At 38.0% G+C, this 144,179-nt stretch overlaps 3 protein-coding genes and 1 long non-coding RNA gene across 4 annotated transcripts; 1 reads left to right on the top strand and 3 right to left on the bottom strand.

The window, feature by feature from the left end:
* Window positions 1–62,299: 62,299 nt before the first annotated feature.
* Window positions 62,300–64,267, bottom strand: LOC110800668 (uncharacterized). The gene has a single exon (XM_022005977.2). It carries the CDS (start codon window positions 64,265–64,267, stop codon window positions 62,300–62,302), a length of 1,968 nt encoding a protein of 655 aa, XP_021861669.2.
* Window positions 64,268–93,145: 28,878 nt separating this feature from the next.
* On the top strand, window positions 93,146–119,723 carry LOC110800669 (protein unc-13 homolog). The gene is made up of 27 exons (XM_022005978.2): window positions 93,146–93,299; window positions 93,616–93,666; window positions 93,765–93,940; window positions 94,030–94,094; window positions 94,186–94,576; window positions 95,733–95,799; window positions 95,955–96,111; window positions 97,145–97,312; window positions 97,526–97,636; window positions 97,946–98,155; window positions 98,736–98,837; window positions 101,912–102,142; window positions 104,586–104,660; window positions 104,824–104,895; window positions 105,491–105,676; window positions 105,778–105,933; window positions 108,808–108,900; window positions 109,874–109,945; window positions 111,179–111,296; window positions 112,126–112,307; window positions 115,514–115,595; window positions 117,290–117,394; window positions 117,503–117,609; window positions 117,753–117,830; window positions 117,974–118,069; window positions 118,637–118,732; window positions 119,371–119,723. Exons 2-27 carry the CDS (start codon window positions 93,653–93,655, stop codon window positions 119,542–119,544), a joined length of 3,384 nt encoding a protein of 1,127 aa, XP_021861670.2. The 5' UTR covers window positions 93,146–93,299; window positions 93,616–93,652; the 3' UTR covers window positions 119,545–119,723.
* A 1,304-nt stretch (window positions 119,724–121,027) lies between these two features.
* LOC130465430 (ubiquitin-like) lies at window positions 121,028–121,354 on the bottom strand. Its single transcript, XM_056834181.1, has one exon. It carries the CDS (start codon window positions 121,352–121,354, stop codon window positions 121,028–121,030), a length of 327 nt encoding a protein of 108 aa, XP_056690159.1.
* A 9,336-nt stretch (window positions 121,355–130,690) lies between these two features.
* Window positions 130,691–131,955, bottom strand: LOC130465936 (uncharacterized). Its single transcript, XR_008925957.1, has 2 exons — window positions 131,255–131,955; window positions 130,691–131,164 (listed from the first exon to the last, which is right to left on the bottom strand). It is a non-coding gene; the product is annotated as an uncharacterized lncRNA (long non-coding RNA).
* Window positions 131,956–144,179: the final 12,224 nt, after the last annotated feature.

The raw sequence follows: 144,179 nt of genomic DNA, 5'->3' as shown, positions 1-144,179 counted from the left end.
GCTGAAAGTTCTTTCCTGGTAATATTTGATTTTCGGATTTCTAAACACGTTTCCGAATGGGATCAGGATGTTTATTGGGTGCGTTCAGCTATATATAGGGGCTAGGTACGTCCTTATTTTCCACCACTCTCAAATTCTTTCTCTCTTTTTTGCTATGCTCTAATTATTTACTGCTTTTGCCATGTCGATCCCTACTTTCTCACTCCAACGGACTGTTAGGCGTTGGCTACGAGCCCTTACTCCCACAGAAAAAGCTTTGTTAAAAGAATACCACTTAGAGGCACTTTTAGGCTTACAACAAATTAATATTGATTATAATTTTCTGCATGCTGCCCTAAACTTTTGGGACTCCGATCATCATGTTTTTTCCTTTCGGGGCAATGAAATATGTCCTTTGCCTGATGAATTTGCTGCGATCCTTGGTTATCCTACTAATGCTACTCCTGTTACCCCTAGCACTATTGAAGAGGGTAAAACAACCATAAGGGCTTTCCTAGGGCTAGATGATAACATGTTTGCTGAACTTGTTGTAGATGATAAGGTTAACTTGGCAAAACTCGTAAAACATCATTTTAGGCCTAGTAAGAATATGACCGAACAAAAATTGAACATTCGAGTCCTTGTATTTTGCTTGTTGAATCATTATTTTCTGTCGAATAATAATGGTGAGTTCGGTGACATAAGGCTGATCCCCTTGATTAGCCAAATGGAAAGTTGCTATTCTATTATGCCGTTGGTTGTTGCTGAGACTTTGCTGAGTGCGGATGAGCTGAAAAAGGATGCCAAATCCGAAATTTTTAAGGGAAGCCCCCTATTACTGCAGGTAATCTATTTTTTTCTTTGCGCACACATACGCCACTTTTATATATTTCTTTTTGCCTGGGGCTGAGTTTCAGCGCCCAGGGCTGGGCGCTGGAATATTCGGCGCCTGGTCCTGGGCGTTGAAACTGCGCCCCAGGAACCTTTTGTCTTTCTTTTCATTCTTTTGATTTGATCGTACCTGTTTTTGCAGATTTGGCTTGCGGAACGGCTCAGACTTTTGGAAGCTCCTGTCGATCCTAAATATTATCGCCCTATAGCTTTGGGTAACCGAAAATACTTGCACCAAGGCCAGGACGAGGCCGAATGGACCTCCTTTTTTACTTATGGCATTTGTTCTATTAAGTGGGTGGTACCATGGTGGGGTTTGACTACTATGACAGGGGGGGTCTGATGTATCGGTTTATGTTTCTTTGTTGGGGCTATCTTGTCCCATTTATATTTTCCCTTACCGAGTCATGCGTCAATATGGTTTAAGGCAGACTATCCCCTTTTCTGATACGGTACCACCTAAGGTAGCGACCTTTGCACAAACACGGGTCTTAGCGTGGGCTAGGTATTATGACGGTCTCCCGCGTTGGGCTGTAGCTACAAATGGGTTTGTGGGTCTTTCTAAAAACTATAAGTTGTGGATGAGTTCCGATGACAAGGATGAGAGGACCGAGGCTCGTAATAGGGAGCCGGCTGAGCTTTTGATACCTCGTATTCGTGTTAAGTATGAGGGTCCTGATTCTGCCAGACCTCGTACCTATAGTTTTAAGACTGTGAAAGCTCGTCCTTATCGAAAGCGAAAGGAAGTTCTTCCCCGTTCCAGTGTCAGGCCTAAAAAGATGCCTAACATGAAGGGGCCTGCTGTTGTTAAAAGAAATGCAAGCTCTCACGGAGATCGTCGCCGGAACAATGTATGGGTTAGGAAGGCTCAGCCGCCCGTAGAAACAGTGGCTAGTCCAGTTGATGATAGTAATCCTTCTCCCATCATTGTTTGTGCCCTTGAGGCTGAGCGGGCTATAACTGAGAATGTTTCTGAAGCTTTGGCATTTTTGGAAGTTAGTGTCCAGGAGCCAGTTCTTATGGAGATTGATATTGGGGCAGCGCAGAAGACTATGGGGGTGGATCCTGCGAACATTGCTATCTTCAAGACTTTATTTGATGATCCGGAAGAACTAGGGTAGTGTAGTTCTTTGCTAGGGTGTAGGTGCCCTTTATTTATTTCAGTTGTGTTTGTTTTTATTCCTAGCACTTTGTTTTCCTTCTTATTATATTTTAATAAAGGCGTATTTTAGTTTTCATTTAATTTTGTTTCTCCTCTTTTATATGTCTAACACTTTTTTACACAAAGAATATATTTTTTATTTGGACCGAATCCTTGGTAAGGATTGCCTACGTATCTTGTCAGAATCAGGTCGCGCGTAGTTCTAGCTTTAGAATAAGTTCTAGTATGCCGGATTTCGGTAGATATGTCCTGAAGTGGAAACATATTACTTAATCGCTCAAATGAGTGAAGTATTTGCCATTTATTTTCATCTGCCGTTTTTTTTTTTTTTTATAGGTTGCGTAAAATTCGACCAATTTGTTGGTAAACCTATTTGCGTAAAATTCGACCAATTTGTTGGTAAACCTATTTGGATACGTACTGTACCCCCCAAGTGTTCGTTGTTTTTCCGTTGTGTGCGGATAAAATGACGAGCACTTCCGAAAAAGAAAACCTTTGGCAGGCAGAGAGTTTCAACGCCCAGGCTGGGGCGTCAGAAATTTCGGCACCCAGCCCTGGGCGCTGAAAATGACTTGGGCGGTCAATTTTTGACGTTTTGCTTCAAATGTTCTTGCGTTTATTTCTATTTCGTTTTTTGTGCCTTGATATTTTGCTTTGTAGTTAAAGTTAATTTTGAGGCTGTTTTGGAGGCTTTTTTGACTGTTAGCGTGAAACGCATTTTTGTCCAGATAAATTTTTTCTATTGGTGACTCAAAACAGTTTTGAAAATGGAGTTAGGGTGTGGAACTTATGAAGATCTTTGTGTAGGCTTTGGAGGTAGGTTGGTATCTATGTGAAACAGTTGTTGGTGGATTCTATGTTTTATGAATTTATTTTTTTTGGTAACATTTGCATTTGTTTTAAATTTTTGATTTCTTTTTTATTTTGGGTTGCATGGATTGGCTCTTATGATGACATTGGTTGGCTTTTTAGGTTTTGAGGATGGGATAGTGTGGTTTATTTTGTGGGTTTCGGGAATGGCATTATTTCAAAACCGAGTGGGTTTTGTTTGTTGGGCCTATAGTGGGCCGCTTCTTTATTATTTTTTTTGTTTTGCAAGTACATTTGGTGTTTATTTAGTGTTAGAATAAAATTTTTAGGAGAAATATTACGCCTTTATTGATTTGGAAAGTAAGGAAAACACACTGAAATAAAACTGACCCATATTCTAAAGGGCCTTAGGACCATCTAAAGTCTCTATTATTTTTTCTATCAATCTAAAGAACTACTAATGGTGCTCTATATGGCTCAAGCCTGGGGTTTAGTCTCATAAAACTTCGGTCCTTCACCGGTACTCATCTTGAATCCTATTCCTTTTGTGTTGACCCACTGATATGTCTTCACCCATCTGTTCCCGACCTCTTCTAGTGTTGATGCAGGAGAGATTAACCGGGTTGGATCGAAACCTTCATCTTGTAAATCTAGGGTATTCATCACAGTCTCGTTCTCCATAGGCCTCGATTCGTTAAACAATGTCCATAGAGCCTGGTTGTCCAATATTTCAGTTGTTTTAGTCTTGGTGAGGTGGGGTGCCTCATCCAAGGTGTGGCAGTCATGGAAAATTTCAAATCCAGGTTTTAGCAAGCCATCCTGAACGAAGGGTTCAGGGAAATCACAGCATGGGTGTTCTTCTCCTTCCCGAACAAACATCCCGTTAAGGGTCCTTTGATATGGGGAAGGAGGGTGGTTTGTTTGGCTTTGTTAAGGCGTAGCTTAGATAGGCGGTCAGCAATATCTTCCTCCGTTGGTTCATAACCTAAGACAAAGGGAGTAGATTTGTCGGGAAAAGGATGGAATGTGCATTCCTTCTTCCTTTGCCCAATGGGGTTCCTGGGAAATAACCTTGAGCCAACAGCATTCTAGGGATGACTCGGGATGCATGCGGGTCTAGGAATGCTGGATCATAATCTTCGATGAACTGGATTGCTTCTTCCATTTGAAACCCATAAAGGTCATCAGCAGTTTCGGCCGTTCCAACCATAATACAAATGAAGTCCAGAGGAGGGGCGCGGATTTCTAGTATTACCCCGTTATGGTTAAGTTTAACCATTTGGTGGAAGGTTGAAGCCACACCTCCTAAGTCATGAAGCCAAGGTCGCCCCAAGAGGAGGTTGAAAGTGGGCTTGATGTCGATAATTTGAAACTCCGTGGTGCGTGCCACAGGTCCGGTTTGTATGGTAAGGTTGATTTTTCCCAATACAGGCCTTCGGGAGTTATCATAAGCTCGTACCCCTTGCGTGGAGGTTTGGAAATCATCGTTTCCTAGCCCCAAGCAATGGGCGGTTCGCAATGGGCAGACATTAACCGCCGAACCATTATCTACGAGCGCTAGGGGGATGTTTTGTCCTTTGCATCCAACCACTAAGTAAAGGGCTTTATTGTGAGCACCCCCCTCTTTGGGTAAGTCTTTATCAGTGAAAACTATGGCCTTTTCTCCGGCATCTCTCGTGACATGGCTAACCAATGAGTCAGGTGTGATATCTGTGGGTACTGAGATGAGGTCAAGTGAGCGAATAAGCTTTTCGCGATGTTCCTTTGAAGTACACATAAGATCCCAGATGGTAATCTCAGCCTTGGTTCTTTTCAGTTGTTTCAGGAGAGGATTTTCAATGACTTCCGCGACGGTGGCGTGCCGCCCGTTCTCAGGAGTTTTCCTAACCGGGATGTCGTCCATAGGAGGTGGGTGAATATCCGGTTGGTATATCCTTCCGGATCGGCTGAGGTTGTCGACCTCGGGCTCCTGAGGGGTGGTGTCAATGAGAGCATACCCGGGCCAAGTTTCCGTGAAGAGGTCCTGGCCCGAGACTTGAGATAGGTAAATATCTTCAGCATCATCGTTCCACACACCGCACACTTCCCCCTCGATTCGATCCATAGGTACCACATCGAGTGGTGCACCTTGAGGTGTAATATACACCGTGGGGTCGAAATTCTCTGGTTGGTCGAGAGAGATGTGACAAGAGCCGAGTGGGCTCTTGTTGTTGTTGGGTTTGCCAACTTTAGGGAGAGGTATGACTTCATCCTCTATCATGTCCTGGATCGTATGTTTTAGATTCCAGCAGTTTTCAGTGTCATGCCCATTTCCTTGATGGAATTTGCAGTAAGTACCTTCGACCCAATATTTGTTTTTGACAGGAGGGTCACGGGTGGGGCCTATAGGTCTCAACTTTCCTTGATTGGTTAGTCTTTCAAAGGCTTGTACCAAAGTTGACCCGAGTGGGGCAAACTTTCGGTCTCGGACCCATCTTACAGGGTATCTTCGGGCGGGAGCGTCTTCTACAGCATGGACTTCTTGGGCTTGGGGTGTGTTACCCCGATTATAGGTGTTGGTCTTATATGCAGGTTTGCTCTGTATGGTTTTGGCGAGGTCGTCCTCGATTTTTATTCCCACATCATAAACCCTTTTGAAAGTGTCGAGTCCCAGGTACCTAAGGTGTTGTCTGTAAGCCGGGTCCAAGTTGTCAATGAATTTCTGGACCAATTCTGTTTCGGGAGGCCTATTGATTAGCTGGGCCGCCTGGTCTCTCCATCTAGCAAAGTAGGTTGTGAAACCCTCATTTTTCTTTTGGAAGAGAACTTCCAGCTCGCACATGGTGACATGGAAATCCATGTTCGACGAGTATTGCTTGATGAAGACATTGACAAAGTCTTCCCAAGTGGGGAAGAGCTTAGGGTCCTGGTGATAGTACAATTTGAGCGGCACAGGTTCCAAGGACAAAGGAAAGGCAGGTAGGTACATGGACTTGTCCACGCCTTTCAAGTTCATGGTATTCACAAAGCTCAGTAGATGATCACGGGGGTTGTCCGTGGCCTTGAACTTTGGTAAGTCAGATGAACTGAACTTTTCTGGTAATTTGCCAGAAAAAGGTTCAGGCTCGAGGGAGAAGTATTTGCTCCCCATGGTTTACTGTAGGACCATTTTTTCGATCCTCTTCTCGTTTTCGAGGTCATTTTTGGCTTGCGCAGCCGCTAAAGCTTCGTTTTCCATTTTCAGTTGGCCCATGAGTTGGGTCCTTTGGACCATCTGGTCTCGCAAATCTTCGATGGACATGTTTGGAGGTGCGAATCGAGGTTGGGGAAGCGGAGATCCTTGAAATGAGGGACGACGGACGGAGCTTGGAGTTACTAGACCTAGTGTTGGTGATGTATCTTCGAGACGCACTAGCCGTTCATTCCCTGATCGGCACCAAGTGGCAGGACCAGTCCTAGGCATAAGATAAGCTAAAGTTTAGGTTCCCAATGTTTCAAGCATTACTTAGTCTAGACTTCGACTCTCTAAATTGGTGTTTTCTTTTCGCTCTTTCTTCTGTCGGTACACTTTTTGGGGGGTTTTTTTTATTTGGTCATTCTTTGGATTTTCGAAACACTTGCCCGTGTGACATTCATAGTTGTTAGCATGTTCGGTTTTGGTGCCAAGTGTTGCGATTAAAGCGAAAATTAGAACAAACTTATCTGATTCGATGAACTGAACGAAGAACAATTGTTGCGTCGTGGACACCCACTGTCCTAAAAGACGATTCCGCGCTACCTCCCGGTGCAGTAGAACAGAATGCGGTCGCCCTCCAGGATTAGCGCAACTCCGACGTTGTGTGCACTCACAAAGCCGGATGGAGTCAGAACGTATGCCCAAAACCGAGAGCAATTTTGTGTGAGAGTAAGAATGTGTTTTCGTATTTTGTGTGTATGATTTTCTGTGAGAAGGGAACTGAAACTCTGATTTAAATAATTAGAAGGAAAGCATTGCAACAGACAAAAACGGCTGAGGGAATGAATGTTGCAACAGCCAAAAACGGTCAGAGACATTGAATGTAGTAACGGACGTAATTAATGGTAATTAATCCAACGGTTACGTAATCAATACAGATTCCCGTAACAATGACTTAAGCAAAACGGTCCAGTTACCAAAAAGAATAGGGTTGACCCACAAAACCCACCCCACGCCCGCGAACCGCATTCCCAAGTACCAAGTACCAAGTACCAAGTACCAAGTACCAAGGCCCAAGGCCCAAGGCCCAAGGCCCAAGGCCCAAGGCCCACGGCCCACGGCCCGCGGCCCGCGGCCCGCGCCCGGCCCGGCGCGCGCGCGCGTGTGTGTGATGTGTCCACCCATACCATTCTCACACTTTCTTAAACAAGAGTTACACTCATTCCCCAATTAATAAACAAGAGGAATATGAAGAGTTTTTCCAATGTGGGACTCTTTGAATTTCACTCACCCTTTTTTTCCTTTGTGTTTCCCAATGAGAATTTCCAACAATCCCCCACAGGTTCGAATATGCGGAAAAGAAAGAAAAGAAAGGAGAAGGATATTGGTTTTGGGCAAACAAAACAATTGAATAGGTGTCAATGTCTTTCGACTTGAATTAACACTTAGTGACATTTAAGCTATGATCTCTTTCCTACCAAGTGACTTTCGTATTGAACTTGATAGGGAGATAGAAACCCGTCACTTAAAGCACGCAACTGAATATGTATGACATTCTGACTCCGCGAATAAAGTGACGCCTTATACTGGCCATACGTCCGACCTGGATATGCTCATAGGTGCTCTAGAGAATAGCCCATATCGCAATTCTCATAGGAAGCGGCCACACTTCCACACCTACGTAGGTGAATCCCATCAAGTGTGAGCTACATTCACACCACCAAACATATGGTATGGGTTCATTAAGAGCCGTATGCTCAACCTCTTTCCTATTGTAGCAAGCACATTATAACATCTAGGGGATGGACAAAAAATAAAATTTTGTGCTTCCGAATTATAACAATAATGTCGTCCTTTGAACTCTGTGAGTAGGAGTTCATTATTTTACAATTCATTCAACGGGCTTCAGGCCCATCCCTTCCGATGTTTCCAAAACTAGTTTTCTACATAGGCCTTTCGTTAACGGATCCGCAATGTTCATTTCAGACTTTACATAGTCTAGTGATATCACCCCACTTGACAACAATTCTTTGATGGCCTTGTGCCTCAAACGAATGTGCCTTTTCTTCCCATTGTAGGCATGGTTGTTTGCCACAGCAATAGCCGCTTGCGAATCACAATGAAGTGCAACTGAAGGAGCTGGCTTCCCCCACAGCGGAATATCTGCAAGCACATTTCTCAACCATTCTGCCTCATGACCTGCCAATTCAAGAGCAATAAACTCAGATTCCATAGTAGACATAGCAGTACAAGATTGTTTACAAGATTTCCAAGACACAGCTCCACCCCCTAGGGTGAAAACATAACCACTGGTAGAGTTAATTTCATCATTGCCAGAAACCCAGTTAGCATCACAATAGCCTTCCAAAACTCCTGGAAACTTGGAGTAGTGCAAACTCCAATCCATGGTACCCTTAAGGTACCTGAGCAATCTCTTCAAAGCATCCCAATGTTCATGACTTGGGTTATGAGTATACCTGCTTAATCTACTCACAGAATAAGCAATGTCAGGTCTAGTGTAGTTCATCAGAAACATAACACTACCAATAATCTTAGCATATTCAGATTGGCTAACAGGATCACCATTATTTTTCCTTAAGTGGATGCTTGGATCATAGGGAGTCCTAACTGGATCGACGTCAAAAGAGTTAAATTTTTTAAGTAACCTTTCAACATAGTGAGCTTGGCTAAGACAAATGCCATTTGGAGTTCTCTTGATTTTCACTCCTAAAATCACATCTGCCTCACCCATATCTTTCATTTCAAACTTAGAACTTAGAAAACTTTTTGTCTCATTTACTCGATCCAAATTAGTCCCAAAAATTAACATATCATCCACATAAAGACAAATAATCACACAACCATCAGAATCATGCTTAGAGTAAACACAAGAATCACCTTCATTTACATGGAACCCATTACCTGTCATAGTCTTGTCAAATTTGTCATGCCATTGCTTTGGAGCTTGCTTAAGCCCATACAAGGACTTGACTAATTTACAAACCTTATTCTCTTGACCAGGAACAACAAACCCTTCCGGTTGAACCATGTAAATTTCCTCATCCAAATCACCATTTAAGAATGCAGTTTTAACATCCATTTGATGCACAACAAGATCATGAATGCAAGCAAGAGCAATCAAAGTTCTAATAGTAGCAATTTTAGTGACAGGAGAATAAGTATCAAAATAATCAATACCATGCCTTTGGGTGAATCCCCTCACCACAATTCTAGCCTTATACTTGTCAATGGATCCAGTGGATTTCAATTTTTTCCTAAAGATCCATTTACAAGTAATGGGCTTGCAACCCCTAGGCAGATCAACCAACTCCCAAGTATTGTTACTTAGGATTGACTGAAGTTCACTATCTATTGCCTCTTTCCAAAACACTGCATCAACAGATTTCATAGCCTCTTCATAGGTCCTAGGATCATCTTCCAAAATAAAGACATAAACAAAGTCATCATCAATCAAGTAAGGTTCAGTTAAGAAAGCAGTAATAAAATCATCACCATAACTGGTTTCCTTTCTTGCCCTCTTGCTCCTCCTTGGCTCAAATTCAGAATTCACATCAGAGGTGGGAGGAGCAACAACAGGCATACTAGAAGAAGTGCTAGAAGAAGGCACATCATTGATACAAGATATTTTCAAAGGAAATACTGTTTCAAAAAACTCGGCATCTCTTGCCTCAATGATGTTACCACCTGCATAAGAATTGTTAGCACCTTTAACAAGAAAACGATATGCAGCACTTTGGTAAGCATAACCAATAAAAATACAATCAACCGTTTTAGGACCAATCTTGTCCCTTTTGAAGCTGGGTATAGCCACCTTTGCTAGACACCCCCACACTTTCAAATAACTTAGGTTAGGTGCACGACCCTTCCATATTTCGTATGGAGTCTTGTCTAGCTTCTTGTGAGGTACCCTGTTTAAAACATGACAAGCAGATAATATAGCTTCCCCCCACATGTTATCAGAAAACCCAGAACTAATAAGCATAGAATTCATCATGTTCTTCAATGTTCTGTTCTTCCTTTCAGCAATCCCGTTCTGCTCGGGTGTGTAGGGAGCCGTTGTCTCATGAATGATCCCATTCTGCTCACAAAATGCCTTAAGAGTGTTAGGGTCATATTCACCACCCCTATCACTCCTAAGTCTCTTGATCTTCCTATCAAGTTGGTTCTCCACTTCGGCCTTGTATTTGAGGAACATTTCCTCAGCCTCATCTTTTGACCTGAGAAGATAAACCATGGTGAATCTTGAGCAGTCATCAACAAAAGTAATATAATACCTTTTACCACCCCTGCTCTCATAATTTTTAAAATCCCCCAAGTCACTATGAACAAGCTCTAGTACTTTAGTTTGTCTATCTATTGATTTAAATGGCTTCTTTGCAAACTTGGCCTCAACACATACTTCACATTTTGCAAAATCAGTTTTAGAAAACCTGGGAATCAAGTTAAGTTGTTTAAGCCTTTTAATTGAAGCAATGTTAAGATGACCCAACCTTGCATGCCATAAATCAATAGACTCAGCAATATAAACAGAAGAAGTACTAGCATTCTTATTCATAATTTCAAGTTTGACATCAAGAGTAAATAAACCCCCATTACAGAAACCCTTTCCCACAAACTCCCCATTATGAGTAATAACAAGCCTATCAGAATCAAATGAAAGCTTCAATCCAGCCTTCATTAGCAAGCTACCAGAAATCAGGTTCCTACGCATTTCTGGAACATGCAACAAATTGGTAAGAGTAATAAGTTTTCCAGAGGTAAGAGTGAGAACGATCTTCCCTTTGCCTTGAACAGTTGCAGAAGCTGAATTACCCATGAAGACATTTTCACCATCAGTTTTTTGGTAGGTAGTGAACATGTCTTTGTTGGTGCAGATATGTCTCGTTGCTCCAGTATCAACGATCCATTCAGCAACATTACCTGTCAAGTTAGCTTCTGAAACAACAGCAACAAAATGGTTAGGATTAGAAACTTCATTAGCTTCAGCAAGGTTGGCTTGGTTCTGATCCGACTTCTTCTTGGATCTGCAATCTACAGACTTGTGACCAGTTTTCCCACATTCAAAACACTTGCCCTTGAACTTATACTTCATTGGTTTCCCTTGAGGCTTGAAAGGACTTCCCTTTCCCTTAAACTTTTCAGAATATGCATGAGGCTTAGGTTCTACAAGGTTAGCCTTAGCAGACCCGGAAAACACAGATTGACCCTTATCCTTAATACGATTTTCCTCCTCAATTTTCAGGTGACCTACAAGCTCCTCTAAGGTAAGGTCCTTTTTCTTATGCATTAACTGATTACGAAAATCTTTCCAAGAGGGTGGGAGTTTCTCAATTAAAACTATAGCAAGGGTAATATCACAAATACTCAAACCCTCGGCAGCCATAGCAATGCAAATATTTTCATAAGCATGAATCTGATCAATAATTGGTTTATCATCTTGGACTTGAAAAGCTAACCACTTACTGACACAATAACGCTTAGTACCAGCATCATCAGTTCCATATTTCTTTTCTAATGCATCCCAAATATCCCTAGCATGATTAAACCCCATATAGATATCAAGCAAAGTATTCGACATATGATGCAGCAACATGCCCTTACATGTCCTATCATCTTTAGCAAATTTCAACTCAAAAGCATGCAATTCAGTTTCATCATCAGGTTCGACAACATCATCAAGCACATAAGCAATCTCAATTTGTTCTAAATAGAATCGCATCCTAACAGCCCAACGTTTATAATTCTTGCCATCAAGAGGTTCTAACTTAGACATATCAGGAATCATGAATTTGGAAGTCAAAGCCATAATAATCGTCTTTTAGATTGTTGCGATTAAAGCGAAAATTAGAACAAACTTATCTGATTCGATGAACTGAACGAAGAACAATTGTTGCGTCGTGGACACCCACTGTCCTAAAAGACGATTCCGCGCTACCTCCCGGTGCAGTAGAACAGAATGCGGTCGCCCTCCAGGATTAGCGCAACTCCGACGTTGTGTGCACTCACAAAGCCGGATGGAGTCAGAACGTATGCCCAAAACCGAGAGCAATTTTGTGTGAGAGTAAGAATGTGTTTTCGTATTTTGTGTGTATGATTTTCTGTGAGAAGGGAACTGAAACTCTGATTTAAATAATTAGAAGGAAAGCATTGCAACAGACAAAAACGGCTGAGGGAATGAATGTTGCAACAGCCAAAAACGGTCAGAGACATTGAATGTAGTAACGGACGTAATTAATGGTAATTAATCCAACGGTTACGTAATCAATACAGATTCCCGTAACAATGACTTAAGCAAAACGGTCCAGTTACCAAAAAGAATAGGGTTGACCCACAAAACCCACCCCACGCCCGCGAACCGCATTCCCAAGTACCAAGTACCAAGTACCAAGTACCAAGTACCAAGTACCAAGGCCCAAGGCCCAAGGCCCAAGGCCCAAGGCCCAAGGCCCAAGGCCCAAGGCCCAAGGCCCACGGCCCACGGCCCGCGGCCCGCGGCCCGCGCCCGGCCCGGCGCGCGCGCGCGTGTGTGTGATGTGTCCACCCATACCATTCTCACACTTTCTTAAACAAGAGTTACACTCATTCCCCAATTAATAAACAAGAGGAATATGAAGAGTTTTTCCAATGTGGGACTCTTTGAATTTCACTCACCCTTTTTTTCCTTTGTGTTTCCCAATGAGAATTTCCAACACCAAGTATTTCCGTCGTAGGAGGCCTAACAACGACACAAAGAGTTATTAATTTCTCATGAGTCGCTTTTTGAAATCGAGTGATTTTCTTACGCCCTCGTAGCAGTTCTTTTGACGAACATTTGTTTGCGCTACGTATTTTCCTTTCGTGCGGGCACTGAAGCTGCTGCGCCTGACCAGAAGGCCAAGCAGCAATTTCAGCGCCCAGCGAGGGGCGTGAGAATTTCTGGCGCCCAGCCAGGGGCGTGAATATGCGTCCCTGGCTGATTCTCGTTTTCTGTTTTCTGTTTATGCGACTTCGATTTGCGTGCTTGCCTAATAACGTCCTTTACGCGTAACAGCGTTTGTGGGATTCGTTACAGGCCATCCCGAGCGTCGCTTATTTTGTGGCGATCATTCGGGTTTGCGGAACACGTGTTTCGGTATAACTCTTTGGCAAATTACTCTATGAATGTTTGGGCAATTTTTAAGGTCATTGGTTTTCTAGGATAGTTTGTCACACACAATCACATATTTCGCTACACATAACTACATTACAAACATGGATTTGAAAATTAAATATGCCACGTAGTTTATGATAGGCTTCTATGAGTAGTATTTGCGCCTGGCTTGGTACCGCTTCTATCGTAGATCCAACACATGCCCTGGTCGAGGTAGTGTCTTCAACAGACGAATTTCGCTCAAGAGGCCAACTCGCAAGTGCAAGCCAAGGGGGCAGGCAGGTGAGAGGGACCTAATGGGCGAGCGATTGGGTTCGGGATAGGTGTACTACCTGCACAAGTACCGAGTGGGAAACATGCGCGGCGTATGCACCCCCCTATTGGCGAAAAAAGGTATCCTTAGTCCCAACTCCCGAGGGAGCCGAGATTCGTTATGAGGTTCTGCCCGTTCACATTAATATGCTGATTTTAAGGTCGTCCCAACTTGATAGGGAAATAAACGCGGGGTAGGATCGTTTCACCCTTCGGCTATTTTGATTACCTACAAGCACGAGTATTTCCTTCACTTTCCCCAGCGGAGTCGCCACTGTGAGGGGGTCGAAAAAGCGCGAGGCTAATGCGTGACCTTGTCCCTCGTGGGTGTGACGATTCTTTTTATTCAATCAAGTGTAATTGGTTTTACTGTGAGTATACACCCAATTGACTAGTAATATCGGAGTCGCCATTCAGTTTTTAACGACAATGAGAAAAACTGACAAAACCCGGTTATCGTGACATAAAGGGAGTGCAATTATGTTTGACCACGACGGCCGTAGGTTCCCTTGTGATCCCTGGTGTGGGGATCTCTCAATATACACCCGCAAGGTAGAGATTGAGGGTTCGGGGGACTGTAACTACCGATAGGAGTAATTCGCTCGTCGATAACTCCAGAGGCAGGATATCCTTCCTAGCTCAGCATAAATAATTGAAGGGACATGCATTAACTATTAAACTAATCTGAGTTGATTTTAACAATATGCAACATATAATACTAATTCGATTATGATTATCTGATTTAAATAACATTAAGGGACCTAGCATGATAATCCGATTTCCCAAAAATATTATATTTGTTAGGCGTGATAGAACAATCAGATTAGGTTAGTTTAACAGTTCATAAAAAGGGCGAGGAAAGCAGTTAAATCATCGAAAAGGGACACGTTACGACGCACCCTTGAGAGGTGCGTCACGGTTCTCAGAAAACTAACCACTTTGACTTTGCTATTTCTCCTTTTTATTTAACGAATCTCAATTATGGGACAGGATACATTCTGTTCGACTTATGGATCGATTGCGACAGAACGCGTGAACAGTTTCGCAGCGAGAGGCTTAGGCTAAGGGGTATAGAGTCAATACTCAGAATATATTATGTGTTGTTGTGTGTCGTTTCACGTTGAAACTAGGGGCCTATTTATAGGGAAGAGTTCGTGGAAAGATAGAATTGCAGAGTTCTAATCCACAAAGAATTAGGAAAAGAGACGTACCCAGGTACTTTCAGCGCCCAGAGCCAAGCGTTGAAAATAGGATCTAGGCAGTTTTGTTTAGTCAGATTCGGATTCCTAAAATCCGTAGAGTTTGAGATTAATTCGAGTCTTTTAGCGCGTATCAATTTCATGACGGGATGCGTCTGGGCCCGTTACGAACTCTAGGCTCGTTAGGATTTTAATTAATACGTAACTCTTATTTCCGAATCCTATTAGGAATATGATTCTCGCGGTTTTCTATCTCATTTAGGATTTATGTTGGAATGCAACACCTAATTCTGACAGGTTTCTATCTTTTATGATTTGCCACTTTTAGAAGCTACCTTTTACGGCAGTTACTATTTTTAGCAGGTTTCCATAAATAGCAGGTTTCGGGTGAAATGAAATGGGGAATCGAGATTCGTTTATTTTATAGGAGATGCGTTGTCAAGTGGAGTTTTTATAGGAGATGCGGGAATGGGGACAAAAGTAGGTGTCTACAGTCAGTGACTTTGGTTTCATCAAGAACGTAGACGAATCTTGTGTATACAAGAAGGTCAGTGGGAGAAAAATTTCTTTTCTAGTATTATATGTCAACGACATATTACTTATCGGAAATGACATTCCTATGTTGAACTCTGTCAAGATTTGGCTTGGGAAATGTTTTTCGATGAAGGATCTAGGAGAAGAACAATACATACTGGGCATCAAGATTTACAGAGATAGATCTAAGAAGATGATTGGACTCAGTCAAAGCACTTATATCTAGGGGTGTGCATGGTCCGGTCCGGACCGGAAATTGGACCGAAACCGGACCGAAATTTGACCGGACCAATAGATTCCGGTCCTCGGTCCTTGAAAATATACAATTCCGGTTTTCCGGTCCGGTCAAAACCCGAAATTTTCCGGTCCGGACCGGTGACCCGGAATGTATAAAAATTTTAGATATAAAAGCCTAACTTGTGGCCCACGTACATTAATCTTATGATATTTTTTATATGTCATTGGCATTTATCCCCTTTATATTAAGCTTATGATGTGATGTATGAGATACTCAAACAGAAATATAGGTTGTAAAAAGATAAAATTGTAAAAAAAAATTGAGTTTAAGATTGTAAATCGCAAAAATTAAAAAAATCGATCCAAGTCGGTCCAAAACCGGACCGGACCTGAATTTTCCGGTCTGGGTTCGGTCCGGACCGGATTCTTTCCGGTCCGGTCCTTGGTCCGTAAATTCAAAAAATTCCGGTCCACCGGTCCAACCGGTTCCGGTCCGGTTTTGGACCTGTGCACACCCCTACTTATATCAATAAGGTGCTTGAAAGGTTCAATATGGCAGACTCCAAGCGAGGCTACCTACCCATGTCTCATGGAATGACTCTAAGCAAGACTCAGTGCCCAAAAACACTAGATGAGCATAGACGAATGAGTGGGATTTCATATGCATCATTGATTGGTTCAATAATGTATGCTATGATATATACACGTTCGGATGTTGCGTATGCACTAAGTGCTACGACCAGATACCAGTCAGACCCAGGAGAGGCACATTGGACTGCTGCCAAGAACATTCTGAAGTACCTGAAAAGGCACAAAGATGATTTCCTGGTCTATGGTGGAGATGATGAATTAATTGTTAAAAACTATACGGACGCAAGTTTCCAAACCGACAAAGATGATTTCAGATCACAGTCTGGGTTTGTCTTCTGCCTCAACGGAGGTGCAGTAAGCTGGAAAAGTGCTAAGCAAAGCACCATTGCAGATTCTACAACTGAAGAGGAGTACATTGCTGCACATGAAGCAGCAAATGAAGCTATATGGCTAAGGAAGTTCATAGGTGAACTTGGTGTAGTCCCCTCCATTAAAGGACCAATATCTCTGTATTGTGATAATAATGGAGCTATTGCACAGGAAAGGAGCCTAGACACCAACAGAGAGTTAAGCATGTACTTCGTAGATTACCTTCTACGAGAGTTCGTTGAAAGAAAAGAAGTCAAGATAAGCAATATTGGAACTGATGACAACATCTCAGATCCATTAACTAAACCTCTGCCGCAGGCGAAGCACAACTCGCACACTGCAGCTAAGGGAATCAAGCATGTTGGAGAATGGCTTTGATGTCCTTATTAAATGTTTTAAAGTTTTAGAGTTTAATACTTTGTAAAACATTATTGGTTAATCATTCACATTAATGAATAGAATCATTTTCCATTTAATTTGTGGTTTATTAAATGATGAGTCCCTTCAAATTGACGAAAGATTCAAGATAGACTGTCAGGACCAGTCCTGTGACTAAGAAATGTCTATCAAGTGAACTTGAATGTCAAAAGTTGAAAATGGTCCCTGGTCGGAGTTTTCTATAAAGATGGACGCATGGAAAACGTTAGACGACTAGAATGCAAGATGACTAGTAGATCTATTTCTGAACTATGTAGACATGGCAATGTCACAATCATTTGCATAGATACTTACTTTGCGAAGACTAGTATCGGACAGACCTATGAAACTTTACTATAAGAGATGAAAATCTGTCATAAGTAAATTTCATTAAAATTATTAGACACTAATCCTCAATACCTGAGTGATTTGAGATTACTTGTTTGAGAACTGCTTACTTTGACGTTGTCAACCGTCACACCGTAAAAGGAGGCTATAAAGGCAACGCTCGGGTAATCACCTATCAAACGAAGTCTAATCTCAAGATCGCAAGATTGGGATTGTCCTCCCATAAATCGGGATGAAAGTTGTACAAGGCCACTCGGAGAGCTAGAAACTGTAAAATGCATGGCCGTGCTCAGATGAATCATAGGCTATGATTATCTGTTTATTTGATCAGTTGAACTCTGAAACCGAGAAACACCTCTGGACATAATAAGGATGACAACTCTTACCTTATGTTCAAGAGCAAGCATCGAGTGACAAAGGAATTAAGAAATGCACACTAGTCCCTAAGGACAAGTAGGAGACTAAAGGAAATGATGCCCTTGGTCCAAGTATGCATTTAATGGTAAGTCTAATAAATGTGGTTCAGTGTTAATTATACAAGTTAATAATTCAGTGAGATCAAGTAAACTGTATGCCTAGCTAGAGGCCGCTTCAGTTCAAGTGGATTAATGATATTAATCCACAGCTTACTCTTGACTGAACACGTAGGGTCACACAAATAGTACGTAAACGGATCAAGTATTTAATGGCATTAAATACTCCATATATGGATATTCGGAATCGATGGATCTTGGTTTCAGTGGGAGCTGAGATCGTCAAAGGCAAATAAATGAATACTCCGGAAACGATGATATTGCCGAAAACGGAAATATGGATCGTATAGGAAATATAAATATTATCCAAGTCGTAGATGTTGCCAGAAACGGAAACATGGTACGTATCGGAAAATATTATCGAAAATGGAAATATTGCCGGAATCTGAAATATTGCCGGAAACGGAAATATTGTCGTAATCGGAAATATTATCGGAATCGGAAAATAATTCCGGAAACGGAAATATTAAATATTTGTTCGAAACGGAAAATTATTCCGGAATGGAAAATGTTAAAGATTGTTCGTATCAGAAATGAATTCCGGAATCGGAAAATTAATCGGAAGCGCGTCGTACGAATTAGCATCGGACGAGTTTGCTAGATGAAGGCTCAGCGCGAAGCCAGGCCCACGTCCAGTAAGCGTGGCGCGCCTCACTAACAGCCTAAGGCCACGCCAGTCCCAGCGCAAGGCAGGCCCAGCGCGCGCCTAGGCTGCGGCAGCTTCGTGGGCTTTTGCGCGGGCATGGCCTGCGCGCATGCGGGTCATGCTCGTGTGTGTGTGTGTTTGTGCTTGCGTACGAAACCTAAATCGTGTAGCATTCGTTTAAAGATTAAATTCCTATTTCTACTAGATAAATTAATTAATAGAGTTTAAATTAAATTCAAGTTAATTAATTCGTTTCCTAGTAGGATTTCAATACCTTTTCCATACCCTATAAATAAGTGATTAAAGCTCACAATTTAAAAATTCAGTCATTTATTTGCTCATAATAACCGAACATCATAGTAACTTTGGCGCGATTCTAGTTAGCCAAACCTAAGGCGGATCCGGACGTGCTGTGGACTTTCTACGGAGGTACGACACTTGGAGTCCTAAAGAATTGTTCTTGTTCGGTTCGGGCGCAGCAAGGGAGGGCACGCTACAAAGAGTATGCATCCTAAATTATGCTAATTGTTATGTGGCAATTAATTTGGCATCCTGGCTTTTATGGTTTTTCCGCATGATTTATATTCATTTATATGTATCATAACCTAACGGCAATGTACTCCGCTTCAGTTGTAGAATCCGTAATGGTGTTCTGTTTAGCACTTTTCCAGCTTACTGCACCTCCGTTGAGGCAGAAGACAAACCCAGACTGTGATCTGAAATCTTCTTTGTCGGTTTGGAAACTTGCGTCCGTATAGCCTTTAACAATTAATTCATCATCTCCACCATAGACCAGGAAATCATCTTTGTGCCTTTTCAGGTACTTCAGAATATTCTTGGCAGCAGTCCAATGTGCCTCTCCTGGGTCTGCCTGGTATCTGCTTGTAGCACTGAGTGCATACGCAACATCCGGGTGTGTACATATCATAGCATACATTATTGAACCAATCAATGATGCATATGGAATCCCATTTTTTCGTCTACGCTCATCCGGTTTTTTTGGGTACTGAGTCTTGCTTAGAGTCATTCCATGAGACATGGGTAGGTAGCCTCGCTTGGAGTCTGCCATCTTGAACCTTTCAAGCACCTTATTGATATAAGTGCTTTGACTGAGTCCAAACATCTTCTTAGATCTATCTCTGTAAATCTTGATGCCCAGTATGTACTGTTCTTCTCCTAGATCCTTCATCGAAAAACATTTCCCAAGCCAAATCTTGACACAGTTCAACATAGGAATGTCATTTCCGATAAGTAATATGGCGTCGACATATAATACTAGAAAAGCAATTTTGCTCCCACTAACTTTCTTGTATACACAAGATTCGTCTGCGTTCTTGATTAAACCAAAGTCACTGACTGCTTCATCAAAACGTATATTCCAGCTCCTTGATGCTTGCTTCAATCCGTAGATTGATTTCTTAAGCTTGCATACCTTTTTAGCATTCTTTGGATCCTCAAAACCCTCAGGCTGTGTCATAAACACAGTTTTTGTTAAAACGTCGTTTAAGAAAGCGGTTTTGACATCCATCTGCCATATTTCGTAATCGTAATATGCAGCGATTGCTAACATTATCCGAATAGACTTTAGCATGAAAAGGTTTCATCGTAATCCACACCGTGGACTTGCTTGTAACCTTTTGCAACCAATCTAGCTTTGAAAACTTCTAGTTTTCCATCCTTGTCCTTTTTCAGTTTGAAAACCCATTTGCTTCCTATGGCTTGGTAGCCATCTGGAAAATCGACCAAATCCCAAATTTGGTTTTAAGACATGGAGTCTAATTCAGATTGCATGGCTTCTTGCCATTGCTTGGAGTTAGGGCTCATCATAGCTTGTTTGTAAGTCGCAGGTTCATCGCTTTCCAGCAATAGAACTTCATGGCTCTCGTTCGTCAAAATACCTAAGTATATTTCCGGTGGAGACCTATATCTCTGCGATCTATGCGGGGTTACATTTCTAGTTGGTTATTGATTCTCACCAGATACTTCTAAAAATCTCTGAGTTTCAACCTGAATGTCATCTTGAGCATTCTCTAGAGTTTGTTGTTCGACTCGAATTTCTTCGAGGTCTACTTTTCTCCCACTTATCATTTTGGAAATGTGATTTCTTTCCAAAAAGATACCATCTCGAGCAAGAAACACCTTGTTTTCAGATGTATTGTAGAAGTAATACCCCTTTGTTTCCTTTGGGTAGCCCACAAGGATACATTTGTAAGATTTTGGTTGAAGTTTGTCTGAAATTAATCGTTTGACGTATACTTCACAACCCCAAATCTTAAGAACTGACACATTTTCAGGCTTTCCAAATCATAACTCATATGGATTCTTTTCGACAGCTTTAACCGGAGATCTATTTAGTGTGAGTGCAGCTGTGTTTAGTGCATGTCCCCAAAATTCTATTGGAAGTTTGGCCTAACCCATTATTGATCGAACCATGTCTAGCAAGGTCCTGTTCCTCATTCTGACACACCGTTCCATTGAGGTGTTCCGGGAGGAGTCAATTCTGACAGAATTCCACATTCTTTCAGATGGTCATCAAATTCATAGCTTAGATATTCACCGCCTCTATCAGACCGCAGTGCCTTAATCTTCTTGCCTAACTGATTCTCTACTTCACTCTGAAATTCCTTGAATTTGTCAAAGGATTCAGACTTATGCTTCATTAGGTAGACATAACCATATCTACTGAAGTCATCAGTGAAAGTGATAAAGTAGCTGAAACCACCTCTAGCATTTGAACTCATTGGTCCACATACATCTGTATGGATTAAACCCAATAGTTCAGTTGCTCTTTCTCCAACTTTAGAGAAAGGTTTCTTTGTCATTTTGCCAAGTAAGCATGATTCTCATTTACCATAATCCTCTAAGTCAAATGGTTCTAGAATTCCTTCCTTTTGAAGTCTTTCTATGCGTTTCATGTTAATATGGCTTAATCGACAATGCCACAGATAGGTGAGATTTGAATCATTCTTTTTGGCCTTTTTGGTATTTATGTTATAAACTTGTTTGTCGTGATCTAATAAATAAAGTCCATTGACTAATCTAGCAGATCCATAAAACATCTCTTTAAAATAAAACGAACAACTATTGTCTTTTATTAAAAAGGAAAATCCCTTAGCATCTAAGCAAGAAACAGAAATGATGTTTTTAGTAAGACTTGGAACATGGAAACAATCTTCCAGTTCCAAAACTAGCCTAGAGGGCAACGACAAATAATAAGTTCCTACAGCTAATGCAGCAATCCGTGCTCCATTTCCCACTCGTAGGTCGACTTCACCCTTGCTTAACCTTCTACTTCTTCTTAGTCCCTACGAATTGGAACATAAGTGTGAGCCACAACCTGTATCTAATACCCAAGAAGTTGAATTAGCAAGTATACAGTCTATAACGAAAATACCTGAAGATGGAACGAATGTTCCGTTCTTCTGATCTTCCTTAAGCTTCAAGAAATCTCTCCTCCAATACCCCTTCTTCTTACAGTAGAAGCATTCAAATTCAGAAGTGGGTTGGCTTACCTTCTTCTTTTCAGACTTGGTGCCGCCAGTTTGCTTAGTTGGGCTGGCCTTCTTGCCACCTTTCTTCGCATTCCTCTTCTTGCCAGATTTCTTGAACTTGCCCCCATGCACCATAATCACATCTTGCTTATCACTTTTGAGCGTCTTTTCAGCGGTCTTCAGCATACCGCGAAGCTCAGTGAGCGTTTTGTCCAGACTATTCATGTTGTAGTTCAGCTTGAACTAATCATACCCGCTATGAAGAGAATGGAGGATGGTGTCTACATCCATTTCTTGAGAGAACTGTTGATCCAACCGACTCATATTCTCAATTAATCCAATCATCTTGAGAACATGTGGACTTACGGGCTAGCCTTTCTTGAGCTTGGTGTCAAGAATTTGCCTATGAGTCTCAAATCTTTTGACTTGAGCCAGATCTTGGAACATGTTCTTTAACTCACTCATGATTGTGAAGGCATCTGAGTTGATGAACGTTTTCTATAGATCTGCACTCATGGTTTCAAGCATTAGACATTTTACATCCTTGTTGGCATCAATCCAACGATTGAGGGCTGCCTGAGTGACCCCGTCGCCCGCGGCTTCGGACATCGCCTCTTCTAGGACATACTCCTTTTCTTCCTGCATAAGAACTATTTGCAAGTTCCTTTGCTAGTCAAGGAAGTTTTTCCCGTTCAACTTCTCCTTTTCGAGAATTGATCGGATGTTGAATGAATTGTTGTTTGCCATAGTTAAAACTACAATTGAAAAGAATAAACAAATAAATAACCATTCATAGTTTCTCTTAATAAACTTAAATTCTAGCATTCATGCATAATTCAATATTTATTAAGCATTTTATTCGAGTTTTTGTGTTCCGGCAGGTGTGAATAAAATGAATCCAAGATCCTAAAATCATCGAAGAATTAAGCACATTATGTATTTAGACTCAATTCTAAAATATTTTAGGTAAGTAAATCCTTACCCCTTATTAGGTAAACCTATCTCATTTTCCACGACATAAAAGGACTCCTTACTTATATCGTTGAGTTTCACCAAAACTAACATGTACTCACAATTATTTGTGTACCTTACCCCTTTTTGATCAACAAGTAACACCTTGGTATGGCGGAAAACTATTACTAAGATTGATGTAAAGGTTATCCAAGTAAGTGTTATTTTGGCATGGCACCTTTTAACTCAATTTCAAAGTTTGGAACTTAAGGCTCTTACTATATTGGTTAGATTTTAAGTGAACTAAAATCCTTAATCATGCAACATAATCAAGCCATAATCTCATGCATAATTAAGACATATTTAAAGCAATAAATAACTTAAAGCATGCATAAGATTTAAATGTGAGTTTTGAAAATGGATTGGAAACTCCGTCTTGAATTTCACCATGGGAGGCGCCATTTTATTCAAATAGGATATGCTATAATTAAACTAATTACAACTATTTGATGGTACGCAGACCATATTTAAAATAAAAACTTTGGTGCATTAGACCAATTTTACATTCAATTCTATCATATTTGGGCCATACTAGTCACTTTTCATAACCTGCAAAACAGTACATTTAATTTACAATATACCATTCACCCATTCATTTATCAATGAATGACCCACATTACAAGTTAGTAGAAAAAATCATGCATCACATAAACATTTGCAACAACTAATTAAGGGTTCCAATAATCTACAAATTATTCAACCTTATTAGTTCTAATCGAGTTGTTTTAGCCTTAAAGGAATGTAGACCTAATCAAGAGTTTATGACTAAAAGCTCCCGCTAAAACCAAGAATTTACATGCTTTACAAATTTTAAACATAAAATTGCATTTCCTAGTCCAACCGAAAACTTACAAATTTAATTAAAATTTAAAGCTCATATAAAATCATATTTAAATCCCTTTATTTTATTTTCAGTTGATTAAAATTAATTAATTTAAATTTTATCAACGTTTTAATTTTAGTAAAATGATTATTACAAAATAATTTATAATAATTATGTTAATCAAAATTAAATTCCGAGAAAAAATTAAATTACGAAATTAAATTTAATTAAAATTGTTTTCAACCGAAACATAAACAAAACGGCCCAACGTGCCAAGGCAAGGCCATAGGCCGAAGCCCATGCCTCGCCCAAGCACCAACTCCGCAACGCCCATGGGCCGCATGCACAAGGCAGCGCCCAGGGATCGCGTAGCTGCTGGCCGAGTGATGCACCACAGCAGCGCAACAGCTTCGTGTTGTGTCTGCTGCTCGCTGGCTGCGAGCTGGGCAGTGGCATGCGCAGCGGCATGCGAGCGAGCTCCATTGCTCATATGCTGCTGCCTTGCCTCGTGCATTGCGCTACGTTGCATCGTTGCCAAATTTTCTCGACCACCCGCATAGCACACACGGCACAAGGTCTAGCCTGCCACGCATGCCTTGCTTGCTCATTGCCTTGTACCGCATGGGCGACGAGCTCCCTTGCTCGTCGTCGCATGCCCGCACTATGAAACACCCCTTAAGGGTAACACTTAGCTTCCATTGCTTCGTGGGTGCAAGATTGGTGATCGGTTTTATAAAATTAATAATTTTTTATATGTTAAATTTAACGACAAATTAATAAATCATATTAATTTCATTAAATTTGGGCGAAAAATCGAAAATTTATTATTCAAATTAATTTCCGATTACTTGAATTTTAGGGATTAAAATCTAGGTCATAAAATTTTAAAACTTTTCAATTTTAACAACTTTTATGGCGGTTTTTTATCATAGGATCCTAATTAAATTGCCAATTAATTATGAAATTCAAAACAAATTCTAAATTATTTGAAATTCAACAAATTAATTACAATTACAAATTAGGTTGTATAATTAACAAGATTAGGCTTTAAAATTGTTAAACATATACAGTAGGTCAATCATAGATTCAAGATTTCCATACAAGATTCGCAAATATTTAATTTAACATCATAAAAATTACAAATTTTGCATTCGAAAAACTAAAACCTCCGAAAAGTCATAGTTAGGCTTCGAATTTGGGAATTCTGGGTTCGGCATCAAATCTTTGATTTTTGTCAAAATTTTAAAACGTCGTTTACATGCGAAATTCACTATAAAAACACAAGATTTCAATCATTATTGACAAAACTGTCGAAAAATCCTGCGAACATATAATCAAATAATCGCACGAATTTGCAATTAATTACATACACGAAATTAATCACCCATTTAATTCATTGCAAATTTATAAAATTTAATCCATGTTAACTATAATTGATTATGAAATTAATTAGAGGCTCGTGATACCACTGTAGGGTTATGAATAATATAAACAATATAATTCATGCGGAAAACCCATAAAGCCAGGAATCCAAATTAATTGCCACATAGTCAATTAGCATAATTAGGATACATACAATGTGATGCGTGCCTTCCCTAGACGCTCCCGAATCGAACAAGAACAAGTGTAGGACTCCAAATGTCGCCCCTGTCCACAGCACGTTCAGATCCGCCTTAGATTCAACCAACTAAAATATTCTCTAAGGTTTTATGTGCACTCGGGAAACTCACAATAATGTTAGGAAAATATTAAATTCTCTCTTGAACTTAATGTATTGGAATACTATTGAATTGCATTATAAATTGTGATCATGAACCACATATTTATAGGGTGGAAATAAATGGGTTTGATTTCTACTAGGAATCGATTAACTAAATCCATTAGGATTCTAGTTAAATAATATCATTAGAATTTTAGGTTTAATCAAATACTTAAGGATTTCAGATTTAACTAAATCATCCTAATTGAGTAGAATTAGGAAAACACGATTACTTGACAAACAAGTAATCCTAACCGGCCAAGGCATTGCATGCGTGGCCTTGAGCCCACGCTGCTACGCAACCCGTGGCGCCGTAGCCCACGAGTGTCGCTGCTGCTTTGCTCGCACCATGATCGATGGGCATTGGCAGCAAGCACGCAGCCCACTTCGTTTGGGCGCTGCTTTGCTAGGCCCCTTACCCTCGCTGCTCCGCGTGCGGGCTTGCTGGGCGCTAGGCATGGCGCTTGCGATGGGCCTTGCGTCTCGCAAGCTCGTTCGTCGATCGTTCGTACGACGCGCTTACGATTCATTTTCCAATGTAACACCCTAATAATTCCTTGGTTTTTATAAAACATTTTCCGACTTAAAACACAGGAATTACCAAGACATTACCGCCACCGTGATAACGGCTAAGGCTATTTACCAGAATTACACAGCGGAATTAACTAACTTTCAAAACATATTAAATAAATAGTTAATGGTTATTAAAACAAGTTGGAACCACTGAGGCCCAAAACCAAAGTATTAAACCATTTAAAAATCCATTAACTATAAATAGTAGCAATAGTAGTAGTCATGACTAAATAAAAGTAGAGTTTATAAAATACGGGAGATTAAACTCTCAACACGAATCCCATGATAACTTCTCCCGCAAGTTATCTCTACAAATCTGCTTTATTAAAATTCTACTCCCCAACAACGCAAATGCAATTGATGGATCATCATAGGGTCATTAAGGCAAAGTCCATGACCAAAAGACATGAAGCACGAAGTCAGCAAAAGCTGAGTACCAACAAGCTAGAATAACATTCTATCCTAACATGCTTCACTCAACGAATTAATAATCCACATGCAAAAGCCATTTAATAAATAAATAAACATGGGGACAAGATTCGACACTTGACACGACTCTTGACTCATAGTTTAATAAAGAAGTAGCTTCGCACGGGTAAAATAAAGTATCCTCAAAAGGAAAGAAAATGGTGATGGGAGCCAACCATACACCAATAATAATAAGTCGGGCTACTACCGACAGTCGGGTCATACCGACGGAATTCCAATGCACAACGGCATAAAAAGAAGAATGAAACAACGTCTTGTATCATTCAAGGAGTACAAGTTTTCCGGCAAGACTCCCCCCATTGTTCATACTCAAGGTATATACATTCCAAGAGTTTTGAAGCTCATTCGGGTTACACTTTACGTTAATTAGTATGTTATGTTCAAAGCGACTCAAGACTCTACACAAGACATAACATGCAAACAATTAAACAACTAAACAACTCAACAATGACACTTCATTTTTAATCCTTTAGGACTTGTGATCAAACATAGACTCAAGTGAAATTACTCCCGTTGTTCCTTCTCAAAAACACTGTTTGAGATAACCCGACATTGCCTATTAACAAGCGGGGTATGCCCTTAGCACGAATTTTCCTTAATTCAATTCACATAGACTCTCTAACATATTCTACCCCTTGGTAGAATATATATTGCTCTCCGGCAATATTCAATAGGCTCAACATATGCTAGACATCCTGTACTATAGCATAATAATAATAACAACTTGCATGCGCAATACTCATACATGCAAACCAACTTGAAAAACATGCTTGACATAATTCAACGATTATAAAAGTCCATAGCATGATAGTTCAACAGAATCTATAAAGCATAATTCAATTCATAACATGCTCGTTCACATAGATTCAATAATAATAACCACATGCTTGTCTACATATCAAACATGAATTCTCAACATATAAATTCACATTATTCACATTCAATACACTTCACAAAGTCCTTAAGGGACGGGTGGTCACCCTAGTCTTGTACGTACCTGGAATACCTAAGTACGGGGGCCACTGTGCGAATCACGACTCACTAGAATCAACTCCTATAAACACAAAGGAGAAACTAAATTATTATCCATGTTTACTAAATTTCCAGCAACTATTTAAGATTCTAAAACCCTTAGTTTAATTAGAAATCAATCGTTAATCGTTAATTTAATAGTCTCAAATAGTCAACTCAAGTCCTAGCATAAAAACATTGACTTTTTAGCTTTAAAACCATTAAAAACCAACTTTTTAAAGCTTAAAAACAATCTGAAAATTTAAGTTGATTCCCATAATTTAAATTGTCATTAAATTATGTGAATCAATCGCTTAATCAATTGCAATTAAAACCCTAGCAATAGGTTATCATAAAAACCATGTTTTGACTTCAAAAATTGACAATTTATTAACTCATTAAATCTGAAAATAATAATTTCAATCATCAAAATCAATCTCTTTAATTTAAATACGACAATAAGCCAATAAGGTGTTCATAACCATTCTAATCAAGTTAATCGTTAATTATTAAATAACCCAAAATATTTAATAATCATAATAATTAAAACAATTTAAAAACTGAAATTAAAGTTCAAAAAGTATACAATTGATTATCACCAATCAACAACACACACACACACACACACACAACAATTTATGTGTTGTGTGTGGGGCGTTGAACAACAGCAAAAACAGCACGCACAACACCACAAGCGAGCAGCGCGGCAGCGCGCAACGGGGCAGCGACGAGAGCACGCGAGTCCTGGGCGAAAGGGGCGAGGCACGCGAAGTGCTGGGAGAGAGGGGCGAGGCACGAGAGTGCTTGGACGAGAGAGAGAGCACGCGAGTGCTCGGCGCACAAGGCAGCAGCAGCACTGGTGGGCGCTGCGGGGCTGCGGGGCGAGGCAAGGCAAGGCAAGGCACTCGAGCAATGCTCGTGCCTTGGGCTGCAAGAAAGGGGACGGTCGAAGGAGAGGGGTGAGGGTGCCGCAAGGAGAGAGGAAAAAGAGGAGAGAGGGAGAGTGCTGAAAATTTGTGAGGCTTTAATGAGAGGGTCTATTTATAGTTTTTCTCTCCCACTTGGGCTAGGTTTTGGTAGTTTGAGTTGGGCTTACTGTCGGGCTCAATTACATTTAATCCTTGCAAGCTTTGTTGGGTTTGATCATGGGAAATTAACTGGTCTTTAATTAAATTAAATTCGTTTTCAAAATACGACCCAATAAATCCTGATTAAATAAATTCGTTGAATCTATTTAATAAAAATACGGTTTTCGTAATTAATTAATAATTAAATTAATTAAAAATAAAATGCATTTAATTCTCATTAAATTGAATTAAATTTATAAAAATACTTTATAAATACAACAAAATACTTTATAAATATAATAAAATATATTTATAATTATAGAAAAATACGAGGTATTACAGTCTACCTGTAATACCTCGTATTTTTATAATATTTATAAGTATATTTTATTATATTTATAAAGCATTTTACGATTTATTAACATTTAAATAATATTTAAATGTATTTTATTTAATATATTTTAATTAATTAGAATATTTATTATTTTAATTAATTACGAAACGAATTTAATTCTTGAGTCAGGAAATTAAATGAGTTACAAATGATTTTTAAGGCTTCGAGTTTTTAAATGAAAAGTCCAATTCGTTTTATTAAACGAGCCCAATCAAAAGAATTTAATTCAAGTCCTAAGTTAGCCCAATCATTTAATCCCCTAAGCCCAATTCTGATTTCCTAAGCCTAGCCCATTAATACTAAGGAGCCTATAAATAGGACTCCTCATCATTAAATGAGCCCCCCAAAATTCATAAACCCTATTGTTGCTTGCTTGCCCATCACTCAAACTCCCTCTCTTTTCCTCTCGTCCGCACGCCCGCACGCACGCAGCTCGTGCTCGTGCTGCTCTGCCTCGTGCTGCTCGGCCTCACGCCCCAGCACTCGCTCTCGCTCCCTCGCTCCCTCTTCGCGCGCGCCCAGCGCCCAAACCCCCTTGTCTCTCGCTCTTTCTCTCGCAGCCCGCCCAACCAGCACGCATAGTTGTTGGTGTTGTGCTGCTGTGTTGTTGTTGCTCGTGTGCACCGCACACCCCTGCTCTCTCTCTCCCTCTCGCGCACAGCGCCCAGCGCTCGCGCCCTCGCCCATCCGTCCCGCGCGCCCCAGCGCGCTGCTGAGCCTGCCCCTCGCCCGCGCACACACACGATTGTGTGTGTGTGTGTTGTTGTTGTTCGTGTTCGTTCGATCAATTCTTTTCGCCCAATCACCCTAATTCGTGATTGTTCCGTGCTATAGGCCGGATTGGTATAATTCTCTTCTTCCTTACCTATTCTATTTAAATTCCGTATTTTAAATTATTATATTAATATTGTTTTGAGTAATTAAAATGATGGGAACCGGTTATGAATACCGTGGTTTGAGGATTTGTGTGTTGTGATTCATTAGGTTTGTTTTAATTATTAAAGGATGAATTTTCAGATTTGTTTATTTAATAAAGCATGGATTTTTATGATATTAAACTAGTGTTATTTGGATTTTCAAGTTAGGGTTTTAACCTAGACCTAATGAGTCAATTGATTAGCATAATTAGGTGATGATTTTAATTATGATAATCAATTATATTTTCAGATTTGAATAAAGGTTTAAAGTGTCGATTTTTATTGATTTTAAAGGCGGAAAAAGTATGTTTTGTACTAGGGATTGATTTTGCAAATTGAGACGACTTTATTATTGAAAAACGATTGAATTCTAAAGTCTAAAGGAAGTTTTAATTTTTATAAAGTTGCTGGAAATTTAATGAACATGGAAATAATTTAAGTTTTATTATTTTGATGATAGGAGGTGATTTCTAGTTGACTGCTCGTTATTGCAAAGTGGCCCCTACGCTTAGGTATTCAAGGTACGTACAAGTCTAGGGCGACCACACCTTTTTGTCAATGACATTACATGATTGTTGATGATGTGAATTACATTATGTGAAATCATGTTTATTTTGGTGAACGAGCATGTGTTTTGTGATGGTGGATTTATTGAATTAATTGTTGAACAAGCATGTTGAAATTATTATGAGTATGGATTTCATTGTCAATCATGTTGTTCAATATTTATGCATGTATGGTTCAATTTGAAGGAAATAATGCCCTTGGTCCAAGTATGCATTCTATGTTAAGTCTAATAAATGCGGTTCAGTATTAATTAACAAGTTAATAATTCAGTGAGATCAAGTGAGCTGAATGCCTAGCTAGAGGCCGCTTCAGTTCAAGTGGAATTAATGATATTAATCCACAGCTTACTCTTGACTGAACCCGTAGGGTCACACAAATAGTACGTAAACGGATCAAGTATTTAATGGCATTAAATACTCCATCTATGAATATTCGGAACCGACGGATCTTGGTTTCAGTGGGAGCTAAGATCGTCACAGGCAAGAAATGAATACTCCGGAAACGATGATATTGCCGGAAACGGAAATATGGATCGTATCGGAAATATGAATATTATCCAAGTCGTAGATGTTGCCGGAAACGGAAACATGGTACGTATCGGAAAATATTATTGGAAATGGAAATATTACCAGAATCGGAAATATTGCCGGAAACGGAAATATTGTCAGAATCGGAAATATTACCGGATTCGGAAAATAATTCCGGAAACGGAAATATTAAATATTTGTTCGAAACGGAAATTAATTCCGGAATCGGAAATATTAAATATTGTTCGTATCGGAAATAAATTCCGGAACCGGAAATTTAATCGGAAGCGTATCGTACGAATTAGCATCGGACGAGGCTTGCCGGACGAAGGCCCAGCACGAAGCCGGGGCCATCGCCCAGCAAGCATGCGCGCCACAAGCCCAGCCAAGGCAGCGCCCAGGCCTACCGCAAGGCAGGCCCAGCGCGCGCCAAGGGCCACGGATGCGTGGGCCGCGCTGCGTGGGCTGCTGCTCGCACGCGCATGGGCAGCCCTTGTGGCTGCCGTGTGTGTGTGAGTTTGTGCTCATGCGTGATTCCTGAATCTACAAGAGTCAGTGTATGATTAAATTTCTATTCCTAATTGGATAAATTAATTAAATAGAATTCATGTAGGATTCTAATTTCAATTAATTCGTATCCTACTAGGATTACGATTCCTTTTCCATAACTCTATAAATAAAGGCCTAGGGGTCATAATTTATATACAAGTTTCAAAGTATTCAAAAGTGAGTTTTTGAGAGAAAATTAAAACACACATCTTGCTCATAAAGTGCCGAAATTTTCTAGTACCTTAAGGGCGATTCTAGTTGGTCAATCTTAAGGCGGATCCGGACGTGCTGTGGACTATCTACGGAGGGACGACACTTGGAGTCCTAAAGACTTGTTCTTGTTCGGTTCGGGCGCAGCTAGGGAGGGCACGCAACAAAGAGTATGCATCTAAATTATGCTATATGATTATGTGTAAATAATATGTTGTCCTGGGTTAATGGTTGTTTCCGCATGATCTATGTAATGTCATATGTATCATAACCTAACAGTGGTATCACGAGCCCCTTATTATTTTCATAATCTAAATTGCATGAACATGGTTAAATATTACAAATTTGCAAGAATTAAAAGGGGTGATTAATTTTCGTAATTGTTAATTAATTGCAAATTGCGTTTATTTAATTATACGTACGCAGTTTTTCGGCAGTTTCTTCGTTACTCATCCGAATTGAGTGATTTTTGTGTCAATTCCGCATGTAAAAGGCATTCTAAAATTTTGACAAAAATAGTAATTTTCTGCCGAACCCAGAATTCTCAAATTCGAAGCCTAACTATGACTTTTCGAAGGTTTTAGTTTTTCGAATGCAAAATTTCGTAAATTTAAGATGTTAAATTAAATATTTGCGATTCTTGTTGATAAATCTTGAATTTTTGATTGACCTACTGCATATGTTTAACAAGTTTGAATGCCTAGTCTTGTTAATTATGCAATCTAATTTGTAATTATGATTAATTTGTTGAAAATTAGAATAATTTAGAATTAATTTGATTTTCATAATTAATTGTAATTTAATTAGAAACCTATGATTAAAAACCACCATAAAAATTGTAAATTTACGATAAATTTTAAATTTTTATGACCTAGACTTGAATCCATAACAATCGGAAATCAATTGGATAATAAATTTTCGATTTTTTCGCCCTAAAATTATGAAATTAATAATATCTATTAATTTGTCATTAATTTTAAATATAAATTTTAAATTTTTATGCGATTCGTTCATATAACTTGCACGCACGAAGCAATGGACGCTTCGTGTTACCCTTAAGGGGTGTTGTATAATGCGGGCATGCGACGACGAGCTAGGGAGCTCGTCGCCCGTGCGGCACGAATGCAATGAGCAAGGGCGTAGTGCACGAGCACAAGGCAGCAGCCCTGCCTTGTGTCGTGTGCCACGAGCAATGAACGAATGGGCATGGGCGAAGGGCGAGCCAAGGCAGTCGCGTGTGGGCAGCAAGCGAGCTGCGCCACAGCGCGCGCTGCCTCGCACAAGAGCGCGCAGCCTCGCGCGCAGCGAGCGCAAGCTCGCGTGCCACGAGCGCTGCGCCCAGCATCACTCGCGCGCACAGCGCGCGATGTCGCGCGCCCAGCGAGCGATGTCGCGCGCCAGCGAGCGACGGCTCGCGCCAGCGAGCGATGGCTCGCGCCAGCGAGCGATGGCTCGCGCGCCCAGCGAGCGATGTCGCGCGCGCGCACTGCGAGCGATAGCTCGCGTGCGATGAGCGCTGGCGCGCGCAGCGAGCACGATGTGTGCGGAGGCTTGCGATAGGGAAGCAGCAGCTATGCGACGAGCGCATGGGCTGCGCGCACATGGCCAGCAATGGCTGTGTGCGTACGGTCCATGGGCGTGCAACGCGTAGGGTGTTTGCGTTACGATTAGATCGTTTTGAATGTTTAATTTGAAAATTTCAGTTCACGTAATTTTAATTAATTTTAAAATTAATAATTTGAATTATTTTCTTGGATTTTAATTTTGAATATTATAATTATAATAAATGTTATTTATTCTAATTATTTTACTAAAATTAAAATCATGAATTAATTTAAATACGACTGAAATTAAATTAAAATTTTGGATTCAATTATAAATTGATATGAGCTTTAAATTTTAATTAAATTTGTATGTTTCCGGTTGGACTAGAAATACATTTTTATGTTTAAAATTGGTAAAGCATATGAATTTATTGGTTTAAGTGGGAGCGCTTTTTAGTCATAAACTCTTGATTAGGTCTACAAATCCTTAAGGTTAAAACAACTTGATTAGAATTAATAAGGACTGAATAATTGGTAGATTATTGGTGCCCTTGATTAATTGCTGCAAATGTTTACGTGATGCATAATGTGTTTTACTAACCAGCTATGTGGGCCATTCATGATAATGAATGGGTGAATGGTATATATTGTATATGTACTGTTTTGCAGGTTATGAAGTGACTAGTATGGCCCAAATAGGATAGAAAATATGGTCTGCGTACCATTAATTTGAATGTAATTGGTCTAAAGTACCAAAGTCATTTTTCAATTCAAATATGGTCTGCGAACCATCAAATAGTTGTAATTAGTTATAGCTTATCCTATTTGAAGAAAATGGTGCCTCCCACGGAGATTTTCAAGACGGACTTTGAAGTCAAAGCTTCAAGATGAAGTCGGGCCATACTAGATCACAAATATCTTATGCATGTTTTAAGTTATTTATTGCTTTAAATATGTCTTAAAATGCATGAGATCAAAAGCTTGATTATGTTGCATGATTAAGGATTTTAGTTCACTTAAAATCTAACCAACATAGTAAGAGCCTTAAGTTCCAAACTTAAAAATTGAGTTAAAAGGTGCCATGCCAAAATATACACTTGCTTGGATATCCTTTACATCAATCTAGTAATAGTTTTCGCTCAGCGAGGTGTTACTTATTGGTCCTAAAGGGGCAAGGTACACAAATAATTGTGAGTACATGTTAGTTTTGGTGAAACTCAACGATATAAGTAAGGAGTCCTTTTATGTCGTGGCAAATTCGATAGGTTTACCTAATAAGTTCTTAGACGTACCTATCAACCAAGAATAGTTTCTAGACTATTAGCAAAAGGCTTTTGCTTACCTAAGATGTTCTAGGATTAAGTCGACAAACTGTGCTTAGTTCTTCAATGATTTTAGGATCTTGGAATCATTTTATTCACACCTGCCGGAACACATAACTTGAATAAAATGCTTAATAAACATTGAATTATGCATGTATGCTAGAATTTAAGTTTATTAAGAGAAACTGTGAATGGTTATTTATTTGTTTATTCTTTTCAATTGTAGTTTTTAATATGGCAAACAACAATTCATTCAACATTCGATCAATTCTCGAAAAGGAGAAGTTGAACGGGAAAAACTTCCTTGACTGGCAAAGGAACTTGCAAATAGTTCTTATGCAGGAAGAAAAGGAGTATGTCCTAGATGAGGCGATGCCCGAAGCTCCTGGCGACGGGGTCACTCAGGCTGCCCTTAATCGTTGGATTGATGCCAACAAGGATGTGAAATGTCTAATGCTCGCCACCATGAGTGCGGATCTGCAGAAAACGTTCATCAACTCAGATGCTTTCACAATCATCAGTGAGTTGAAGAACATGTTCCAAGATCTGGCTCGAGTCGAAAGATTCGAGACTCATAGGCAAATTCTTGAGACCAAGCTTAAGAAAGGCGAGCCCGTAAGTCCACATGTTCTCAAAATGATTGGACTCATTGAGAATATGAGTCGGCTGGATCAGCAATTTTCTCAGGAAATGGCTATAGACACCATCCTCCATTCTCTTCATAGCGGGTATGATCAGTTCAAACTGAACTACAGTATGAATAGTCTGGACAAAACGCTCACTGAGCTTCACGGTATGCTGAAGACCGCTGAAAAGACGCTCAAAAGTGATAAGCAGGATGTGCTTATGGTGCGTGGGGGCAAGTTCAAGAAATCTGGAAAGAAGAGGAATGCTAAGAAAGGTGGCAACAAGGCCAGCCCAACTAAGCAAACTGGCGCCAAATCTGCAAAGAGGAAGGTCAGTCAACCCACTTCTGAATCCGAATGCTTCTACTGCAAGAAGAAGGGGCATTAGAAGAGAGATTGCTTGAAGCTAAAGGAAGATCAGAAGAACGGAACAGTCGTTCCATCTTCAGGTATTTTCGTTATAGACTGTATACTTGCTAATTCAACTTCTTGGGTATTAGATACAGGTTGTGGCTCACACTTATGTTCCAATCCACAGGGACTAAGAAGAAGTAGAAAGTTAAGCAAGGGTGAAGTCGACCTACGAGTGGGAAATGGAGCACGGATTGCTGCATTAGCCGTAGGAACTTACTATTTGTCGTTGCCCTCCGGGCTAGTTTTGGAACTGGAAGAATGTTTCCATGTTCCAAGTCTTACTAAAAACATCATTTCAGTTTCTTGCTTAGATGCTAAGGGATTTTCCTTTATAATAAAAGACAATAGTTGTTCGTTTTATTTTAAAGAGATGTTTTATGGATCTGCTAGATTAGTCAATGGACTTTATTTATTAGATCACGACAAACAAGTATATAACATAAATACCAAAAAGGCCAAAAAGGATGATTCAGATCTCACCTATCTGTGGCATTGTCGATTAGGCCATATAAACTTGAAACGCTTAGAAAGACTTCAAAGGGAAGGAATTCTAGAACCATTTGACTTAGAGGATTATGGTAAATGCGAATCATGTTTACTTGGCAAAATGACAAAGCAACCTTTCTCCAAAGTTGGAGAAAGAGCAAATGAACTATTGGGTTTAATCCATACAGATGTATGTGGACCAATGAGTACAAATGCTAGAGGTGGTTTCAGCTACTTTATCACTTTCACTGATGACTTCAGTAGGTATGGTTATGTCTACCTAATGAAGCATAAGTCTGAATCCTTTGAAAAATTCAAGGAATTTCAGAGTGAAGTAGAGAATCAATTAGGCAAGAAGATTAAGGCACTGCGGTCTGATAGAGGCGGTGAATATCTGAGCTATGAATTTGATGACCATCTGAAAGAATGTGGAATTCTATCAGAATTGACTCCTCCTGGAACACCACAATGGAACGGTGTGTCAGAACGGAGGAACAGAACCTTGCTAGACATGGTCAGGTCAATGATGGGTCAGGCCGAACTTCCATTAGAATTTTGGGGACATGCACTAAATACAGCTGCACTCACTATAAATAGAGCTCCGTCTAAAGCTGTCGAAAAGACTCCATACGAATTATGGTTTGGAAAGCCTCCAAATGTGTCTTTTCTTAAGATTTGGGGATGTGAAGTTTACGTCAAACGATTAATTTCAGACAAACTTCATCCAAAATCTGACAAATGTATCCTTGTGGGCTATCCAAAGGAAACAAAGGGGTATTACTTCTACAATACATCTGAGAACAAAGTGTTTGTTGCTCGAGATGGTGTCTTTTTGGAGAAGGATCACATTTCCAAAATGACAAGTGGGAGAAAAGTAGACCTCGAAGAAATTCGAGTCGAACAACAAACTCTAGAGAATGCTCAAGATGACATTCAGGATGAAACTCAGAGATCTTTAGAAGAATCTGGTGAGAATCATGGTCAATCTAGAAATGTTACCCCGCGTAGATCGCAAAGATATAGATCTCAACCGGAAAGGTACTTAGGTATTTTGACGAACGAGAGCTATGACGTTCTATTACTTGAAAGTGATGAACCTGCGACTTACAAGCAAGCTATGACGAGCCCTAGCTCCAAGCAGTGGCAAGAAGCCATGCAATCTGAATTAGACTCCATGTCTGAAAACCAAGTATGGGATTTGGTCGATTTGCCAGATGGCTACCAAGCCATTGGAAGCAAATGGGTTTTCAAACTGAAAAAGGACAAGGATGGGAAACTTGAAGTTTTCAAAGCTAGATTGGTTGCAAAAGGTTACAGGCAAGTCCACGGTGTGGATTACGATGAAACCTTTTCACCAGTTGCAATGCTAAAGTCTATTCGAATAATGTTAGCAATCGCTGCATATTACGATTACGAAATATGGCAGATGGATGTCAAAACTGCTTTCTTAAACGGCGTTTTAACAGAAACTGTGTTTATGACACAGCCTGAAGGTTTTGAGGATCCAAAGAATGCTAAAAAGGTATGCAAGCTAAAGAAGTCAATCTACGGATTGAAGCAGGCATCCAGGAGCTGGAATATACGTTTTGATGAAGCAGTCAGTGACTTTGGTTTCATCAAGAACGCGGACGAATCTTGTGTATACAAGAAGGTCAGTGGGAGCAAAATTGCTTTCCTAGTATTATATGTCGACGACATATTGCTTATCGGAAATGACATTCCTATGTTGAACTCTGTCAAGATTTGGCTTGGGAAATGTTTTTCGATGAAGGATCTAGGAGAAGCACAGTACATATTGGGCATCAAGATTTACAGAGATAGATCTAAAAAGATGATTGGACTTAGTCAAAGCACTTATATCAATAAGGTGCTTGATAGGTTCAAGATGGCGGACTCCAAGCGAGGCTACCTACCCATGTCTCATGGAATGACTCTAAGCAAGACTCAGTGCCCAAAAACACTTGATGAGCGTAGACGAATGAATGGGATTCCATATGCATCATTGATTGGTTCAATAATGTATGCTATGATATGTACACGCCCGGATGTTGCGTACGCACTCAGTGCTACGAGCAGATACCAGTCAGACCCAGGAGAGGCGCATTGGACTGCTGCCAAGAACATTCTGAAGTACCTGAAAAGGCACAAAGATGACTTCCTGGTCTATGGTGGAGATGATGAATTAATTGTTAAAGGCTATACGGACGCAAGTTTCCAAACCGACAAAGATGATTTCAGATCACAGTCTGGGTTTGTCTTCTGCCTCAACGGAGGAGCAGTAAGCTGGAAAAGTGCTAAGCAAAGCACCATTGCGGATTCTACAACTGAAGCGGAGTACATTGCTGCACATGAAGCAGCAAAGGAAGCTATATGGCTAAGGAAGTTCATAGGAGAACTTGGTGTAGTCCCCTCCATTAAAGGACCAATAGCCCTGTATTGTGATAATAACGGAGCTATTGCACAGGCTAAAGAGCCTAGACACCACCAGAGAGTCAAGCATGTACTTCGTAGATTTCACCTTCTACGAGAGTTCGTTGAAAGAAAAGAAGTCGAGATAAGCAAAATTGGAACTGATGACAACATATCAGATCCATTAACTAAACCTCTGCCGCAAGCGAAGCACAACTCGCACACTGCAGCTATGGGAATCAAGCATATTGGAGAATGGCTTTGATGTCTCTGTTTAATGTTTTAAAGTTTTAGAGTTTAAATCTTTGTAAAACATTATTGGTTAATCATTCACAATAAATGAAAGGAATTCATTTTTCCATTTAATTTGTGGTTTATTAAATGATGAGTCCCTTCAACTTGACGATATATTCAAGATAGACTGTCAGGACCAGTCCTGTGACTAAGAAATGTCTATCAAGTGAACTTGAATGTCAAAGGTTGAAAATGGTCCCTAATCGGAGTTTTCTATAAAATTGGACGCATAGAAAACGTTAGACGATTAGAATGCAAGATGACTAGTAGTTCTGTTTCTTGAACTATGTGGACATGGCAATGTCATAATCATTTGCATAGATACTTACTTTGGGAAGACTAGTATCGGACAAGACCTATGAAACTTTACTGTAAGAGATGAAAGTCTGTCATAAGTAAATTTCATTAAATTATTAGACACTAAATCCTCAATACCTGAGTGATTTGAGATTACTTGTTTGAGAACTGGTTGCTTTGACGTTGACCAACCGTCGCACCGTAAAAGGAGGCTATAAAGGCAACGCTCAGGTAATCACCTATCAAACGAAGTCTAATCTCAAGATCGCAAGATTGGGATTGTCCTCCCATAAATCGGGAAGAGATGCTTAAAAGTTGTACAAGGCCACTCGGAGAGCTAGAAACTGTGAAATGCATGGCCGTGCTCGGATGAATCATAGGCTATGATTATCTGTTTATTTGATCAGTTGAACTCTGAAACCGAGGAACACCTCTGGACATAATAAGGATGACAACTCTTACCTTATGTTCAAGAGCAAGCATCGAGCGACAAAGGAATTAGGAAATGCACACTTGTCCCTAAGGACAAGTGGGAGACTGAAGGAAATAATGCCCTTGGTCCAAGTATGCATTCTATGTTAAGTCTAATAAATGCGGTTCAGTATTAATTAACAAGTTAATAATTCAGTGAGATCAAGTGAGCTGAATGCCTAGCTAGAGGCCGCTTCAGTTCAAGTGGAATTAATGATATTAATCCACAGCTTACTCTTGACTGAACCCGTAGGGTCACACAAATAGTACGTAAACGGATCAAGTATTTAATGGCATTAAATACTCCATCTATGAATATTCGGAACCGACGGATCTTGGTTTCAGTGGGAGCTAAGATCGTCACAGGCAAGAAATGAATACTCCGGAAACGATGATATTGCCGGAAACGGAAATATGGATCGTATCGGAAATATGAATATTATCCAAGTCGTAGATGTTGCCGGAAACGGAAACATGGTACGTATCGGAAAATATTATTGGAAATGGAAATATTACCAGAATCGGAAATATTGCCGGAAACGGAAATATTGTCAGAATCGGAAATATTACCGGAATCGGAAAATAATTCCGGAAACGGAAATATTAAATATTTGTTCGAAACGGAAATTAATTCCGGAATCGGAAATATTAAATATTGTTCGTATCGGAAATAAATTCCGGAACCGGAAATTTAATCGGAAGCGTATCGTACGAATTAGCATCGGACGAGGCTTGCCGGACGAAGGCCCAGCACGAAGCCGGGGCCATCGCCCAGCAAGCATGCGCGCCACAAGCCCAGCCAAGGCAGCGCCCAGGCCTACCGCAAGGCAGGCCCAGCGCGCGCCAAGGGCCACGGATGCGTGGGCCGCGCTGCGTGGGCTGCTGCTCGCACGCGCATGGGCAGCCCTTGTGGCTGCCGTGTGTGTGTGAGTTTGTGCTCATGCGTGATTCCTGAATCTACAAGAGTCAGTGTATGATTAAATTTCTATTCCTAATTGGATAAATTAATTAAATAGAATTCATGTAGGATTCTAATTTCAATTAATTCGTATCCTACTAGGATTACGATTCCTTTTCCATAACTCTATAAATAAAGGCCTAGGGGTCATAATTTATATACAAGTTTCAAAGTATTCAAAAGTGAGTTTTTGAGAGAAAATTAAAACACACATCTTGCTCATAAAGTGCCGAAATTTTCTAGTACCTTAAGGGCGATTCTAGTTGGTCAATCTTAAGGCGGATCCGGACGTGCTGTGGACTATCTACGGAGGGACGACACTTGGAGTCCTAAAGACTTGTTCTTGTTCGGTTCGGGCGCAGCTAGGGAGGGCACGCAACAAAGAGTATGCATCTAAATTATGCTATATGATTATGTGTAAATAATATGTTGTCCTGGGTTAATGGTTGTTTCCGCATGATCTATGTAATGTCATATGTATCATAACCTAACACAATTCACATGCAAGGGATGGATTAATTATTTGTATGCTATTGTAAGGGATGTCTAGCATACTTTGAGCCATTTATTCGTACCTCGTGGTACTATTTATTTTACCACATGTGAAGGATTAGCTCACGTAAGCCACCGCACATGTAGGGTTCAGTTGGGAATATTATGTATGAAATGAATTAGGATTTGTCGTGCAAGGGCACAACCCTCATGTTAATATGCATGATGTGGAGTCTCACGTTGGTAAGGAGGAACATGGTAGTAATATCACAAGTGTCTTGCTTGGTTGATCACAAGTCTTAAAGCATTAAAATAAGATTGTTTTGGTTGTCGTTTATTAATTGTATGTATGCATGTTGTCGAGTCTTGAGTTCGCCTTTATTAAAATATTAATAAACGTAAAGTGCAACCGGAACAAGCTTCAAAACTCTTGGAATGTATATACCTTGAGTATGAACAATGGGGGGAGTCTTGCCGGAAAGCTCGTACTCCTACTAATGATATAAGACGTTGTTTCATTTATATTATGCGCAGGAATTCCGTCGGTATGGCCCGACACTCGGTATGGCCCGATTTCATTATTATTATATTTGGTGTTTGGTTGGCTCCCATCACCTTCTTCCCTTTGTGGATTATTCTTTTGGCCCGTTCGAAGCTTATTCTAATTAAATTGTGAGTCAAGAGTCGAGTCAAGAGTCGAGTCTTGTATCTCATGATTGTTGATTTGTTATTATATGGCTTTTGCATGTCGATTAGTATTTAGTGAGTGATGCATGCTTTAGTTTCATTACTCTATGCTTATAAGTACTCAGCTTTTGCTGACTACGTGCTTTGTGTGTTTCCGGTCATGGCCTTTGCCTTAATGACCCTATGATGATCCATCATTTGCACTTGCATTGTTGGGGAGTAGATTAATATAGCAGGTTGGTAGATCAAGTACGATCGAAATCATGTGCCTTGGGATGATTGAGAGAGTTGCATGTTTTCGTCTTTTGAAACTATTTCTTTAATATTTTAATTATGTTTGAAATGTTTGGATTATTTATATTTTGGGTTTTGGTCCATTATGGTTCCAAATTGTAGGAGGCCTCGATATTTTATTAATTATGGTTTTTAAAAGTTAGTTGACATTTAATTCCGCTGCGTAATTCTGGTAATAGCCTTAGCCGTTATCACGGTGGCGGTAATACTTTAGTAATTCCCTTATTTTAAGTTGGAAAATGGTTTTATAAAATCAAGGAATTATTAGGGTGTTACAAAGTGGTATTTGCAGAGCTCTAGTTTGAGAGCTGCTTTGCATTAATTAATAGTGCAAAGTGGTAAATCCTTAAACTACGATTGCGGAACTTTAGGATTTTCGAAAATTATTTTCCTAAAGTCAAAACGTATTATTTTGAGTACTCAATATTTTAAAGGTCAAATATCAATTATTTTGTGTCATTTGAAATTAGTGGAAAAGTCGGATTATTATTTAACATTAATTAAATTTTTCGAATTTTTTTATTTTTCCTAATTTTCTTGAATTTTTCGAGTTAATTTCAAATTTATTTTATTAATTTCGAAAATTATTTTATTTAATTATCCGAATTATTTTAATTATTTATTTATTTATTTATTTTATTCAAGTATTATTTCGAATTTATGTTTAAAATTTTCGGATCTTTATTATTTATTCGAAATTTATTTATTTATTTATTTATTTATTTAATCAATAATTCTTATGAATTTTCGATTTTAATTTAAATAATTTCAACTAAGTTAGGAGTTATTTCTTAATTAATTTTGAAAATTAATATTATTTTCAAGCGAGAAATGGGTAGACTAAGAAGGGCATATTAGTCTAAGAATGCATATTATGTGACAATGTGATTATTAAGTGCCATGTATATGTTTTAACCATGTTTTATCTTGCTTTATGTGATTAATTGCATCATATTTCATGTTGAGCATGTATTTGTGCATTGAAATTGTATGGCTCCACGAACTATTTATTGTATCCTTTTGGGGTTGGAATTTCTATGGAAACGCGTTAGTAAGACTTTTGAGTTGTGAATTTCAGGAATTAAGGATGCTACCTTCTAAGTTCACCAGTTTAGGATACTTAGAGAAGATGGATAATGAGACTCCTCGCACGTATGTTCAGAAGATCGTGTTTGCTTGTGACTATTTAGCTTCGACCAAGAACATGCCCCACCTTAGGCACAAAGATATGATGGCTAGTATGATTATACATTGCTTACCCCATAAGAACCCCTACATAGACCTCAAGAATAGGTTTAGTGACATGCATTATGGTGATGGTACCCCTAATTGGTACAAATATGGGACTAGTGATGGTAGGTGGAAGTATGATTCTGAGGTTCTTGCTACTATACTAGAGATTGCAGAAATTAGCTATGAGGATGGAAAGTATTCTGCGGGTCTAGGTATGGGCTATGGAGGAATAGAAAGTGATGGTGAGGATGATATGATCCATGATGAGCAAGCTAGTGATGTTGAGGAGGATAGTGATGATGATGTGGTAGAGATTGAGAATCCTAACCCTATAGTTCCTGAACCAACCATTGAGATATCCAGTGGATCTGAAGATGAGCTTGAAGAGAATAATGTGGTTGATAGTGAACCACAGCAAACTGATGAGGCTATGGATGAAGACTCAGATCCGGAAGAAGACTTGGATGATCCTAATGATCAAGACTTTACTCCAGAGCAATACAAGGAAAGAAATGATCGTCGTGATGACGTTAGTCTCTAGAGAAATATAATCCTTAGTTTTATTTCTTTTGTTTCTTTCTTTTCGTTGAAGTAATAAAGTGGCAAAGCTACTATTTATGGTTTTAGTCTATTATAGTTGGAGAATAAATGTTATGGCATTAGTGGATGTAAGACTTATTCATTGGAGTTTTAATAAAAGAATAGAATTTCCTTTTCGTTATCCTTTAAGTTTAATTCTCAATTCTAAGTCGTGTGGGTATCGCAAAGGGATTATTTGTTATTTCTTCAATGAAATTTTATGTGCAAGGTGGTTTAGTAGCAACCATCTAAATTTACTTGCATCGAATAGTGGGGTGAGAAGGCCCGAAAGTGGCGCCAACTCTTCCCCTAGGTGGCGCCTAAGTGTGTGTTCTTGTTGTGAGTAGGTTCGTTGTAGAACCAGTACCTTAGTAATGTCGTGTCCAACCAATGTTAAAGCTAGCCTTTTTATTTATTCAGGAGAAGGGATATGGCTAGCCAAGAGATTTCTGAAGTGGTTAGACAACTAGCTGAGGTAGTTCGTGACCTAGCTCAAACCAGAGCAAACCCAATGCGACCCGGCTGGGGAAATGTTTAAGAAAATAGCTCAAAGAAAGCCTCCACTCTATAGCGGAGAGATTGAACCAAGTGTGTTGGAGAACTGGTTGAGAGAGTTTGATAAACTCATTGTAGCTGTGAATTGCCCCGAAAACCTTAGGGTGAATAGTGTTGTGTACTACCTGAGAGGTGAAGTTGATCTGTGGTGGCAACGATGTGAAAATACCCTTAGAGCCACACCTAACTTTGGGTGGGAAGCATTCAAAACTGCACTAAGGAACAAGTTTTACCCACCCTACCTAAAGAAGCAAAAGGCGCAGGAGTTCATTGAACTCAAAATGGGAGGTCTGTCTGTGACGGAATACTATTCTAAGTTTATAGAGCTGTCTAGGTTTGCACCTGAAGTGGTAGCAACGGAAGAGCTCAGGGCTCAAAGATTTGAGAATGGTTTGACCATGGACTTACAGCTGTTGTTGTCTGGAGAGACCTTTACCTCATTAGACACCCTGTACGGAAAAGCTGCTCACCTATATGGGCTACAGCAAAGGAAGAATGGTAGTGCTGAAAAGAGAAAGGATGGTGGAAGCTCGAATCAAGGAAATAACCATCAGAATCAGGGGAATTTTAAGAATCACAAAGGAAATGGGAATTTCCAGTTTAGGGCTAACAATGGTGGTAATCGCAATAACCAAGGTGGTGGAAATCAGTCTGGAAGGAATGGAGTACGGACCTACGAATGTAGGCGATGTAACATGAATCACCCTGGAAAGGATTGTGATGGGAACTTGGTGACTTGTAGATTCTGTCAGAAGTTAGGCCATAGGGAGTATGAATGCTATTCAAACAATGGAAAGCCTAACCAAGGTAGCCACCAAGGCATTAATCGGAATAATCAGAACCGGAATGGGGGAAATGGAGGTGGAAATCAAAGGAACTACCAAAGTGGTAACAATGGCAATAGCAATGGCAATCACCAGAACCACGGAAAGCCTGGAGGGAACCAACAGCAGAATGGGAATCGAAACAACAATGGGAACACCAATGGAGGTGGCTATAACAAAGGAGTTGCCCAAGGAAAGTTGAATGTGATATCTAGGCAAGAAGCGGAGACTTCGTGTGACGTCATAGCGGGTACTTTTTCTATTAATTCCGTTTCAGTTAAAGTTCTATTTGATTCTGGTGTGACTTATTCTTTTATATCAGTAGATGCTTTGGGGAAATTAGGGTTGAAAGAGCCTGAATCGATTGAAGTACCTATAGTCATACCTACTGGTAGTATAGTGAAGTGTACCAAAATCCATAGAGATGTGCCTATTACCATAGCCAAGACCGTATTCTTATCTAACCTAATCGAATTTGAGTTAGGAGAGCTAGATGTAATTCTAGGAATGAATTGGTTCGCCAAGTTCAAAGCCAAAATAGATTGTGAGAAGCAGAAGGTTCACTTGAGGTCTAGCCTAGGCAAAGTAGTGTCATATCGTCGTTTCTGTAAGCCTAAGAACATAGGAATCATCACGGCAATGGAACTCGTGAAGCTAGTCAGTAAAGGGAACCCAGCCTTCTTATGTAATGTGAGGAACCTAGAGCATGTGATCAAGGATCAGCCTGAGGATATTGCAGTAGTCAATGAATTCCTTGATGTATTTCCAGAAGAGATCCCGGGGATGCCTCCCAATCGACCTATTGACTTTACCATAGATTTAGTGCCTGGAACCGCCCCTATTTCAAAAGCACCTTATAGAATGGCTCCAGCAGAAATGAATGAGTTAAAAGGCCAACTAGAGGATCTATTGGAGAAAGGTTATATTAGGCCAAGTGCATCGCCTTGGGGAGCACCAGTGTTGTTTGTGAAGAAAAAGGATGGAAGTATGAGGCTCTGTATAGACTACATGGAGCTCAATAAGGTCACAATCAAGAACAAATATCCATTACCTAGGATAGAAGACCTATTCGACCAACTAAAAGGAGCAGGAATCTTTTCAAAGATCGATTTGCGTTCGGGTTATCATCAATTGAGAATCGCTGACCATGACATACCAAAGACTGCATTCAGAACTACATATGGACATTATGAGTTCACTGTTATGCCTTTTGGGTTAACCAATGCCCCTGCAATATTTATGGACTTAATGAACCGTGTATTCCATGCCTATTTGGACAAGTTCGTAGTGGTTTTCATAGATGATATCCTAGTGTATTCAAAGAGTGAAGAAAATCACGCGGAACACTTGAGATCGGTGTTGAGTACCTTGAGAGATAACCAATTATACGCCAAATTCTCAAAGTGTGAGTTTTGGTTAGAAAGAGTTGCATTTTTGGGACATTTTGTGTCAAAAGAAGGAGTGGCAGTCGACCCTGCTAAGATCAAAGCTGTCAGTGAATGGCCTACACCCAAGAGTGTGACTGACATTCGTAGTTTTCTGGGATTAGCTGGCTACTATAGATGATTTGTTCAAGACTTCTCTAGGATAGCCAATGTTAGGTTATGATACATATGACAATTCATAAATCATGCGGAAAAACCATAAACCCAGGAAAACATATTATTTACACATAATCATTTAGCATAGATTAGATGCATACTCTTTGTTGCGTGCCTTCCCTTAGCTGCGCCCGAACCGAACAAGAACAAGTCTTTAGGACTCCAAGTGTCGTCCCTCCGTAGATAGTCCACAGCACGTCCGGATCCGCCTTAAGATTGACCAACTAGAATCGCCCTTAAGGTACTATTATTTTCGGCACTTTATAGGCAAATGTGTGACTGAATTTTTCTCTCAAAAACTCACTTTGAATACTTTGAAACTTGTGTTATAAATTGTGAGCCCTAGCCTCATATTTATAGCGGTATGGAAAGGGAATCGAAATCCTATTCAGATACAAATTAATCAAACCTAGAATCCTACAAGAACTCTAATTTAATTAATTTATCAAATAGAATTAGAAATTTAATCATTAACCGAACTCTGCATGTTTTAGGAAACGTGCACGAACACAAACACTTGCACACACACGCACGGCAGCCACGATGGGCCCCATGCGTGCGCGCGAGCAGCAGCCCACTCAGCGCCCGCGCGCGCTGCGCGCTGCGCGTGCTGTGCGCGCTGTGCGCGCTGCGCGCTGCGCGCAGCCTGCTGGGCCTGGCCTTGCGCTGGGCCTGGCGTGGCTGTTTGTGCGGCGCGCTTGGCTTGCTGGGCGATGGCCTGGCTTCGTGCTGGGCCTCGTCCGGCAGGCCTCCTCCGATGCTTATTCGTACGATGCGCTTCCGATTAAATTTTCCGATTCCGGAATTCATTTCCGATACGAACAATATTTAATATTTCCGATTCCGGAATTAATTTCCGTTTCGAACAAATATTTAATATTTCCGTTTCCGGAATTATTTTCCGATTCCGGTAATATTTCCGATTCTGACAATATTTCCGTTTCCGGCAATATTTTCGATTCTGGCAATATTTCCATTTCCGATAATATTTTCCGACACGTACCATGTTTCCGTTTCCGGCAACATCTACGACTTGGATAATATTTATATTTCCGATACGATCCATATTTCCGTTTCCGGCAATATCATCGTTTCCGGAGTATTCATTCCTTGCCTGTGACGATCTTAGCTCCCACTGAAACCAAGATCCGTCGGTTCCGAATATTCATAGATGGAGTATTTAATGCTATTAAATACTTGATCCGTTTACGTACTATTTGTGTGACCCTACGGGTTCAGTCAAGAGTAAGCTGTGGATTAATATCATTAATTCCACTTGAACTGAAGCGGCCTCTAGCTAGGCATTCAGCTCACTTGATCTCACTGAATTATTAACTTGTTAATTAATACTGAACCGCATTTATTAGACTTAACATAGAATGCATACTTGGACCAAGGGCATTATTTCCTTCAGTCTCCCACTTGTCCTTAGGGACAAGTGTGCATTTCCTAATTCCTTTGTCGCTCGATGCTTTCTCTTGAACATAAGGTAAGAGTTGTCATCCTTATTATGTCCAGAGGTGTTCCTCGGTTTCAGAGTTCAACTGATCAAATAAACAGATAATCATAGCCTATGATTCATCCGAGCACGGCCATGCATTTCACAGTTTCTAGCTCTCCGAGTGGCCTTGTACAACTTTTAAGCATCTCATCCCGATTTATGGGAGGACAATCCCAATCTTGCGATCTTGAGATTAGACTTCGTTTGATAGGTGATTACATGAGCGTTGCCTTTATAGCCTCCTTTTACGGTGCGACGGTTGGTCAACGTCAAAGCAACCAGTTCTCAAACAAGTAATCTCAAATCACTCAGGTATTGAGGATTTAGTGTCTAATAATTTAATGAAATTTACTTATGACAGACTTTCATCTCTTACAGTAAAGTTTCATAGGTCTCGTCCGATACTAGTCTTCCCAAAGTAAGTATCTATGCAAATGATTATGACATTGCCATGTCCACATAGTTCAAGAAACAGAACTACTAGTCATCTTGCATTCTAATCGTCTAACGTTTTCTATGCGTCCAATTTTATAGAAAACTCCGATTAGGGACCATTTTCAACCTTTGACATTCAAGTTCACTTGATAGACATTTCTTAGTCACAGGACTGGTCCTGACAGTCTATCTTGAATATATCGTCAAATTGAAGGGACTCATCATTTAATAAACCACAAATTAAATGGAAAAATGAATTCTTTTCATTTATTGTGAATGATTAACCAATAATGTTTTACAAAGATTTAAACTCTAAAACTTTAAAACATTAAACAGAGACATCAAAGCCATTCTCCAATATGCTTGATTCCCATAGCTGCAGTGTGCGAGTTGTGCTTCGCCTGCGGCAGAGGTTTAGTTAATGGATCTGATATGTTGTCATCAGTTCCAATTTTGCTTATCTCGACTTCTTTTCTTTCAACGAACTCTCGTAGAAGGTGAAATCTACGAAGTACATGCTTGACTTTCTGGTGGTGTCTAGGCTCTTTTGCCTGTGCAATAGCTCCGTTATTATCACAATACATGGCTATTGGTCCTTTAATGGAGGGGACTACACCAAGTTCTCCTATGAACTTCCTTAGCCATATAGCTTCCTTTGCTGCTTCATGTGCAGCAATATACTCCGCTTCAGTTGTAGAATCCGCAATGGTGCTTTGCTTAGCACTTTTCCAGCTTACTGCTCCTCCGTTGAGGCAGAAGACAAACCCAGACTGTGATCTGAAATCATCTTTGTCGGTTTGGAAACTTGCGTCCGTATAGCCTTTAACAATTAATTCATCATCTCCACCATAGACCAGGAAGTCATCTTTGTGCCTTTTCAGGTACTTCAGAATGTTCTTGGCAGCAGTCCAATGCGCCTCTCCTGGGTCTGACTGGTATCTGCTCGTAGCACTGAGTGCGTACGCAACATCCGGGCGTGTACATATCATAGCATACATTATTGAACCAATCAATGATGCATATGGAATCCCATTCATTCGTCTACGCTCATCAAGTGTTTTTGGGCACTGAGTCTTGCTTAGAGTCATTCCATGAGACATGGGTAGGTAGCCTCGCTTGGAGTCCGCCATCTTGAACCTATCAAGCACCTTATTGATATAAGTGCTTTGACTAAGTCCAATCATCTTTTTAGATCTATCTCTGTAAATCTTGATGCCCAAAATGTACTGTGCTTCTCCTAGATCCTTCATCGAAAAACATTTCCCAAGCCAAATCTTGACAGAGTTCAACATAGGAATGTCATTTCCGATAAGCAATATGTCGTCGACATATAATACTAGGAAAGCAATTTTGCTCCCACTGACCTTCTTGTATACACAAGATTCGTCCGCGTTCTTGATGAAACCAAAGTCACTGACTGCTTCATCAAAACGTATATTCCAGCTCCTGGATGCCTGCTTCAATCCGTAGATTGACTTATTTAGCTTGCATACCTTTTTAGCATTCTTTGGATCCTCAAAACCTTCAGGCTGTGTCATAAACACAGTTTCTGTTAAAACGCCGTTTAAGAAAGCAGTTTTGACATCCATCTGCCATATTTCGTAATCGTAATATGCAGCGATTGCTAACATTATTCGAATAGACTTTAGCATTGCAACTGGTGAAAAGGTTTCATCGTAATCCACACCGTGGACTTGCCTGTAACCTTTTGCAACCAATCTAGCTTTGAAAACTTCAAGTTTCCCATCCTTGTCCTTTTTCAGTTTGAAAACCCATTTGCTTCCAATGGCTTGGTAGCCATCTGGCAAATCGACCAAATCCCATACTTGGTTTTCAGACATGGAGTCTAATTCAGATTGCATGGCTTCTTGCCATTGCTTGGAGCTAGGGCTCGTCATAGCTTGCTTGTAAGTCGCAGGTTCATCACTTTCAAGTAATAGAACGTCATAGCTCTCGTTCGTCAAAATACCTAAGTACCTTTCCGGTTGAGATCTATATCTTTGCGATCTACGCGGGGTAACATTTCTAGATCGACCATGATTCTCACCAGATTCTTCTAAAGATCTCTGAGTTTCATCCTGAATGTCATCTTGAGCATTCTCTAGAGTTTGTTGTTCGACTCGAATTTCTTCGAGGTCTACTTTTCTCCCACTTGTCATTTTGGAAATGTGATCCTTCTCCAAAAAGACACCATCTCGAGCAATAAACACTTTGTTTTCAGATGTATTGTAGAAGTAATACCCCTTTGTTTCCTTTGGATAGCCCACAAGGATACATTTGTCAGATTTTGGATGAAGTTTGTCTGAAATTAATCGTTTGACGTATACTTCACATCCCCAAATCTTAAGAAAAGACACATTTGGAGGCTTTCCAAACCATAATTCGTATGGAGTCTTTTCGACAGCTTTAGACGGAGCTCTATTTATAGTGAGTGCAGCTGTATTTAGTGCATGTCCCCAAAATTCTAATGGAAGTTCGGCCTGACCCATCATTGACCTGACCATGTCTAGCAAGGTTCTGTTCCTCCGTTCTGACACACCGTTCCATTGTGGTGTTCCAGGAGGAGTCAATTCTGATAGAATTCCACATTCTTTCAGATGGTCATCAAATTCATAGCTCAGATATTCACCGCCTCTATCAGACCGCAGTGCCTTAATCTTCTTGCCTAATTGATTCTCTACTTCACTCTGAAATTCCTTGAATTTGTCAAAGGATTCAGACTTATGCTTCATTAGGTAGACATAACCATACCTACTGAAGTCATCAGTGAAAGTGATAAAGTAGCTGAAACCACCTCTAGCATTTGTACTCATTGGTCCACATACATCTGTATGGATTAAACCCAATAGTTCATTTGCTCTTTCTCCAACTTTAGAGAAAGGTTGCTTCGTCATTTTGCCAAGTAAACATGATTCGCATTTACCATAATCCTCTAAGTCAAATGGTTCTAGAATTCCTTCCCTTTGAAGTCTTTCTAAGCGTTTCAAGTTTATATGGCCTAATCGACAATGCCACAGATAGGTGAGATCTGAATCATCCTTTTTGGCCTTTTTGGTATTTATGTTATATACTTGTTTGTCGTGATCTAATAAATAAAGTCCATTGACTAATCTAGCAGATCCATAAAACATCTCTTTAAAATAAAACGAACAACTATTGTCTTTTATTATAAAGGAAAATCCCTTAGCATCTAAGCAAGAAACTGAAATGATGTTTTTAGTAAGACTTGGAACATGGAAACATTCTTCCAGTTCCAAAACTAGCCCGGAGGGCAACGACAAATAGTAAGTTCCTACAGCTAATGCAGCAATCCGTGCTCCATTTCCCACTCGTAGGTCGACTTCACCCTTGCTTAACTTTCTACTTCTTCTTAGTCCCTGTGGATTGGAACATAAGTGTGAGCCACAACCTGTATCTAATACCCAAGAAGTTGAATTAGCAAGTATACAGTCTATAACGAAAATACCTGAAGATGGAACGACTGTTCCGTTCTTCTGATCTTCCTTTAGCTTTGGACATTCTCTTTTGTAATGGCCTATTCCATCACAATAAAGACAGCTTGATGTGGACTTGTCCTGCTTTGATTTAGCATTGCCCTTGGACTTTCCACCTTTCTTGAATGGTCTCTTTCTAGCCTTGAGTAAATCTTTGGCTTCACAGTCCAGTACTATTTCAGCCTTTCTGACAAGGTGAATAAATTCTGCAACTGTTTCTTCTCTTGGTTCTCTTAGGTATAGTTGCTTGAAGCGACCAAACCCACTGTGTAGTGAATTGAGCAAGACAGAGACTGCCATCCTTTCGCTTATTGGTGTTCCTAGTAGACTTAGGCGATCAAAATATGAACACATAAGATCCACATGGAACCTCAGTGGGACGCCTACCCTTTGTTTAGTGCGAAGGAGCTGAACATGTGTTTCTTGGACCTCCATCCTATAACACCTGTTGGGAGAACTAACCTTTAGACCAGACATTGATTCAATCAACTCATGGACGTTCAGGTCCCTGTCCTCCGTACTTCCACGACAGATATCCCTCAGATTCTTGATGAGCGTAAAAGGTTCATAGGCTACAAACCTTCTAGCCCAATCATCAGGGATATTGTTCAGCATGAGACTCATAACCTTTTTGAGATCCGCATCCCAGGCGTAAAATCTCTCAGGGGTCATGTCTCTGGCATAGTAGCTTGGCATGGGATGTGACAGTACATACTCAAGTCCATTGAGTTTGACTATTTCAACTAGCTTAGCTTCCCATTCAAGAAAATTTGTTAGGTTCAGCTTGACCATAAGCTCAGAACCCATGATGATGTTTTGATTGTTGTTTGCCATATTAAAACTACAATTGAAAAGAATAAACAAATAAATAACCATTCACAGTTTCTCTTAATAAACTTAAATTCTAGCATACATGCATAATTCAATGTTTATTAAGCATTTTATTCAAATTATGTGTTCCGGCAGGTGTGAATAAAATGATTCCAATATCCTAAAATCATTGAATAACTAAGCACAGTTTGTCGACTTAATCCTAGAACATCTTAGGTAAGCAAAAGCCTTTTGCTAATAGTCTAGAAACTATTCTTGGTTGATAGGTACGTCTAAGAACTTATTAGGTAAACCTATCGAATTTGCCACGACATAAAAGGACTCCTTACTTATATCGTTGAGTTTCACCAAAACTAACATGTACTCACAATTATTTGTGTACCTTGCCCCTTTAGGACCAATAAGTAACACCTCGCTGAGCGAAAACTATTACTAGATTGATGTAAAGGATATCCAAGCAAGTGTATATTTTGGCATGGCACCTTTTAACTCAATTTTTAAGTTTGGAACTTAAGGCTCTTACTATGTTGGTTAGATTTTAAGTGAACTAAAATCCTTAATCATGCAACATAATCAAGCTTTTGATCTCATGCATTTTAAGACATATTTAAAACAATAAATAACTTAAAACATGCATAAGATATTTGTGATCTAGTATGGCCCGACTTCATCTTGAAGCTTTGACTTCAAAGTCCGTCTTGAAAATCTCCGTGGGAGGCACCATTTTCTTCAAATAGGATAAGCTATAACTAATTACAACTATTTGATGGTTCGCAGACCATATTTGAATTGAAAAATAACTTTGGTACTTTAGACCAATTACATTCAAATTAATGGTACGCAGACCATATTTTCTATCCTATTTGGGCCATACTAGTCACTTCATAACCTGCAAAACAGTACATATACAATATATACCATTCACCCATTCATTATCATGAATGGCCCACATAGCTGGTTAGTAAAACACATTATGCATCACGTAAACATTTGCAGCAATTAATCAAGGGCACCAATAATCTACCAATTATTCAGTCCTTATTAATTCTAATCAAGTTGTTTTAACCTTAAGGATTTGTAGACCTAATCAAGAGTTTATGACTAAAAAGCGCTCCCACTTAAACCAATAAATTCATATGCTTTACCAATTTTAAACATAAAAATGTATTTCTAGTCTAACCGGAAACATACAAATTTAATTAAAATTTAAAGCTCATATAAATTTATAATTGAATCCAAAAAGTTTAATTTAATTTCAGTCGCATTTAAATTAATTCATGATTTTAATTTTAGTAAAATAATTAGAATAAATAACATTTATTATAATTATAATATTCAAAATTAAAATCCAAGAAAATAATTTAAATTATTAATTTTAAAATTAATTAAAATTACGTGAACTGAAATTTTCAAATTAAACATTCAAAACGATCTAATCGTAACGCAAACACCCTACGCGTTGCACGCCCATGAGCCGCACGCACACAGCCATTGCTGGCCATGTGCGCGCAGCCCATGCGCTCGTCGCATAGCTGCTACATCCCTATCGCAAGCCTCCGCACGCATTGGTGCTCGCTGCGCGCGCCAGCGCTCATCGCACGCGGGCTATCGCTCGCAGTGCGCGCGCGACATCGCTCGCTGGGCGCGCGACATCGCTCGCTGGGCGCGCGAGCCATCGCTCGCTGGGCGCGCGACATCGCTCGCTGGGCGGGCGACATCGCTCGCTGTGCGCGCGAGCAATGCTAGGCGCAGCGCTCGTGGCACGCGAGCTTGCGCTCGCTGCGCGCGAGGCTGCGCGCTCTTGTGCGAGGCAGCGCGCGTTGTGGCGCAGCTCGCTTGCTGCCCACACGCGACTGCCTTGGCTCGCCCTACGCCCATGCCCATTCGTCCATTGGTCATGGCACACGACACAAGGCAGGGTTGCTGCCTTGTGCTCGTGCACTACGCCCTTGCTCATTGCATTCGTGCCGCATGGGCGACGAGCTCCCTTGCTCGTCGTCGCATGCCCGCATTATACAACACCCCTTAAGGGTAACACGAAGTGTCCATTGCTTCGTGTGTGCAAGTTATATGAACGAATCGCATAAAAATTTAAAATTTATATTTAAAATTAATGACAAATTAATAAATAATATTAATTTCATAATTTTAGGGCGAAAAATCGAAAATTTATTATCCAATTGATTTCCGATTGTTATGGATTCAAGTCTAGGTCATAAAAATTTAAAATTTATCGTAAATTTACAATTTTTATGGTGGTTTTTAATCATAGGTTTCTAATTAAATTACAATTAATTATGAAAATCAAATTAATTCTAAATTATTCTAATTTTCAACAAATTAATCACAATTACAAATTAGATTGCATAATTAACAAGACTAGGCATTCAAACTTGTTAAACATATGCAGTAGGTCAATCAAAAATTCAAGATTTATCAACAAGAATCGCAAATATTTAATTTAACATCTTAAATTTACGAAATTTTGCATTCGAAAAACTAAAACCTTCGAAAAGTCATAGTTAGGCTTCGAATTTGAGAATTCTGGGTTCGGCAGGAAAAAACTATTTTTGTCAAAATTTTAGAATGCCTTTTACATGCGGAATTGACACAAAAATCACTCAATTCGGATGAGTAACGAAGAAACTGCCGAAAAACTGCGTACGTATAATTAAATAAACGCAATTTGCAATTAATTAACAATTACGAAAATTAATCACCCCTTTTAATTCTTGCAAATTTGTAATATTTAACCATGTTCATGCAATTTAGATTATGAAAATAATAAGGGGCTCTGATACCACTGTTAGGTTATGATACATATGACAATTCATAAATCATGCGGAAAAACCATAAACCCAGGAAAACATATTATTTACACATAATCATTTAGCATAGATTAGATGCATACTCTTTGTTGCGTGCCTTCCCTTAGCTGCGCCCGAACCGAACAAGAACAAGTCTTTAGGACTCCAAGTGTCGTCCCTCCGTAGATAGTCCACAGCACGTCCGGATCCGCCTTAAGATTGACCAACTAGAATCGCCCTTAAGGTACTATTATTTTCGGCACTTTATAGGCAAATGTGTGACTGAATTTTTCTCTCAAAAACTCACTTTGAATACTTTGAAACTTGTGTTATAAATTGTGAGCCCTAGCCTCATATTTATAGCGGTATGGAAAGGGAATCGAAATCCTATTCAGATACAAATTAATCAAACCTAGAATCCTACAAGAACTCTAATTTAATTAATTTATCAAATAGAATTAGGAATTTAATCATTAACCGAACTCTGCATGTTTTAGGAAACGTGCACGAACACAAACACTTGCACACACACGCACGGCAGCCACGATGGGCCCCATGCGTGCGCGCGAGCAGCAGCCCACTCAGCGCCCGCGCGCGCTGCGCGCTGCGCGTGCTGTGCGCGCTGTGCGCGCTGCGCGCTGCGCGTGCTGTGCGCGTTGTGCGCGCTGTGCGCGCTGCGCGCAGCCTGCTGGGCCTGGCCTTGCGCTGGGCCTGGCGTGGCTGTTTGTGCGGCGCGCTTGGCTTGCTGGGCGATGGCCTGGCTTCGTGCTGGGCCTCGTCCGGCAGGCCTCGTCCGATGCTTATTCGTACGATGCGCTTCCGATTAATTTTTCCGATTCCGGAATTCATTTCCGATACGAACAATATTTAATATTTCCGATTCCGGAATTAATTTCCGTTTCGAACAAATATTTAATATTTCCGTTTCCGGAATTATTTTCCGATTCCGGTAATATTTCCGATTCTGACAATATTTCCGTTTCCGGCAATATTTCCGATTCTGGCAATATTTCCATTTCCGATAATATTTTCCGACACGTACCATGTTTCCGTTTCCGGCAACATCTACGACTTGGATAATATTTATATTTCCGATACGATCCATATTTCCGTTTCCGGCAATATCATCGTTTCCGGAGTATTCATTCCTTGCCTGTGACGATCTTAGCTCCCACTGGAACCAAGATCCGTCGGTTCCGAATATTCATAGATGGAGTATTTAATGCTATTAAATACTTGATCCGTTTACGTACTATTTGTGTGACCCTACGGGTTCAGTCAAGAGTAAGCTGTGGATTAATATCATTAATTCCACTTGAACTGAAGCGGCCTCTAGCTAGGCATTCAGCTCACTTGATCTCACTGAATTATTAACTTGTTAATTAATACTGAACCGCATTTATTAGACTTAACATAGAATGCATACTTGGACCAAGGGCATTATTTCCTTCAGCCAAGCCCATGACTACCTTGATGAAGAAGGAAACCAAGTTTGAATGGAGTGACCAGTGTGAGGAAGCATTCCAAGCCTTAAAGACGCGATTGACAACCGCGCCAGTGTTAACCTTACCAGATGAGAGTGGTGCATACGATGTGTATAGTGACGCCTCTAAAAATGGTTTGGGGTGTGTATTGATGCAAAACGGGAAAGTTATTGCGTATGCGTCAAGGCAATTGAAGCCATATGAATCCAATTACCCTAGCCATGATTTAGAGCTAGCGGCTATAGTATTTGCATTAAAGATATGGAGACACTATCTGTATGGTGTGAAGTATAGGATATTTACGGACCACAAGAGTTTGAAGTACATCTTCACACAAAAGGATTTGAATATGCGCCAACGAAGGTGGTTGGAGTTAATTAAGGACTATGATTTGGATATCCAGTACCATGAGGGAAAAGCCAATGTAGTTGCGGATGCCTTGAGTAGGAAATCAAGTCATAGTGTCAATGCGTTAGTAGTTGCTAACGAGCTGTGTAAGGACATGTAGCGTTCGAACCTTGAAATAGTAAGTGGTGGAAGCCTTGTGGGAATAATGAATGCCTTAACCATCCAACCATCAATATTTGATGAGATTAGAGAGAATCAAGCTGGTGATGTAAAGTTGGAGCGAATCAAGGAAAAGATTTCGCAAGGTAAGGAGTTAGAATTCCGAATCCATGATGATGGAAGTTAGAGGTACAAAGGCAGGTGGTGCGTGCCTCAAAAGTGTGGAGAACTGAAAGAGAGATTGATGAAAGAAGGGCATAATACGCCATATTCTGTGCACCCAGGGGGTGACAAGTTGTATAAGGACTTGAAAAAGGTCTATTGGTGGCCAAGGATGAAGAACGAAGTGGCTGAATTTGTGGCTAGATGTTGGACTTGTCAGAAGGTAAAAATTGAGCATAGGAGACCTCAAGGGAAGGTCCAACCTTTAGAGATTCCAAGCTGGAAATGGGACTGTATTTCTATGAACTTTGTCACTTGTTTACCTAAGTCAAAGACTGGGAATGATACAATTTGGGTTGTGGTAGATAGGTTGACCAAGTCAGCAGTGTTTATACCAATGAAGGAAACCTGGAAAATGGAACAACTTGCTAAAGCCTACATTAAGAATGTTGTGAGGTTACATGGAGTTCCTAAGGATATCGTATCAGATAGAGATTCAAGGTTTCTTTCGAACTTCTGGAAAAGTGTGCAGAAGAGCTTTGGTACGACATTGAAAATGAGTACAGCCTTCCACCCAGCCACGGATGGCCAAACTGAAAGGACTATCCAAACCCTGGAGGACATGCTTCGGGCATGCGTTATTGATTTCCAAGGAAGTTGGGAAGATAGCCTAGATTTGATTGAGTTTTCCTATAACAATAGATGTCATGCTAGCATTGGAATGGCACCATTTGAGGCTTTGTATGGACGAAAGTGTAGAAGTCCACTTTGTTGGAACGATATTAGTGAAACCGTAGTATTGGGACCTCAAATGATAGAGGACACCATGAACCAAATCCGAACCATCCAATCAAAGATTCAAGCGGCGCAGGATCGCCAAAAGAGTTATGCAGACTTGAAACGTAGGGATGAAGAGTTCAACATAGGTGATAAAGTGTTGCTCAAAGTGTCACCAATGAAAGGTGTCATGAGATTTGGGAAGAAAGGGAAGTTAAGCCCTAAGTACATAGGCCCATATGAGATCTTAGAAAGAATCGGAAAGGTAGCTTATAGACTAACCTTGCCTATGGACTTGCATAGAGTGCATAATGTGTTCCACATATCTCAGTTAAGGAAATATATCCCGGATAAATCGCATGTGTTGCAACCGGAGACCATAGAATTAGACCAAAGTCTAACCTTTGAGGAAAGACCTGTTAAAATCCTTGATAGCAAAGTGCGTAGTACGCGTACTAAAGATGTGAAAATTGTCAAAGTGTTGTGGTCTAATCAAGAATCTGAGGAAGCCACTTGGGAAGCGGAGGACGAAATGAGAAAGAAATATCCCGAGCTTTTCCCGAGGTTAGTTGAGTTACGGGGTCGTAACTCGTGTCTTTTAAGGGGGGTAGAGTGCGGTAGAATTTCGCGCTTTTTACCTTGCTTTCCCCTATTTTATGCTCATTTTAGTGCTTTCTATTGAATTTGCACTTATTATTCTCCTGTTTAATCATGTAAAGAGTACAACAACTTAAAACTTTTGTAAATGAACGTATTGAAAAGTCTCATAAAGTCTCAAGTTGAGGTGAATTTTGGATTTCCGAACCCAAGTTTCGGGACGAAACTTCTTTTAAGGAGGGTAGACTGTAATACCTCGTATTTTTATAATATTTATAAGTATATTTTATTATATTTATAAAGCATTTTACGATTTATTAACATTTAAATAATATTTAAATGTATTTTATTTAATATATTTTAATTAATTAGAATATTTATTATTTTAATTAATTACGAAACGAATTTAATTCTTGAGTCGGGAAATTAAATGAGTTGCAAATGATTTTTAAGGCTTCGAGTTTTTAAATGAAAAGTCCAATTCGTTTTATTAAACGAGCCCAATCAAAAGAATTTAATTCAAGTCCTAAGTTAGCCCAATCATTTAATCCCCTAAGCCCAATTTTGATTTCCTAAGCCTAGCCCATTAATACTAAGGAGCCTATAAATAGGACTCCTCATCATTAAATGAGCCCCACAATATTCATAAACCCTATTGTTGCTTGCTTGCCCATCACTCCAACTCCCTCTCTTTTCCTCTCGTCCGCACGCCCGCACGCACGCAGCCCGTGCTCGTGCTGCTGTGCCTCGTGCTGCTCGGCCTCACGCCCCAGCACTCGCTCTCGCTCCCTCGCTCCCTCTTCGCGCGCGCCCAGCGCCCACACCCCCTTGTCTCTCGCTCTTTCTCTCGCAGCCCGCCCAGCCAGCACGCATAGCTGCTGGTGCTGTGCTATGCTGTTTTTGTTGCTCGTGTGCACCGCACACCCCTGCTCTCTCTCTCCCTCTCGCGCACAGCGCCTAGCGCTCGCGCCCTCGCCCATCCGTCCCGCGCGCCCCAGCGCGCTGCTGAGCCTGCCCCTCGCCCGCGCACACACACGATTGCGTGTGTGTGTGTGTGTGTTGTTGTCCGTGTTCGTTCGTTCAATTCTTTTCGCCCAATCACCCTAATTCGTGATTGTTCCGTGCTATAGGCCGGATTGGTGTAATTCTCTTCTTCCTTACCTATTCTATTTAAATTCCGTATTTTAAATTATTATGTTAATATTGTTTTGAGTAATTAAAATGCTGGGAACCGGTTATGAATACCGTGGTTTGAGGATTTGTGTGTTGTGATTCATTAGGTTTGTTTTAATTATTAAAGGATGAATTTTCAGATTTGTTAATTTAATAAAGCATGGATTTTTATGATATTAAACTAGTGTTATTGGGATTTTCAAGTTAGGGTTTTAACCTAGACCTAATGAGTCAATTGATTAGCATAATTAGGTGATGATTTTAATTATGATAATCAATTATATTTTCAGATTTGAATAAAGGTTTAAAGTGTCGATTTTTATTGATTTTAAAGGCGGAAAAAGTATGTTTTGTACTAGGGATTGATTTTGCAAATTGAGACGACTTTATTATTGAAAAACGATTGAATTCTAAAGTCTAAAGGAAGTTTTAATTTTTATAAAGTTGTTGGAAATTTAATGAACATGGAAATAATTTAAGTTTCATTATTTTGATGATAGGAGGTGATTTCTAGTTGAGTGCTCGTTATTGCAAAGTGGCCCCTACGCTTAGGTATTCAAGGTACGTACAAGTCTAGGGCGACCACATTTTTTTGTCAATGACATTACATGATTGTTGATGATGTGAATTACATTATGTGAAATCATGTTTATTTTGGTGAACGAGCATGTGTTTTGTGATGTTGGATTTATTGAATTAATTGTTGAACAAGCATGTTGAAATTATTATGAGTATGGATTTCATTGTCAATCATGTTGTTCAATATTTATGGAGTTAAGATAAAGAATGGGGTATCACCTTTTGAGTTTTTCACCCTTTGGGACATACACCTTTTTTTTTCACCCTTTGGGGTCTCAACTTCACTTTCCGGCAAGTTAACTCACCGTTAACTCACCTCTAACCATAGCATAAATAATTAAAAAAAAACAATTTAAAGCAAATTAAAATGACAAAAATTAATGAACGTTGTTGCTGCTACTTGCTTGCTTGCTGCTTCTCTGTCAAATATCTCAAAATAATACAGCAGCCATATCTTAAAAAAAAATACAGCATCGATCCATATCTTAAAGAAAAAATACAGCAGCTATACTTAAAAAAAAAATACAGCAGCTTTCTAGTTGCTGCTCTTAAATAAAAATACAACAGTGCATAATTGTTCTAACCAAAAACAGAAGCTTGCTTAATTGTTTTACTGTAATCAGGTTCAGTTTAAGCAAAATTAGGGTCAACTGCAAGCTTTAAGAAAAACTAGGTCCAACAAGTTTAAAGAAATCAACAAAATCAGTAGGTTTGCAATCAAGTCCAGTAAGTTTGAAGAACAAAAGTTGCAGAACTCGGCGAATTCATCAAGTTTGAAGCCTACATTTTATGACTTCCAGGAAAGAAAATGAATGATTAGTCGATTGTTCAGCAGAATTCAACAAGTTGTAATTTTTTATGCTTTTTTTGGTAATTAATTCACTAATTATGTACAAGTAACTTACTTGATAATGTAAGCCTCCATGGTCTGTAGTTGCTGATGAATTTCCAACTTGATCATGTGAAGTTGTTGATGCAACACTTGTTTGTGATCAAGTGTGTTAATGAACTACCAAATTATTTCAAATTGTGTTAGTATAATATAATAAACGTTGTTGCAAATTTATTATTCATGACATATTGTAAGTAATGAAAACATACTCGATTAAACGAAGACACGATAAAACAAAGACACGAGTATTTGAGCTAAAGCGAAGAATCGATACAAACACTTACCATAGCCTGCCTTTGAAAGCCATTAGGATAAGTGTAAACCCCAACACCTTTGTTGTGCATTGGTGCAAACCCCTGCTGTGCATTCACATACATTGGTTGCTTCCCCTTAGCCTGTTTCTTCTGTTTTGGAGCAACTAAAACCCCTGTTTCTGCTTGAGATGTTGTTGTTTCTGTTTGTGTTGACTGAGTAGGTGTAGTTGCTGTCTTCTTAGCAACAGGTGGTCCATTTGGTACCTTAAGAGGCATAGAACACTTCCTTTTATTGTGCCCCACCTCCCCACAGTTAGAACACTTGTGAGGTAGTCCCTTCTTGCTCAACTTGATATTATCTTGCACATTTTCTCCAACTGACGGCTTTCTCTTCACAGTGGGTCGATTCTGCAACTTCTTACATCCCGGTGCTTCGATGGGTTCATACATGGATGTTGGCCACTGTTGAGGACCATTGAGAGGCTCTAAAGGAAACAAATAAGCTTTCAGATATGTTTCCTTTGAATACCAGTGGGAAACATAATGTTCGGGATGTTCCATCGCTTTCCATATTGCTGTAACAGCATGGTTGCAAGGCACACCACTTAGTTGCCAAGCATTGCAACTGCATGTTCTGTCAAGAAAGCTAACAGCATACCGAACTTGAGTTGCTCCTTCTCTAACACCATAAGAAAAGTGTCCATCCCAGAAAGCTAGCCATCCCCGAGCATCAAGCTTTGCTTTCTCTAGCCTTTTTTGAATTCTAGGACAGATTAGTATGTCCTTGTTAGCAATGAAGTCCCTTTTCTTGTGGAGCCTTTCCATCAGTGACTCCCTTATGTCTACGAGCATTGTTATAATTGGTTTGTGCCTCGAGGACAAGATATACGCATTAAAAACTTCATTCATATTGTTATCAATACAATCACATTCAGATTGTGATGTGAAAAATGCCCTAATCCACTTCGTATGGTTCCTTTTCAGTAAATCATCACCTTCTTCCACTTTAATAGCTTTAAAGAGCTCCATGTTTGCATTGAAATCATTCATCGTAGTGCTCTTTGCTATTTTCCAGAAATCCCTTCTATACTCCAACCCACCGCCATATACTTGTCTGAAATTGCAGTACACGTGCCTTGCACACACTCTTGTTTCAGCTGCTGGCCACACAATGGATATGGCCTTCAACAATCCTTTTTGTTGATCTGACATAATCGTGTAACCCCTGCCATCATGCGTATCCAGATCATCTGCAAGTAATTGCAAAAAACAACCCCAACTATTTGTATCTTCAACCTCTACACACGCCCAAGCAATAGGGTACATCTGATTGTTACCATCCCGTCTCACGGCAACAAGAAGTTGTCCCCCAAATGGACCTTTAAGAAAGCAACCATCAATCCCAAAAAACCTTCTACAACCAGCAAGAAATCCTTTTTTTATAGCATCAAAACAGATGTATAATCTTTCAAACACATTATTATTCAACTTAAACTTAATTGTGTTCCTTGGATTTGATCGTTTGATTTCCTCTGCATACCTGTACAACAATGAATATTGCTCTCTATACTCTCCAAGTATGAGGTTTTGAGCTTTCCTCCTAGCCTTTAAAGCCATCCACAGAGATACCCTTATACCATGTTCCGTCCAAATTGTCTCGACTATTTCTCTGCATCTCAAATAAGGGTTTACTTTGAACTTGATGTGGTATGTCTTAGCAATCCAGGCAGCTCTCATCTTCTTTAATGTTTCTAACCTACCACAACTATGTACTGGAATAAGAGTTTTAACAACCAAATTACCTTGCCCTCGATGATAGGAAGCCCATATGTAGAAAGGACACTTGTTAGCACTACACCTAGCTCCCATTTTCTTGGCATTATTCTTTGTCAACCGAACATCCCTGCCTGTACGCACACAGTAGTTGGTAATAGCTTCCCTAAACTCAATTGCATTTTCAAATTCCATACCTAAGAAGAAATGATTGTCATCACATGCCCTAAGGCTAAGCATGTGATTTGAATGAGTAACCAGTTTAGATTTCTTCTTAGGTGGCAGTTAAGGAACAAGAAATCCGCACTCTTTATCGTCTGAGTTCATAGGGCTATCAAGCTCACTGTCATCACAATCACTATCACCTTCTTCCAATGGATTGGGGCCACTCCTTGCAGCTAACCTATTCATACTCTCAACTTCATTAAGGAATGCCTGCTCTATCTTTTTCGCATCTACTATTTTCTTTCTAGCATCCTTCACTTCATCATCCTCGTTGTCACTCCCATCTTCATCATAATCTATCCATGTACTCTGATCAATATTCAGATTCTCATCAGGTTGTTGCTCAGTAGTCAGAGGGTCATCAGGTTGCTGATCAGTACTAAAATGTTGATAAGCTTGCTGATCAGTACTGAAATGGTCAAAAGCTTGTTGATTTGTACTGTGTTGCTGCTCATACGCTTGCTGATATGTACTGTGTTGCTGCTCACAAGCTTGCTGATATGTATTGTGTTGATGCTCATAAGCTTGCTTCCCTGTCTGTTTGTTACCCCCAGAACTTAACCAAGAGCTGCATCCAACTAACTGTACCTCAACATCATTTTCCCCATTATCATGCTCAGTGAACACATCAAGCATTCTGTACTTAACCAATAAGCTCAGAAACATAGTGAATATCTTATCATCGTAGTTCAGAAACCTACATCCAGTCTGAATTGGTTTCATAGGATCACAATAATGCAACTTTATCACATCTTGATACCCTAATGATTCAATAAGCTTTCTCAAATGAATAGCATTAAAATCAGAAGGCATAATGTTTACTAGCTTCACCGTGCCACCAACATATGTCAAATGCGGCTTAAACTCCCACTTACCACCATGATGAAGTACGAGCGTCATTGGAATATCCTCCATTCCTCAATTTCTACAGTAAATAACAAAAAAAAAGTATCAGAAGGTGGTAACAATAATACACTGTATAACTTGATAATTAAGGTCAATAAATACGCAAACAGTCAAAACAGGTCAACTTAGATCAATTTAGGTAAAAGTAATCAACTTAGGTCCATTTAGGTAAAAGTATACTGTTTTCCTAAGTTTTAGTAAAAAAATGTCAACTTAGATCAATTTAGGCCAAATAAGATCATTTTCCTAAATTTTAGTCAAAACCGATCAACTTAGATCAATTTATGTCAAACTTTATTGTTTTCCTATATTTTAGTCAAAATCGAACAACTTAGGTCAATTTAGGTCAAACTTTATCGTTTTCCTATATTTTAGTCAAAACCGAACAACTTAGGTCAATTTAGGTCAAACTTTATCGTTTTCCTATATTTTAGTCAAAATCGATCAACTTGGATCAATTTTTGTCAAACTTTATCGTTTTCTTAGATTTTAGTCAAAACCGAACAACTTAGGTCAATTTAGGTCAAACTTTATCGTTTTCCTATATTTTAGTCAAAACTGATCAACTTAGGTCAATTTAGGTAAAAGTGTACCGTTTTCCTAAGTTTTAGTAAAAAAAATGTCAACTTAGGTCAATTTAGGCCAAATAAGATTATTTTCCTATATTTTAGTCAAAATCGATCAACTTAGGTCAATTTAGGTAAAAGTATACCGTTTTCCTAAGTTTTAGTAAAAAAATGTCAACTTAGATCAATTTAGGCCAAATAAGATCATTTTCCTAAATTTTAGTCAAAACCGATCAACTTAGATCAATTTATGTCAAACTTTATCGTTTTCCTATATTTTAGTCAAAACCAAACAACTTAGGTCAACTTAGGTCAATTTAGGTCAAACTTTATCGTTTTCCTATATTTTAGTCAAAATCGATCAACTTAGATCAATTTATGTCAAACTTTATCGTTTTCTTAAATTTTAGTCAAAACCGATCAACTTAGGTCAATTTAGGTCAAACTTTATCGTTTTCCTAAATTTTAGTCAAAACCGATCAACTTAGGTTAATATGGGTAAAAATTTATCGTTTTCCTAAATTTTAGTCAAAACCAATCAACTTAGGTTAATTTGGGTAAAACTTTATCGTTTTCCTAAATTTTAGTCAAAACCGATCAACTTAGGTCAATTTGGGTAAAACTAGACCGTTTTCCTAAATTTTAGTAAAAAAAAGATCAACTTAGATCAATTTAGCCCAAATAAAATTGTTTTCCTTTATTTTAGTCAAAACGGATAAACTTAGGTGGTAGTTGATCCTAACTGTTGAAGACGATTGTCATCAGAGGTTGATGATCTTTCGGACCCCAAAAGGGGTTGCTAATGAACATCAAATGAATCCATTTTATTGCCACATAAATATCGAATCTTGACACTAAAGATCATTAACTACCTACTAAAGAAATATCTAATCTTGACATAAATTCTCTTTCACACTCTCTCTGAAAGAGAGGAAGAAAGAAGAACAGACTGTACATGTTTCTTGTTTTGGTATTAAAAACAATGTATAGCTGCAACTTGCCTATTTTTAACAGTTAATAATCTGAATTAGAACATTGAGGTTTCATTCAGTTGATATGCTACTAAAGATATGCTACATGGTACGAGGCTCTGCCTCTCCTTTTGCAGAAAAGAACAACTACCACCTAAAACCTACTAATGCTTCATGAAGGGTCACATACTGACATACACTCCGCTCTTTCAAAGGAGTAAGTCAACAAATTATTCGTAGGAAGAAAAGAAGCATAAAGCCACTTTTTTTTAGTAAATTTGTAAACTTCTTATATATATATATATATATATAAAAATCTCCTTTGTTCAAGGATCAATTTTCCAGTACTATTTGGGCATAATGTCATTACTGTGTTCTGCAAGTCATGCATTATAAGTCAAATTGAGTCCCTGCAGACCAATGGGCACTGCCTCATTATAACATCATTTTTTGAGAGGCTAATTAGATAATCGGTAACGAAGGATTTACATAATAATGACTGGTGTATTTCATTAATCATCATCAAAGTACAAGCTAATGTTTTCGAAAGTCAAACCTATGACATTGCGTCACAAATGACCTTCACAATGTCACCCAAACTTTGACATCCAAAACACCTACCTGCTACAACTACCTACCAACAACTACAACTAACTGCTGCAACTACAAGCTTACCCCTAACTGCAGCAACTACAACTACAAGTTTACAACTACCCGCTGCACTACAATCTCACAACTAACTGTTGTACTACAATCTCACAACTAACTGTTGCACAATATATTCCATCAAAAAAACTGTTGCAGCCTAAATCAATCCATCAAATATCAAGCCTGATGCTGCTACCAAAAACCAATCCAACTACCAACTACAACCTACTGCTGCTTCTACCAATGCCACCACCTCCTCCAATGACGGAAAGCCTGACAACAAGCCTTCTGATCCTCATAGGGAAGCTTTGGGAACACGCACATGCACTTCCATTCCTCAAGGCTGAACATGAGGGTTTGCTCCAACTAATCCAGACATGGTTCCTAAGGACAGACCACACCAGACATCTAGGTTAGTGAAATTATCGATTATAGGAATTTTGGTGAAATTAAATGAATGATAAGCATTGGCCGTATTCCCCTCTGTTCTACCTCTTTCCCCTGTTCAAGTGTGCACAAACCCTAACTCGTCTAATGTGCGAATCACACAACTATACACATCATCTATGAAAATTTAACAATTTCTCACATAATCAATGCTAATACAACACATAATATCAACTTCAAAAATTAAATTTTCAAATTTTTTTGGAAAACCCTAAACCCTAACATATGAAATCGAAACAATCAGAATTTTACCAAAAGAACATTAAAGGAACAAAATCAAAATTTCGTACCTTGGGAATGTGGAGTAATTGCTCTGAATTTTTCTGTTTGGGGCAAGAATCTACCACTGTCTTGGAGTAATTGAAGAGATGGAGACTTTGTTTGAGTTGAATGAACAGAGGAGATAGGAGAGGAAGATAGAGTGTTTGGCGCAAAACGAAATTGTGATTTAGCTCAGTAAAAGGAACGACGTCGTTCTTTTTTTTTCCCTTTCCCTGTGACACGTGTTGCAAATTCATTGGCTCATTACTTATTGCACCGCAAATTATACGTTGACACGTGTTAGGGACTAACCTTTTAACCATGGGGACTAACCTTTTAACCATGGGGATTAACCTTTCAGAATATTAGTTAATTTAGATCGGAATATGCTTTACGGGTCCTAAACAGTGAAATAAAAAGCTATGGGTCCTTAACGGTGAAAAATAGCAAAGGTGAGACCCCATTTGTTATCTTAACTCAATATTTATGCATGTGTGGTTCAATTCACATGCAAGGGATGGATTAATTATTTGTATGCTATTGTACGGGATGTCTAGCATACTTTGAGCCATTTATTCGTACCTCGTGGTACTATTTATTTTACCACATGTGAAGGGTTTGCTCACGTAAGCCACCGCACATGTAGGGTTCAGTTGGGAATATTATGTATAAAATGAATTAGGATTTGTCGTGCAAGGGCACAACCCTCATGTTAATATGCATGATGTGGAGTCTCACGTTGGTGAGGAGGAACATGGTAGTAATATCACAAGTGTCTTGCTTGGTTGATCACAAGTCTTAAAGCATTAAAATAAGATTGTTTTGGTTGTCGTTTATTAATTGTATGTATGCATGTTGTCGAGTCTTGAGTTCGCCTTTATTAAAATATTAATAAACGTAATGTGCAATCGGAACAAGCTTCAAAACTCTTGGAACGTATATACCTTGAGTATGAACAATGGGGGGAGTCTTGCCGGAAAGCTCGTACTCCTACTAATGATACAAGACGTTGTTTCATTTATATTATGCGCAGGAATTCCGTCGGTATGGCCCGACACTCGGTATGGCCCGATTTCATTATTATTATATTTGGTGTTTGGTTGGCTCCCATCACCTTCTTCCCTTTGTGGATTATTCTTTTGGCCCGTTCGAAGCTTATTCTAATTAAGAGTCGAGTCAAGAGTCGAGTCTTGTATCTCATGATTGTTGATTTGTTATTATATGGCTTTTGCATGTCGATTAGTATTTAGTGAGTGATGCATGCTTTAGTTTCATTACTCTATGCTTGTAAGTACTCAGCTTTTGCTGACTACGTGCTTTGTGTGTTTCCGGTCATGGCCTTTGCCTTAATGACCCTATGATGATCCATCATTTGCACTTGCATTGTTGGGGAGTAGATTAATATAGCAGGTTGGTAGATCAAGTACGATCGAAATCATGTGGCTTGGGATGATTGAGAGAGTTGCATGTTTTCGTCTTTTGAAACTATTTCTTTAATATTTTAATTATGTTTGAAATGTTTGGATTATTTATATTTTGGTTTTTGGGCCATTATGGTTCCAAATTGTAAGAGGCCTCGATATTTTATTAATTATGGTTTTTAAAAGTTAGTTGACATTTAATTCCGCTGCGTAATTCTGGTAATAGCCTTAGCCGTTATCACGGTGGCGGTAATACTTTAGTAATTCCTTTATTTTAAGTTGGAAAATGGTTTTATAAAAGCAAGGAATTATTAGGGTGTTACACTACCCTCCTTAAAAGAAGTTTCGCCCCGAAACTTGGGCACGGAAATCACAACTTTAAAACTAGACTTGCTACTATAATGAGACTTTAGTGCGTTTTCTTCAAAAAAGTTTTTAGTTGTTGTTCTCTTTAAGTAATTCAACATGACAATAAACAGTAAAACTTCACTGGAACAAACAATTTAGGCATATTGTAAGGGGCAAATTAGGTAAATAAGGTAAAAAGTGCGAAATTCTACCGCACTCTACCCCCCTTAAAGAAAACGAGTTACGGCCCCGTAACTCAACTAACCTCGGGAAAAAGCTCGGGATATTTCTTTCTCATTTCCTCCTCGGCTTCCCAGGTAGCTTCCTCAGATTCTTGGTTAGACCAAAACACTTTAACAATCTTAACATCCTTAGTCCGTGTACTACGCACTTTACGATCGAGGATTTTGACAGGTCTTTCCTCAAATGTCAAACTTTGGTCTAACTCTATGGTCTCCGGTTGCAGTACATGAGACTTGTCCGGGATATACTTTCTCAACTAAGATACATGAAACACGTTATGCACTCTACAAGTCCATGGGCTAGGCTAATCTATACGCTACCTTCCCTATCCGTTCTAGGATCTCATATGGGCCTATGTACTTCGGGCTCATCTTTCCTTTCTTCCCAAATCTCATCACACCTTTCATTGGTGAAACCTTAAGCAACACTTTGTCACCTATTTGGAACTCTTCATCCCTACGCTTCAAGTCTGCGTAGCTCTTTTGGCGATCTTGTGCGGCTTGGATTTTGGATTGAATAGTCCTAACCTAATTCATAGTGTCCTCTTTCATTTGGGGACCTAGTACGACGGTTTCACTATTGTCACTCCAACATAGTGGACTTCTGCATTTTCACCCATACAAGGCTTCGAATGGTGCCATTCCGATACTGGCATGATAGCTATTGTTGTATGAAAACTCAATTAGATCTAGGATATCTTCCCATCCACCTTGAAAATCAATCACACAAGCTCTTAGCATATCCTCTAAGGTTTGAATAGTCCTTTCGGTTTTTCCATCTGTGGCTGGGTGGAAAGTTGTACTCATTTTCAATGTTGTACCAAAAATCTTCTACATACATTTCCAAAAATTCGAAAGGAACCTAGAATCCCTATCTAATACGATACCCTTAATTAGGAACTCCATGTAATCTCACTACATGTTTGATGTAAGCTTTGGCAAGTTGTTCCATTATCCAGGTTTCTTTCATTGGTATGAACACTGTCGACTTAGTCAGCCTATCCACCACTACCCAAATGGTGTCATTTCCACTTTTCAACTTGGGTAAACAAGTGACAAAATCCATTGAGATACAGTCCCACTTCCAACTCAGAATCTCTAAAGGTTGGACCTTTCCTTGAGGTCTCCTATGCTCAATCTTAACCCTCTGACAAGTCAACATCTTGCCACGAATTCAGCCACTTCATTCTTCATCCTTGGCCACAAATAGACCTTTTTCAGATCCTTATACAGCTTGTCACCTCCCGGTTGAACAGAATATGGTGTATTATGACCTTCTCTCATTAACTTTTCCTTTAGTTCACCACAGCTTTGAGGCATGCACCATAGTCCTTTATACCTCAAGCTTCCATCATCGTGGATCTTAAAATCCATCTCCTTTCCTTGCGAAATCTTTTCCTTGATCCGCTCTAACTTTAACATCACCAGCCTGATTCTCCCTGATTTCATCAAATACCGACGGCTGGATGGTTAAGGCATTCATCATTCCCTCAAGACATTCTCCACTCACTATTTCTAAATTCAATCGATGCATGTCCTTAGACAGCTCGTTAGCAACTACTAACGCATTCACACTATGGCTTGATTTCCTACTCAAGGCATCTGCGACTACATTGGATTTTCCCTCATGGTATTGAATGAAGGAAATAATGCCCTTGGTCCAAGTATGCATTCAATGTTAAGTCTAATAAATGCGATTCAGTATTAATTAACAAGTTAATAATCCAGTGAGATCAAGTGAGCTGAATGCCTAGCTAGAGGCCGCTTCAGTTCAAGTGGAATTAATGATATTAATCCACAGCTTACTCTTGACTGAACCCGTAGGGTCACACAAATAGTACGTAAACGGATCAAATATTTAATAGCATTAAATACTCTATCTATGGATATTCGGAATCGACGGATCTTGGTTTCAGTGGGAGCTGAGATCGTCACAAGCAAGAAATGAATACTCCGGAAACGATGATATTGCCGGAAACGGAAATATGGATCGTATCGGAAATATAAATATTATCCAAGTCGTAGATGTTGCCGGAAACGGAAACATGGTACGTATCGGAATATATTATCGGAAATGGAAATATTGCCGGAATCGGAAATATTGCCGGAAACAGAAATATTGTCAGAATCGGAAATATTATCGGAATCGGAAAATAATTCCGGAAACGGAAATATTAAATATTTGTTCGAAACGGAATTTAATTCCGGAATCGGAAATATTAAATATTGTTCGTATCGGAAATGAATTCCGAAATCGGGAATTTAATCGGAAGCGTATCGTACGAATTAGCATCGGACGAGGCTCGCTAGACGAAGGCCCAGCACGAAGCCAGACCATCGCCCAGCAAGCCACGCGCATCACCAACACACGCTAAAGCCTCGACCAGGCCCAGCGCAAGCCAGGCCCAGCAGAAGCCATGGGCGCGCGCGGACAGCAGCATGGGTCGAGAGCTGTGCGCTCAGCGTGGGCCGCAAGGCCTGCGCGGGTGTACGGTGCTCGTGCGATGCTCGTGTGCGAATCCTAAAGCTATCGGGATTCGATAAAAGATTAAATCCTAAACCTATTAGATAAAGTTTATTTAAATAGAGTTCTAGCAGGATTCTATTAAATTAATTAGTATCCTAATAGGATTCCAGTTCCTTTTCCATACCTCTATAAATAAGTGCCTAGGGTCATTATTTACAGATACGATTGAAGTATTCAAAGGGTAAGTTTTTGAAAGAAAATTCAGCCATACACTTGCACAACAATAGCCGAAAATTCCTAGCACCTTAAGGGCGATTCTAGTTGGTCTCTTGAGGCGGATCCGGACGTACTTTGGACTATCTACGGAGGGACGACATTTGGAGTCCTAAAGACTTGTTCTTGTTCGGTTCGGGCGCAGCTAGGGAGGGCACGCTAGAAAGTGTATGCTCCTAAATTATGCTAAATGATTATGTGTAAATAATATGCTTTTCTGGCTTTATGGTTTTTCCGCATGATTTATGTATTGTCATATGTATCATAACCTAACAGTGGTATCACGAGCCTCTTATTATTTTCATAATCTAATTTGCATAAGCATGGTTAAATATTACAAATTTGCAAGAATTAAAAGGGGTGATTAATTTTCGTAATTGTTAATTAATTGCAAATTGCGTTTATTTAATTATATGTACGTAGTTTTTCGGCAGTTTCTTCGTTGTTCATCCAAATCGAGTGATTTTTGTGTCAATTCCGCATGTAAAAGGCATTCTAAAGTTTTGACAAAAGTAGTATTTTTCGGCCGAACCCAGAATTCTCAAATTCGAAGCCTAACTATGACTTTTCAGAGGTTTTAGTTTTTCGAACGCAAAATTTTGTAAATTTAAGATGTTAAATTAAATATTTGCGATTCTTGTTGATAAATCTTGAATTTTTTTATTGACCTACTGTATAAATTTAACAAGTTTGAATGCCTAGCCTTGTTAATTATGCAATCTAATTTGTAATTATGATTAATTTGTTGAAAATTGGAATAATTTAGAATTAATTTGATTTTCATAATTAGTTAATAATTTAATTAGATACTCATGATTAAAAACCACCATAAAAATCATATATTTGTGTTAAATTTTAAATTTTTATGACCTAGACTTGAATCCATGTTAATCGGAAATCAATTAATTAATAAATTTTCGATTTTTCGCCCTAAAATTATGAAATTAATATGATTTATTAATTTGTCATTAATTTTGAAAATAAACTTTTTTAATTTTATGCGATTCGCTCATATAACTTGCACGCACAAAGCAATGGACGCTACGTATTACCCTTAAGGGGTGTTGTATAGTGCGGGCATGCGACGACGAGCAAGGGAGCTCGTCGCCCATGCGGTACGTATGCAATGAGCAAAGCTATGGTGCACGAGCACAAGGCAGCAGCCATGCCTTGTGTCGTGTGCTGTGAGCGATGGGCGAGTGGGCAAGGGCGAGAGCAAGGCAGCGAGCAGTCGCGTGCAACGCGCACTGCCTCGCGCAAGCGAGCGATGGCTCGCGTGCGACGAGCGCTATGCCCAGCATCGAACGACAGCGCGCAGCGAGGGATGGCTCACGTGCATCGAGCGTTGGCGCGCACAGCGAGCAGTTGCCTCGTGTGCTTCGATGGTACCTTGCGATAGTGTGCAGCGACGAATGCGACGCAGCACATAGGCTGCGCGCACATGGCCAGCGGTGGCAGCGTGCGTGTGGCCTATGGTTGTGCGTTGCGTGATGATGTTGCGCACCTTATGTTACGATTAGATCGTTTTAAAATTTTAATTTGAAATATTCAGTTGACGTAATTTTAATTAATTTTAAAATTAATAATTTAAGTTATTTTCTTGGATTTTAATTTTGAATATAATAATTATAATAAATCTCATTTATTCTAATTATTTTACTAAAATTAAAATCATGAATTAATTTAAATACGACTGAAAATAAATTAAATATGTGGATTCAATTATAAATTTATATGAGCTTTAAATTTTAATTAAATTTGTATGTTTCCGGTTAGACTAGAAATACATTTTTATGTTTAAAATTAGTAAAGCATATGAATTTATTAGTTTAAGTGGGAGCCCTTTTAGTCATAAACTCTTGATTAGGTCTACAAATCCTTAAGGTTAAAACAACTTGATTAGAATTAATAAGGACTGAATAATTTGTAGATTATTGGTGCCCTTGATTAATTGCTGCAAATATTTATGTGATGCATAACGTGTTTTACTAACCAGCTATGTGGGCCATTCATGATAATGAATGGGTGAATGGTATATATTGTATATGTACTGTTTTGCAGGTTATGAAGTGACTAGTATGGCCCAAATAGGATAGAAAATATGGTCTGCGTACCATTCATTTGAATGTAATTGGTCTAAAGTACCAAAATTGTTTTTCAATTCAAATATGGTCTGCGTACCATCAAATAGTTGTAATTAGTTTAATTATAGCTTATCCTATTTGAAGAAAATGGTGCCTCCCACGGAGATTTTCGAGACGGACTTTGAAGTTGAAGCTTCAAGATGAAGTCGGGCCATACTAGGTCACATTTATCTTATGCATGCTTTAAGTTATTTATTGCTTTAAATATGTCTTAATTATGCATGAGATTGTGGCTTGATTATGTTGCATGATTAAGGATTTTAGTTCACTTAAAATCTAACCAACATAGTAAGAGCCTTAAGTTCCAAACTTAAAAATTGAGTTAAAAGGTGCCATGCCAAAATATACACTTGCTTGGATATCCTTTACATCAATCTAGTAATAGTTTTCGCTCATCGAGGTGTTACTTATTGGTCCTAAAGGGGCAAGGTACACAAATAATTGTGAGTACATGTTAGTTTTGGTGAAACTCAACGATATAAGTAAGGAGTGCTTTTATGTCGTGGCAAAATCGATAGGTTTACCTAATAAGTTCTTAGACGTGCCTATCAACCAAGAATAGTTTCTAGACTATTAGCAAAAGGTTTTTGCTTACCTAAGATGTTTTAGGATTGAGTTGACAAACTGTGCTTAATTCTTCAATGGATTTTAGGATCTTGGAATCATTTTATTCACACCTGCCGGAACACATAACTTGAATAAAATGCTTAGTGAACATTGAATTATGCATGTATGCTAGAATTTAAGTTTATTAAGAGAAATTGTGAATGGTTATTTATTTGTTTATTCTTTTCAATTGTAGTTTTCATTATGGCAAACAACAATTCATTCAACATTCGATCAATTCTCGAAAAGGAGAAGTTGAGCGGGAAAAACTTCCTTGACTGGCAAAGGAACTTGCAAATAGTTCTTATGCAGGAAGAAAAGGAGTATGTCCTGGAAGAGGCGATGCCCGGAGCCGCAGGCGACGGGGTCACTCAGGCAGCCCTCAATCGTTGGATTGATGCCAACAAGGATGTGAAATGTCTAATGCTCGCCACTATGAGTGCAGATCTGCAGAAAACGTTCATCAACTCAGATACTTTCACGATCATTAGTGAGTTAAAGAACATGTTCCAAGATCTGGCTCGAGTCGAAAGATTCGAGACTCATAGGCAAATTCTTGACACCAAGATTAAGAAAGGCGAGCCCGTAAGTCCACATGTTCTCAAAATGATTGGACTCATTGAGAATATGAGTCGGCTGGATCAGCAATTCTCTCAGGAAATGGCTGTAGACACCATCCTCCATTCTCTTCATAACGGGTATGATCAGTTCAAACTGAACTACAGTATGAATAGTCTGGACAAAACGCTCACTGAGCTTCACGGTATGCTGAAGACCGCTGAAAAGACGCTCAAAAGTGATAAGCAAGATGTGCTTATGGTGCGTGGGGGCAAGTTCAAGAAATCTGGAAAGAAGAGGAATGCTAAGAAAGGTGGCAACAAGGCCAGCCCAACTAAGCAAACTGGCGCCAAGTCTGAAAAGAGGAAGGTCAGTCAACCCACTTCTGAATCCGAATGCTTCTACTGCAAGAAGAAGGGGCATTGGAAGAGAGATTGCTTGAAGCTAAAGGAAGATCAGAAGAACGGAACAGTCGTTCCATCTTCAGGTATTTTCGTTATAGACTGTATACTTGCTAATTCAACTTCTTGGGTATTAGATACAGGTTGTGGCTCACACTTATGTTCCAATCCACAGGGACTAAGAAGAAGTAGAAAGTTAAGCAAGGGTGAAGTCGACCTACGAGTGGGAAATGGAGCACGGATTGCTGCATTAGCTGTAGGAACTTATTATTTGTCGTTGCCCTCTGGGCTAGTTTTGGAACTGGAAGAGTGTTTCCATGTTCCAAGTCTTACTAAAAACATCATTTCAGTTTCTTGCTTAGATGCTAAGGGATTTTCCTTTTTAATAAAAGACAATAGTTGTTCGTTTTATTTTAAAGAGATGTTTTATGGATCTGCTAGATTAGTCAATGGACTTTATTTATTAGATCACGACAAACAAGTTTATAACATAAATACCAAAAAGGCCAAAAAGGATGATTCAGATCTCACCTATCTGTGGCATTGTCGATTAGGCCATATTAACTTGAAACGCTTAGAAAGACTTCAAAAGGAAGGAATTCTGGAACCATTTGACTTAGAGGATTATGGTAAATGCGAATCATGTTTACTTGGCAAAATGACAAAGCAACCTTTCTCTAAAGTTGGAGAAAGAGCAACTGAACTATTGGGTTTAATCCATATAGATGTATGTGGACCAATGAGTACAAATGCTAGAGGTGGTTTCAGCTACTTTATCACTTTCACTGATGACTTCAGTAGATATGGTTATGTCTACCTTATGAAGCATAAGTCTGAATCCTTTGACAAATTCAAGGAATTTCAGATTGAAGTAGAGAATCAATTAGGCAAGAAGATTAAGGCGATGCGGTCTGATAGAGGCGGTGAATATCTGAGCTATGAATTTGATGACCATCTGAAAGAATGTGGAATTCTGTCAGAATTGACTCCTCCTGGAACACCACAATGGAATGGTGTGTCGGAACGGAGGAACAGAACCTTGCTAGACATGGTCAGGTCAATGATGGGTCAGGCCGAACTTCCAATAGAATTTTGGGGACATGCACTAAAAACAGCTGCACTCACTATAAATAGAGCTCAGTCTAAAGCTGTCAAAAAGACTCCATATGAGTTATGGTTTGGAAAGCCTCCAAATGTGTCTTTTCTTAAGATTTGGGGATGTGAAGTATACGTCAAACGATTAATTTCAGAAAAACTTCATCCGAAATCTGACAAATGTATCCTTGTGGGCTATCCAAAGGAAACAAAGGGGTATTACTTCTACAATACATCAGAGAACAAGGTGTTTGTTGCTCGAGATGGTGTCTTTTTGGAGAAAGATCACATTTCCAAAATGACAAGTGGGAGAAAAGTAGACCTCGAAGAAATTCGAGTCGAACAACAAACTATAGAGAATGCTCAAGACGACATTTAGGATGAAACTCAGAGATCTTTAGAAGAATCTGGTGAGAATCATGGTCAATCTAGAAATGTTACCCCGCGTAGATCGCAAAGATATAGATCTCAACCGGAAAGGTACTTAGGTATTTTGACGAACGAGAGCTATGACGTTCTATTACTTGAAAGTGATGAACCTGCGACTTACAAACAAGCTATGACGAGCCCTAGCTCCAAGCAATGGCAAGAAGCCATGCAATCTGAATTAGACTCCATGTCTGAAAACCAAGTATGGGATTTGGTCGATTTGCCAGATGGCTACCAAGCCATTGGAAGCAAATGGGTTTTCAAACTGAAAAAGGACAAGGATGGGAAACTTGAAGTTTTCAAAGCTAGATTGGTTGCAAAAGGTTACAGGCAAGTCCACGGTGTGGATTACGATGAAACCTTTTCACCAGTTGCAATGCTAAAGTCTATTCGGATAATGTTAGCAATCGTTGCATATTACGATTACGAAATATGGCAGATGGATGTCAAAACCGCTTTCTTAAACGGCGTTTTAACAGAAACTGTGTTTATGACACAGCCTGAAGGTTTTGAGGATCCAAAGAATGCTAAAAAGGTATGCAAGCTAAAGAAATCAATCTACGGATTGAAGCAGGCATCCAGGAGCTGGAATATACGTTTTGATGAAGCAGTCAGTGACTTTGGTTTCATCAAGAACGCAGACTAATCTTGTGTATACAAGAAGGTCAGTGGGAGCAAAATTGCTTTCCTAGTATTATATGTCGACGACATATTACTTATCGGAAATGACATTCCTATGTTGAACTCTGTCAAGATTTGGCTTGGGAAATGTTTTTCGATGAAGGATCTAGGAGAAGCACAGTACATATTGGGCATCAAGATTTACAGAGATAGATCTAAAAAGATGATTGGACTTAGTCAAAGCACTTATATCAATAAGGTGCTTGATAGGTTCAAGATGGCAGACTCCAAGCGAGGCTACCTACCCATGTCTCATGGAATAACTCTAAGCAAGACTCAGTGCCCAAAACACTTGATGAGCGTGGACGAATGAATGGGATTCCATATGCATCATTGATTGGTTCAATAATGTATGCTATGATATGTACACGCCCGGATGTTGCGTACGCACTCAGTGCTACGAGCAGATACCAGTCAGACCCAGGAGAGGCACATTGGACTGCTGCCAAGAATATTCTGAAGTACCTGAAAAGGCACAAAGATGACTTCCTGGTCTATGGTGGAGATGACGAATTAATTGTTAAAGGCTATACGAACGCAAGTTTCCAAACCGACAAAGATGATTTCAGATCACAGTCTGGGTTTGTCTTCTGCCTCAACGGAGGTGCAGTAAGCTCGAAAAGTGCTAAGCAAAGCACCATTGCGGATTCTACAACTGAAGCGGAGTACATTGCTGCACATGAAGCAGCAAAGGAAGCTATATGGCTAAGGAAGTTCATAGGTGAACTAGGTGTAGTCCCCTCCATTAAAGGACCAATAGCCCTGTATTGTGATAATAACGGAGCTATTGCACAGGCAAAGGAGCCTAGACACCACCAAAGAGTCAAGCATGTACTTCGTAGATTTCACCTTCTACGAGAGTTCGTTGAAAGAAAAGAAGTCGAGATAAGCAAGATTGGAACTGATGACAACATATCAGATCCATTGACTAAACCTCTGCCGCAGGCGAAGCACAACTCGCACACTGCAGCCATGGGAATCAAGCATATTGGAGAATGGCTTTGATGTCCTTATTTAATGTTTTAAAGAGTTTAAATCTTTGTAAAACATTGTTGGTTAATCATTCACAATAAATGAATAGAATTCATTTTTCCATTTAATTTGTGGTTTATTAAATGATGAGTCCCTTCAACTTGACGATATATTCAAGATAGACTGTCAGGACCAGTCCTGTGACTAAGAAATGTCTATCAAGTGAACTTGAATGTCAAAAGTTGAAAATGGTCCCTGGTCGGAGTTTTCTAAAAAATTGGACGCATAGAAAACGTTAGACGACTAGAATGCAAGATGACTAGTAGTTCTGTTTCTTGAACTATGTGGACATGGCAATGTCATAATCATTTGCATAGATACTTACTTTGGGAAGACTAGTATCGGACAGACCTATGAAACTTTACTGTAAGAGATGAAAATCTGTCATAAGTAAATTTCATTAAAATTATTAGACACTAAATCCTCAATACCTGAGTGATTTGAGATTACTTGTTTGAGAACTGGTTGCTTTGACGTTGACCAACCGTCGCACCGTAAAAGGAGGCTATAAAGGCAACGCTCAGGTAATCACCTATCAAACGAAGTCTAATCTCAAGATCGCAAGATTGGAATTATCCTCCCATAAATCAGGATGAGATGCTTAAAAGTTGTACAAGGCCACTCGGAGAGCTAGAAACTGTGAAATACATGGCCGTGCTCAGATGAATCATAGGCTATGATTATCTGCTTATTTGATCAGTTGAACTCTGAAACCGAGAAACACCTCTGGACATAATAAGGATGAAAACTCTTACCTTATGTTCAAGAGCAAGCATCGAGCGACAAAGGAATTAGGAAATGCACACTTGTCCCTAAGGACAAGTGGGAGACTGAAGGAAATAATGCCCTTGGTCCAAGTATGCATTCAATGTTAAGTCTAATAAATGCGGTTCAGTATTAATTAACAAGTTAATAATTCAGTGAGATCAAGTGAGCTGAATGCCTAGCTAGAGGCCGCTTCAGTTCAAGTGGAATTAATGATATTAATCCACAGCTTACTCTTGACTGAACCCGTAGGGTCACACAAATAGTACGTAAACGGATCAAATATTTAATAGCATTAAATACTCTATCTATGGATATTCGGAATCGATGGATCTTGGTTTCAGTGGGAGCTGAGATCGTCACAAGCAAGAAATGAATACTCCGGAAACGATGATATTGCCGGAAACGGAAATATGGATCGTATCGGAAATATAAATATTATCCAAGTCGTAGATGTTGCCGGAAACGGAAACATGGTACGTATCGGAAAATATTATCGGAAATGGAAATATTGCCGGAATCGGAAATATTGCCGGAAACGGAAATATTGTCAGAATCGGAAATATTATCAGAATCGGAAAATAATTCCGAAAACGGAAATATTAAATATTTGTTCGAAACGGAATTTAATTCCGGAATCGGAAATATTAAATATTGTTCGTATCGGAAATGAATTCCGAAATCGGGAATTTAATCGGAAGCGTATCGTACGAATTAGCATCGGACGAGGCTCGCTAGACGAAGGCCCAGCACGAAGCCAGGCCATCGCCCAGCAAGCCATGCGCATCACCAACACAAGCTAAAGCCTCGACCAGGCCCAGCGCAAGCCAGGCCCAGCCGAAGCCATGGGCGCGCGCGTAAGCAGCATGAGCCGAGCGCTGTGCGCTCAGCGTGGGCCGCAAGGCCTGCGCGGGTGTACGGTGCTCGTGCGATGCTCGTGTGCGAATCCTAAAGCTATCGGGATTCGATAAAAGATTAAATCCTAAACCTATTAGATAAAGTTTATTTAAATAGAGTCCTAGCAGGATTCTAATTAAATTAATTAGTATCCTAATAGGATTCCAGTTCCTTTTCCATACCTCTATAAATAAGTGCCTATGGTCATTATTTACAGATACGATTGAAGTATTCAAAGGGTAAGTTTTTGAAAGAAAATTCAGCCATACACTTGCACAACAATAGCCGAAAATTCCTAGCACCTTAAGGGCGATTCTAGTTGGTCAATCTTGAGGCGGATCCGGACGTACTGTGGACTATCTACGGAGGGACGACATTTGGAGTCCTAAAGACTTGTTCTTGTTCGGTTCGGGCGCAGCTAGGGAGGGCACGCTACAAAGTGTATGCTCCTAAATTATGCTAAATGATTATGGGTAAATAATATGCTTTCCTAGCTTTATGGTTTTTCCGCATGATTTATGTATTGTCATATGTATCATAACCTAACATTGAATGTCCAGGTCATAATCCTTGATTAACTCCAACCACCTTTGTTGGAGCATATTTAAATCCTTTTGCGTGAAAATGTACTTCAAGCTCTTGTGGTCTGTGAATATCCTACATTTCACACCATACAGATAGTGTCTCCATATCTTCAATGCAAACGATATGGCGGCTAGCTCTAAATCATGGGTAGGGTAATTGGATTAATATGGTTTCAACTGCCTTGATGCATACGCAATCACCTTTCCGTTCTGTATCAATACACACCCTAAACCATTCTTAGAGGCATCACTATATACATCATAGGTACCACTCTCATCTGGCAAAGTTAACACCGGCGCGGTTGTCAATCACGTCTTCAAAGCTTGGAACGCCTCCTCACACTGGTCATTCCACTCAATCTTCGCTTCCTTCTTCATCAAGGTTGTCATTGGTTTGGCGATTCTAGAAAAGTCTTGCACAAAGCGTCTATAATAACCGTTAAACCAAGAAAACTCCGAATATCAATGACACTCTTAGGTGTAGGCCACTCACTAACAGCTTTTATCTTTGCAGGGTCCACTGCAACTCCTTCTTTGGATACAAAGTGTCCTAAGAACGCAACTTTCTCCAGCCGGAATTCACACTTCGAGAATTTGGCATACAACTGGTTGTCTCTCAGGGTACTCAACACTAACCTTAAGTGTTCCGCATGATCCTCCTCACTCTTGGAGTATACCAGAATATCATCTATAAAAACCACTACAAACTTGTCCAAGAATGCATGGAATACTCGGTTCATTAAGTCCATAAAAATTACAGGCGCATTGGTTAATCCAAAAGGCATAACTGTGAACTCATAATGACCGTATCTAGTCCTAAATGCAGTCTTTGGTATATCGTGCTCTGCGATTCTCAACTGATGATAACCTGACCTCAAGTCAATCTTTAAAAACATTCCCGCTCCTTTCAACTGATCGAACAGATCATCTATCCTAGGCAAAGGATACTTATTCTTGATTGTGACCTTATTGAGCTCCCTGTAGTCTATACAGAGTCTCATACTTCCGTCCTTCTTCTTCACAAACAAGACTGGCGCTCCCCAAGGCGATGCACTTGGTCTAATATAACCTTTCCCTAGAAATTCCTCAAGTTGACCTTTTAACTCACTCATTTCCGCCGGAGCCATCCGGTATGGGGCTTTCGAGATAGGTGCAGTTCCGGGTATTAGGTCTACGGTAAATTCAATTGGTCGATTGGGCGGCATTCCCGGGATCTCCTCCGGAAATACGTCTAGGAACTCACTCACCACTGCAATATCCCCTGGTTGCTCTTTCATTACATGGTCTAGGTCTCTTACATTGCATAAGAAAACAGGGTTCCCTTTGTGTACTAACTTCATGAGCTCCATTGCCGTGATGATTCCTACACTTCTAGGTTTCCCAAAACGACGATACGATACAACCTTTCTTAGACTAGACTTCAAGTGGATCTTTTGCTTCTCACAGTCAATCTTGGCTTTGAACATTGCCAACCAATCCATTCCCAAAATCACATCTAAATCTCCTAACTCGAACTCAATTAGGCTAGACAAGAATATGGTCTTGGCTATGGTTAAAGGTATATTCATATGGATCTTAGTGCATTTCACAATCTCACCGGTTGGTATCACTATGGGTACTTCAATCTCTTCAGGTTCTTTCAATCCTAACTTCTCTAAGATACCCTTTGATATAAAAGAATAAGTCGCACCAGAATCAAATAGTACTTTAACTAAAATGGAGTTAATAGAAAAATTACCAGCTATGATGTCAGAAGAGTTTTCGGCTTCTTGCCTAGTGATCACATTCAGCTTTCCATGGGCAACTCCCTTGTTATAGCCACCTCCATTGGCATTCCGATTGGCATTTCGGTTCCCATTCTGCTGATAGTTTCCTCCGAGCTTTCCATTACCCTGACCATTATTTCCATTGTTACCATTCTGGTAACCCTTTTGGTTTCCACCATTGTTTCCTCCATTTCGATTCTGGTTATTCCGATTGTTGTTCTGGCGGTTGCCTTGGTTAGGTTTCCCATTATTGGACCAACACTCAAAGTCTCTATGGCCTAGCTTCTCACAAAACCTACAGACAACTTGATTTCCATTACAGTCTCGACCTGGGTGATTAGTATGGCAACGTCTACACTCGTAGACTCTTGTTCCATTCCATGTAGACTAGTTCTTATCTCCATAGCTATTGTGGAAATTGTTTCTGTTTCCACCATGGTTTTCCTTGAACTGGAAATGGTTGTTTCCCTTGTTTTTCTTAAAGTTCCCCTGATTCTGCTGGCCACCACCTTGGTTTTGGTTACCAACATCCTTCCTCTTTTCACCAATTCCATTCTTCCTTTGCTGCAGACCATACAAATGGGCAGCTTTCCCGTACAGGGTGTCAAGAGATGTAAAGGTCTCTCCAGCAAGCATCAATTGCAAATCCATAGTCAATCCACTCTCGAATATTTGAGCTCTAAGCTCCTCCGTTGCCACCACTTCCGGTGCAAATCTAGATAGCTCTATGGACTTGGAATAGTACTCAGTTACAGACATCCCTTCCATTTTCAACTTGATGAACTCTTGGGCTTTTTGCTTCTTCCGATATGGTGGGTAAAACTTTTTTCTTAAGGCTACGTTGAATGATTCTCATCCAAATCCAGGTGTAGCTCTCAAAGCATTCTCACACCTCTGCCACCACAAACCAGCTTCTCCCCTAAGGTAATACACAGCACTATTAACCCTAAGGTTTTCTGGGCAATTCACAACTAGGATAAGCTTATCGAACTCCCTTAGCCAGTTCTCAAGTACAGTTGGGTCTATTTCCCCTTGATACAAAGGAGGGTTACTCTGGGCCACCTTCTTAAACATCTCACCAGCTGGATCAACTCCCTGGTTATTCCTATTCTGTGCTAAGTTCTGCACTAATTGGGTAGTCATTTCCCTTCTCCTGAATAAAACAAAAGACGAACTTCAACAACTGGGTTTGGACACTGCCTTACTAAAACATTGCACTAACAAGCCACACAATTAGTACAACATACACGAAAACTTCGGACCCTTAAGCAAGATAGGCGCCTATTATTGGGCCGCTTTCTCTCTTAGTCCGTATCACAAAGTTTAAGTGGTGAAAAATTGAACCACCTTGCAAGTACAATTTCATTGAAGAAATACATGAAATTCTTTTGCGATAATCGCTCAAAGAGAACATAAATTTAGAATTAGAGGTAAAAGAAAGAACTCTAAACTTTATTACTCCAATGAGAAAATAATACATCCTTTGGATCGTACTTTATTCGAGAAACCACAAAACTGAACTACTAAAACCATAAATAGTAGTTTACTACTTTATTACTTCACTAAAATTTAAGCACTAGCTATTACATTAGAAAAGTCTTTAAAATGCTACTCTACTATCCAACCTCCTCTACAAACTGGTGAAGAGTGCTCATGGCCTTCAAAGTCATCAAAGTCTTCCTCCGGATCAGACTCATACTCCATATCCTCATTATTTTATTGTAGCTCACTGTTTACTTCATTATTGTTAGTCTCATGCTCAATTTCTGTGTCACTGGAGATCTCAATAGTAGGCTCAGGAATGATAGGATTAGGGTTTTCAATTTCAACAACATCATCATCACTATCCTCATCCATCTGGGTTTCTGCCTCATTATCTAATCCTACATTGTGAACACTTGACACTATCTTACCATCCACAAAACATTCCTCCGCAAGCTCTATAACCGTGGTCATAATCTCCAAGTCATATCTCCATCTACCATCTGGAGTACCATACTTGTAATAGTTAGGAATGCCATTGTCCAAATGCATATCACGAAACCGATTCTTAAGCTCTATGTATGGGTTCCTAGAGGGTAAGCAATGAATAACCATTTCTGCCATAACATCCTTCTTCCTTAGTTCGGGCAGGTTCTGCACTGTAGCAAAATAGTTGCAAGCAAACTCAATCTTCTTCACATAATTGTGTGGGGTTTCACAGTCTAGCTTCTCTAGGTTTTCTAGGTTTGCGTGCTTCGAAAGCAACATCTTAAATCCTGAAAATTAGCAACTACAAAGTCTTACTAAAATGTTCCAAAAACAAAGTAAGTTCGTTGAGCCATACAATTTCAATGCACAAGTTCATGCTTAATCATGAATCGTGATGCAATTAATCACATAAAGCAAAACAAAACATGATCAACTTTAAGTAAAAGATCACATAATCAAGACATAATCACATAAACACTTGATTAAAATGCATACTTAACTTAAATGCATACTTAGTCTAAATATGCCCTTCTTAATCTACCCTTTCCTCACTTAGAGTAAATAAAAATTTTCGAAATTAATTTAAATAAATAACTTCAAATATACACGAAATTATTAAAATTAAAATCGAAGATTAAAATAATTACTCGAATAATTTAATTAATTAAATCGATCATTTTCCGAAAATAAATATTTAAATAAATAATTAATTAATTAGTCGATCATTTTTTTTTTTTAAATTCGGAAAATCCGAAAATATTATTTATTTATTTATATTTTTTTTGAAAAATCCGGAATTTCCGAAAAGGAAAAAAAAAATCGGAAATTCGAAAAATAATTCGAATTCATTCGAATTTAATATATTCGAAAAATAAAATTAATAAATTTCAAATACTTAAAATAATTGGTATTTTGCTTTTCGAAATTTTGAGTACTCAAAAACAACGTTTTGACTTTAGGAAAATAATTTTCGGAAAATCCTAAGGTTCCGCAATCGTAGTTTAAGGATTTACCACTTTGCACTATTAGTTAATGCAAAGCAGCTCTCAAACTAGAGCTCTGTAAATACCACTTTGTAACACCCTAATAATTCCTTGCTTTTTATAAAATATTTTCCGACTTAAAACACAGGAATTACCAAGATATTACCGCCATCGTGATAATGGCTAAGGCTATTTACCAGAATTACGCAGCGGAATTAACTAACTTTCAAAACATATTAAATAAATAGTTAATGGTTATTAAAACAAGTTGGAACCACTGAGGCCCAAAACCAAAGTATTAAACCATTTAAAAATCCATTAACTATAAATAATAGCAATAGTAGTAGTCATGACTAAATAAAAGTAGAGTTTATAAAATACGGAAGATTAAACTCTCAACACGAATCCCATGATAACTTCTCCCGCAAGTTATCTCTACAAACCTGCTTTATTAAAATTCTACTCCCCAACAACGCAAATGCAATTGATGGATCATCATAGGGTCATTAAGGCAAAGTCCATGACCAAAAGACATGAAGCACGAAGTCAGCAAAAGCTGAGTACCAACAAGCTAGAATAACATTCTATCCTAACATGCTTCACTCAACGAATTAATAATCCACATGCAAAAGCCATTTAATAAATAAATAAACATGGGGACAAGATTCGACACTTGACACGACTCTTTGCTCACAGTTTAATAAAGAAGTAGCTTCGAACGGGTAAAATAAAGTATCCTCAAAAGGAAAGAAAAGGGTGATGGGAGCCAACCATACACCAATAACAATAAGTCAGGCTACTACCGACAGTCGGGCCATATCGACGGAATTCCAATGCACAACGGCATAAAAAGAAGAATGAAACAACGTCTTGTATCATTCAAGGAGTAGAAGTTTTCCGGCAAGACTCCCCCCATTGTTCATACTCAAGGTATATACGTTCCAAGAGTTTGAAGCTCATTCGGGTTACACTTTACGTTAATTAGTATGTTATGTTCAAGGCGACTCAAGACTCTACACAAGACATAACATGCAAACAATTAAACAACTAAACAACTCAACAATGACACTTCATTTTTAATCCTTTAGGACTTGTGATCAAACATAGACTCAAGTGAAATTACTCCCATTGTTCCTTCTCAAAAACACTGTTTGAGATAACCCGACATTGCCTATTAACAAGCGGGGTGTGCCCTTAGCACGAATTGTCCTTAATTCAATGCACATAGACTCTCTAACATATTCTACCCCTTGGTAGAATATATATTGCTCTCCGACAATATTCAATAGGCTCAACATATGCTAGACATCCTGTACTATAGCATAATAATAATAACAACTTGCATGCGCAATACTCATACATGCAAACCAACTTGAACAACATGCTTGACATAATTCAACGATTATAAAAGTCCATAACATGATAGTTCAACAGAATCTATAAAGCATAATTTAATTCATAACATGCTTGTTCACATAGATTCAATAATAATAACCACATGCTTGTCTACATATCAAACATGAATTCTCAACATATAAATTCACATGATTCGCATTCAATACACTTCACAAAGACCTCAAGGGATGGGTGGTCACCCTAGTCTTGTACGTACCTGGAATACCTAAGTACGGGGGCCACTGTGCGAATCACGACTCACTAGAAATCAACTCCTAGGAGAAACTAAATTATTATCCATGTTTACTAAATTTCCAGCAACTATTTAAGATTCTAAAACCCTTAGTTTAATTAGAAATCAATCGTTAATCGTTAATTTAATAGTCTCAAATAGTCAACTCAAGTCCTAGCATAAAAACATTGACTTTTTAGCTTTAAAACCATTAAAAACCAACTTTTTAAAGCTTATAAACAATCTGAAAATTTAAGTTGATTCCCATAATTTAAATTGTCATTAAATTATGTGAATCAATCGCTTAATCAATTGGAATTAAAACCCTAGCAATAGGTTATCATAAAAACCATGTTTTGACTTCAAAAATTGACACTTTATTAACTCATTAAATCTGAAAATAATAATTTCAATCATCAAAACCAATCTCTTTAATTTAAATACGACAATAAACCAATACGGAGTTCATAACCGTTCTAATCAATTTAAATAACCCAAATTATTAAATAATCATAATAATTAAAACAATTTAAAAACTGAAATTAAAGTTCAAAAAGTATACAATTGATTATCACCAATCAACAACACACACACACACAACAATTGATGTGTTGTGTGTGTGGGGCGTTGAGCAACAACAACAACAGCACGCACAACACCACACGCGAGCAGCGCGGCAGCGACGAGAGCACGCGAGTGCTGGGCGAGAGGGGCGAGGCTCGCGAAGTGCTGGGCGAGAGGGGCGAGGCACGCGAGTGCTTGGACGAGAGAGAGAGAGAGAGAGAGAGAGAGAGAGAGAGAGAGAGAGAACACGGGTGCTTGGACGAGAGAGAGAGAGAGCACGCGAGTGCTGGGCGAGAGGGGCGAGGCACGCGAGTGCTTGGATGAGAGAGAGAGCACGGGAGTGCTCGGTGGACAAGGCAGCAGCAGCACGGGTGGGCGCTGCGGGGCTGCGGGGCCAGGCAAGGCAAGGCACTCGAGCAATGCTCGTGCCTTGGGCTGCAAGAAAGGGGACGGTCGAAGGAGAGGGGTGAGGGTGCCGCAAGGAGATAGGTAAAAGAGGAGAGAGACAGAGTGCTGAAAATTTGTGAGGGTTTAATGAGATTGTCTATTTATAGTTTTTCTCTCCCACATGGGCTAGGTTTTGGTAGTTTGAGTTGGGCTTACTTCCGGGCTCAATTAAATTTAATCCTTGCAAGCTTTGTTGGGTTTGATCATGGGAAATTAACTAGGCTTTAATTAAATTAAATTCGTTTTCAAAATACGACCCAACAAATCCCGATTAAATAAATTCGTTAAATCTAAGTAATAAAAATACGGTTTTCCTAATTAATTAATAATTAAATTAATTAAAAATAAAATGCATTTAATTCTCATTAAATGGAATTAAATTTATAAAAATACTTTATAAATACAACGAAATACTTTATAAATACAACGAAATACTTTATAAATATAATAAAATATATTTATAATTATAGAAAAATACGAGGTATTACATCCAATTCCAGAATTCATTTCCGATTCGAACAAATATTTAATATTTCCGATTCCGGAATTTTTTTCCCGATTCGAACAAATATTTAATATTTTTGTTTCCGGAATTTATTTCCGATTCCAACAATATTTACGATTCCGGCAATATTTCCGTTTCCGGCAATATTTCTATTTCCGATATGTACCATGTTTCCGTTTCCGGCAACATCTACGACTTGGATAATATTTATATTTCCGTCATGATCCATATTTCCGTTTCCGGCAATTTGTAACACCCTAATAATTCCTTGCTTTTATAAAACCATTTTCCAACTTAAAATAAAGGAATTACTAAAGTATTACCGCCACCGTGATAACAGTTAAGGCTAGTACCAAAATTACGCAGCGGAATTTAATGTCAACTAACTTTTGAAAACATAATTAATAAATATCGAGGCCTACTACAATTTGGAACCATGACGACCCAAAAACCAAAGTATAAAAAGTTCAACAATTTCAAACATAATTAAAGCAAAATTAAATAGTTCAAAATACGAAAGCATGCAACTCTCTCGATCATCCCAAGCCACGTGAATTCGATCTACCAACCTGCTATATTAATCTACTCCCCATCAATGCAAGTGCAAATGATAGATCATCATAGGGTCATTAAGGCAAAGGCCATGACCAAAGAAACACAAAGCACGTAGTCAGCAAAAGCTGAGTACTTACAAGAATAGAGTAGAACAAAACTAAAAGCATGCATCACTCACTAAGTACTAATCAACATGCAAAAGCCATTTAATAATTAACAAACCAATCATGAATACAAGACTCGACTCTTGACTCACAATTTAATTAGAATAAGCTTCGAACGGGCCAAAAGAATATTCCACAAAGGAAAAGGTGATGGGAGCCAACCATACACCAAATAATAAATAATAAAATCGGGCCATACCGAGTGTCGGGCCATACCGACGGAATTCCTGCGCATAATATAAATGAAACAACGTCTTGTATCATTAGTAGGAGTACGAGCTTTCCGGCAATACTTCCCCCATTGTTCATACTCAAGGTATATACGTTCCAAGAGTTTTGAAGCTTGTCCTGGTTGCACTTTACGTTTATTAATATTTTATTAGAGGTGAACTCAAGACTCAACAACGTACACACATACAATTAATAAATGACAACCAAAACAATCTCATTTTAATGCCTTAGGACTTCTGATCAACAACGCAAGACACTGGTGAAATTACTACCATGTTCCTCCTCACGAAAGTGAGATTCCACATCATGCCCATTAACATGAGGGTTGTGCCCTTGCACGACAAATCCTAATTCATTTCATACAAAATATTCCCAACTGAACCCTACATGTGCGGTGGCTTACGTGAGCTAACCCTTCACATGTGGTAAAATAAATAGTACAACGAAGTACGAATAATTGGCTCAAATTAAGTATGCTAGACATCCCGTACAATAGCATACAAATAAATAGTCCATCCCTTGCATGTGAAATAAACCATACATGCATAAATATTGACAACATGATTGACAATGAAATCCATACTCATAATAATCCCAACATGCTTGTTCAATCAACAATTCAATAATTCCAATAATATTAATCCACATGATCGTTCACCAAAGCAAATATGAATCCACGTAATATAATTCACATCATCAACAATCATGTAATGTCCTTGACAAATAGTGTGGTCGCCCTAGATTTATACGTACCTTGAATACCTAAGCGTAGGGGCCACTTTGCAATAACGAGCACTCACTCAGAAATCACCTCCTATCATCAAAATAATGAAACTTAAATTATTTCCATGTTCTTTAAATTTCCAGCAACTTTATAAAATCTAAAACCTCGTTTAAACTTTAGAATTCAATCGTTTTTCAATAATATAATCGTCTCAATTTGCAAAACCAATTCTTAGTATGAAAACATACTTTTTCCGCATTTGAAATCAATAAAAATCAACACTTTAAGCCTTTATATAAATCTGAAAATATAATTGATTATCGTAATTAAAATCATCACCTAATTATGCTAATCAATTGACTCATTAGGTCTAGATTAAAACCCAAACTTGAAAATCCTAATAAAACCAATTTATCATCATAAAAATCAATTCTTTATTAAATAAACAAATCTGAAAAATTCATACTTTAAAAATTAAAACAAGCCTAATGAATCACAACACGTAAATCCTCAAAGCACGGTGTTCACAACCGATTCCCAGCATTTTAATCACACAAAACAATAATAATATTACAATTTAAAATACGGAATTTAAATAGAATAGGCAAGGAAGAAGAGAATTATACCAATCCGGCCTATAGCACGGAACAATCACGAATTAGAGTGATTGGGCGAAAAAGAATTGAATAACGAACACGAACAACACACACACACACGGTGTGTGCGCGCGGCAGGGACGAAGGGACGAAGCAGCAGCAGGCGCGGCACAGGCGAGTGCGCGGGCTGGGGCGCGAGCAAGAGAGAGGTATTACAATGTTTTACACTAGTTTAGTTAGTACCCAAAAAAATTGAAAATTTTAATTTCGAAAAAAAAATATTCGAATCGAAAAAAAATAATAATTTAAGCCTGAAATCCAATTGGTTAAACCTGAAATTCAATTTGTTAAGCTTGAAGTCCAATTAGTTAAGTTTGAAATCCAATTAGTTAAGCCTGGAAAAAAAAAACTAAAAAAAAAAAAAATTCGGGAAAAAAAAAAATTCAAAATTTTGTTTCCATTTTTTTTTTTTTAAAAAATGTACATGCTGACGTCAGCACATGCGCCATCATGGCTGCCAACGAGGCTGCCAGCAAGACTGCCAACAAGGCGGTCTTTCATGTGAGCCGGTCTCACACAAAAGTTTCTCTTTAACTCTCTTCTCTTCCACCGCTTTTTTATTTTCCATGAATTCACATAATTTTTCACCACCATTAATTTACAAATTAAATTGACAAAATTTAATGCAAGTAAAAGAGAAGGGTGAAAAGGTTAAAGAAAATCACACATAAAGTATAACAAAATAGAGGAAAATTGAATTAGTTAGCTACGCATAAAATTTCATCTACTTTTTAATATTCACGTGGTAAAAAATAAATTTTAATAAATTTTTAAATGATAAAATAATTTTTCGATTTTTTCTAGGTGGGAAAAAACAATCGTCCAAATAACAAACGTTTCATCATACTCGTAAGAATTTTTTTTCACGTTCACGGTCGATGACAGGAGAAAGTAAATAGCCGCAAATATTAAAACAACTCACCTCATCGATTACTTAATTAAATTCCAGAAAATCCAGCAGTGTTGCTGACTCTCTCTTTCCCCTTCTTCCTCGACTCTCTTTCTCTTTCAAACACAGTCTCATAAAATGCAGCCAAAAGTGTGTGCTTAATTCTTGCTTGTTCGAGGTAAGCTTATAAAAATGGCGACTTACATTAAATTCTTAACAAACCCTTGACCAATTTTTTTAGATCCATTTTGATTTTCCTTTCTTACCTTTTTCGGTCATGATTTGATGCTAGTTTTATCCTTTTTTTTAAATACTAAAATGAGTGATTATTTTTATAGATTTTGGAGCTTAATTATATTACTTACTACATTAATGATGATTTTATTTGCTGAATTTTGTTGTCAAATTTGGTTTGTTAATCTTGATATAGATACGTGATATTTTAACAATTGATTTTTTTGGTGAGATTTTGATAAGATTAGTTTTGTTGTTAGGTAATTTTGGTGACACATACATTAACAACCGAATTCAATGGAAATGGAAGGGTAAGTGGAATACTCCGTTTTTTTTGTATTAATCAAGTTTTGTTTCTTTGCAATGTGGGATTTTCATTTTTGTGTGTGTGTTGCAACTGGGGAACCAGGGAGAGTGAGCTAGAACTTCTACAACGATATCGGCGCGACCGGCGTGTGCTTCTTAATTTTATGCTTTCTGGTAGCTTGATTAAGAAGGTTATACTTCCTCCTGGGGCTGTTTCATTAGATGATGTGGATCTGGATCAAGTCAGTGTTGATTATGTTCTTAATTGTGTTAAAAAAGGTGGGAGATTAAGCATTGTATTAACCCTATTTGTTCAGCTAATAGTTCTGATTGAACATTTGCTTATATCAATAATGTTGATAATGTAGGTGAAATGCTTGAACTCTCTGAAGCTATCAGAGATTATCATGATGGTTCAGAGTTCCCTTTTATGGTGAGTCAGTCCTTAACCAATCTAAAGATGTTTCCTGAGAGTACTGTTTAGGTTCGTCGTTGTATAATAATAGTGGTCACCATATTTGCAGACTAATGGGGGCTCTAGTGATGATTTTTTCCTTGTTACTAACCATGAACTTTCCGGTTCACCCCCGAGACGAGCACCACCACCAGTACCCTTAGTTGCCCCATCAACCATTATTTCGAGTTTGTCAAAATCAGAGTTTGTCGATGAAGACATGGTATCAAACTCAGAGCCTTCTATGCCAGATACTTCTTCAAATGTAGATTTTCTTGCTAGGAGGAGTATGTCACAGGCTGAATCATTCAGTTCAATTCAAGCTAAAGAATTGACTGTGGACGACATTGAGGATTTTGAAGATGACGATGACTTGGAAGAAGTTGACAGCCGAAGGGTTTCAAGACGAATGCCAAATGATGCTTCTGATCTTGTGGCTGTATTGCCAAGTTTTTCTACAGGCAAGTATGGTTAGGCATTCATGTTATGCATGTTCTTTCCATGTTTGTTTGCTGGTGGATAATGCGAATTAAATTTCTGAGCTTTGTATTATGATAATTTCTTTATAGAAGAACCTGTATATATTTAAGAGTTAGGACTGATAGACAATGCATGTGATGTTTGTGTCTAGTCCAGAATCAAGGGTGCCGTTGTGCCGAATGTCCTGGAGAAAAGTAGCCACATCAGTTATTTTCAGTTAAGATAGTGTTTTATCTAGGGTGGTCTTTAGTTAGGTATTTTGCCTTAGATTAGTTGTGGCAGAGCCACAGATGCATGTACTGGTTGAGAAAGTCCTGTATCTCTAGATCTCTTCTACCGAATCTCGAAACTCTATATGTGCTTAGTAGTGCTTTTCAACCTTCAAATAGAACATGTGGGAGAGTAGAACTTTCATCGATATTGTTCTAGGTATTGCATTACTAATGAAATGTGCCACCTCTTTGTATGAAAATGGTCTACACAACTTGCTCAAATTCTGTAAGAAAACAGCCAAAGTAGCAGCTAGAATATGTTGGTCTTGATCTATTAAGTGTTTTTAAGTCGTATACTTAGGAAGTTAGAATGGTAGAACTTATAGCCATGTGAGTTTCTTATTGTTTTTAATACTGATAGTATGAAGATTAAAACCATTAATTGGAAAATTATAATAGGAAAAATTTATGCTGAAATAGGAAAACAAGGTGCTTCATTAATTCAGCACATTTTTTTTCCTGTTTTGTAGAAAAGAAAACTATTTAGATTAACCATATGAACGTAAACCCATTTTAAGATTCTTCTTTTTAATAAAAAGTAAAAATTTGAAGGACTTTATTCTGATGGTGATTGAAGTGCATGACTAGTGAAGAATAATTCGAAGTATAAAATATAGCTGACAAATCCTCCCTCTATTTTTCTTCGTCAGAGAAAGTCCCCAGTTGCACTAGCAGATTTCATCTACTGCTGCAATTTCACTCTGTGACAAATGCTTTTGTGCTACATGCTCTATTCTTTACAAGCTATTTTTTTTAAAATGAACTATTGCTGCATAAGCTGCCATTATACAAATCCAGATTTTTTTTTTCCAAGGAAGATGTTTGTCATGATGGGGTTGCTGGTGTTTTGATTTATATGATACAGGTGTTACTGATGATGATCTTCGTGAAACTTCTTTTGAGATCCTTTTAGCATGTGCTGGAGCTTCAGGGTATGCTTTCAGTCATGGATTGGGCTTTAACTTTATATTCAATTGCTCATCATATTTTCTATCAGATATAGCAAATTATTTTTCACTGCATTCCTTCTCTCTTCTAATCAACGGACATCTTTCTCATTCTGCATCTCCCTGTATTTGATGAGTAGAGGTCTTATTGTACCATCAAAAGAAAAGAAGAAAGAGAAGAAGCCGTCCAGACTACTGAAAAAGCTTGGGCGTAGTAAAACTGAAAATGTTGGAGCTGAGCCTCAACGTGCACCTGGCTTGGTTGGTCTATTAGAGACTATGCGTGTTCAAATGGAGGTAGTCCAGAAAAATCTTTTAATATTTATGTTCATCCTATCCTTTGTTGGATCCTCGTTGAGTAATTTAATTTTACCATTTACATTTTTACATTTTTCTGAGCCTATTTCTAATTAAGAGGGCAGTTCAGAACTTTAAATCACTTACCATGTTTGTGCTTGTACTCCCTCCGTTTTGTTTTTATGTACCCAATTATTACAGGCTCTTGTTTCTAGGAGAGGTGAGTGGGTGTAAGAAAAAGGTGGAAAAAGTAAGAGAGAGCTAGTAAAATAATGGGTAATAGTGGGTGGGTGTAAGAAAAAAGTAGGAAAAGTAGTAGAGAAATGATGGAAAAGGTAACTATTGTGGGGAAAAGATGTAAGATGGTAAAATGTGGTTGCCAAATATAGAATAAAGTAGAAGTGGAAATAGCAAGAAAACACCCCTTTTTGGAAAGTGGGTATTAAAAAGTAAACAGAGGGAGTAAGTGTTGTGGTCCTTTTAGTGGTGCAGTGTAGAACCCTTGAGTTATCCATTGAAAGGGGTATCTTCTACAATCAAGCAATTTCTACTTATCCGTGCTAATCTTAATCTACTTTTTCTTTTAACTTAGTATAGCTATAACTCTATAAGTGTTGTTGGTAGTCACTTAATCCCGAAGTTCAAAATTTTGAAGCGTTTGGTGAGGAGAAACAAAATGCTGATAATATTAAACTAGAGATAGCATTACTTGGGGAGTTAGTTGTATTTCGAATATACTTGAACTAGAATATGGTTCATTGAGGGTGTTGGCGAGGGTATAGACAATATGTTAAATTGTTAATGAAGGGTGTTGGCGTGGGTAGTAGTAGGATCCTGTGCCTGAAATTCTACCTGAAAATGTTACTCATTTGTAAATTGTAATCCAAAGTAACAATTTGAGTGAGAGAGTAAGCTTGTTCAGGAGGTTTCAAGTCGTGTAGAAGTAGATTCATCTGGTATTTCTGATTTTGAAGTTAGATACCATGTTAGAATCTTGCCCTTTTTAACTATTTGTTTTGGCTTATGAATTCAGATTTCAGAGGCAATGGATATCAGAACAAGACAAGGCTTGCTTAACTCTCTTGCTGGAAAGGCGGGGAAAAGAATGGACACCCTTTTGGTGCCTTTGGAATTATTATGCTGTATTTCGCGCACAGAGTTCCCTGACAAAAAGGCGTATATACGGTGGCAGAAAAGACAGGTGACATCCTCTGTTTCTCTCACCCTGTGTGATGTGTCTCTATTTAACACCTGCCTCTGCACTTTTCCAATGGCATGAATCTGAACGCAGTCACATATGTATACTTTCACGTAGAAAGGGCCCATCTCTAGTTTATTGTTGATACCTGGTGCTGGGTTATAGATAATGTTCTACAATTAATACCCATGCTGCTGTGATTTTGTGTCAGTGTAGTTAAACATGTTGGAGGAGGGGCTTATTAACCATCCCGTTGTTGGTTTTGGAGAATCTGGGCGGAAGTCCAATGAAGTGAGGATTCTTCTAGCTAAAATCGAGGAATCTGAGGTGTGTATTCGTTGCCAGATTTCCTTTTTGTGACCTTCTACATAATTGCATATTACTCGTGTGTCTCCAAGGTTTCCTATGACAATATTAGAAGCTTTTTATGACTCACCGTTTAGTATTCATGTGATCTTAGCCATATGGCTCGTATACCAGAATGCTCAACTTAATTTTGGCTCTGAATACTAGTATATTTTGACAAAGCTAGTGAAGTAAATTTTAGGATTGATCTGTGTGATAAAATATTCTGTTTCCTCTTTTCCCAAATTCGTTGAACCATCTTACTCTTCTATATTTTTCTTCTTTTTGCAGTTCCTTCCGGGAAATACAGGGGAACTTCAAAGGTCAGAATGTTTGAAGTCTCTCAGAGATGTTGCTAATACTCTTGCTGAGAGAGCAGCTCGTGGTGACTTAACTGGTGAAGTTTGTCACTGGGCTGATGGCTATCATCTTAATGTTCGGCTGTATGAAAAGTTGCTGCTTAGTGTCTATGACATTCTGGATGAGGGAAAGCTTACAGAGGTCAGTATTCATAGCTTTTGGCCTCCAAAAAAATACGGGGAAGCTGGAAATGAGAGTGAATATTTGGCATTCCTTGTTGTATAATTGCATGATAATGGACTAAGAAGAAGTATTAGGGCTTGTGGGTGTTCAACTAACTTTATAAATGAAATCTCATTCTAAAAAGTTACACTGTGCTCGATCTTTGAGTTTCTACGTGTCAGATTAATGGTCAATTGGAAAAAAAGAACTCTTTGTTATTGGATGTGTAGAGCTGCATACCTCTGACCTCCTTACGCTACCCAGGGAAGGAACTTTTGTAGATGCATTGGGCTAAGTTGAATGGAACAGATTGAGCCTCTACTTCAGAATAAGTAGAGCATTCTTCAGAGGCATAATTTATTTAATTCCTTCATTTGTGTAATTAATTATGATATATGCACACTTTATTACCTTTTAATTTATCGCATTTTGATATGTTTTTAGGGTCTTATGAGTCAGCTGTTTCATATTCCTTTGTGGTCTGATATCTTGATCCTGTATAGATAATGCTTGCCTTTTTAAAAGTATTCCTGTTGCCTCTAATTCATCTGTAATACAGGAAGTGGAAGAGATACTCGAGCTTTTGAAATCGACATGGCGTATATTGGGAATAACAGAGACCATACACTATACATGTTATGCTTGGGTACTATTTCGCCAGGTATATGAATTACTATGATACTCGTTTACCTTAAAATCATCTAAAATATGCATTAAATATGAAACTCATTTACCCTGAAGCTCAATGATAATTCCATTTCCTTTTTTGGTTACCCAAAACAACTTTCACTCAAGTTAGAACTTTTCCCAAATAATGTCAACGAGAGAATACCTGACTCTGTTGCTAGATAATCTTCTCCATTTATGGAGCTAGCTGCTTGGTCCAAATCAGAAGATCACCCTTTTCTATGTTTATAGAAATCTGGGTAGTGGGGCTAGTTTTCTGCCCCGTCTTTACGGAAAGATCGGTTAATTTATTTCATTGATGATTTTATTGCACATACTACTTCTTGTGGGTTAGATAGCTGAAACCTATGATTCGCGGTATTTGCGGATGCATTATGCTCTTTTTTTGGGTACTTTTCTTTGATAGTTCATGCCAATAAAAATAGCCATTTAAAATTTAGATCATTTCATCAAGGAGAGTTTTAATTTTCCTGTTGTTTAGCTAATCAGGGTGATTATCGAAACATGTAGCTGAAGGAAAATGAACTTTTCTTTACTTTTTTAAAGAGTTGGGCAAAACAAAAGCAAATGGATTGGTAGGTTTGTCTTTTTTCCTACGTTTAATAATAGTGTATGAGGACTGAGGAGAAACATGTGAGGAACACATACCATATAAGGTGTGGGACAATCTTTTAGGGACATCCATTTTTAGTATTACGGGACAATCTTTTAAGGACGGATATAGCAGAAGAAAGATTATATAAAATGCGTCTGCTGGTAACACAATTAAAAGATCTCTTCTTTTCTTTTATGCCAAAACAGAGAAGCCTCTTTCAGTGTCCAATTCACACATTCTTGTTCTGTAGTAAAGAGAAGAAAGAAAAAGGAGGTTTATTTTGGGCCAATGTTGTCCAAACTATAGCCTCCGTAGGGAGCGAGAATTCCTTTTCTCATGTGTTGCTATTCAAATATTTGTGTCGTCATAGCAGGAGCTCGTCAAGTTCCTTGTGGAAATTAGGATGAATGGTCTTACTCTTCTGTCATGGTGTTAAGTCTTGGGATTTTGAAGCTCAATTCTGTTATCTGTTTAGGATAAAAACTTGTAAGGAAGCTGCGTAGCATGCTCTAGTGTCTTGGAATGAAATAATGTGCTGAGAAGCTTCCTTTTCTGGATCTTGAAATCATTGGGAGGATATCTTCCTATTAGTTTGTTGGAATGTTGGGTCTTCTCTTGAGGATTTATCTTCATCCTTAAGGTGAGGGATTCTATCATTTAGGTTGTCGCTTGGATGGCGTGGGGCACTAATTGTGTAAGAAGTCCATGGTGTGCTTTGACTTATTGCCGTGTATATGGAGGCAGAAAGCCCCTGCCATTTTTTTCCCCTGTAAAGTGAGGAAAGAGGAAGCTGCTTAGACTCGCCCCTTTTCTTTCCTTTGGTGCTCTCTTTCTGGTTATTCGGGGTTTTGTTGGGTTCAATTAGGCCGTGTTAGCAATGTGTTTGTTGCTCAGAGAAAGTAAAATTATGAATGGATTGTTGATATGTTGAAGATAGTTCCTTTAGCAATTCAGTGCTGAGGCCTGAGGGTGGAAGAAAAGTAATTGGTGAGTTTTTGAGGGCTTGACATTGTCGGCTTTGGATGTTCATGTTCTCTTTTATGAGGATTATGTATTGTTTGTGCCATGTGCTTCAGTATGAGCTTCAACTTATCGGCTTTGATTTTGGATAAGATCACTAATGAGCTTGCGTCAAGGTTTCAAGTTCCTCTTTTTAGGCTATTATATAGGCATGAGTCAAATGTTAGATTTTGTCCGATTCTTTACTTTGATGATTTTGCAGATATAGTTGCTAGTTTTGCTACATGCTTACCTGACGGCATTTGTCATTGGCCCACCCTTTGCATGTAAGAAACACCCCCTTGGATTCTCTAATGGAGGCCCTCTATTTATTTATTTTTGGAAAAACTCCCAACTTTTGGTTCTTTCGTGTTTTTATGAGTTTATGAACTAGTTGTTTTTGTCCTTTCCGACGTCGCCATCCTTTTTAAGAGGACCATCTGCTGTCACCCCTTCGTCTTTCTAATTTTTAAGTAAATTGTTTTTTAGAAGGCGAAGATTCGTTAGTTTAAAGAAAAGAAGAGGAAGTTTCACGAGATACGCTTGTACCTCAAAAGGAAGATACCCTTGTACCTAACACCCAATCAAGAGGGTTCTTGCTAAAATAAAAAGAGGTCTCAAGAAGGATTGCTCTTGCTACTGCCCAAGAAATTCAAAATGATTCCATAAGGAATGGGTTAAGTGATAGAAGCATGGAAAAAGAATAAGTTTCTTCTTGAAAGTAATAGGTCCTTTAGGGTCTTACCAACTTTATACCTGGCTAAAGAGCGAAGATACCTGTGACATAAACTTTCGAGTACTTAGAAGAATATAAAGGAGGTCATTCATCATTTCAACATTAGAGTAAGGGATGTATAGCATTCTGAAAAGTTGTACGGCCACATATTGTGATGTGAACTTCAGCCATATTTTTTGTGTCTGCCTTATTTCCCATTTGTTGGCCGAATCTGCTGAATTTGTTAATCTTGTGGCCAGATAAATTTTAGGCCCTATATAATTTTTCTTATGTTTTACCTCTTACTTTTTCTATTTCTGTTTGATAATTTTAATAATACCTGAATCATTATGCTAATATAATACCCCCGTGTCTATATGTTGTTAGCATTTACTATTTGCACAAATATTAAGACAAAGCGGAGAGAGTTTTGGTGTGGTAAGTGAGTGTAAGCAAAAGATGGATAAATAAAGGAAAAGAGTGTAAAAGTTGGTGGGTGTTGGAAAAATGCGGATAAAGTAAGAGGAGGAAATCGGAAGATGTAAATGTTTTGAGGTAAGAGGCGTAATATAGTAAAGGGGGTATGCCAAAAATAGAATAAAGCAAACTCGTTAACAACTTAAAAAATGAATTAAATCGGAACTTGTTAACAACTTTCAGAAACGTAGGTAGTATGTACTTAAAAATATGTATTCTGTAATTGCTTGTACTACTATTAATTTGGGTTATTGCATTACAGTATGTGATTACAAGTGAAAAAGGAATGCTTCAACATGCCATTGAGCAGTTAAAGAGAATTCCTTTGAAAGAGCAGCGTGGCCCACAGGAGAGGTTGCACCTGAAAAGCTTGCAATCAAAGATAGAATGTGAAACAGGATCTCAAAGTACCTCTTTTCTTCAAGCATTTCTTGGGCCAATCCAGAAGTGGGCAGATAGACAGCTTGCAGACTATCACCTGCATTTTTCTGAGGTCAGTTACATACATGAATAAAGCTTGTAGGACAATGAGTTTTTGGTGTGCTGTGTTCAATTATTAGTGATCATATCAGTTGAAGTTTGTTTTATTTGTAGATTTGGTGCACTGATTATGTTATACTCTTTCTGCAAGGCTTTTATATTGAACTCTATGTGCACTTTTTTTCTTTTCTTTTTCGATTATGCTCTTTATTTTTCTTGATTTTTCTTTATGATACTTTGAGATATATTCTTTTTACTCTAAATTGATTTGACTCTATATATGCCCAGGCAACCCTAATCAGAGCGCATTTTTGTTTGAAAAAGAAATTTATTAAGTCATGCATGACAGCATGAGTATTGAGGTGTGTGTGTTTGTTTGTTTGAATTACTGATTGAGCCAAATGATTATCATTTATTTCAAAATCATGTAATCCCTCTGTTTCTTTTTGTTGTTCCTGTTTGTTTTTTAGACAGTGTCCTATACATACAGTTATCTATAAATACATATTTACTACCTCCATTTCTAAATGATTTTAACAAGTTTCATTTTGGTCCGTTTCTAAATGATGTTCCAAGTTTCATTATTTTAATCTAATATATTTTACTATCTTACCCCTCGTATCCCACAATCTATACACTTCTTCGTTCACTCTCTTACTTTATTCACCTATTTTTTTTCCTACATCTACGGATCTACCCAACTTTTTACACTCTTTCTTACTTTTTATATATATATATATATATATACATACATATATATATATATATATATATATATATATATATATATATATATATATATATATATATATATATATATATATTTTCTTACAACCACTCACCACAATATACACTCTCTCTCCTATTGCCATAATTTGTGTGCAAATAGTAAATGTCAACAACATTAAGAAGCGGAGGTAGTATAAAAAATTAAAAAGAGTTGATATTTTGAAACTACACAGCAAGAAGAAAAATAAAGATCCGACATGAGTATGCTTTTTCGTATATATTATTATCGAAATAATGTCAGATTTCATTTGCATGAAAATCTACTCCCTCCTTTTTTTTAAATGCATCACTTGCTTCTTATGGGTGTTTGATTTTTAAATGTATCACTTCTACATTTGGTATCTTTCTACCATATTTTTATTAGTTCTCTCTCTTTCGTTAATTCCCACCCAAAATATTTTATTGTTTTTCTCTCTCTCATGGTCAGCACTTAAATACCTAAAAAAATCACCATTTATCACATGTTATCTCTATCATGGCCCCCATTAATTTTTTACTAGAATAAATAAATTATATACTTGCCCATTGCACCATATAATAATTTGGCATGGTCCTCCTAAAACAGTGTGCTCATATAAATTGCTCATGAGTGATGCATTTAAAAACACCGGAGGGAGTATAAAGATTCCAAACAACAACGACATTAAGGAACAAAGTTCCTACTACAAAAGCTTATCTTCTAATCTTTCAAGTTCAGCTACACTGGTTGCAAAAATAAAAATAAAAAACACCATTAGTGAAGCATGTAAGGGTGTATTCTATTCACCTGATTTGCACTTATTCTTTCTGAACTTATTAGAACTTATCAAAACTTATAGTTATAAATTATATTTGGGTAGTCCTTATTTTTCCTGAACTTATCTTATGTGAACTTATTTTTCGTGAAATAAGTGAAAATAAGATGAATAAAACAGAGCCTAAATGAGGTAACTATCGATCGTTTTATTTGAACCATTGAACAGTCCACATGCCATCCCATCCGTGTTAATTGATCCAATCCCTGTCCGTGTGTGATTGTTCTGGACAATACTAAATTCAGAAATCCCTTTGTTATTTCTAATTTGATCGATTTTAACATTTTCCTTATCCACTTTGAATCTTTCCTAAAATGTTAAAATTTTATTCCACTTTTACCCCTCCCTTTTATGGAGAGGAATATCAGTCATTAATATTGCCAAAAAGTTGTAATTTGCACATACAAGTGGCTTTTGTAGGTGTTGCTTTCTTAATCTTTTTTGTTTTTGTGAAGAAACCAGTGATTGAATTTATGTAATGAGTACCGATTATATTAAGTCTAAAGTGTGAATTATACTCAGTTTCAATACATGCAATGATTAAAAGTATAACCATGCGTCATCAGTTTATGACTGTTTCATGTTGTAATATAACAGCCTATAACAGATTTTGTGTTGTGAATTTTAATCACATGATACAGAATTGCTTTTTTGTGGACGGAAAGTGAAAATCCTTAATGAATGGCCTTTATTTAGCAGAACAGCCTTATTTGAGTTCCATCACTGCATCTGCATATTCATTTGCTTAAAAATCTTTTAAGTATTGGATACTGCTTTTTGTGGTATCAGTTTGTCCTTAATGTTCCGTTTTGTTGTTGTTTCTTTTTGCTACTCAGAAATGAGAACTTATATATTATTTCCTATATCTAATAGGATTCGCACAAAATGGAGAATATTGCAACTGTTGCAATGGTTTCTAGGAGACTACTTGTGGAGGAATCAGAATCTGTATGTCTATTTTTTACTTGATAATTCCCTTATTTATGTAAATAACTTTTAACATTATATTTCCATTCTTTTTCCATGTCAAAGTAATTCTTTTTTATTGAATAACGCTAGGCTAACATTTCCCTCTCTTTTCCCCATGAAAACTCTACTTATCTATATGCAGTCTACTACTATCAACGATCAGGAACAAATCGAGTCGTTTGTAAACTCGTCAATTAAAAGTGTTTTTGCGCGGGTAAGTCATTCTATTGGCTTAAGATACCTGTTGAAGATGCATGCTTGAGAGTTTAATTGTCTGTATTATGTGCTGAAAAGCTCTGGTTATGTATTAGCTTGAGCGCATACGCTTTTATTTTATTTTTGCAACTGTTTAACTGTAACGACCTTTCAAATATTTGCTGCTTATTGTGTAATACAACTAAGAAATACTAATGCGTAATGGATAATAGGTTTACTCAGAATTTGATTCCTTTTGTGTGATATACAAGAAGTACTGGAGGTCAAGGATCTAATTTGTTCATGCTTGCTTAACGTTGACCTGAGCTTTATCCTTGTCGGAGATCAGTGTGCTGTGCGCTCCTTTAGATTTCATGGTTGAAAGGAGTGTCAGATCAGAATATTTCACAATGTACACCTATTTGGGAGAATACGGGGGATAGGGTAATGTAACTTGGTTCCATTTCATAACATTCTATGGGAATTTCTTTTAATGACGTAACATGTGTCTTAGCTTGCTTGTTTCATCTATTGATTTTGTTTCAATGATGTTATTATGAATTTTATGTTACAAAATAAAATAAAATTACATTATTTATTTTGTGATCCTGCAGACATTACATGCTGTTGACACAAACTCAGAAACAGTACATGAACATCCGTTGACATTGCTTGCTGAACAAATAAAGAAATTACTAAAGAAAGAGACTACATTGTTTGTCCCAATTTTGTCACAGTGGTATCCACAAGCACTTGTTGTTTCAACATCCCTTATTCACAGGCTTTATGGTATAAAATTGGTAAGCTTAAGCCTCTTTCCGGGAAAATTTCCATAGCTTCCTTGTCTTTTCCTATTAAATTTGTATTACAAAAGAGTAACAGCCTGTAAACATTTCTCTAGAAACCATTCCTTGATGGCGCTGAGCATTTGACTGAGGATATAGTATCTGTGTTTCCAGCAGCTCATAGTCTTGAGCAGTATATTCTCGGGCTTTTGACTTCAACTTTTGGTGGTGAAGTTTCTGAGACCTACTGCAAAAAACTTGGGAGATATCAGGTGAGAAGATGCTGTTAACAGTCTTTACTCTCATTTATTTTTAGAAAACTCCTCAAAAACTGTTGTGTTATGTGCTCTCGTATTTTCTAGAATTCTAGTTCATTAATCGACTCTGCCTTCATGCACCAAATTTGTTGATTGTTCACTTGTGTTGTGGTTAATTGTGACAATTATTTGTACTAAAAGACTTAACTTTTATATGCATTGTGTAATTAATTTGGAAATCTGGGCTCAACGATTATTTGGCCAACAACTTGGTCAGGGGTAGCAAGAAAAGGCAATATACTCTTCTTTTTACGGTGGGCTTACTGATTATCTGAACAGAAATTGCATGATGCTAGAGGGGAATTTGCATCCTGGGTTGTAGTTGGTATCATGCTGAATATGTATGAACGGTTTGGGTAAATTACAACAACAACAAAGCCTCAGTCCCAAAATTATTTGGGTAAACTAAGGATAAGGTAATTTACAGATGAAGGCCTTCCTTCAAATTCTGTTGGGTGTGATCAGAGTAATACTTCAGTTGAATAGCCTTTAAGTAAACGGATATCTATTACTACATTATACTAAAACAAACACCGTGTCACTCCTGATGCAAAATTTTCCCGCTAATTTTTTTTCCTAAAAAAGCTCTACTTTATTTATTTTTTATTTCCTGTTTATGTATGGAAATAATACATGCCATGTAATAATAACTTGCTAAAAATGACTTTTGTTAATATTTTAGTCAAGTCGTTATATTATTAATAGAAAATATATTTATTCAACATTTAGTTCAAATCAGCATATTAGTATATCAAATATTTTGGTCAAATTAACATATCAAGCATATAACATTATGTAATATTACGTACGTAGTAGGGAGAAAATTGCATACTACAATACTCCCTCCGTATTTAATTAAAAGATACACTTTGACAGACACATAGTTTTAGGCTATGTAGCACGGGTACGCCTCTCAGGCGCCGTTTCCCGTACCGGGTACGGGTACGGTACGGGTACGGGACGGATTCGCCTGGGATTCGTACCCAGAACGAATCCGAAGGGCTGGGTACGCGGGCTACTTTTGGGGACGGCTAAGGTGAAGTTGGGGACGGGTTAAGTACGTTTTTTTAGGATGAAGGCACGTACCCAATGGGTTTAATGAAATCCGAGAGGCCCGCCGGTACCGGTCGCGTCGCCCAGTAATGCAGTGCCCATTGAAAATTGGCGAAGGAAGAAGACGGCTGTTTTTTTTGTTAGTTAATAATGGCGATGGAGAAAAGGATGAAGAAGACGAAGAAGGAAGAAGAACCTTCCCCTTCTATTAATTTATTACTGGAGTTTTTCTTTTATTAAGTGTGTACACAGCTAGGCAGTTAGGTTTTCTTTAATATTCTGAGGATGTACAGCTGTATGCCTGTTAGTCTGCTCTGCTTAATAGTAACACTTATCAAGTCTTTGCCAGCTGTTTTGTCCTTATCAAAAAAAGTATTGTTTTCTTTATTTATTTTTCTTTTTTCATTTAATTTTTTTATACATGGAATATGGAACACATGATATAAATATTTTATTATTAAGAGTTATAGAGTATTTATTTTGTTTTATGATTTTAAATTTTAATTTTTTACTGATTCTAAATTTAAAGTCCCATAAAAGATAGTTTAGACATTAAACTTAGTTGTTTTTTTCGGTATTTTGAACTTTGAATATTTATATATAGATGTTAATTTTTTTTTTTTTTTTTTATTTTTTTTTGCCGAATCCATGCCGTACCCGTTTTCTGCAATTTTGATTTTGCCGTTTTTCGTCCCCGTACCCGTTTCCGTGCAACCTAGGTTTTAGGAGAGTGAGTTGAATTTATTTAAATAAGATGAAAGTGGGATAATGGGTTAATTATTTATTGTAGTAAAAAGATGTGAGTTAAGTGTGGGGACCACAAGGAGTGAAATATTAATATAATTGGAAGTGGGGACCATGACATGCCAAAAAAGGAAAGTGTATCTTTTAATTAAATACAACCGATTATAGAAAGTGTATCTTTTAATTAAATACGGATGGAGTATGTATTAGATGATTAAATGAGTATATATGTTTTTAATAATTACGTAGCAACTTTAGGGAGATAAAAAATTTGTTCAAATATTTTTAGAATATCCGTGCATGCACGGGGGCCAATGGCTAAAAAATTGCAATAAAATGGCCAATGATTACTTAGTAGGTTCTATAGGTCTGCATTTGAAACGTCTTTGTAACTTTAGTTAAGGGTTGACGAAATTGTGTAAGAGCTGATAAGCAGTGTTGTATCAGCATCGGGATTCCAGTATTTGAGATATTACATAGATTAGAATCCCACCATTTTCTATGTTACTGAAAAAAAAACTACAGGGAATCTGATTATCATATATCTTGTACATAGTATATTAAGCTGGAATATGAAGATTCCACATACTGGCTGGAATTCTAAATGTATCTGTACAAGTATGTTACTGGGCAGAGCACGCTAAAGTGTATCATATTGCTCTTTAGAATCAGAGGGTGTTGGGTTGCTGGATTCAAGCATATTTCAGTTTTTTGATTGTGAACATCCTGTCCGGGCTGTCCCTCTAGTTCTGCTTTTAAGTTGGAACTTTTTTTTAATGGAATATTTTTTTTTATTGTATCTTAATATTTTTTTAATGTAACTTCATCCAAGTTGCTAATATGCAGTATGTTACTGAGTAAGTGAAAAATGCCTTTTATTTGCGTACTAAGTACTAAGTACTAACTATATATGTTCTTTCTTATTGAGTATTATATGATTGGAAATAGGCTTTTATGGAGTTTCCCATTTTTTATTCTCTCATTTTCTAGGGTTTGTTGTTTCACTTTCTTCTTTTTTTCCCCTTTGTGTAGATTGAAAGTTTATCCGGAACATTAGTAATGCGCTGGGTCAATGCACAGCTGCAAAGGATACAAAATTGGGTTGAGCGTGCCATTCAACAGGAGGTAACTACATAGGTTCCTCATACTGTTTTTTGAAAAACAAATAAGATTTCTTCTTTAGATGATTACTTTTCATTTTCTTACAGTGTGTTTGCGAACTTAAGTTTAATGAGGAAATCTGTGTATAAAGGAGTAAGAAATATGTTCAAATCTTTCAGTTGCTTTTTGCCTCCTTGTTCATAGTTTTCCCTTCATTTTGTAAATTAAAATATTAAATTTAAGCAAATAAAATATTAAATTTTTGTAAAGAAACAAAAAAATAAATACAATACCTATCTGATGAATTTGCATTCCCGCAATTCTCTCCCTTCATTTTTCACCTTGATTCCCAGAAAATCTATAGATTTTTTTACTTTTCTACTGATTTCCAAATTAAATTGGTTCCCCAACAGATTTCATAAGCAGCTAGTTACTTCTATCTTTTTATTCTTTTCTTCTGTACTTTCAAGTTAGCTAGAATTTACTCTAGTTTGATTCTTAGGTGACACCGTGACACTTAACGTGTAAAACTAAATGAAGACTGACAAGCACCCAGTTTGTAAAAGCTAAATGGGGTCCTCTACCACATCTATCAATCCTATTGATGCAAATTCTTTGCAGCTAAGTGCGCGGCTGCTCCGTCTAGTGTCTAGTCATACTTACTTTCAGGACTACCCTTCTTAATTCTGCTCAACTAAAATCAGTTCCCTTTAACTCATCCCTCTAAAGTTCATTGGCTTGGGTTTCGGGAGTATTTTAACCCCGGGTTTTGGCTGGGTTTTCTTGCCAGATCATTCGTCACATGATAATGAATACAAACTTGCTGTACCGTTTTCTGTTTCTATGGTCAAACTTTTTGCTCATCAAAATTGCTTAATAGATAGCACTTTCAGTAAGCAATTTGTTTCATTTTCTGTAGCCTATTTGCTTTCCCACTCCCTTTGCTTGTCTCCTCCATATATTACGGTTGTGAACCTTAATTCGTTTAAATCCACAGCGATGGGATCCAATATCACCTCAGCAGCGCCATGGAACTTCAATTGTTGAAGTCTACAGGATCGTGGAAGAGGTACTTCACCATTACTCACTTGACTTTAATATATGGGTTTTAGTACCTATTGCATGTTCATTTGTTCTTTTGGCTGTGGGATATAATAGACTAAATCAAAATGGTCTTAAAACCTCTTCGTTTCCTTTCCATGAAGTAGAAGATGGTCTTCCCGTTGTCGTCCCGTTATCGCTTTTGGGGTCAATTGGAAACAACCTCTCTGCAATTGCAGGGGTAAGGTTGCGTACACCCGACACCCCTTACCCCGCTTCTTGCGGGAGCCTTTTTGAGGCAATGGGGTAATGATAATGATAATGAATGCAGCTTGTCATATTATAACAAAACACCCACTATTCATCTTCATTATTACTCCGTTGTCTTTGCTTGTGTTATGTTAGGAAATCTTAAAATGCGTTTACTTGTATAAGCAAAGTCTTATGAAGCTGGTGTGAGCTGTGTTTCTAGCATAATGATATTTATGCTATTTTTCTTATTTTTCCTTATTCCTTTAATAAACACAGCCAGGGTTATCGCTCCATTTTTGGATACTGGTACCATAAAATCTGAATGTCAATTCAAGCACTTAAAAATCCCCTAGTTTATGTTCTCTAGCCTCATATCACAACTTGTTGATACCATAGTACATCAAGTGGTGATTGAGCTTGTCAAGGGGCCACCTAATCGGTTCAGTTGCTTACGCTAGCGGTGTAAAAAAGTGGCGTAATTTTTTAAAAATCCAGAGTTATTTTAATGAATTTGGAATGTAGTGGAGAATTTTTATTATTATATTTTTTTTAAATTAACTTTGTTTTATATATTTTAGGTGAGAAAAATCCCATAAGAACCTGTCACGGAATACAATGTAATTTTAGAAGAAACAAAATTTGTAAATAAAATTCATAGTAGTGAGAAAAAATTGGATATGCTTGATTTAGGGTGTTAGTGCATTTGTTTGATTTCTTCCATTCAATTTTTGGTTGTTGATTGAAGCCTCCAACAAGACTGGCTGATTGCCAGTTGATATAAGGCTACTATGTCTGCTGGTCCTTTGGAAGGTTGGCTAGTTATAATCAAGTCTTGTGAATCTCAGTGTTTCGCTTCTCCGACTGCCATGTACAGTCGGAGTTATAAAGCTGGGATATCGTTAAAAATGTGAGGATGATAAATATCCATTATTCCCTATGTTTTTTCACATAACCTTGTGTATTGACCATTTATATCCAAGTTGAAGAGGTCCCTTTTTCTATCATGCAGACTGTAGACCAATTTTTTGCCCTTAAAGTTCCAATGGGTTCCGGGGAGCTCAGTAGCTTATGCCGCGGTATTGACAATGCATTTCAAGGATACGCTAATCTTATTGTCGCTAATTTGGGTAAGTGTATACACTATATATACAATTTTTTTTTTCTTTAATACTCTAGGCGTGTCTGTTCATAGGGGTAAGGCTGCATACATCTGGACTTCCCAAACCAATGCTTGTTTTTTCTGGCTGTATGATTATATTAGATTTATAGACTTATAGTAGTCTTGTACTCCAGTCTTGTTGGTTGTGTCAGCTCTTCCAAAGTCAGCGTTTGAATATTATCTCAACATGTCATCTACCATTTAAAATACGGGATATTTCACTGTTTTAATCATGAGGAATAAGGTGCCAGCAAGGGGGCCAATAGAGGTTAGGATGATGCTAAAGGGGTTTGATAAGATGTAAAATCTAGTGAAAACACCATTGGAAGCAGTAAACTGATTCTAACAAGAAGCTGCAGTGACAAAACCCATTAGTTAGCCTTTCCATTTGATAAACAATTCTTTATATCATCGTATCCTCTAATTCTATGTTGGGCCCTGTTCTCTTCCAACTTAAAAAATTACTTGTAACATTCAGTAAAAATAAACTTTAACAAGTAAAAGAAACTTATGTTAAGTAAAAGTCAGTAACTCGAAATAACAAATAACAAAAGGAATCAGTAAAATTAAGTGCTAGTCAATTAAAATCAGTTTTAATCAGTTTTTCAACAAGTAAAAATCAGTTTTAACTAATAAAAATAGTTTCAGTTAGGTAGAAATAATTCCAGTTCAGAAAAAATAAGGTGAAGAGAGCATGCCTTATTCAGCTTACCTTTTCCTGTTTTTTTTTTTCATGCATGTTCTTTATGGGATTCAGTACTTCAGGTTTAATTTTTATTGCCTGATTTGATTTCTAGCCAGCAAAGAGGATCTGATGCCACCTGTGCCCATCCTCACACGATACCGGAAGGAAGCTGGTATTAAAGCTTTTGTAAAGAAAGAGCTTCTGGACCACCAGAAAATCCCAGAAGAGAGAAAATCAAGTGAGATAAGTGTTCTGCCCACACCAGTTTTGTGCGTCCAACTAAATACTCTTCATGTAAGTTGATCCTTCTTTTGTTTTGGTTTGATCATAATTAAGATCAACTTGCATGAAATTTTGATAATTTTTTCATCCTTGTAGTGCTAGATGAATTAAAGAAAAATTATTTAGGTGTATGTTTTGGTAGAATGGACTAGCAGAATACAACAAATTTTCTTGTGTGGAATAAATATGACAATATCTCTCTGGTTTCTTCGACGCCTCAAACACAGTGGTTGACTATGTTGGTTGTTATATACTTATATATAGGTTCTTGATGTTCAATAATTAATAGTTGAGATTAGTTAATAACAATAAATCAATATTTTAATATTTAATGAAAAATTAATGTACACAATTTTATTATTTAGGAAATCCTTGCTAGTACTTGTTTGGGTTATGCTCTTTGAAATTAAGACATTGAAGGAAATAAGCTTTGGACACCATATTACTGTTTGTTATCTTTTGCAAATTTCCTGATATTTATTGTATTATTATTGTAACCATAACTCAAATTTCAAAATTTAAAGAAAAAACATAGTCTAAACTCTAAAAGATGTTCCCATTTAGAAAAAAAACCTGCAAATAAATGGTGGATCTACTTTGTGTCATGGTGGGTCAAGTGACCCAACATTACTTTTACAAAAAAATGAAGCTTTGAATAAAAATAAAAAGTTAAATATTCAAAATAAAAAAATTGAAGATAAGAAGCCATGACGTTTGAGGAACGGGGAGTTTTGTACCTTTCTTCTTCCTTTCAACCAAATAATGGGTTTTGTTATTTGCGAAGGAGAGAGGAAGATGAAGGAGCAGTAAAAATATTGGTTATAAGAATAGGAGGAGATGACATCCACTTTTCTGAATTTTAGTTCCTTTTCATTTTTTTATTTTCTTTCATCTTTTTTATATCCCTTTGCGGCTGAATGTCTTTCTGATTTTTAATGCTGTTTATTATCAGGTTTTTTTAACTCATTGTATATTTGTGTTTTGCGCCTTTCAATCCTGATTTTTTTTTTTTAAATTTGGAATTCAAATACTTTTAGTGTTTACCATGTCCTACCGTACCATTAAATTTTGCAAGTTGTTTTCTGTTCCTGCCTGTTCCATATATGTTATCATAACTGTTCTCCATGCAACTTATCTTCTAAGAGAATCAAAGTTATTTATTGTTTCATTGTTAATTATGTTAATCAACATAAAAATTGTTTAATCTAATTGTAATTATACCTAGTATTACTCCCTCCGTTCTAGATTTGTTTACACTTTTTATTTTCATACATCCCAAATTAGTTTTACACTTCTATTTTAGGAAAGACCCCACTATTATTTTAATACATCTCTCCCCCACTACCAAAAATTTAGGGTCCCACACTCTCACATTCAGTTAGAAAAATATTTCACTATCTTCTAAAATAAGGAGTATCTACTTTTCAAAAAAAATTATATTTCACTATCTTCTTTCACATCTACTTTTCCAATAAAATAATAATTCCTTTGTTTTTTTCTAATGACACAATTAATTAGGCACATTTGCAAATGTTCGATTTCATACATTAATATATCTAATTATGGATAAAAAAAAATTATGAAAATTTGATATTTAAAAAGTATTCATCGAGACGAATCTAATAAGACCTCGCACGACTATGTTTTTTCTTGAGTATAAACCACAAAAGGAAATCAAATGAACTTGTGTGAATAGTGTCAAAAACCAAACTGTGTCATTTAAATAAGAACGGAGGAAGTATTTGATAACCAAACAACTTATCTCTTTAAACTATGTGCCCTGATAAGTGTCAAAACTAATTTGGACGTAGAGAGTAATTTTTTTAATCACACATTGATTTATTGAATTATACGAGACGGATAAGACACACCATCCGAAAAATTCTGAGTCCCCTACTGCATGTTTGGGAAACGTAACATATGGTTTCCTGAAGGAAATCAACCTACAGGGCTATTGAGTTAAATCTAATCATATTGTTGTATAATTCTTTCCTATTGACATGCAATATGCATGATGTGTACCTAAACCTTATACTCCCTTTGAGTGCCAAAAAATTGTCAATTTTTCTGATTGTCCCTAAAGAATGTTAAGTTTCTAATTTTTAGTAATATTATACTTCCTAGAACATTTGATATGCGTTAAAATGAAATAACGTTCCACTGGAAAAAAAAAAAAAAAAAAAAAAAAAGAGGAAAATTAAAATTGAGAAACCTCTTCATAATGGTGTTTGTTCTTTGCTTTCTAGAAACGTGACAAATAATAGTAATTGCGAGCACAACAGGTACTTATTTAAAATTTCAGGAACCGGAACCTGTTGCAACAAGTTCCTGAAAATGAGAAACGGACCACAAGTGTCGATTCAGGGTACTCCGTCATTTTAAAAATTTAAATAAATTGTTGTTATTTTATTGAAAAATATCTACTTTATGGTTTAGGTTTTGATTTTTTAATAGTTTGGGATTAAGATGTAATTCTATATTTATATTTTCCAAAAATTAGCTTCCGTTGTTTTATATTTTGGGCATATGAAGCATTTTTATATGGTCCTGTTTCTTATTTTGGGTACTCCATCTTAGAATTAGTATGTACAGGGTACTCGTTCCGAAAAATTGAGAACCTTAACCGAAACTTGTTGCAACAGGTTCCCAAATTTGTTACCCAGAATCGGAACATGTCCGGTTCCGGAACCGCAGGTTTCAGTTCCGATTCAGGGTACCCTGACTTTTTGCTCACCCCTAGTAATTACTTCCTCCATCCTAAATAATAGGCCATAGCTAAGGAGGTCATGTTTACAAAAACAAAATAAGGAGTTGAGGTGTTATAGTTATCCTTCTTCATCAAAATTTTTACTTCCTTTTTATGTGGGTTAGGTAATCTTTCAATAGGGTTTTTACTTCAGGTATCAATAAGGGCAATTTGAAAATTTAATATGAGTATATAACTAATTTTAGAAAGTAGCCTATTGTTTAGGGACGGCTCCAAATAGACATGTGGCCAATAATTTAGAGGTGAGGTAGTGGACTAAGAAGTGACATTTTTACATGGAATAATAAATGTTCCGTGAATCTACAGTGTTTCTGAAATTAGTGTCCTCTTAGAAATGACTAATGAGGTAGATATTATGAGAGAGATGGAATCCTTTTTCTAGTATTAGTTAATATTATATCTGGATTTCTCTTTTCCTCCTGCTGATTTGAATTCTGTTTCATTCATGCAGTATGCAGTTAGTCATCTTGGTAAGCTGGAAGACAGCATTTCTGAGTGTTGGTTGAAGAAGAAGCCTACTGAAAAGTTTACGAGTATGTTTCATCACATTTTTCTATCTTCAGTTGCTGATAGTGTATTGTTGTTGCCAGTTACTCCCTCCATCCATTTTTATTCTTTACGTTTGGTAACATGCACACGGATTTAATGACTAATTAATGTGGATTGAGATTCCATCTTTTTTTATTTATTCAAACGATGTAGAATACGTTTATTTATAATGTTTTAACCTTTATCCAAAATCTGACATTGGAAATTTGTGAGAGATTTAATGCACTAATGGGGAAAGTGTGAGAGATTAAATGCGCAAATGAATTTAATTGATTAAAATAATCACTTCGCACAATCATTTATACGAAGTAGAATATTAGGGGCATTTTATGTTATAATATAAAAGGAAATAATGGGACACCTAAAACGGAACACGTAAAGAATAAAAAGGGACGGAGGGAGTATTTCGTAGTCCGTAGATTTTGAAAAGCCAGCTCATATATTAGTGGTGCCTTGGTGAATGGGTCTATCTACCGCAGAGCCTTATAAAAGTTTGCTGTAAGAGAATAACACAGGAGTATATTTGTTGCAAGGACTTGTAACTATGGCGTGTGCATTTTGACTTTGAACTTTGGCCAATGAATATTTCTTACTATACCCCATGATGTGACATTTTGGAAGATATATGAGAGACTTGTTTCAATCGTCCCTTGTAATCGATCAATGTGATGACGCAAAGTTCCTTTTATGGAATTAAAACTCGGCCGTTCCGTTACGTTACGTTACATAACGGTCGTTCTGCAAAGAGTTTAGGTTTTCCCATTCCGCTAAACCCTGTTTTTCTCTGCGCGTCGTCCATTAAATAACGGTGACTTGCCACATTAGAACATTTTTTCCCGTTACACCGTTCTTTGTACAAATAGGCCAATAATATTTTAGTAATTAGTTATTTATTTTTAAAAAACATGATATTTTGTAGATCATATGTTCACAAAATATGTTACACACACTAATATTGTGATAGGGTTGGTTATATTGTGTTGAATTAATGTCTTTTAAAATTAAAAATATAAACAAGCCTTAAACCTTTTAATGTGATTTTTTTGAAAACATTAACACCGTATTAGCCGCGATACGTTCAATTTATCCGTTACAAGTGGTTTCCGTGATAACGCAACCGTTAGCGCGCTCGCGCCCGCATCCGCGATATTTTTCCTATTGTTCCTTTGGATTTGTATTCCTGTCTTCTGTTTTATATAGTTTGCTGTGGTTGGTTTTTCATGAACACCAAATACTCTTCCCCCTAAAAGATAATTCTTAAAAAAAATTGTTGTATAAAATAACCATAATTTACTGTGTTGTTCTTAGTGTTATACGTTAACTATATCTATTTGCATTGTCAGTCACGTATATCTTGTTTATGTATATTTTCTGTTCGACTTCACCCATGTCTTGGATGGCTAAGCTTAGTAAGTTTCTAATCTATTGTTGAGCTTCGTAAGTTTTTAATCTACTGTTGGCTAAGGGACTGTAGTCAATGCAAATTGATGATATTTAACACATTATAAATCGGCTAAATTATTTCCGAAGAAAATTCAACATGAGATGGTGCGTCCAGGAAATAAAGATTAGTCCCCCCCTCCCCAACAAAAAAGATAGGCAGAGAGTGTTGGTGTATGAGCATTGTTCTGAACTCTCTTTTTTTGTTCTGTGTTTGTCTACTGTTTTGGTTCCGCAGAGAAGACTTTGGATGAGAAATCAAAAAGCTTCAGCCAAAGGAATACTTTTGAGGGCAGCAGAAAAGATTTTAATGCTGCTATTGACAGAATTTGCGAATATACTGGTGAGATTCAGTTATTCAAAACATCATACTTTTCCTCTTCCTTTTCTCCCATCCATTCTCTTCATATCTCCATGTTGCCTGACATTGATCTTCTGCCACATCATGTAGGGACCAAGATCGTTTTTTGCGAACTAAGGGAACCCTTCATTGACAATTTGTACAAGCCCAGTGTTTCTCAAACTAGATTGGAAGCATTAATCGAGCCGCTTGACCTGGTAAGAACATAAATTTATTTTTGTACAGTATTGTTCATTTGTTTGTATGGACTAGAATGAGTGTAGTTTTAGTTCATCTTCATTCTTCAGGATTTGTGTCTGGAAATTTTCTTAGATTGGGACTAAGACGTCCTTTTTTGCAGGCGCTAAATCTGCTATGTGCAATAATCATGGAGCCTCTACGTGATCGACTTGTGACAAGTCTTCTACAAGCATCTATTGTCAGTTCCTCGTGTTTATAATATTTGGGGAAGCAAAGTGTTTCCCTTTTTTGTCGCTTATTTTCTTATTTATTTCTTGGGGGTTTCTGTTCGTGTTGTTCTATCTTGGCAGTTTATTCTGATATTACTTGATTATGTTTCAGGATGGTCTGGTACGTGTTTTGTTAGATGGAGGCCCATCTCGCATTTTCTCCCAGAGTGATGCCAAACTGTTCGAAGAAGATTTAGATATTTTAAAGGTAGAATCAGCGTCCCGATTACTTACTGGAAATCGAACGATTGTTTGATTCACTTGAAATATGGCGATTTCATCTGACCTTTTTGTGATTAAATCTGAGTTGAAGTTATCTAAAATATGAAATGATCTATTATGGGAATATTTATTGGTCAGAGGAATGTTTTAATACTTGTTTATGTGGGATTGCCTTTGTGAAATTGGAAATAATAAAAGAAACAAAATACAAATAACAATTCTCACGTATAATAATAATCGTCAAAAAACCTTCTCATGTAAAGAAGCCTCCACAATACTTAATTCAGCATGTTCACAAAGGTTTGATTCCTTTTTGATTGGTTGTTCCAAATATATTTATTATTAATGTACTTTATTCTCATTGGTTCATACCTGTCAAAATCACTTGTATATGCAAAAAAAAAAAAAAACTTTGGCTGAGTAGGGAAATATTTTAGTATGTTAATCAGAACCTCCTATGCGGTGATCTGGAAACTAAGATTTTGTTTTAAAAAACAGGTGTTTCTAGTGTTCATTTAACTTGCAGCTTAATGACTCAAGTGTAACTTTGCAGGAGTTTTTTATTTCTGGAGGAGATGGTCTTCCTAGAGGAGTTGTGGAAAATTTAGTGTCACGTGCGCGGCATATAGTACAATTGCATGGATATGAGGTTAGTTTTTGTTGTGTTGAAGTTTACATGTTGATGACTATCAGAGTATCAGGTAATTTTAGACTTGTAATATTCCAGAAGTGTCTCGTATAGGATGAGTACTCTGGGCTTGAATTTGTCATGTGTTTTTATCCTTGAGTCTTGACTGGTTAGGGGTAAGTATCTGTGCACCTTAACCCTCCCAGGACCCTATAGCAAGCTAATACATTCATGGAGCTGGGTTACCAATTTTGATCTTGTTTTGTCATTGTCATGGTATACCACGCTAAGGCTCGATTCATGAACCGTGCTGAACCTTTTTTTTCTTTCTTTTGGCCTCGTGGGATTTGTAAGAGTAGTTTAGGAAAATGGAACGTGAGATTTAGCAGGTTACGTAGGAAAGACGAACTTATATCTGTAAGCTGTCAAGTGAATGAAAGATGTTCTTGCTAGTCAAACCAACTCACTGATGATGCCTCTAAATCAAAGTTATACATCATTTATGAATGTATGTTTTATTTTGACGGTATCATGAGAATTAAACTTGACAATTTTCAGCTATTTTGTTATTGAAAAAGAAAAACCTAGGGTTTGGAAGTTTCAAAAGGAGGGAGTTAAAATGCAATCTTTTGTAACCTTGTGCTTGGTTTTTACTGCAGACGCGGGAATTGATTGAAGACGTGAAATCCGCAAGTGGGTTAGAACTACATGGAGGGAGAAGTAAACTAGGAACTGATGCTAAGACCTTGCTGAGAATATTGTGCCATAGGGGTGATTCAGAGGCTTCCCAGTTTGTTAAGAAACAATTCAAGATACCAAAGTCTGCTTTTTAAGTGTATAAATGCAGTCATTAGAAAGTACATACGATACAGAGATCGATTGTGTACGTGGTTGTAGACTTGTAGAGAGCTGTAATCTGACCTGAGCTTTTTCTGTAGCACAGTATATGATCTGATCTTTGCAAGTCCTCTTGCCATTTATTGTATTTGTTAGTTCTTTTTGTACCATGTAATTCCTCATCTTATTTGTTTTGTCTCCTTTGCCAGCAATCAAAGATAACGATACCAATTGAGGTTGGCATGAGTGGTCAAGGGTCTCTTGCTCTTTAACTAAGGTCTCGGGTTCGAGCCTTGGGTATGGAAAAAATCTCAAGTGGGAGGGATGCTGCCCAATGAGGTACCCATGCAAACTCTCGCGGGAGATTAGTCCACTCGCCGAAGGCGGTGGGAACTCCTCGTAGTAGAACCAAAAAAGAAAGATAACGATAGCCCCTCCTAAAAGTACGTAACATTCCATCTTAATGCTGCATTGATCGCTTGTGGTCCGGGAAAATATAATATTTGTGTCAGAATTGCATAAAACAATTCAGAGGTGATCAAAACCCGGCCGGATTGGGCTTTAATTTGAAAACTCATACCCAAATCTATAAATTAATACGGGCTTTTCAGGCTGAAATGAGTTTTTCGGGTTGGGCTCGAACTTCGGTTTATGCGTGTTTGAGGTTTCCCAAACCCACATGTTTTTGGTTTGGGCTGGGCTAGCGGGTTGAGCTATGGTTGATAAGGTTAATTCAAAGATCAAAATCATAATCATATCTGGTTTTGACGATTCTCGATGGCCTACTGGTTTTGCTCTTGCGTCGTGAGCTACTCCCCTTTCCACCATAAACTAGGAAAATAACAAATAAACCAACTAACTTAGGAGTCTTAGATGAACAAGACTCCCATCATCATCAAGTCCACCGTAACTCTTTGAATCCTTGTTTGATGTGGTTTGTAGTCCATTTTGTATTCTTCACTAAGATGTGTTTAATTCCCAACACAACTATTAAGGGACCAATCACTTGAGAATTCTTTTGAGGTGATATAATTGTAGTACATTATAAGGTTGCAATTGTAATCAAAATCATATTAAGAAAATAACAAGATATGAGGCTTTATTTGGTACAACATTAGTAAATAAAGGGAAGGGAAAAGAAAGGAAAAGAAGGAAATGAAGATTCAATACAATACAGATCTTTTCCTTCTATTTCCCTTCCCTTTCCTTCCCATCAAATCCCATATGATTTTTGAAACCAAATACAGAAAAACCATATTTTTTTCTTTTGCTTTATCTTCTTTTCTTTCAAATTCCATTCTACTATAGAATAGAGAATACAACGTACCCAATAGAAAATCCCAATAAGCATTTTAATCAATGTAGCCCTTAAATAAAATTCTACCATATAATCAATATGTTTATATGTGATCGGCTCTGTCTCTGTCTAACTTATCTGTTTCTCATATTCGTATTTATATTATAATTTTTACATGTTAGTCAGACGCAGGTTTCGTAGGCTAATTTTCTTAATGTAGGTGGAACAAAGTTAAGGCTACCATGAGGGTAGTGGCGGGAGCCACCAATTAGTGTTGAGGTAAGGTGTAGGGTTGTTTCTTTGTTGATGTTGTAATCTTCTAGGGTATTCATTCTTTCTTCATAATCCTCTTTTTCGAGCAGCTCTTTATCACCCATCATAATTCGTTGTTGGTCCATTGGAATACCATCCTTCTCTTTAATCATCGATTTTAGATCCACGATACTGTTGCTTCCTTCTACCTCTAGGGTTATGGTGTTTCCTCTTAGGGTTTTCACAAATATTTGCATAATTGCTTGTTTCTTTATTATTATTATTATTATTTTATGATATTTATTTTTTTAGCACTCCCTCGTTAAGGCCATATATATATATATATATATATATAGAATTATAGAAACGCTTGGACTCCAAGGTTTGCATTAAAGGAAATTTTTTAAATTCATTGGGCTCACGCGATCGAATTGGAGACGTGGACTAGTTTTACAACTCCAAAATTAACCTAATAATGCTCTCACAGAAAAACAGTAACAGAATCTATACCTAGTATTTAAAAACTCAAACCACCAACCTCACATCTCTTCTTTATCAATCCACGCGTCTCACTTTCCTTTCACTGCTTCTCCATCAACGCTTCCCTCATACACCTTTCCACTTCCACTTGGTTCATGATCAATGCCCCATTCAACCGATCATTTAAACAATTAAATTTTTACCTTCATTTTTCCAAATTGATCATTTAAACAATTAAATTTTCACATTCCTCTTTCCAAATTTAATTTGACTGTTTCAGTCAATAGAACTGGAACCATTAATTCGAATATTGAGAAAAACGGTAGATTGTTTGAGTTATCTGAAACTATTCAAATTCAATAAATGTAGGAAAGATGAAACAACATGAGTTTGTGGGTGGTTTAGGAGTTCGATTATTGCTGTTCCAGTAGGAACACGCACAAGAGGGGGGGGGGGTGAATTGTAATTGGAACTTTGGTAAAGTTTCTCGCGAAACTTAGAAACAATCAAGGAACTGAGAATAGAAAAGACAATAACAATAATTGTGAAAACTTCTTGACACTAATCAAGAAGAGAATTCCTTTTATTATAGTAATACCTCGATTACGATAATCTCTCAAACACAAGTTCCTCTCAAACTTGTGTTCCTCACAGTAATCTACTCTGATTACAACTCTTTTACTTCTCTCTCTCAGACTTAAACTCTAAGTCTAAACAGGATAACTCTATCCTCACTAATACAAAATACAATTCGTGTTTGAATAACTCTAGATATTCATGATGCTTTTGTGTGGATATAGGGCACTTAGGAACTTTGAATTAACTAGGACACAAACTGTTTTTAGAAAATCTTTGACAATACGTTTTTAGGAAAGCAAGAACTCTTAGAATGTTTGTGTCATTTTTCAGAAAACATACTTGCCCTTTTATAGATTTATCCCTAGGGTTAGTTCCCTTCAAAACCTCAACTGCCAACTGCCAGTGCTTTGTTCTTCACGTCCCTTGACTTGAGGAACAAGGGGAAGACCACTTCCCACGTTTCAGCAACAAGGCAGTTAGTGGTTTGACTCAATCAAACCCTAAAAGATTTTCTTCAACAGATTTTATTTGTTTACAAAAACTGTGGCAAATTTTTAGGAAAATAAGTTTTGATAAAATAACATAAAACGTAAATCTATTTTATATTAAAAACTTATTTTTATTTAATTACATGTTTTCATAAAAATTTCTTCCAGTAAAATAAATGACCTAATTAAATCACAAGTTCCTTGAGTACCCTATATATCTTTTGCAAAATTAATATTTACATAAAATTCCAAGTACAGTAGACTACCTAGACTTTTATGTCTTCCTTTTGTCTGGAACTTGCAACTCAGAAGCTTCAGACGTTCCAGCTCAGGAACAATGATGAGTTCCTCTCTGTCTATCAAAGGAACTCGTGGCCATGAGTCTGTAATAGTTCTTGTGAGTATTTGGAACTCTTGATATGTAACTGTGTTGCTCCTCTTGTGACTTCAAACTGGAACAGATACAACTTCCAGCTCAGGAACTCCAGTGACTGTTCCAAGTGCACGTCAGGAACTTCACCATCTGATTCAAGTTCCTATCCTAATAGAAACTTGGGCATTTACCTGTCCAAAGTAATTAGCAACCATAATTACTGTGAAACAGAACACAAAAATTGAAAAACAAAAGAGAAAGAAAGAAAAAAAAACTTACAGAGAGAGTACACACAAGAGATTGATGCAGGAACTGGGATTGAGTGTACCTTGGAAGTTTGCACCTTGACTTCCCCCTGTTGACATCAACAAAAAGCATAGCACGAAATATAGCCATTCCAAACACAGTGCCCCACGATCAACGTTTGACAAGTTAAGCTAGCCTCAAAGTATTAAACCAACTCACACAATAAATTAAAAGCAAGCAGTAATGATCAAAACTAGAAAACACAGAGAGGTGTAACCAAGCAAGTCAAAATAAGATGGAACAAATACCCAAGTTTGAAAATTATACAGACCAAAAGCAAATTAAAAAGATTGTTCCATGGCAAAAGATAAATGAAACATGGGATAGGGTGATTAGGCTTGAGATGGGGAACCAGAACCAGCAGTTTCTTCTATCGCAGTCTCCTCAAAAGATTCCAGATTATTGATCTTGGTGAGGATTGTGGCACGAGTTGCATTGGCTTGTTCTGAGTGGTGGTGAAGAGTGGTTTGGAGAGTCTTGACACTGGTAACCAATGCACCTATGTGAGCTTGCATTGAGCTGATCCTGTGATCTGTTCCCTCCTGCAGTTCCACCAGATGGGCAACTGTTGCCTTTAGCTCCAATATCTGATCGTCCTTTGTGTTCCAGGCACCTCCATGGTCTGGAACATGTTCCTGTTCATATGGAACACGACGAGCTTTGGACTTTTGGGAGGATCTGGGTGTCCTGTTCCTTGGCACAACAGTTTCTGGCAGTTTCTCTTGTTTGAGTGGAACAGCATCCTCCTCTATGGGCATCTCCTTGACTTCTCCTTCTTCATTTATTTCCATAAAGACAGGCCCTCTTTTCTTGTTCTCCTTCATTGCCACCCTCAAGCTCTTTCTTTTCCCTTGGGATCCTACACTCTTCCTTTTCCCTCGAGATAAAGTTACTTCTAATTGCTCGAGTTCCTCCTCCTCCTCCACTTCTTCTTTAACTTCTGGACCCTCTTGGTCTTCTTCATCCTTCTTTTCAATTTTGCCAGCCTTAATGACTTTCCCTTGAACTACTTTAAGGTTGAGCATAGTGAGCATTTCATTTTGTAGGATTTGGGTTGATTTTAGAGGGATGACGTAGTAGGGAGTGAGGTCAACTGAGAAACTTTTGAAGATTTCAGTGAGAAGCGAAGAGTAAGGGATTTTGAATTTTGGGATGCAGGTGGATAGATGTTTGATCATAATAGCTGGAAAGTTGATGGGAATTTTTCTTTCCAGACAATACATGAGGCATGCATCAAACAAACTGGCTATGTTTCTCTTCTGGATTCGAGGAACTACACCTCTCCACACAATATTGAATAGTAGTTTTTGAAGGGGTGAGAAACAGTTATGTGTTGTGGAGGTGGACACTTTGGAGTTTCCTCCCATTGAACCAACAATGTCATCCTCATTGACACTATCAATGGTCACTGTAATCTGACCTTTCAACCACATATCAAAACCCCTATTGGGTGTACCAAACAGCTGTTCCAGATAGGAGGCATCAAATTCTATGCGAGTTCCATTTACTTTACTTGAGCACACATCATCAACACAAGTAAAGTTTTTGCAGAATTCTTTCATGGCTTCGGGAATTAGGGGTGATTTGGCATAAGTACTTAACAAGCTTACCCACTTTTGGTGTTCGAGGATTTCCATCAATTCATTGAACTTCGTAGCTTCACACCATGTTGAATTGATCGCAAACCCTTCCACCAGATTGCTCTCCTTAGCAGTGAGTTTCTTGACGCTTTTTCCTTCCCCCTGAGGGTGAGCACCCTCCTGGTGTTCTTCAGTTTCTTCGAGTTGTTCACCCGAAGTTTCTACCCTACGCTTTTTGGATTTCCTTGTGGAAGATCCAGGGTTTGAAATTGGGGATTTCATTTCGATGTCAGTGTCGATTGTTTCCCCCTGAGTAATTGCGAGTATTGGATTGTGGGATCGAAGAGGAATTGGCGATTGAATGGGTGAGGTATCCATGGGAACTGGAGATGAAGGATTTCTTTTTCGTTTGAGGGAAGTGAGATCAGTGTTGTTGCTTGTGAGAACCATGGTGAAGGTTTTTATAGGTGAAAGGAGAGGTGGTGTCAGTGGAGAAGGCGTGTGAGAGAAAGAGAAAGGGGGTTGCATGGATTGAATGTGGAAAGGGAAGAGTTTCTCCTATTTATTGCCAATGGAACCGTTCCAAACATTCTTTGAATATGGGTATTCGGTTTTGAATTTTAAAAAAAAATTTAAAAAATTTAAAAGGAAAATGTAGAAATAAATTAAATTAAAACTGTGTTTGACTTTGACTTGCTTAATTTCGTATCTCTGAATTAACTAGTTTGAAAGGAACTGCTTACCTTGCTCATTTGGAGTGTGAGTGTATTTGCCACGATGGTAAGCTTCAACTATGTTTGCACACAAGATTTTGTGTTTGTAATAGTCTATATGTACCATAATTTTTGCTTTTGCCTTAGAGGAACTTCAATTTAGCAATTACCTTAGCTTGATCATTCCGAGTTCCATCCTCATTTTCTCATGTTTCTCTCTGTTCAAGGGCTTAGTTAAAATATCAGCAATTTGGTGATCAGTTTGGCAAAAATCTAATTTGATCAAACCTTTCTCAACATTATCTTTAAGGAAATGGTGTCTAATGTGGATGTGTTTGACCCGGGAATGATGAACCGGATATTTTGAAATACAAATAGCACTAGTGTTATCACAATAGATAGGAACACAATCATAGATAATACCAAAATCTCTTAACTGTTGTTTTATCCATAGAATTTGTGAGCAACAAGCTGCAGCAGCTACATACTCAGCTTCAGCGGTGGATAGAGCAACAGTGTTCTGTTTCTTGGAACCCCAAGAAACCATGCATGGACCTAGGAACTGTACCATACCTGATGTGCTTTTTCTATTCACTAAGTCACCTGCATAATCAGCATCAGCATATCCTTTTAGCTCGAATGATCCACTTCTTGGATAGTATAGGCATAGGTCATCAGTTCCTTTGAGATATCTTAGTATTCTTTTCACAGCAGTTAGATGGGACTCCTTTGGATTGGATTGAAATCTTGCACATAGTCCTCTGTATTTCGTTTGATTCACACTTTTCCCATTTGGATCAGTGTCTAATCTGGTAGCTGTTCCCATGGGAGTGTGGTTTACTTTGGCTGATTCTAGCTCATATTTCTTTAGGAGTTCCTTCACATACTTTTGTTGGTGTATCATGATTCCTTCCTCGGGGTTTGCTTGATTTGTAAACCAAGGAAGAAGTTGAGTTCCCCCATCATGCTCATTTCAAATTCACTGCTCATCAAGTTTGCAAAATCCTTGCACAAATTCTCATTAGTTGCTCCAAATAATATATCATCAACATAAATTTGAACTACTAACAAGTCAGTTCCTCTAGATTTTAAGAATAAAGTTTTGTCTATTCTACCTCTTTTAAAATCATTTTGAAGGAGGAACTTTGATAATCTCTCGTACCAAGATCTAGGGGCTTGTTTTAGTCCATAAAGAGCCTTATCTAATTTGTAAATATGATTTGGAAATTCGGGATTTTCAAATCCAGGGGGTTGTTCTACATAAACATCTTCCTCTAAGAAACCACATTTAACATCCATTTGATAAAGTTTAAAACCCATGAAAGCAGCAAAAGCAATTAAAATTCTAATGGCTTCTAATCTAGCAACAGGTGCAAATGTTTCTTCAAAGTCAATACCTTCCTGTTGGTTATAACCTTTGACCACTAACCTTGCTTTGTTCCTTATGATTGTTGCATGTTCATCTTTCTTGTTCCGGAACACCCATTTCAGCCCTATCACCTTCTGGTGCTTTGGTTTGGGTTCCAAGTGCCATACCTTGTTTCTTTTGAATTCATTTAATTCTTCTTGCATGGCTATGATCCATTCAGCATCCTCCAGAGCCTCAATGTGATTCCTTGGCTCAAATATGGAGAGGAACGCGTGGAATGCACAAAAGTTCCTTAGCTGTGACCTTGTCTGAGTTCATTTTCTGATGTCACTCATAATGAGTTCTATTGGGTGAGACTTTTGATGCTTCCAAGGTTTAGGTTGAAACTGAGCTACTGGTGTTGTGGCATTTTCGTCAGTTCCTTCTATGACCTGAGTTCCCTGTTGGTCATTGTGGGGTTCCTCTGGTTCTGGTGTTGTTTCTGGATCTTCTTGGATTTCTTCTTGTTCCACTAGTACGGGAACTTCTTGATTTTGTTGAGCAGTTCCTCTGGCTGTGTGTTTGCTTGGTTGGAACTCCTCATCTGCAGCACGAGATAAACCAATCTCGAAATGTTCTTGTTCCTGTACTATATCAGTTTTGTTAGATTCATCAAATATTATATGTACACTTTCCTCAACACACATAGACCTTTTGTTATCAACTCTGTAAGCTTTGCTATTTAAGGCATATCCTAGGAACACTGCCTCATCGCTTCTTTCATCAAACTTCCCCAAGTTCCTTTTTCCATTGTTGTGGACAAAACATTTGCTACCAAAGGCTCTAAAGTAAGAGATGTTGGGTTTTATACCTTTTAGTAGCTCATAGGGGGTTTTGTTTAGGATTGCTCGAATCATAACTCTATTTATAATATAACAAGCTGTATTGACTGCTTCAGCCCAGAAGTTCCTAGGCAGGGAACTGGCTATTAACATGGTTCTTGCCATGTCCTCTAAGGTTCTATTTTTCCTCTCAACAACTCCATTTTGTTGTGGAGTTCTGGGAGCTGAGAAATTGTGGTCCATACCTTGTTCCTTGCAGTATTCATCGAATTTGTAATTTTCAAATTCTGTTCCATGGTCAGATCTTATATGGATCAGTTGATGACCTGTGGTTTTCTGAATTTTCTTTGAAAATGCAACAAACTCATCAAACGTTTCATCCTTGCTTGTTAGAAAAATGACCCAAGTAAAGCGAGAGTAATCATCAACAATAACTAATACATATTTTTTCCCACTTCTGCTTTGAATTCTCATTGGGCCACATAAGTCCATATGGATGAGTTCCAATGGTTTTGTGGTACTTACCAATTTCTTAGACTTAAAGGAACTTCGGACATGCTTGCCTTTTGCACATGCATCACACACTTTATCAGTTAGGAACTTGATTGAGGGGAGTCCTCGAACCAGTTCCTTTGATCTTAGTTTGTCAAGCAGGGAGAAACTAGCATGTCCAAACCTCCTGTGCCATAGTAGGGAATCTTCTTCAAAGGCACTGAGGCAGGTTAAATTGTTCCTGGGAACTGTATTGAGATCCACAGAATATGTGTTCCCTTTACGAGTTCCTTCCAAAATAACCTTCCCAGTGTTATTATTGATGATTTGACAATTTTCAGAAGTAAAACTTACAGAGTTTCCTTTGTCACAAAATTGAGAAATGCTTAGTAGACTGTGCATTAAACCCTCGACTAAAAATACATTTTCAATGGCATAGGAACTTGACCTTCCAACTTTTCCAATTCCAACAATTTCTCCTTTCATGTTGTCTCCAAAGGTCACAGTTCCTCCATTGTAGGCTTCTAGTGAGAGGAATTTAGATTTGTCTCCTGTCATGTGTTTGGAACACCCGCTGTCGAGATACCACGAGCTGTTCCCCTTCACTAGAATTTCTTCTGATGGAACTTGATCAGTTCCTTCTGTTCTAGCCATAAGGCAGAGATTTGCAGTTTCTTCATTTGGTTGTTCCTCATCGTCTTCTGAGTCTGTTGCTTCGCCCCATGCAGCTATCATGGTCTTCTGAGTCAGTTTTGGAACTAGTGATTTTCTTAGCAAAGTTCCTTCCTTTCTGGTTTCCTGGTTTGAAGTTCCTGTAGAGCTTTCTCATTCTTCTAACCAGCATGGCAGCCTCTTCTTCATCTAGTTCAGATTCGTCGAGTTCCTCAGCTTTTAGAGCAAGTCCTCGATTTCTAGAGCTCTCAGGAACAGCAGCTCCAAGATGCAATTCGTGTGTCATCAAGGAACCAACAAGTTGTTCAATGTTGAACTTGGTAAAGTCCTTTGTTCTCCAATGCAGTGACCTTTGTTCTCCAACGATCATCTTGTGGCATGCTTCTTAGTATTTTTCTTACCTGTTCATCTGTGGGAATGATTCTACCAAGAGAAACTAATTCATTGGTTATGTTAGTAAATCTAGTGAACATTTCTTGAATAGTTTCTTTTGGAAGCATTTCAAATCTTTCATATTTAGACATCAAAAGGTCAATTTTGGAACGCGTAACTTCATTAGTTCCTTCGTGGGTTACTTGTAGTAATTCCCAAATCTGTTTTGCGTTCTTGCACCCCATGACCCTGTTGTGTTCATGAGGTCCAAGCCCACAATGCAAGATTTTGACAGCCATGGCATTCATCTCATATTTATCAAAGTCTTCTTTAGAAAATTCAGACATTGGTTTAGGAACTACCTCGTTTTCAGCATTGGTCTTTGTTACCTCGAAGTCTCCAACTTCAATTACACGCCAAACTTGGTAATTTTCAGCTTTGATGAATATCTCCATTCTGTTCTTCCAGTATGAGTAGAACTTGCCATTGAACATAGGTGGCCTTTGTGTCGAGTAACCTTCTTCCAGTTTCTCTTGTGAGTTCATACTTTCAGGAACTTGACTCAAACAGGGTTTCCTGTGTTTTTAGTGAGTACTGGCTCTGATACCAACTGTTGTTCCAGTAGGAACACGCACAAGAGGGGGGGGTGAATTGTAATTGGAACTTTGGTAAAGTTTCTCGCGAAACTTAGAAACAATCAAGGAACTGAGAATAGAAAAGACAATAACAATAATTGTGAAAACTTCTTGACACTAATCAAGAAGAGAATTCCTTTTATTATAGTAATACCTCGATTACGATAATCTCTCAAACACAAGTTCCTCTCAAACTTGTGTTCCTCACAGTAATCTACTCTGATTACAACTCTTTTACTTCTCTCTCTCAGACTTAAACTCTAAGTCTAAACAGGATAACTCTATCCTCACTAATACAAAATACAATTCGTGTTTGGATAACTCTAGATATTAATGATGCTTTTGTGTGGATATAGGGCACTTAGGAACTTTGAATTAACTAGGACACAAACTGTTTTTAGAAAATCTTTGACAATACGTTTTTAGGAAAGCAAGAACTATTAGAATATTTGTGTCATTTTTCAGAAAACATACTTGCCCTTTTATAGATTTATCCCTAGGGTTAGTTCCCTTCAAAACCTCAACTGCCAACTGCCAGTGCTTTGTTCTTCACGTCCCTTGACTTGAGGAACAAGGGGAAGACCACTTCCCACGTTTCAGCAACAAGGCAGTTAGTGGTTTGACTCAATCAAACCCTAAAAGATTTTCTTCAACAGATTTTATTTGTTTACAAAAACTGTGGCAAATTTTTAGGAAAATAAGTTTTGATAAAATAACATAAAACGTAAATCTATTTTATATTAAAAACTTATTTTTATTTAATTACATGTTTTCATAAAAATTTGCTCCAGTAAAATAAATGACCTAATTAAATCACAAGTTCCTTGAGTACCCTATATATCTTTTGCAAAATTAATATTTACATAAAATTCCAAGTACAGTAGACTACCTAGACTTTTATGTCTTCCTTTTGTCTGGAACTTGCAACTCAGAAGCTTCATACGTTCCAGCTCAGGAACAATGACGAGTTCCTCTCTGTCTATCAAAGGAACTCGTGGCCATGAGTCTGTAATAGTTCTTGTGAGTATTTGGAACTCTTGATATGTAACTGTGTTGCTCCTCTTGTGACTTCAAACTGGAACAGATACAACTTCCAGCTCATGAACTCCAGTGACTGTTCCAAGTGCACGTCAGGAACTTCACCATCTGATTCAAGTTCCTATCATAATAAAAACTTGGGCATTTACCTGTCCAAAGTCATTAGCAACCATAATTAGAAAGTTTGCAATATGTGTGTGTCATCAACCAAAATTTAGGAACAACAATTATATATCCACCTCAAATAGGTTTCCCAATCACTTCCACATTCTCGAAAGCCTGAATCGCCGGCCCCGACCTCAGCGCAACAACGATGCCTCGGCTGAGAGGTGCAACAAATACCAATTCCGTGGGTGGTAGACGGCCAGCAATAGCCGGAAAATTTGCTCCTTATCTCCCGGTCCGCCGTAAAGGTAGCAAGCGAAGGACGGTGGAAACTGCGGTCCACGGTTCGGGAGTGCTGTGGGCCTGTTGCTCCAGGAAGTGAAAGCATATGAGGCGTTGAGTCCTGAGATAGCTGTGAGGAAGAGGAGGAGAGAGACTAACAAAGCGGAGAATAGTGCAAATAGCCACTTCTTCCTCTCTGCAGCTCCCATAACAATGGCGATATCGTAGTTTTTAGTTTAATCATATGTCAAAAACTAATTGAAAACCTAGATGAAATTCCATGGATTTTCAGTGGTTTGGTAAAGATGGAGCTTGTATACGATGAGATTTTTCTGGATCTTCTTAGCATTTGCCGTCGAATTCTGATGAAAATTTCAAGAATACTGGAAACTGTGCTGAAAAGTAAAAACTTTGCCAACAATCGAATGAAATTGAGGGAAGAAATGTGATTGAATTTAATTGATCGGAAGAGGATGCATTACGGGTTTGCAAATATATAATTTCTTCTTCAACTACTACAGTAAGCATAAAATTTCGAATTTATTGCTCTTCGATGTAACCGATCATTTGATACTGACTTGGGTTTTATTTTGTCCATTATATATTATAAATTTTAAATTAATTTAAATCTTCCTAGATACAAAAGTTTGTATAGACTTGCCTTAAATTGGGTTTAATTAAGTATAGTTGAGGTGTACGGAGTATTTGACAATTAGTGTAGTCTATGATCCTATCAAAGTGCTCAAATGTCTGATCTTATTGCTTTTAAAGAGCCTTCAGACTCTGTTCTTCCTTTTTTTATTATGCAAAACAATGTCTATCTTTTATATGTTATAAAGTTTAAATTACACCTTATGCTATTTGATTAAGAAGATGGTGGTGGTGTTTCAATATTGGAATATCACTACAAATTTAAAGGTAATATAATTCCCGAAGAGTGCTTGTAGATGAAATTTGATGTCGAAGACAAATATTTAAATGGATCCATTGACCTCACCCATGTGTAGTAAAATATTTGAAATCAGAAGTGCAAGGACTACGTTTGTCAAAGTCATGTTCCTAATATTGGAAGAGTAGTAATGTTGCTTTAGCTCAATAAGCCAGGTTAATATTAGATTATGAATAACTCGGAGTAACTTACAAGAGGTGGTGGCATAATCAGAAAAGAATTAGCTAGCAAATTGGTTCTTCGGCAAATACTGTGAAAAAATCTTGGCCTTCAGCAACAATGGAAACACTTGCATTGAATCCATATTTATATGAAAAGCCAACCAAGTTCGTGCTTTACATAGTAGTATAGTACAATACTACTCACTTGCTCCAAAACCATGGAGTAACGGTTGTCATTAATGCAATCAAATGCTTACTCGGCTGGAGAATGAATTCACATCTTATATTCTTATGATAATTACTGTACAATATTGTTGCATGTCTCACACTAATAATTGGTAATTTAGTCTATGATATTAAGGTGGTTAAGTGTTGATTTTTTTAATACTCCGTAGTTTTTTTAAATAAAAAAATACTCTTAATACGGGAGTATAAAGTTCCTTAAAAATATTTTGGCAAAATATGAGCACGATCCCTTTATGTAGATTTTCACAACCTTAAACTCATTGTGTGGTAGGCAGTCGGCAATGTTGCGAGTGTAACTTACTTCAAATAAGATTTTTTGTACTCTTGAATGTACTCATGATACTCCTTTTTATTAATTGTATTACCGTTTTACTTTCTTATTTTGGTATAAAAGAGTTATGACCCTTATTCAAAATATAAACATATTCTTCCCTCGAAAAAAAGAATGAACACATGTGTATATTTTAAATTTCACATAAATCAGCCCGTTCGTTGAACGGGGCAAAAAACTAGTTCAAATAAATATACAACTAATCAATACCGATCAAATGAAGTTAACAATTTATAACACTTCAAACCACAGATAACGAGGTCCAAAAATTGCAATTTTTTTCGCGCAAATATACAAATAGAGAGGGGCTTTCGAACCTGTAATATGTCCGTATACAAAACATTAATCTTAACCATCGGTTAAAAATTTACAAAAATTATGATTACCACGGAATATTTAATTTGTCCACTACTTAACTCCTTGGCTAATCCTATAACCGAACAATTAGTGTAGCTTGATGTTATGCATGTGTAGGGTTATTTCATTCTATATATTGTACTCCCTCTATTTCTAAATGTTCTATCCATATGGAATCAAGTTGGGTTTTTAAGAAAAATAGAATCTTGGTTTGTATGGATATAAGTGTAATGATTGGGTGTAAGAGAAATGATTGTGTGTAAGTGATTGGAATAAAAGAAGGAGAGAGAAAACAATAAATAATTAGTGTGTTGTATTATTATTAATAAAATAAATCAGATTTTCTCACCACAAATTTGTTTACCGGAATTCGAACAACGATCAACAAAAAAATTCGAAAAAATTCAATCTGGAAATTCGAATAAAAATTCAAACCCAGAAATTAAAAAAAAAAAAACAACAACAACAACAACAAAAAAATCAACCCAAAAATCAACAAAAATTCAACCCATAAATTAGAACAAAAATTCAAACAAAAAAATCAAGAATTCAACCCAGGAATTCAAACCAAAAAATCAACCCAAAAAAGCCAACAAAATTCAAGAAATCAACCCAAAAAATCAAGAATTTCGAACCCAAAAAATCCAAAAATCAACCCAAAAATCAACACAAAATTCAACCCAGAAATTCGAACAAAAATTCAAACCCAGAAATTCAAAAAAATAAATCAAGAATTCAACCCAGAAATTCACAAAAAATCGAACAAATTCGAACCCAAAAAGCAACCAAAAATCAATCCAAAAATCAACAAATTCGAACCCAAAAAGCAACCAAAAATCAACAAATTCGAACCCAAAAACCAACCAAAAATCAACCAAAAAAATAAACCCAAAAATCAACAAATTCGAACAAAATCAACCAACAGAAAATCGACTTTTGAACCACAAAAATCAACAAAATAAAATAAAAATCAACAATTTTACCATAAATCCAAGATTTTGAAGATTTAGAGGTCAAATTCGACCATGAAAACTCTAGATCTAGAATTTTTAAGGTCGAATTTCACCCTCTAAAGCCTTAATATAGAGTTTTTTTCCAGAGATGGTGGTGGAAACACAAAGGCGGGGGAGGTGTGGTGGTGGTGGTGGTGGTGGTTGCGGCGAAAATCTACAAAAGAGGTTTTGGGAGGAGAGAGAGTGAAAAATTTGAGGGAGGAGAGAGATGAAATTAGAAGAGGGAGGGAGGGGAGGCGCATCAGAAGAAAGAGGGAGGAGAGAGAGTGAAAATTTTGAGGGAGGAGAGAGATGAAATCAGAAGAGGAGGGAGGGGAGGGAGGGGAGACGCATCAGAAGAGGGAGGGAGGAGAGAGAGTGAAAACATGAGGGAGGAGAGAGAGGGAAATCAGAAAAGGGAGGGAGGAGAGAGAGTGAAAGTGATGGGAAGGGAATATTAATTTAATAATGGAGGTTGGGAAAATAAATTGATTAAATATTATGGGTGGGGAAAATTAGGTGGAAATATGGGTAGAATCTTTAGGTATTTTGGTAATTAGATTGAAATGTAAGGGTATTTTAGGAAAAAATGTATGTCCAAAAATAGAAAAGATTCTAAGTGGATACAACATTATGAAATGACTACAAAGGAAACGGATACAACAAAAAAGAAACGGAGGGAGTAATCTGTTAGGGTATTAATTTGTACTTTATATCACCCATAATAAGGCGTCGTTGGTCCATTGAATTTTCTTGCTTTTCTTAGATCTTGGATTTCATATTGATGATGATGTTGTTGGTTCTACCTCTGCGGTTATTTTCACGAATATTGCATCTAGCCATCTAGTATTAATCGGGTGAGTTTCTTTTTATTTATTTTTTATTTATTTATTAAGAGAGATAGATATATCATATATGCGTGTTAATTTAAGTTGTCCCAAGATTAATTTCCAATGTAAACATATATTCTCTATAGATATTTATACAATAAAAACAAATATAGACTGTAACACTAATATTATTATTAGCTAGAGTGGTGCCTACAAGGCAGGTAAACTAAAATTAAAACATGCATCAAAGATAACTCTGAAAGAAAGTATGCTATAATACTAGACTCCTAATCATATAAGCTACCTAGTGGTTGTGTTTGCGGTTATGGTTGTGCTTGGACTCATGATTGTGGTTGTGCTTGAGCTTAGGCTTGGCTAGCAGAAACCGAGGAATGGTTGGTTTATTGTGCATCCACTCCGGGTTGATCACTGATGAAATATCTTTCCATGAATGACATACAGTAGAGAAACTAATCAAGTCCTCGATTGATCTCAATTTCAGACCAATTTTGCTGATAAGATCAGGGGACAAATCAGCCATCTTCTTCTTCTTCTTGTTCGTTCAACTTTATGATGATATATTAACCAACTCGTACTTTCGTGTTTCTTCACTTGTACTACTTTCATCAATATTTGTTTATATTTATAGGGTTCATATCTTTCCTATTCCGAATAAAATTAGCAAAATAATATACGACAAACTTAGTAATCCGCTAAGCTCTATAATGCTTTAATAAACGTACTTTTTTTTAATTTTTTTTATATTTTAACTAGATTTTAGCCCGTGCGATGCACGGTTACTATTAAATTGTTACGGTTAAAATAAAACTCTTACATATATCAACTGTTATATTTTATATATTAGATTAAATTGATTTTTTTATTTACCACTACAAAAAATTGTACTATTAACAACGGAAAATCTCATCGCTAAAGACCAATAATTGTTGATTAACGACGGGATTTTCCGTCGTGAACCCTCATAAAAGGAGGCCGTCGTTAATGGAAAATCTCGTCGTTAACCCGTCGTGAAAGACATTTGCGACGGTTGTTCCCGTCTTTGTTGGGTTGTTATCCCCGTCGCAAAAGCCCTTTTGCGACGGGATTTTTGCCCGTCGTTATTAGGTTGTCATAAAAGATTGAAATTCTTGTAGTGTACGTTAAAATAAAACTCCTACATATATCAACTGTTATATTTTATATATTAGATTAAATTGATTTTTTTTACTTTGGATTGAATTTCATTTTAGATTTTTTTTTATAATTATTATAGTGTTTGATTTTGGATGAAATTGTATATAAGAAATATTAATAATTATTTAATAAAAATATTTACGTGGCACCTAATTATTTATCTGCGTGGCATTCGAATTTTTAATTCAAAAATAATTTTGAAGTCTTATTTTTCATTGGCTGAAACCATTAGATTTCCTACGTGGCGCTCTAATGTTGGATTAATGTTTGATTTTGGATTGAATTTTATTTTATTTTGGATGAATTTTATTTTAGATTTATTTTTTAATTATTAGAGCGTTTGATTTTGAATGGAATTGTATATATTAGTAATTAATTAATTAATTTAAATATCTACGGGGCACCTAATTAATTATCTACGTGGCACTCGATTTTTTTAATTCAAAAATAAATTAGAAATCTTATTTTTCATTGGCCGAAACCATTAGTAATCCTAGGTGGCGCTCTAATATTTCAGCAAATATGCCTCCTTTATATATGTATATTAGATTTAAAGACCTTGGGATCAGATAATCAAGCTAATTAGAGTCATTGAGAAATAGTAAAACCAAACAAGAGTAAACTTATTGTATCCGTACCAATTGCATGTTGATTCATTAGTTTTTGCGACAACTTTTGTGTAAGACCGCTTTACTGGAAAGACCATTTTGATTGTTTAACTAATTGGTTTCACTGTTTAACTAATTTTTTTCATTGCTTAACTAACTAGTTCTAGTGCTTAACTAATTAACTAATTAGTTCCGTTGCGGAACTAATTAGTTTCAGTATTTAACTAATTAGTTTCAGGGTTGAACTAATTAGTTCCAATGATTAAGTTATATGACACCAATGTGGTCTTTTGTGTAAAACCCCCTTATATAAAAGTTTGTATAGTGATCGGGGCTGAACTTGGTAGCTAGGGAGGACTGCGTGTTCGATCCCCCACAACAGTAATTGGTAGGGGATCTGAACCTATCCACTCATAACTCGCCCTGAATCAGGATTACCCCTAAATATGAATCCAATGGTATAACGCCCAAAAAAAAAAAACTTATCGTACCCGTTTGGTTTTGTTTACCGTTATTTATTTATTTGAAAACTAAAAACAAAAAAATGGAATAATTAGTTAAATGTTGAAGGGAATGGACCCCCCGTCAATTAAAGAGTTAAAATAAAATATAATAACAAATGAAATTTAAGGAATTAAAATCAACGGATATTTCATGAAATACCCCCGAGTTTTGCCTTAATTCACCAAATGCCTATCAAGTTTCAATAATTCATAAAATACCCCTCACAAATCACTTAATACCCCAAATACCCTTCAATGACGTCATCATCCTTAATTAACTTAATTACCAGCTAATTAACCCACATATTTACCCATTTTTTCTAATTAACCCATTTTTTCCTAATTAACCCATTTTTTCCTAATTAACCCATCTTCTTCCTCTTACTTCTTCCGCCATCACCACTTCTTCCTCTCCATTCTTCCGCCACCACATCGCCCCCGTTTTCTCCCTCCTCGACCCCATCATCGCCGCCACCACCTCGGCCCCATTTTTCAATTATGATGCAATGTACCTCTACAACTAAAAAAAAGTTAGTTACACTCCCAATCACTTTGAAAACCCAATTAATCAACCCTCGCTTCCATTTTGGAAATCAGAGGCATATTCGATTTTAATCCCAAACACGAACCCAGATATTTGGAAATCAGAGGCATATTCGATTTTAATCAGCCCTTGCTCGATTTTTCAGTGAGCATGAATCTGGGTTGCTCGAAGAAATGAAACAGTGGGCATGAATCTGGGTTGCTCGATTTTTCAGGGGATTCAAAATCCCTCACGCAATCTTACTCCCCTCCTCTCGGCGTCTTCTTCTGCCATGTTTGCTGAAGTATAAGTTCTTCCCTAAATTTGAGATATGGAAGGAACGAAGAAAGAGGAATGTGGGATCTTATAGTTCTGCTGCTTCAATGGCGTCGCCCTTTCGAGTGCATTCAACAACAAGAGAAACACATATACCTGGGGAAACAGCAAGTTCTAGGCCATCCATTAAACGCAGAACATCTAAGACTGTGTTATTATTATAAGTTTGGTTCTGCGGTTGTTGTTGCGGCGGTCGTGGTGGTGCGGTGGTGGTGGTTTTGTAGACTGGTTGTTGAATTGAGTGAAGAGCAGAGGAAGTAGTCGTAACTTTGAGAATTTATGGGTTGTAAATTATTGAAAGCCTCTTCTTCTTCATATGCTGATTCTTCAAGGTTGGGTGTATGAGATGGGTAGTCAGGTGTGTGAGAGAGAAGAAGGAAGGTGGGTTAATGGAAGAAGGGAAGGGAGAGAGAAAAGAAAAAGAAATGGGTGGGTTAATGGGTTAATGGGTTAATGGGCGGGTTAATGGGGAATTGGGTGGGTAATTAGGAATTAGGGGGGTTAATTAGGGATTATGCGGGTAATTAGATCGTAATTGGTTGATTATGAGGATGATGACGTCATGGATGGGTATTTGGGGTATTAAGTCATTTGTGAGGGGTATTTGGTGAATTATTGAAACTTGATGGGCATTTGGTGAATTAAGGCAAAACTCGGGGGTATTTCATGAAATATCCGTAAAATCAAATATAACAACAAATGAAATTTATAGGGACATTGCGATTTGAGATTCCATTTTCTATTTTGATACAATGGTGTTTGGGCACCTTCTTCCATGGAGGAGGAGAGAGAATTTGCAACGAAGGAAACATAAGATAAGGCAGAGAAAAAATAAAAGGAAAAGGAAAAAGAAGGTTATAAAATTAACAAAAGGTCTTGCGTGCAACAGGTGCACATTAATATATATATATATATATATATATATATATATATATATATATATATATATATATATATATACATATATATATATATATATACATATATATATATATATATACATATATATATATATATATACATATATATATATATATATATATATACATATATATATATATATATATATATATATTGGCAGAGAACAAAACAAAAGGGAAAGCTACACCCCCCTCTTCTGGCCTTTTGGGCTAGATCATGGGTCTTAGCTACAATACTTCTAGGAACTTTAGAAATACAGAAATAGTTCATGGAGTTTGCCAACAAAAGGATATCCTGGATAATCTGCAGAACTTTAATTGCAGCAAGTTCTTGGTTCTTTAGTGCACGTACCATCTCCAGGCTATCGGTAAGAACCTCTACCCTGCTGTTATTTGTCGGAATGTCCTGCATCCCTATCAGAATAGTCATTGCTTCAGTTTGAACAGGGGAGGTAGCCATGACTGGACGAGACCCATCAGATATTATGTCATTATTGGCCATGACAACCCACCCTACTCCTGCTCTCCAATTTCCTGTCTTGATTGATCTTCCTTGCTTCCATGCACCGTCAGTAATAAGAGTCAATGGGGGCTCACCATTGCATTGCCCCGTAGGCCAAAATGTCCCCTCCACACTAATCAGTTCATATGGGATGGGTTGTTTTATATTGCTGTTTCTGTAGGTGATACTTCGATTGAAGTTTTCATGATACAGGGCTATAATTACGGCCGGATCAGGAGTGACATTTCTAAAGACAACTGCATTCCTATGTACCCAAATGCTCCAAAGGGTGGCATAGAAAGAGTGAATTCTTCCCATCGGGTCATCGTCACTTTCCCAGAATAACCTTAAATAGTCTCTAACCCATTTTCCCAGGGGGACACTCGCAAACTCTGTACGCAGGCCCAACGAGCCCGTACACCAAACTCTTCTAGCTACGTCGCAATCTATGAATAGGTGCTCCAGGGTTTCGTCACCATTGTTGCATAGGCGGAAAGATACATCTACATCCATGCCTCTTCTCTTGAGGCCGGTACAAGAAGGCAAAACCTTGTAAATTAACTTCCATGAAAAAAGTAACCATGAAGGGATTATTTTCTGTTTCTAGAATACTTTCCAGAATTTACCTTCAACCATGTTGTTCTCTTCAACTAGTTGTAAGTACTTGTAACCTGATTTTGTGCTGTAGATACCAGTCTTTGTGTGATTCCAGAAGGGAGTGTCTTCCCCCAAATGATCGGGCCTGTGAACGGCCAGGACTTGTCTTGCCGTTTCTTTATCAAACAGGTTCCAAACCAAATTTGCATTCTGTACATGAATACAGTTAAACATAATAACATGTGCGGAAACAATCCCCAAAGCCAGGAAACATGTAAAAAGCACAGATTAAGAAAACTTACATTCGAATCGTATTTTCCATAGTAATCTGTCAACGAACACGAACTTAGAACTCCACTTGTCGTTCCTCTACTTGGTTCACCGACACGATCAGATCCGTCTTGATAACCGTAGCTTAGACAATCAATCAAGAGTTTTTAGCTTTTTGGGAAGAACAGTTTTCACAGAGAGAAAACTGAAGAACGTAATATTCTGAATTAGGTTTAGGGTTGGAAAACTGATATACTGAGTTGTGTGGAAAATACAATAACCTAATTGTATTAAATGATGTAACCGGACAAGACCAAGAGGCCTTGACCGGTCACACCAAACACAGGGACACATGCGCACAGCCCAACGCCCATCCACACGCTGCAGGCCGAAGCCCACAGCGCGCGCAGCCGAGCAGCTGGGCCATGGGCCTTGCTCGCTCGTTGCTGCTATGCTGCTGCGCTGCTGTTGCGTGCTCGTGCCACACGCGGGCTGGCTTACTCGCCTTTGCTTGCGAGCTCGCTGGCTCGTTGGGCCTTGCAAGCGTGCTTGGCTCGACGGGCCGGCAGCTCCGATGCCCTTCGTATTCACGACTAATACCTTACGGATATTATTTATCGTTTTGTATACGACGAATCACTGTCGTACGATACGATTTATTCGTTTCGCCCAGCTTACGAATATTCGCGATACGATATACGATTCCGATGCAAGGTCGTATCGTATAATACGTTTTCCAAAACTAATTCCCGAAAAGCTATTAAATGAATTTCCGATTCGTTTAATCCGGTGATCTGTTACATGCCATTGGTGTGACCTTGTAGGTTCAGTCAAGAGTAAGTTGTGAGCTTAATATTCATTAGAACTCACTGATCGGAAGCATTGCTCCAGCTAGTTGTTCCGATCACTTGATCTCACTGAATTAATTGTTCGTAATTAATCTGAACCTTGGTATTAGACTAAATGCACCTTGGGTGAAGGACATATTTCCTTCAGTCTCCCACTTGTCATTCAGACAAGTGTGCATTCACATTCCTTTGTCACTTAGTGTTACTTACTGAACATAAGGTAAGATCCAAGCCATCCTTATTAGGTCTAGAAGTTTTTCTCGGATTACAGAGCTCAACTGTTAAACTTTAACAGAAGGTTAAGCCTTAACCATTCTGAGCACGGCCATGCATTTTACAGTATCTAACTCTCCGAGAAGCCTTGTTACACAACAACACCATATCCTATCAAAGATAGGAGGACAATCCATTCTTGCAATCTATGAACACTCACTTTGATTCATAGTACGCCCAATAACTGCTTTTATAGCCTCCTTTTACGGTGCGACGTTTAGCTAGCATCAAAGCGAACTAATTCTCAAACGAGCAGTCATAATCGCTCATGTTCTGAGGAATGGTTCTAATCACCATTAATGAGAAATACTTATGACATGACTTTAATCTCTTAAAGTGTTCTCATGGTTAATCCGATACAAGATCCAATAAGTATCTATGCAAAAGATTCTGACATCCAGTCAAACTAGTTCAAGAAACAGAACCAAAAATCTACTTGCAATCTAATCTTCATTAGTCATTGGTCGTCCACCTTTCAATGACCTGGATTAGGGATCCTTTGTGACTTCAATATTCAAGTTCACTTATGGGTGTTTCTTTGTCGAAGAATCCATCTTGACATCCCATTTGAATGATTTGAATCACATGGACTTATCATTTAATACTAAACCAAAATTAAATGAATATGAAATCATAAATTTCATAAATATGAAATGGTTAAACCAATTGTTTTAAACATAGATCTAACAAATGTTCTAAAACAAAACTTAGAAAATCAAAGCTAGTCTCCAACATGCTTGATTCCCATGGTTGCTACATGTGTGTTGTGTTTCACTTGTGGCAACGGTTTAGTCAATGGATCCGCGACTTTGTCGTCAGTTCCAACCTTGCAAATCTCGATTTCTTTACTTTCAACGATCTCTCGAAGTATATGAAATCGCCGAAGTACGTGCTTGGACTTCTGGTGGCTCCTAGACTCCTTTGCCTGGGAAATGGCTCCGCTATTGTCGCAATACAAAGCCACTAGTCCTTTAATGGAGGGGACAACCCCAAGTTCTTCGATGAACTTCCGAATCCAAACAGCTTCCTTTGCTGCTTCTGAGGCAGCAATGTACTCGGCTTCAGTTGTAGAATCCGCAATAGTGCTTTGCTTAGCACTTTTCCAACTTACTGCTCTGCCGTTGAGGCAGAACACAAACCCAGACTGTGATCTGAAATCATCTCTGTCAGGTTTGAAAGCTTGCGTCCGTATAGCCCTTAACAATCAACTCATCTGTACCACCATAAACCAGAAACCGATCCTTAGTCCTCTCGGGTACTTTAGGATATTATTGGCAGCAGACCAATGCGCCTCACCTGGGTCTGACTGGTACCTACTCGTTACACTAAGTGCGAACGAAACATTCGGCCTTGTACAAATCATAGCATACATGATTGATCCAATGGCCGAAGAGTATGGAGTTTCACTCATCCTTCTACGCTCATCAGATGTCTTGGGGCACTGAGTCTTGCTTAGATATTTTCCATGTGACATGGGTAGATGGCCTCTCTTGGCTCCCATCATATTGAACCTAGCTAGCACTTTGTCAATGTAAGTGCTCTGGCTTAGTCCAATCATCCTCTTAGATCTATCCCTATAGATCTTGATGCCCAATATGTACTGTGCCTCTCCTAAGTCCTTCATTGAGAAACACTTTCCAAGCCAAGTCTTTACATACTCCAACATAAGAATGTCGTTTCCAATAAGTAGTATGTCATCAACATACAAGACTAGGAATGCAATTTTACTCCCACTGACCTTCTTGTTTACACAAGATTCGTCCTGATTCTTGATGAAGCCAAACTTATTGACTGCTTCATCACATCGCTTATTCCAACTCCTTGATGCTTGCTTTAGTCCGTAAATGGACTTCTTAATCTTGCATACCTTTCCTTGGTTCTTTTGATCGACAAAACCCTCCGGCTGCATCATAAACACAGTCTCTTCTAGAACACCATTCAAGAAGGCAGTTTTGACATCCATTTGCCATATTTCATAGTCATGAAACGCGGCAATCGCAAGGATTATCCGAATAGACTTAAGCATCGCGACTGGAGAAAAGGTTTCATCGTAGTCAAAGCCGTGAACTTGCCTGTAACCTTTTGCTACCAATCTAGCCTTGTATATGTATACAATTCCATCTTTGTCTTTCTTCAATTTGAAGACCCATTTGCATCCGATAGGTGTAAACCCATCCGGAAAATCTACCAAATCCCAGACTTGATTTTCAGACATGGAGTCTATTTCAGATTTCATGGCCTCTAACCATTTAGTGGAGCTTGGACTCGTCGTAGCTTGTTTGTAAGCCATTGGTTCATCACTATCTAATATGAGAACGTCTAAGTTTTCATTCAAGA

Source organism: Spinacia oleracea, chromosome 1 (genome assembly GCF_020520425.1).
Source record: "Spinacia oleracea cultivar Varoflay chromosome 1, BTI_SOV_V1, whole genome shotgun sequence".
Lineage (NCBI taxonomy): Eukaryota > Viridiplantae > Streptophyta > Magnoliopsida > Caryophyllales > Amaranthaceae > Spinacia > Spinacia oleracea.
Note: the sequence above shows the minus strand (reverse complement) of the source record. Positions and strands in the feature narration are given on the sequence as shown.

Bases quoted from the DNA above. Each gene is read 5' to 3' on its own strand.
- LOC110800669 (XM_022005978.2), top strand. The intron at 96,112-97,144 runs GTAGTCCAGAAA...TTATGAATTCAG, and splicing joins CTATGCGTGTTCAAATGGAG to ATTTCAGAGGCAATGGATAT. The intron at 112,308-115,513 runs GTAAGTTGATCC...TCATTCATGCAG, and splicing joins TCCAACTAAATACTCTTCAT to TATGCAGTTAGTCATCTTGG.
- LOC130465430 (XM_056834181.1), bottom strand. From the start codon at position 121,354: ATGCAAATATTTGTGAAAACCCTAAGAGGAAACACCATAACCCTAGAG.
- LOC110800668 (XM_022005977.2), bottom strand. From the start codon at position 64,267: ATGGAATTTGAAAATGCAATTGAGTTTAGGGAAGCTATTACCAACTAC.